Source organism: Mastigoproctus giganteus, chromosome 6 (genome assembly GCF_048544385.1).
Source record: "Mastigoproctus giganteus isolate SK-2022 chromosome 6, ASM4854438v1, whole genome shotgun sequence".
Lineage (NCBI taxonomy): Eukaryota > Metazoa > Arthropoda > Arachnida > Uropygi > Thelyphonidae > Mastigoproctus > Mastigoproctus giganteus.
Window position 1 is genome coordinate 86,192,942 of NC_143580.1, and position 143,631 is coordinate 86,336,572.

A 143,631-nucleotide genomic window follows, 5' to 3' on the forward strand; every position below is an offset into this window, starting at 1 on the left:
AGTTGGTCTTCCTTTAACAGCAGTTTTTCAGAGTTGGTTTTGTTCTGGTCTCTGTGGTATGAGATAATGTGGTGGTATGCCATTGCCGAATGACTATGCGATTACTACTTGGCCGAATTTTTTTTTTTTTTTTTTTTTTTAAGTAAACCACAAACACGAGAGATATTAGAACCTATAGTACTTAGTACCATGCTTGGGTTGGAGGTTGAGAAGACGAAAGAAGATATTTGTTGACACTGGACTTGAACTTCTGTAGACTGTAATTTTCAGGAAATACGTAGGAAGGAAGGTTGTTCCAGAAAACGGCAGTTGAATGAATAAACGAGGAAGATGAAAAGTTGGTTCTGTGAGTTTGGAGTTGGACAGTAAATGGAAGTTGACTGGTGGCGGCACGTGTTCGGACTGTTTTGAAAGAGAGAGCGGGAATTATAGAAGCCAATTCAGAAGAACAGTGCCCATGGAAGTATCTGTAGGAGAGGCATGCAGCAGAAACAGTACGTCTATGAGACAGCGAGTGGAGAGACTTTGTTCAAGATGAATCATTAATTAACCTAACTACCCTCTTCTGAATGGAATCAAGAAGCCTGAGAGAGGTTTTGGGGGCACCACCCCAGATGTGGAAACAATATTCCAAGGCAGGGCGGATTTGCGATTTATACAGAGTGAGCAGGTGTTTGGAAGAAAAGTAACGCCGAGAGCGAAAGAGAAAACCAAGTTTTTTAGATACAGAAGAAGCAATATTAGTAATGTGCTTGTGCCAAGAGAGATTAGAAGTCAGGGTAATCCGCAAAAGAGATATATCATTTTGCATAGAAATCGGAGTGTCACTAAAGATAAGCATAGGAGCAGAAGAATCCTTTTTGCGAGATATAAGACAAGACTGAGTTTTAGAAGGGTTGAAATCAACTAAGTCGTCTTAGCCCCACTGGAGAATTTCCTCAAGATCGGCATTTAAGGAACTGGTAGCAGATTTTCGAGAAGTTGCAGCTGATTCAGCAGGACAGGTTTCTCAAAATGGAAAGTGGAATGCAATGTGCTATCATTGGCAAAACTATGGATAGGATTTCCAGTCAATGGAAGAAGGTCATTAATATACAAGAGGAAAATAGTGGGGGGGGGGACTGAACCTTGGGGACACCGGCATTAGTGGAGAAGTTAGAAGACAGAGAGCCATCTACCATCACCCTCAGTGAGCGATCAGAGAGAAAACTGGATAACCAATTACTAAAAACAGTTAGCAAACCATAAGATGGAAGCTTGTTTAGAAGACCTTTAGGCCAAACACGATCGAAAGCCTTTGAGATATCAAGAGCAACTACTTGTGTTGCACCGAAACTTTCCATTGAATTAGTCCATAAATGGGTAACATAAGCCAGAATATCACCAGTGGATCGACACTGACGGAATCCATACTGGCGATCGTTGATCAGACGGAAGGTTTCTAGGTAGTTTAAAGTTGGCGGTTAATTGATTTCTCCATCACATTAGAAAAAGTAGAAGTAATTGCAATGGGACGATAATTGGATGGGAGGGATTTGTCACCCTTTTTAGGAACTGGCTGGATATTAGCAAATTTCCAAGCAGAAGGAAAAACACCTTTGGAATATGAAAGTGAAAAAAGGCAGCAAAGAACAGGAGTAAGTTCAGGAGCACAGGTTTTGAGAACAAATGGAGAAATACCATGGGGACCTGGAGCTTTCTTGGCATCAAAATTCATCAAAATCCATCTGACATCCTTTTGACTGAAGACCACAGAGGCCATTGAATGGAGCGTGTTGGGAATTGTTTTACCAAGATCATTAATACATGAGTTGGAAGGAAAATGGGATGCTAGCAGGTCAACACTTCAGCCTTGGCTGAAGTGACAACAGAACCATCTGGTTTGGACAGAGGAGGGAGCAGAGATGGGTAAAAGTTGCGGCCAATAGTTTTGGAAAGAGACCAGAATGCTCGGCTACCATTAGGACAAGTTTTCTACTCTTCATCATCATCATAATCAGCCATTTTCAATCCACTGCAGGATGAAGGCCTCTCCAGCAACTTTCCAGTTCCTTCTGTTTTGAGCACTGGCCATCCATTTACTACTCAAAAACTCATGAATTTCATCTATCCATCTCCGCCTTTGTCTTCCAGGTTTTCTTCTAGCTCCTCTTGGGTACAATTCTGTTATTTTCTTAGTCCATCTGTCATCATGTCTTCGAGCTATGTGTCCTGCCCAAGACCATTTTAGTTCTTTAGTTTTGATAAGAATGTCCTTTACTTGAGTTTGCTGCCTAATCCATGTGTTTCTCTTCTTATCTAACAGTCTGATTCCCAGTATAATTCGTTCCATTCTTCGCTGTGTAGTTCTTAGCTTCTCTTCCATTCTTTTGGTGAGTGCCCAAGTTTCACTTCCATAAGTCATGGTGGGGAGTATACATTGATTCATTATTTTACGTTTCAGACAAACTGGGATATTGCTCTTCAGTATGTGACTATATTTCCTGAATGCTATCCATCCAAAATTTATTCTTCTCTTGACTTCCAGCCATTTATCATTATTACAGCTAATAACTTGTCCCAGATAAGTATATGACTCCATCTTTTCAATTACTGCTCCTTCAATCATTATTTCACCTTCCGTGGCATACTTGTTCATCATTACTTTTGTTTTAGCCATATTCATCTTTAGTCCAAAATCCTTACTAACTGTGCATAACTGATTAAGATTTTCCTCTAATTCTTTGGGATCGTGGCTTATGACCACAATGTCATCTGCAAATCGTAAATGGTTTAGGTACTCTCCGTTCACATTGACTCCTTTCTGCTACCAGTCTAATCTTCTGAAAGCTTCCTCAAGGGCAGCAATAAACAGCTTCGGAGATATTGTGTCTCCTTGTCGAACTCCTTTCTCGATTTTAAATTTGCTACTGTCTTTGTCTAGTCTAATAAAGGATGTAGCACTCTCATATATTTTCTTCAAAATCATAATATATGGAATATCTATGCTTTGTCTTTCCAGTGCCCGAAACATTGCCTTATGCTGTATGGAGTCAAATGCCTTTTCATAATCCACAAATGCCAGGCATAATGATGTTTTATATTCATTTGCTATCTCCATTAGCTGTGATATTACGTGAAGGTGATCCATAGTTGAGAATCCTGTCCTAAAGCCAGCTTGCTCTTTCGGTTGATTCTCATCAAGTATTCTTTCTAATCTGTTAATAATGACCCTTGTGAACAACTTGTAGATATGGGATAACAAGCTAACTGGTCCATAATTTTCAATTTCTGATTTATCTCCTTTCTTATGCAGCAAAACTATGATTGCATTATTCCACTGCTTAGGCATCACACCTTTTCTAATGCACTTTGTGAAGAGCCTTGCCAGTTTTTGTGTTATGTCTCTTCCTCCCAATTTTAACAACTCTACAGTAACTTCATCTTCCCCCGGGGCTTTCCGATTCTTCATTTTCTTCAATGCATGTTCTACCTCATCAGGAAGAATATCGGGTATGTCGTATGTGTTGCTACTTTGCAATCCATCTTCCCCACTGCTGGTATCATTCCCTCGCTCCTTGTATAATTCTCTATAGTAGTCTTCTGCTATTTGAATTATGCCTTCTCTGCTGTTTATAAGTACACCATCGCTATTCTTCAGTTTCACTATCATTTGTCTTTCTGTATTACTGCTCATGGCTGCTGATTTAAATCCTTTGTTTTCCCTTAATGCTTGTTCTACTTTTCTTGTGTTAAATCTTCTTATGTCTTCTCTGAGTCTGTTTCTAATGGCTTTGCATAACTCAGTATACTCAATTTTCTCCCTGTCAGTGTTTTTCTTACTCTTCATTTGTCGTCTTTGGTTCATCATGACAAGTGTTTCTTGACTAATTTTTTCTTCTTTGGATTTCTGTTTCCCTATAGGTTTCTTGGGCTTTATCACTTTCAGAAAGTTATAATATTCCTCGTCGATATAAGTTCCAGTACATACTGCTTTTTCTCCTCCTCTGCTATTTCAAAGACCTTTGTATTATTTACTCGAGTCAGTTTTTTCCTTTCCTTTCCTACATCTATATCAAGTGTACATCTTACCATTCTGTGATCACTTCCAACATTTACCTTATTCAGGACGGTAACATCATTCACAATATATCTTCTGTTAGTGAGGATGAAGTCGATTTCATTAGTTGTTAATCCATTTTGGACTGTTCCATGTCCACTTTCTGTTCACCCTTTTCTTGAAAAAAGTGTTCATTACTGACATTCCTTGAGATTCTGCAAATTCCACAAGTCTTTCACCTCTTTTATTTCTTTCACCAATTCCAAAATTTCCTATAGTTCCTCTTTCTGCGCTGTTTTGCCTTTTTCCAACCTTAGCATTGAAGTCCCCCATAATAATAGTGTAGTGGGTTTTCTGCTCATCTAGAAGACTCTCAATTTCAGTGTACATTTCTTCAACCTCTTCATCATCATGGCTCGATGTTGGTGCATAAATCATTATAATCTTTAGCTTGTACCTCTTAGAAATCTTGAGTATCAGTCTTGAAACCCTTGGTGATGTACTTTTGAATTCCAAAATGTTGTTTTTAAAATCTTTATGGACCAGAAACCCAAGTCCACCTTCACTCCTTTCACTGTTTCCATTGGTGTACAGCAGATTTCCACTTGATAAACTTATAAGTGATTCATTTCTTCTTCTTGTTTCAGCCAAACCGATGATATTCCAATTCACATTTTCTAATTCCTTTTCCAGCTCTAATATCCTGTCTTCACCGATGAGTGATCGTACGTTATAACAGGCCAAGTTCAATTTCCGTGCATGGCAGCCTGGTCGTACCCAGAGATTCTTAGCACCCTCTGCTTCCACTCTGATCCTCTTGCTGCCGTAAGAGGGAGAGTGAAAGCTGCTGGGAACTGAGGGCCATTTGTATTGTTGTGCTCTCATTGCTGGAGGGTTTGGTCTTTTCCTCTTCACACTGACCAGGCGTCTTGAAGAGAACCACTCTACACGTTCGTTGCCACCTAAGTGACGTAACAGTGCTTACCATCGAGAAGGTGTGCATGAGTGGATTTTAGGGAGGCAGGCCAACCGGACTTCTCCTAAATCTTCTGTAATAGAGAGATATTGGATCCCTCAGTGTTTTAGGCTGAGTGTCTGATAACACACAGGATACCTGTTCCCCTCTAAGCCCCTTAGCCTATTCAAACTCTAGTTTTGATTGATTAATAACTGCATTACAATTGTTGCAAGCTTTGGTGTATGCAGATAATGAAACTGGAGAATTAGAAACAAGCCAATTACGATATGCAACATTCTTCTCTTGAACAGCCTTAGCACAATATTTGGAAAACCAAGGTTTAGATAAAGGACGAGATTTTAAAGTGGAATGTGGGATAAAGGATTGTGGAGTGTGGGATAAAGGATGGGACACGATCTGAGCAAACGTTGACATCAGAAGTTTTGAACCAGTAATCCAACCAAGGAAAAGAAGAAAAGAAGTCTCGCAGGTCATCCCATTTTGCATTCTTGTAATGCCAAACAACACGAGATTGGGAACAGCCACGAGATAAAGGTTCCATTGGAGAAGACACAATCACCAAGTTGTTATCTGAAGTGCCTAAAGGATCTCTCACTGCGGCCACATACTTAGAAGGGTTGTTTGTGAGAAAAAGATCAAGCGTATTGGCTGTATGATTAGGATTGTCCGGTATTCTTGTAGGTAAATGAACAATCAGTGCAAGGTCATTAGTAATTGCAAAAGCTTTAGCATCTCGACCAGCTGGGTCGGTGTGACTAGAAAACGGAAACGAGCTGGAGTTGTGAACGTTAAAATCACCAAGGAAAATTACCTCACTGTCAGTAAAGTTGGACTGGAGAAAGTCAAGTTGCAAAGAGAGGAAGTCAAAGAGCTCCAAGTGATTAGTGGAGTTGGGAGAATGGTAGAGACAACAGATGAATTTGATACAATGAGGTAGAAAGATTTTAAGCCAGAGAAGATCAAAGAGAGGAGATTCCAAATTGCCAAGTCTCTGACAGGGAATATCAGAATGGATATATGCACAAGTACCACCTTCGTAGGCGAAAGGAATCATACAGCAAATAATTTGGGCATCTGAGATGAGCAGTAGTTGAATCAACCGATAACTGAGATTCGGTCAGAAAAAGTGCATGGGGTTTGGCAGACTTCAAGTGGAAATGTATATCGTTGAGGTTAGAATTGAGACCATGTATATTTGTGAAATGAATTAGGAAGTGCTTGGGAGGTTTAGATCTTTTCAGAGATAAGCTTCCTCTATTAGTTTGACAATTCATTCTGTATTCAATAGTAAGAAAAAGTGGGTGGGACATGCTGTATGAAGTAATGAAATTTTTGGATATGGCAAACACATGGTAAGAATATACCCAGATCCTTGACATAATGTGGCCTCGACAATGCTCCCTGCATACACACTACTCGGACTCCTTCCAGTCACTAACTGGCAGAGTAGAGGTAGCATGCAAGATTATACACTAGCTGATCCGGAAGCCTCCTAGAGAGTTACCAATAGGTTCGGTCCAGTTTACTAACTAGCGGCCGGCCTGTGACCAGCGTTTTAGAGCCGTACCCTCGAAATGTAAGGAATATTGGATCTAGCCAGGATGTTCATCGTAACCTCAAAAGGCATCAATCATACTGCATGATGGAAGAGATAAGGAAGGGTTGACTGGAACTTAGCTCTAGAAGCTAAACATGGGTTCCACCACTTCAAACCTCCAATAAGCAAAGTGGTGGTATTGCACCAGTTGATGAGAGTCATCTACCACGTAGTACTGCCTGGTAACACAGAGGGGCGGCATTCCTCCATGTGGTGCACACCTCGATCCCTGCTTACGTTGGTTCACACCTGGGTGGTCACCCACCATGTACTTGTGCATGGAGATTATACCCAGGGTTACTAACAGTTCCACCATCGTGAAGGTGCAAGCAGAGGATTTGGCTGCCACACACCATCCCGACTTCGCCGAAATTGGGTCCACTTGACTTGAGTGTCACCTGAATATCAGTTCCATCAGGGTTTTAGACTCCCAGGTAGCAAGTACAGCTTGTCTGGCATATCTGAGAGAATGTCTGTGACGTCAAGGAATTTTGAAGGGGCCAGCTTTAATCATTATGAATCCCATGAGATCCTCTTGAAGAGGAAAGGTGACTACAGCAGAGCCCCCCACTTAGTGCAGAAGGCTGATTACAACGGATATACACTGTGCTGCCACTTTATTAGATACACCTACCTACCTACCGTTGCGTGTTGAGCCTCCTTTAGCCTTCAAAACAGCCGGAATTCGTCTTGGCATGGAACAAGATGCTGAAAACATTGTGCAGAAATGGAGTACCATGCAGACATGAGTGTCACGCATTTCCTTGAGCTTTAACGGTGGTGTAGGCATGCAGCAAACAGCCCTTTCCAGCTCATCCCAAAGATGTTCAATAGGACTGAGCGAGCCACTGCAAGAAAGAAAACTCATTGTCATGTTCCTGGAACCAATCTATAGTGATTTGGGCTTTGTGCACTGGCACATTATACTGCTGTAACCATCTGAGGATAAACTGTTAACACAAACGGTTACACTTGGTCAGCAACGATGTGGCATTCAAATGTGAATCTATAACAGTCCCCACCACCTTCCACAGTAGTCATCAGACATGGCAGGTCCATGGATTCATGTTGTTTTCGCCAAATTCTGAGCCTTCCATCAACATGATGCACCAGGAACTTCGACTTGTCAGACCAAGCAACTGTTTTCCAATCCTCGATAGTCCAGTACTGGTGTTGCTGTGACCACAGGTGTGCTCTCTTGCTCTTTATTGATAACAAAGGTATGCAATGTGGCAGTTGGCTGTTGCAGTCCATTGGCAACAAAGTGCGACTAGTGGTCCGTTGCAATATTTTGTACTGTACACCAAGGATGTGCATTGTGGCCCATCTGTTTCCTTGCGCAATTCTAGCCATTCTCCTCTGACCTCTCAACAAGCAATTTTCTTCCATAGCAGTGCCGTTGAGAGGATGTTTTCTGTTCGTTGTACCATTCTTGATACATTCTTGAAAATAGTGTGTGAAAAGTTCAGAACTGCTGTTTCAGAGATGCTATGTCCAGCACGTTTTGTGCCTACTACCATGCCACGTTTGAAGTCTTCTAAATTACTCCTTTCCCCCATTCTTGCTATGGTTGGTACGCTAAAATGATACAGAAAGGTTGTTCTGCTGTATTTGTATCCATAATTGTGGTCATGTGACTCGCAATGTTGTGGGATGGACAAACCATTTGTGTGCACAGCACGGTGTAACTAATAAAGTGGCAGCACAGTGTATATTCATTAGATTCATGCAAGCAATTTCATTGGATACTATTATGTTTAGGCCACCCGAATAATGAAATTCATCTGCTGTGCTGTGTCTTATGTCTGTAAATTTTGTGTTCTATGGTCGAGTTGTTTGTTTCCTGGATGAAAAACCTCAGTTACTGGGAGAAGAAACTTGCTGCTAGCTACATCTCAGACTGACTAACTCAGCCACGGAGTGAAAAAAGCCCATTAAAGATTGGATACTACAATGAGGTCACAAAGGAACTGGATGCAAAAAATAATTTTGTTATCATATACTTGGATTTCAGTAAAGCTTCTGATACTGTTGCACATGCAAGACTGCTGTACAAATTGGAGCAGTATGGCATTAAGGTCAAGTTACTGCAATGGATAAACGGATGGTTGAGTGGGAGATTGCAAAGAGTGGTAATAAATGGATACTGCTCAGCCCATTGTTGTTTTGTGTATTTATCAATGATATCAGTGAAGGCATATCTGGTTTAATGTACAAGTCTGCAGATGATACAAAAGTTGGCAGGGTTGTTAATGATAGCAAAGACAGTATGCTACTGCAACAGGATCTAGAACAGTTAGACGGATGGGCTGAGATGTGGCAACTGAAATTTGTAACATTGACAAATGCAAGATACTCCGCACGGGTAGCAGTAACCCAAGAAAAACGTACCAACCGTGTGGTACTACACTCAAGGAGGTGGAGAATGAAAAAGACCTGAGGGTAATTGTGCAGTCAGATATGAAATTCTCTGAGCAGTGTAGACAGGTTGCCAGAGAAGGTCATGGAGCTTTGTGAATGATATAGGAATTTTGTTAGCAGAGACAAGAAATTGATTATCCCTTTGTATAAGGCAATGAATGGCCAGGCCACACCTTGAGTACTGTGTACAGGTCTGGAGGCACCCTTTTAGCAAGGATATAGAGTTGCTAGAATTAGTACAGAGAAGGGCAACAAGACTGCTGGGAGGAACAAAGGGGTGTGTTCACGAAGAAAGGCTTAAATTCTGCAAGCTGCAGCATCTGGAGACTAGGCACCTGCGAGGTGACCTGATAAATGCAAAGTGTATAAGGCCTTGAATGGTTTGAGCAGGCTCAATGCTGATGGGATACTTCCACTTGCTCAGATTAAGAACCTGAGGGGCATAGATCCAAATTGAGGAAAGACAGTTGTAGAATAGATGTGCGGAAGTTTGTCTTTAGCCAGCAGGTAGTTGATTGCTGGAACAGACTTCCATCTGTTGTGGAAGTTGATAGCTTAAATAAATTTAAGGCTGAACTAGACAACATTTTGAGTGACTGAATGGGTGAAATGGGAAAGTTTTTTTTTTTTTTTGGCCGATGCTGTATAAGCTTTCTTTCTTCCATCATATGCCTCAACTAATGCTGAATGCTAATGCTAAAATGTAGCAGCATTAAGAATTTTTCTAACTCTACCAGTTGCCTCAGGTGAACAGAGTTTTTCAAAATTAAAATTATTTATGATTGACAGTGTCTCAACAATGACTCTCTAATTTAATTCCAGGGGCTCACATCTGGTGAGTATGGGCTCTGCACACCCAGGGTCCTGAGCTGGATATCATCATTCTTTTCTTTCTTGGTGATTCTTTCCTACTCCTGACTCTTGTTCTCTCTGTCTGTCAGGGTAATTCAGAAATTTTTTTTCGGCTGGTGTAGCATAAGCCCCAGGCTTTCTTGCACCAAGCTACTACTACTAATAATAATAATTTGGCAATAATTTTAATAGAAAATGATCTTTTGGAACAAATAAATATAAATGAAATAATTAATAAATTTGCATCTCTTAAAGCAAGGAAACAAATTCGTATAATTTTTTGAACATTATAATTTTCCTTTAATTTATTATTGTGGGGGCAATTACTGTGATTTAGAATTTAAAGTTTATTTCCAGAATTTCAGAATGATTTTATTTTTGTTTCATTATATTATATGTGAAATACGTTGTAATTCTTTTCTTTTTCAATAAATTAATAATAATTATTTATGCCTTAATTCATTTTTTAATCCAAAATATTTTGGGGTGGCAAATTTGATTTTGCTTACTGGAGTCACATAAAATCGCAGAGGCCCTGCACCCAGCAATCCATCTTAGACTTAGCAGTAATCCAAACTTGTTAAAGCTTATACAGTATCCTCTCATGAGGGACCAAGTCAAATGCTTTGTTATATCGAAATAAAGTATGTTGAAATTTTTCCCTAAATCCAGCTCATGAGTAACTGATGAAAATAGCTTATTAAGTTAGTTAAGCATGATTTACCCTTACCAAAGGGTCCTTCAGAATGCCATATATCTGAATATCCATGAATTGCACTCAATCATTGCCTCTAAGATTTTTCCTACCATTTAAGTCTGACGAACCAGTCTGTAGTTAACAACTTCACTCTTAGAACCACTTTTATATATTGGTGATATACTGGCACTTCTCCAATCAAAAGGAATGTCCTGAGTTCAAAGATGCCCTCATAATTAACCTCAATAGTTCAATACACTGCCTCACACACTCCCTAAAAACTACAGGGTATATGCCATCAACTGCAGGAGCCTTAGTTGCTTTTATGCTCAAACGTTTTTCTAATAAAGACTCATCTGTAACTACGACATCACTAATTTCATATGGTTCAGTCTCAACAGCATAGCCTCTTCTCAACAGGAAGGGTCTTTCATCAGTAAAGATGGATAAAAAGCACCTATTCAATTCATCCACAACATCAGCTGGATTATCTAAGACTTTCCAACACCCAGTTTGTTATTGTTATTTGGTTTTTAGGAGCATTAGCAACTAAGGCCATATTGCTCCGGGAATATATGTGGTGGTGATTTTCTGACCTTTCTGCATCCTCCATATTTGGTGGGCACAGGCTCGAACCCCGGTCTAATCAAGAAGCGTGTGCTACGCACTGCTGCTCCTGCCCACTTGGCTACGGAGGCACCCCAACACCCAGTGCACAGGGGTATATTCAAATTAGCTTTCTTCTTTGTTGTATTCACATACATAAAAATTCCTTGTCACCCTTCTTTGTTCTCTTAGCCAATTCTTTCATATGCAGCCTTGGCCTCACTGACCTTATTTGTGATACTATTACAGATCATCTTCTTGGAGAAATACAAGAACTAATAGATTAACAGTAGCCACTGGCAGAAGTGAAAATGATTCTCGCACTGCTTCTATTAGAATGAGCAGCAGCTTGGAAAACAAGATGCAGAGAATTTCAGACACTGCTGGGAGTCATTGCAGTACAAGTAAACACGTGGGTTCTGTTAGGGTAGCTAGGAATAGGAACAGGTGCATGTATACTTGTGTATGACCAATGCTAGGAGTTTGGTAAATAAATTTGATGAATTTGAGATGTTGCTCAAAACATCAACGGCAGATATTATAGGGATATCAGAGACGTGGTGTCACAGATGTGACAGATAAAAGAAATGCAGAACAGGAATTTGGAGAGTGCAATGTGTACAAGGATAGACAGGATAGGAAGATAGGAGGGGTTATGCTATTAGTTAAGAAACATAAAATCCAAGGAAGTGCAGCCAGTCGACATCGCTGGACAGTGCAGTGTCGAGTCAGTTTGGTGTGACATAAGCATTGGGAGATCAAAATTGAGAGTATGAGTGTGTTATAAGCCTAATAGTCCAATTCGGCCCTGAAAACATTGTGCAAGGCTCAAGGGGTAGAATTTTTTCCAGCCTGGTCTATACTTGTTAACAGGAGAGACTGCTTCAACAGGGATGGGATACACTTAAATAGAACGGGTGCAAGAATGTTTGCTGATGCTATCGAGGCAGTGTTAACTGGGTCGGAAAACTGCTAGATTGGGGGGATACAAGGACTAATAGATTAACAGTAGCCACTGGCAGAGGTGAAAGTGATTCTTGCATTGCTTCTATTGGAATGAGCGGCAGCTTGGAAAATAAGATGCAGGATATTTCAGAGACTGCTGGGAGTCATTGGGGTACAAGTCAACACATGGGTTGTGTTAGGGTAGCTAAGAAAAAGAACAGGTGCATGTATACTTTTGTGTGTACACCAATGCTAGGAGTTTGGTAAATAAATTTGATGAATTTGAGGTATTGCTCAAAGCATCAAAGGTGGATATTGTGGGGATATCAGAGATATGGTGTCACACAGATATAATGAATGCAGAACTGAAATTGGGGAAGTACAATGTGTACAGAAAGGATAGACAGGATAGGAAGGGAGGAGAGGTTATGCTATTAGTTAAGAAACACATAAAATCCAAGGAAGTGAAGCCAGTTGACATCGCTGGACAATGCAGTGTCGAATCAGTTTGGTGTGACATAAGCATTGGGAGATCAAAATTGAGAGTAGGAGTGTGCTATACGCCTAATGACTCTGATGAGTATAATAAGAAACTATACAGGGAAATAGAGTGGGCCAGTAAATCAGAGAGTCTTATAATGGGGGATTTTAATTTTCCAGATATTGACTGGAATTTGTGGGTTGGTCACTCACACACTAGCAAGGCTTTTGTGTATTTATTGGATGATTGTTTTCTAAATCAGCATGCTCAGGAGGCAACTAGAGGGAGCAATACTCTTGATTTGATTATCAGTAGTGATTCTTCATGCATTAAGAATCTGCAGATACAGGAACCACTAGGTGGCAGTGATCACAGTGTGCTGAAGTGGGATTTACTCAAGGAGGTAACTACCATCAGGGGTAAATGGAAGGGTTATTGCTTTCGTAAAGGCAACTACGATGGTCTGAGACAGTATTTAAGTTCTATACAGTGGGACCAACTGATGATGTTACCAACAGCAAATTCAAAATGGGAAGCATTCAAAGAACTTATCTTGGAAGCTACTAGGCTTTACATACCAACTAAGAAATACTGTTCAAGGTTCAGGCCTAAATGGATGTCAGATGAACTAATGAGACATATGGCAAAGAAGAAAAATGCACGGGATACATATAAATTAACATGTGACACAGAAGCCTATGATAGATATAAGTTGATTTGTAACCAAGTTACAAAGGAGGTTAGGCAGGCGAAGGCAGATTACGAGAAATCTTTGGCAAGGGATGCAAAGAAAAACAGCAAAGAGTTCTTTACTGATGTAAACTCTAGAAGGAAGGGGATGAATCTGATTGGTCCACTTGATATTGATGGTTCAACTGTTCATGATCCTGCTCAGGTTGCTAACAAACTAAATCAATATTTTGCATCTACATTCACACATGAGGTGTTATTCAGAAAGGGGAATACCATAGATGAAGTAAACACTGGCAGTGAGCTAGATGATCTTGTAATAATTGAGAGTAAAGTGGAGGAGAAATTGTTGAAGATAAATACAAGAAAGGCACCTGGGGGTGGATGGGATCTATCCAGTTATATTAAAGGAGGCAGCAAAGGAAGTGAGCAATCCATTAACCATAATTATGAGAGCTTCCTTGGACTCAGGGGAGGTACCCACAGACTGGAGATGTGCAAATGTAACCCCAATTCACAAAGGAGGATCAAAGGCCAACACAAGTAATTATAGACCTGTGAGTTTAGCTTCTGTTCCAGGAAAATTAATGGAAGCACTGGTTAGAGAAGCACTGCAGGATCATCTTGACAAGAATTCAGTTATAGCTCAGACACAGAATGGTTTTGTTAAGGGAAGGTCTTACCTGACCAATTTGATTGGATACTATGATGTAGTCACAAAAGAATTGGATGCAGGGAATAACTTTGATATTATATATTTGGATCTTAGAAAGGCTTTTGATACTGTTGCACATGGAAGACTGCTGCACAAATTGGAGCAGTGTGGTATTGGTGGCAAATTGTTGCTATGGATAAAGGGATGGTTGAGTGGCAGAAGACAGAGTGGAAATTAATGGATGCTGCTCATCGTGGACTAATGTTATTAGTCGAGTCCCTCAGGGTTCAGTGTTGGGTCCATTGTTGTTTTCTGTATTTATAAATAATATTGATGATGGTATATCAAGCTTTATGTCCAAGTTTGCACACGATACAAAGGTTGGCAGTGTTGTTATGGACGCTACTGACGCTATGCTGCTGCAAGAGGAGCTGGAAAGGTTGAGCAGATGGGAAACAGCAACTCCAGAGCAACGTGTCAACTCTGTGGTACTACACTGACAGTGGTAGAGAATGAAAAGGAGCTGGGGGTAATTGTGCAAGCAGATATGAAGTTCTCTGAGCAGTGCAGACGGGCTGCAAGAGTAGCTCATGGTGTCTTATCAATGATATACAGGAATTTTTCTAGCAGGGATAGGGAGGTGATTATTCCCTTGTATAAGGCAATGGTCAGGCCGCACCTTGAGTACTGTATACAGGTCTGGAGGCCTCATTTCAAGAAGGATGCAAACTGCTGGAAAGAGTACAGAGAAGGGCAACAAGGTTAGTGAACGGAACGAAGGGTTGCTCTTAATAAGAAAGGCTTAAGTTTTGCAAATTACAGTGTCTAGGGATTAGGCACCGGCGAGGTGATCTGATAGAGGTGTACAAAGCCTTGAATGGTTTGAGCATGCTCAATGCTGATGGGATACTGGCTCTTACTCAGAATAATCACCTGAGAGGGCATAAATTCAAATTGAGGAAAGACAGATGTAGGATAGATGTGTGGAAATTTGCCTTTAGCCAGCGGGTAGTTGGTTGGTGGAGCAGACTTCCACCCCTTGTTGTGGAAATTGATAGCCTAAATAAATTTAAGGCTCAGCTGGACAGGTATTTCGAATGAACGGAGGGGTGAAGTGAAAGGGTTTTTTTTTTTTTGGCTGATGCTGCATAATCTTGCTTTCTTGCATCATATGCCATTACTACTAATGCTAACTCTGTGGTAGTACACTGACAGTGGTAGAGAATGAGAAGGACCTGGGGGTAATTGTGCAGGCAGATATGAAGTTCACTGAGCAGTGCAGATGGGCTGCAAGAGTAGCTCATGGTGTCTTATCAATGATGTACAGGAATTTTTCTAGCAAGGATAGGGAGGTGATTATTCCCTTGTATAAGGCAATGGTCAGGCTGCACCTTGAGTACTGTATACAGGTCTGGAGGCCTCATTTCAAGAAGGATGTAGAGATGCTGGAATGAGTACAGAGAAGGGCAACAAGGTTAGTGAACGGAACGAAGGGTTGCTCTTACGAAGAAAGGCTTAAGTTTTGCAAATTACAGTGTCTGGAGACTAGGCACCGGCGAGGTGATACTGCCACTTGCTCAGAATAATCACCTGAGAGGGCATAAATTCAAATTGAGGAAAGACAGATGTAGGATAGATGTGCGGAAATGTGCCTTTAGCCAGCGGGTAGTTGGTTGGTGGAATAGACATCCATGCCTTGTTGTGGAAGTTGATAGCCTAAATAAATTTAAGGCTCAGCTGGACAGGTATTTCGAACAAACGGAGGGGTGAAGTGGAGGGTTTTTTTTTTTTTGGCTGATGCTGCATAAGCTTGTTTTCTTGCATCATATGCCTCTACTAATGCTAATATCATATTTCATTGGAGTTTTAGGCAAAGCAATGTAACCAGCATGCCATTCCTCTGTTGCACAGTCCACAATTAGTATAGGGCTAGTATCCTGGAAGATAAAAATGGACATTAGTATTTGAAGAGACATATGATGCAAGAAAGCAGGCTTATACAGAATCAGGCAAAAAAAAACTTCCCATTTCACCCATCCATTCACTCTAAATATTTGTCCACTTCCTCCTTGAATATATTTAAGTTGTCAACTTTCACAGTGATAGATGGAATTTTGTTCCAGCAATCAACTACCCACTGGCCAAAGGCAAATTTCTGCACATCATTAGTACAGTTCCACCTTTCCTGATTTCAGTTTATACCACTCAGGTTTGTAATCTGAGCAAGCGGAAGTATCCCATCAGCAGTGAGCCTGCTCAAAAACTATTCAAGACCTTGTGCATCTCAATCAAATCACCTTGCAGGTGCCTAGTATCCCATCAGCAGTGAGCCTGCTCAAAAACTATTCAAGGCCTTGTGCACCTCAATCAAAACACCTTGCAGGTGCCTAGTCTCCAGATGCTGCAACTTACAGAATTTAAGCCTCTCCTGGTAAGAGAATCCCTTTGTTTCTCTCACCAATCTTGTTGCCCTTCTCTGTACTCGTTCTAGCAATTCTACATTCTTTCTAAAATGAGGCTTCCAGACCTGTACACAGTACTCAAGGTGTGGCCTGACCATTGCCATATACAAGGGGATAATCACCTCCTTATGCCTGCTACCAAAATTCCTGTATATCATTGACTTGACTAGGGCTTACAAAACCGGGATCCCGGTCATTTTTTTCCGGTATTGATACAGAAAACACCGGTTTTTCGGTACTAATTTAAAAAAAAAGAATTGCTTACAATTTAATCGCATAAAGGTTATAAAATCACCTTTATGTGATTATGACGTCATTATCTCTACTAGCAAATGTTCGGGAAATCATTGATAGGACACTGTGCAACACTGCAACCTGTCTGCAATTCTCGGACAATTTCATGTCTGACCATATCGTAACTCTCAAGTCCCGTTCCTCCACTACTGATTTTAGTACAGCTCCACCAAGCATATAAGTTATTTTGGGGTTGGTGTAAGACCTTGCATTTTGCTGAATTAAAGCATACAACCCCAGGGGCTCACATCTGGTGAGTATGGGCCTGGCACACCCAGGGTCTTCAGCTGGATATCATCATTCTTCTCTTTCTTGGTGATTCCCTTCTACTTTTGACTCTCTCTCTCTCTCAAGGTAACTCGGGGAATTTTTTTTGGCTAGTGCAGCATAAGCCTCAGGCTTCCTTGCACCATGTAGCTAATAATAATAATAAATGGCTGCCACTTTCCTGATCATCCCGGAAGTCTACCTAGGTCACTCTGAAGAAGCTCTGCTTGGCGGCAATCATTAACTATTCTACTGATCTTTACATTATCTGCAAGTTTAAACCTCACGTCCTCCATCCCTTCATAGGTGTCATTTAAGATAATCAAAAACAACAGTGGTCCCAAAACTGTTCCTTGGGGAAACCCACTTCTTACATCAACCCAATCTGAGGAATAACCATTTATCACAACCCTCTGCTTGGTGCCCTCAAGCCATCATGCTATCCATCTAATGATTTTCCCTATGATTCCAGCCTGCTCCAAGTAACCACTCACAGGGTACTGAGTCAAATGCTTTGCTGAAATTCAAATAAACAATGTCAAAATTATTCCCAAAGTCCAGCTCTTGAGTGACCCTGTCAAAATAGCTAACCAGATTAATTAAACATGATTTTCCCTTTACAAAACCATGCTGTGTATCCTACAGAATTCACTCTTGATCATTGCCACCATGATTTTCCCTACTACTGAAGTTAGACTGGCCGTTTGGTAATTTCCCGTTACACTCCTAGAACCACCTTTATGTTCCAATTTACACCAATCCAACGGAATCTCTCCTGTCCAGTGATGGTCTCATACCTAGCCTTAATGGTTCAATGCACTCACTTGCCACCTCCTTTAAGATTATAGGGTATATGCCATCAACCAGAGGAGCTTTACTCGCCTGTAGGCATGAAAGTTCTCATTAAATAATCATTTGAAATTTCAACATCATTAATTACATTTTTTCAACTTCACTTCCATAATATCTCATTGATACAAAGGGTTTTTTTTATGTAAATATCGATGCAAGTAATTGAGTTCATCTGCAACTTCAGCTTTGGTATCTAATACGTGGGTATCTAATCCCACGTCCATTACATAAGGATCCAATCTGATTTGTCCTTCTGTTCTTTGCATTTATATATGTGAAGAATTCCTTAACTGCACTATTTGCTCTCTACCAGACTCAGTAAAGATACTATAGTGAAAATTATACTTCGCTTAATGTCTTTCTCCTTCAGAAAATGAACATAATTCAACCATGGAAGACCAACATGGAACAGAACATTAGTGTTCTGCAAATTCTTTCCAAAATAAAAAATTGCCTGACTCCAATGAGATTTTGAAAGATGAACTTGAGTCAGAAATTAATGAAATACTTTTAACTATTTTTGCTAAAAAAGTTCAAAGCCTAGAAAATATGGACTGAGATCGTCTACAATTATCTCAATAAAATAGTACCAGAATAGAATCCAAAAGGGCGTTTTCTGCCACTAATCAAATACTGTATGTACCAAAATTAGATAAATTTTAAACGATCATACTATTGATTGATTATGTTTCTTAAGAGCTCACTTTATTCGGAAAGGTAGTGTGGATGCTTAAACATAATTAAACTTTGCAGTAACAATATGTATTTTTTTGTTTTTAGAATAACTGTATTTTAATGATTTTTTTCAGAATATTTATTATTGCAATAAAAGTTTATTTAAAATATGAATTCAAGTAATTACAGTACTTGTTTTTTCCTTACTTTATTGTACCTAATTGTCATCAAAATTTATTGAGAAAAACATTTTTTTTTGGAATACCAATATTGTAAGCCATGGACTTGACCCCATGACCTGCTCTGGCAGCATGTCTGCACTCCTCAGAAAACCTCATATCTGAATGCACGATTACCCCCCCCCCAATCTTTTTCATTCTCCACTACCCTGACTGTAATGCCACCACATTGCCAAATACATTACTTTGCATTTGGCAATGTTAAACTTCAGTTGCCACTTCTCAGCCCACCTGCCCAACTTTTCTAGATCCTGTTCAGCAACATACCGTCGTTAACAATCCTTTGTATCCCTGTAAACTTCGACATTAAACCTGATATACCTTCAATATCATTGATAAATACCGAAAACGACACTGAACCCTGGGGCACTCCACTAATAGCATTAGTCCATGGAGAGCAGTGTCCACTGATTACCACTCTCCATCTTCTCGCACTCAACCATTCCTTTATCCATAGCAGCAACTTGAAATTGATACCTAACTGCTCATATTTTAATACCAGTCTTTTATGTGCAAAAGTATGAAACACTTTCCTGAAATCCAAGTACGTTGGGCAGACAACTTGTGTAGTCGAGACCCTCTAATTTTCGTAAAATCTGACAAATGCTAATTTATTGTGATTTTTTCTTGTAGTGGATCTGTGTTCTCATTTTGAATTTAAAATCAATCTTGTGGATTTCAACCAAATAGTGTAGAGTATAGGCTGTTAAGAAGTATTTTTGGAATATTAAATTTTAGAAATATTATATTTTAAAGCAGAAATTCTCTTACCTTCTAAAATTTAAAATTACAAAAATACATTTTAATAGCTTATACTATCCTATATGAAAATGGGCTGGTCACAACTACACAAGTTGTCTGCCCAACATCTCTAATAAAGTAGAGATTTTAGGATTTCCATAATGTTTTTTACACTATGAAATCCAAGTATGGGATATCAAAATTATTTTTTGCATCCAGTTCCTTTGTGACTGCACCGTGTTATCCAACCAAATTGATCAGACAATTGTTTAAGATTACCCCCTAAAAAACACATGCTGTGTCTGAAGTATAACTGCAGTTATGGATAGGTGGTCTTGCATTACTTCTTTAACCAGTGACTCCATTATTCTCCTTGGAACAGAATAAATTACGGACCTATTAAACTAACAGGTCTGTAATTACTCGTGCCACCCTTTGTGAATTGACTGATAATTTTGCACATCTCCAGTCTGTGGGGACCTTCCCTGAATACAAGGATGCTCTAATAATAATGGCTAAAGGTTTGCTTACTTCCTTTGCTGCCTCCTTTAATATAATTGGATAGATCCTATTGACCACGGGTGCCATTCTTATGTTTGACTTCAACTATTTCTCCTCCACTTTGCTCTCAGTTATTACAAAATCATTTATGTCCCTATTACTATTTGATAAACTTCTGGCCTTCATTTCCCTATAGAATTCTTCATGCACGAATGTAGATGCAAAATACTCATTCAGTTTGTTGCCTACTTCAGCAAGATCATCAACAGTCAAACCATTCATATCAAGTGGACCAATCTAATTCATCCCATTCTAGAGTTTATATAGTTAGTTATCACATGGGTAGCAGTAATCCCAGAGAAATGTACCAATGGGGTGGTGTTACAATCAAGGTAGTGGAGATTGAAAGAGACCTGGGAATAATTGTGCAGTCAGATATGAAATTTTCTGAGCAGTGTAGACAGGCTGCCATTGTAGGTCATGTGGTTTTGTCAATGATATACAGGAATTTTGCAAGCAGAGATAAGGAGGTGATTATCCCCTTGTATGAGGCAATGGTCAGGTCAGGTCACACCTTGAGTACTGCATACAAGCCTGGAAGCCTCATTTTAGGAAGGATGTAGAGTTCCTAGAATGAGTACAGAGAATAGCAAAAAGACTGGTGAGGGGAACAAAGGAATGCTCTTACGAAGGCATAAGTTCTGCAAATTGCAGATTCTGGAGACTAGGCACCTACAAGACGATCTGATTGAGGTGTTAAGGCCTTGAATGGATTGAGCAGGCTCAATGCTGATGGGATTCTTCCTCTTGCTCGGATTATAAACCTGAGGGAAGGAAAGACAGTTGTAGAACAGATGTGCGGAAATTTGCTTTAGCAAGCGGGTAGTTGATTGCTGGAACAAACTTCCATCTGTTGTTGTGGAAGTTGATAGCTTAAATAAATTCAAGGCAGAACTAGACAAACATTTGGAATGAATGGATCAGTGAAATGGGAAGGGTTTTTTTTTTTTTTTTGATGCTGTATAAGCTTGCTTTCTTGCATCATATGCCTCTACTTCTTTACAAAGACTTCTTTACTTATTAGCATTAGCTAATAAGTAAAGAAGTTTTTGCTATCTTTCTTTGCATCCTTTGCCAGAGATTTCTCGTTATCTGCCTTCTTTTGTCTAACCTCCTTTATGACTTGATTACAGACTAGCTTATATCTACCATAGGCTTCTGTGCCGCCTGATAATTTATACACATCCCATGTATTTCTATTCTCTGCCACGAGTCTAATTAGTTCATCTGACATCCATTTAGGCCTAAACTTTGAGGAGCATTTCTTATTCGGTATGAAAAGCCTAGTAGCTTCCAAGATTAATTCCTTGAATGCTTCCCATTTAGAATTTGCTGTTGGTAACATCATCAGTTGGTCTTACTATATAGAATTTAAAGTCATCCCTGAGTATAAATAGAAAATTTATTTTATGCCCAACACAGCCAAATGATTAAGAGCGAGAGTGCAGATGCATATTTATACAACATTTCTGTGATGTTTAGAAAATTTAACAATGATTCTGAGAAGAAATAGCCAACGGCAATTTTTGGGTGAATCATGATTTTATCATTAACAGAATCTGTGGCATGTGTTCCAAGGTTGACCTAGTGGTTAATCATAGCTCAACTGGTATTCTTTTCTTTGTCACCATTGTATGGAGTTTACTGATCCAAAGTTAAAATTTAGTAGAATTTGAGTTACTGAATAAAACAAGTGCTTGTCCTAGAAAATAATGTAAGGGAGCTCGTCAGGGACTAAAGACTCTAATAACCTAACAAGTGATGCATGCACTCCCTATTTGAGCCCCAGAGCAGAATAACCAAGTGCACACTGCTCTGGTTCAGAAGGACTTAGTTATTTGGAGACTGCATTGTTAGGAAAATAGAAAATAATTTTTGTAATGAGGATTGGTAGACTAGAACCAGTGGTGAGCTATGGTGGGCTCGCGAGAGCCCATTGTTATTTTTTTTTGAAAATTTGCAAGCCCATTGTTGAGACAATCATTTATTTTACAAATGAAATGCTGAATGCAATTATTGAGTATCCACAGCCGAAAATAGGGTGGGGCAAACAGGGGGCCCCTTCCCAGCATTTTAATGGTGCAATCAATCGGTTATGTGTTTTAAAATTGCTTCATTTTTGATTTAATTACAGTCGGACCTCTGTTTAACAAACTTCTTTATACTGAATTTTTTTGATTCCCTTTGGTAATCACATTTAAAATAGTCTCCATTGAACGAAGAAAATTTCAGTATAACGAACGGATTAGGAGAGACAACTTTGTATGCATTGTTCTCACCTCTGGCCTTTAGGCAATTTAGTTAATTAGAAAGCGCGAATTAAGGGTGAAAAGGATTACCGCTTCACAATGTTAGTGGTGTCCATAAAACCTATGTAGTCACATACCGAGAAGTCAATCTGCTTTCCATAGCCAGTCAAAAGATTAAGAAGATTCCCGACAAGGATAATAGCCTCTGGTCAACCTGTGTTGTGTTTTCCCTTTACTCCTACAAGAAGTCATGTTTTTCGGAGAAGTGACTGATCCATACCTTCCAGTAAATTTCTCCTATGTTTACTTGGTCACAGTATCTGAATATCCATGTGATTCCAACATTTTGCACTGTATTCAAAGAACTAATGAGAGTAGCAATGTAGAGGGGGAGGATTGAGGCAACTAAGATATTACATAAAGTTAGTTAGTTAGTTAGTTGGTTGGTTTTTAGGAGCATTAGCAACTAAGGCCATATTGCTCCGGGAAATGCGGTGGTCATTCTCTGACCTTTCCTCATCCTCCGTATTTGGTGGTGACGGGCTCGAACCCCGGTCTAATCAAGAAGTGTGTGCTATGCACTGCTGCTCCTTCCCACCTGGCTACGGAGGCGGCACTTATATTACATAAACTTTATGAAGATGAAATGTTGGCAGATTTTAAAACTTTGTCAAGCCTTTCACTGTGCAGAAAATGTTCTAAAATATAATGGCATACAGGCAATAATTAAAAAAAAACTGTATTACCAATCTCCAAAAACCTAGTGCAAATTAAGGATGATTGCTAAAGAACTTGATGTGGAAATTATAAAGATCGGTCGTGTGTTCAGGCCACGATGGGCAGCTTGTAGCTTGCGAACGGCAATTGCGGGCTGGAGGAAATGTCCCGCTGTCTGCAAACATTTTGAACCAGAAGTTAAATATTCGGGATTATTAAATCGACTTTTAAATTTGGAATTTCTTACCCTTTTAGCACTAATGATCGACATCCTGCAGTAGCTCTCTTACCTTTCAGAAGCTTTACAGAATCACAATGGTAAAGGCATATAAATTAATGATTCGAACTATCAATTCTATTGCTAATTTGAAAAATCCTGAACGAAATTATGAAGATAAAATTGAGAGCATGTTGAAGTGGAAAGAATCTGAAGGAATCAAATTCGAAAGTAAAAAAAATTACCTCGTGACAAGTTATTAAATGCGTTGTTTTATCCTTAAAGGATAAGTTTTTAATCAACAGGGTGATTTTAAATTAAATAAAGAAAATAATGATACCATTGAAAGAAATTTTAAACATAAGCTACCGGAAATCGTGGAATATGAAAGAACTTTCGTCTGGGCAGCAAGATGGTGAAAACTGAATAAGAAATTTGTTTTCTGATAAAATATGAAATAAAAATTAATGATTTTAGAGATTTTGTTGAAGACAGTTTATCTTTAAAATCGAGTGAAATTACCTTTTCAATTCAGAAAGCCAGAAATATCTTTGAAACCACTGCGATTAGCAGTGCTGAAGCCGAGCAAGCTTTCATTATGATGACCATAGATCTAAATGGAAAACCATTGCTTCAATTTGATCCAGATCGTTACGTCAAATCATTCCTCTGTAATCATCGCTCAACTATTGAGCAAAGCAGAAGATTGAAAACAAATATTAATAAACAAGTAAACTGCATATGGCAATTTATTTGGGAAATAATTTTTTTTCACATAATCTGTGATTTAAAACATACTTTTTGTAGAAAGTTTGTTTTTTATGTAATATTTGTTTTTATCGTGGAATTTTTTGTAATAGTTTTTATGTTATTTGTGATATGGGAAGTATCTAGTTGTTAAAAAAAGACGAAGAAAAAAGTTGCAGTGCGCCAATCACGCAGGGTAGACGGTTTATGCGAAACATCCTTTGCGTTTCTTTTAGGTATTCTGATTTGTATATATCGATTACGAAACAAAAGAGCTTTTTTATAGTAAATATTTTATTGATCATTCACACATTTTCATAATTTCTGGAAGACAAGATACAAATGGATTTACGATAACTAAAGTAAGAGATGAATACTTGCGAGTGCAACGTATCTAAATATCTAGATAAAATAGCATCGATTGATGTACCAGTCTTGTAGTTGAAGAGACGTACACAGCTGTTAGGGGCATCTAACAATGGAATGTAACGAAAATGCGAGATGAAAAAAGAAATTGTTGACAAATATTTGTATTGTTGCAATCATACTTATTGCAGTGGTAACTTCAGAACGCATGATTGACGTCACACTATTCAAAAATTATAAAAAGTTAAAACCCCAGACACTGTCGTATTCAGTTATTATCGTAAGGTGAGGCATGACAACCAGGTTTTTAAGTTTGTTTTAGATAAACCTAAGAATGTTTTACACATTCACTTATATGCATGGTTAAGGGGGAAAAAAAAAAAAAAAAAAAGTAAAAGTAAAGTGCAGCCACTGCAGCATCAACCCACTGCAGGATGGAAGCCTCCCGAACAATTCATGCTGAGGGAAATGGACCATAATCTGCCACGCTGGTCTGGTGTGGGTTGGCAGATCGACCGTATTCAGCAGTCAGGGGCTTGAACCCCGGTCTACTCAAAGAGCGTGTGCTACTGCACTCCCGCTCCTGCCCACTCGGCTATGGAGGGGTAATAAGCCCCTAAATCCGCCCCTGACTCGAGAGATATCATAACCAGTCATGAAAAATGCGTCACACGTTCTAATCACACTACTAGTACTGCGAGTGTGGGAAGCCTCTCTGGTGGAAGCCACGGATGATGTCACTTCCGTGACCGATCAAATTTACTCGGTAGAAAGTCGGGAAAACTGCAAGCCCATTGTTAAAATATTCACAGCTCACTACTGACTAGAACCAGGTATGTCTGCCGGGAGCAACAATTAATAATATCACCAACAGATTGTCAGATTTTAAGGGGGTATAAAGAGAATATTATTATTCATGTGGGGAATAACAATATTAAACACACACGATCTGACAATCTGTTAGACAAATATAGGACCATGCTGAAGAAATGTCACGAGTTAGGTCAGAATGTCTATGTGTCTGTAATTCTACCCAGGCACGACAGGAGGGGATTATATGCTGAAAGCCTTGTGCACTAACTCAAGGCTTGAAGGACTCTGCATGGCTTTTGGGGGAAAATTTTTTTTATCAGCTTGGTCTGCACTTATAGGTAGAAGGAATGTGTTTTGTATATATAGCATACATTTAAACAAATGTGGTGCAAGGGTTTTGCCACTATCACTGAGGATACTTTAAAGGTTCAGGAAAACAGTTAGTATGGGGGGGAGGGACAAGGGAAATATAGATACACGTTTATCTGATAATACTGGTCAAAGCAAAGCTTACACATACCACAAGAGGTTCTTGTTAGTTATCACAACAGATCATATTAGCAGGATGTTCTGATGGCAGAAACATTTCTTCAAATGGGCAGATGGCTAATGCCAGGGAAGAAAGCTTAAATAACTTCAAGGGGTGTGTCAGGGTAATTAACTATACAAGAACACCAAGACTTAATTGTTTATAGAGTAATGTCAGAAGTGTCATCAATGAAATGAGTAAATTTGAACTGCTGTTAGGACAAGCAATGCTGACATAATAGGGCTTATGGAAACATGGTGCCACTCAGAGATAGGGGATGATGAGTTTCAGTATGGTATGTACAATGTATTTAGGAAGGATCAGGCAGACAGAAGAGGTGATGGGGTCATATTTCTTATCAAAAGCAGCCTGAGCACAACATAAGCTTTCCCGGATTCAGACATTTCAAATGCCAGTATACAATCCGTATGGTGTGCAATAGTTTGAAGCAAAGGTATAATAAGAGTGGGGGTAATCTACAGGCCAGGTGATTGTGAAGATTATGACAAGAGCCTCTACAAGCAAATGGAATGACCAAGTAAGTGTAAATGTGTTATTATGGGTAATTTTAACTTGCCACTAATTGATTGGAACAAATGGGAAGGAAACTCTACAAGAGGACAAAATTTTTAAATCAACTATATGATTGTTATTTGTGTCAACAAGTCAGGGAAAAGAATATTCTAGACCTGATCATCACTCATGAACCAGATAACATAATAGGGCTGACAATACAGGAACCAGTAGCAGGAAGTGATTATGAAGTTCTGGTTATTCCTCAAATTTGTTTAATGTAATAAGTAGGGTTTCCCCAAGGATCAGTATTTTGACCGCTGTTGTTTTTGATTTTCTTATATGACATCGATCAAGGGGTAGGGGATGTGATGTCTAAATTTGTAGATGATATAAAGATCGGTAGAGTAGTTAATGTTCACCGTCAAACAGACTTTCTTCAGAGTGACCTAGATAGCCTAACGGCTGATCAGAAAAGTGTCAGCTATGCTTTAATCCAGCAAGATGCAAGGTCTTACACCTGGGGAACAGTAACCCCAAAATAACTTATACACTTGGTGGAGTTGAACTAAAGTAAGTAGTTCGTTATTTCGTTATTTGGTTTTTAGGAGCATTAGCAACTAAGGCCATATTGCTCCGGGATATGCGGTGGTCATTCCTTGACCTTTCCGCATACTCCGTATTTGGTGGTGACGGGCTCGAACCCCGGTCTAATCAAGAAGCATGTGCTACGCACTGCTGCTCCTTCCCACCTGGCTACGGAGGCGCCCAAAGTAAGTAGTGGAAGAAAGGAACTTGGGAGTTATGATACAGTCAGATACAAAGTTCTCGGAGCACTGTAGAAAGGCTGCAAGGCAGGCCAAGGGTGTCCTATCAATGATTTATCAAACGTTTGCTAGTGGAGATTAGGATATCATAATCCCATTATATAAGGCTATTCTTAGCCCACACTTGGAATACTGTGTTCAAGTATGGAGACTGCACCTAAAAAGGACATTGAACTTCTTGAAAGGGTCCAAAGACAGGTAAACTTAACAAGTACAGGTCACTGTTGAAAAAAAAGCCGCGAATGAGGGTTGAATTTGAAAGTGTCTGCTGCAATTCTGCCCAGACACGATAGGAGGGAGTATATGATGAGAGCCTTGTCGATCAATTTGGCCCTGGAAAGATTGTACAAGGCTCAAAGAGTAGAATTTTTTCCAGCCTGGTCTGTACTTGTTAACAGAAGGGACTGCTTCTACACGGATGGGATACACTTAAATAGAAAGGGTGCAAGAATATTTGCTGATGCTATCGAGGCAGTGTTAGGTGAGTCAGAAAACTGCTAGCTTGGAGGGATACAAGGACTAATAGATTAACAGTAGCCACTGGCAGAGGTGAAAGTGATTCTTGCACTGCTTCTATTGGAATGAGCAGAAGCCTGGAAAACAAGAGGCAGGTTATTTCAGAGACTGCTGATAGTCATTGCGGTACAAGTAAACACATGGGTTGTGTTAGGGTAACTAAGAAAAAGAACAGGTGCATGTATACTTGCGTGTACACCAATGCTAGGAGTTTGGTATATAAATTTGATGAATTTGAGGTATTGCTCAAAGCATCAAAGGCGGATATTGTTGGGATATCAGAGATATGGTGTCACACAGATATAATGAATGCAGAACTGAAATTTGGGGAATACAATGTGTACAGAAAGGATAGACAGGATAGGAAGGAAGGAGAGGTTAAGCTATTAGTTAAGAAACACAAAATCCAAGGAAGTGAAGCCAGTAGACATCGCTGGACAGTGCAGTGTCGAGTCAGTTTGGTGTGACGTAACCATTGGGAGATCAAAATTGAGAGTAGGAGTGTGTTACAGGCCTAATGACTCTGATGAGTATAACAACAAACTGTACAGGGAAATAGAGTGGGCCAGTAAATCAGAGTCTTATAATGGGGGATTTTAATTTCCCAGATATTGACTGGAATTTGTGGGTTGGTCACTCACACACTAGCAAGGCTTTTGTGGATTTATTGGATTTCTATATCAGCATGTTCGGGAGGCAACTAGAGGGAGTAATACTCTTGATTTGATTATCAGTAGTGATTCTTCATGCATTAAGAATCTGCAGATAGAGGAACCACTAGGTGGCAGTGATCACAGTGTGCTGAAAGTGGGAAATACTCACAGTGATCACAGTGTGCTGAAAGAGGTAACTACCATCAGGGGTAAAGGGAAGGGTTATTGCTTTCGTAAAGGCGACTACGATGGCCTGAGATAGTATTTAAATTCTATACAGTGGGACCATCTGATGATGTTACCAACAGCAAATTCAAAATGGGAAGCATTCAAAGAACTTATCTTGGAAGCTACTAGGCTTTACATACCAACTAAGAAATACTGTTCAAGGTTTAGGCCTAAATGGATGTCAGATGAACTAATGAGACATATGGCAGTGAAGAAAAATGCTTGGGATACATATAAATTAACACATGACACAGAAGCCTATGATAGATATAAGTTGATCTGTAACCAAGTTACAAAGGAGGTTAGGCAGGCAAAGGCAGATTACGAGAATATTTTTGGCAAGGGATTCAAAGAAAAACAGCAAAGAGTTCTTTACTTATGTAAACTCTATAAGGAAGGAGATGAATCAGATTGGTCCACTTGATATTGATGGTTCAACTGCTGATGATCCTGCTCAGGTAGCTAACAAACTAAATGAATATTTTGCATCGACATTCACAGATGAGGAGTTATTCAGCAAGGGGAATGCCAGAGGTGTATTCAACTCTGGCAATAAGCTAGATAATCTTGTAATAACTGAGAGTAAAGTGGAGGACAAATTGTTGAAGATAAACACAAGAAAGGCACCTGGGGTGGATGGGATCCATCCAGTTATATTAAAGGAGGCAGCAAAGGAAGTAAGCAATCCGTTAGCCATAATTATGAGAGCTTCCTTGGACTCAGGGTAGGTACCCATTGACTGGAGATGTGCAAATGTAACCCCAATTCACAAAGGAGGATCAAAGGCTGACACAAGTAATTATAGACCTGTTAGTTTAACTTCTGTTCCAGGAAAATTAATGGAGGCACTGGTTAAAGAAGCACTGCAGGATCATCTAGACAAGAATTCAGTTATAGCTCGGACCCAGCATGGTTTGTTAAGGGAAAGTCTTGCCTGACCAATTTGATTGAATACTATGATGCAGTCACAAAAGAACTGGATGCAGGGAATAACTTTGATATTATATACTTGGATCTTAGAAAGGCTTTTGATACTGTTGCACATGGAAGACTGCTGCACAAATTGGAGCAGTGTGGTATTGGAGGCAAATTGCTGCTATGGATAAAGGGGTGGTTGAGGGGGAGAAGACAGAGGGTGGTAATCAATGGACACCGCTCATCGTGGACTAATGTTATCAGTGGAGTCCCTCAGGGTTCAGTGTTGGGTCCATTATTGTTTTCTGTATTTATAAATAATATTGATGATGGTATATCAAGCTGAATGTCCAAGTTTGTAGACGATACAAAAGTTGGCAGGGTTGTTAAGGACACTACTGACGCTATGCTGCTGCAACAGGATCTGGGAAGGTTGAGCAGATGGGCTTCGAGGTGGCAAATGAAGTTTAACATTGACAAATGTAAAGTACTACATATGGGAAACAGCAACCCCAGAGCAACGTATCAACTCTGTGGTAATACACTGACAGTGGTAGAGAATGAAAAGGACCTGGGGGTAATTGTGCAGACAGATATGAAGTTCTCTGAGCAGTGCAGATGGGCTGCAAGAGTAGCTCATGGTGTCTTATCAATGATATACAGGAATTTTTCTAGCAGGGATAAGGAGGTGATTATTCCCTTGTATAAGGCAATGGTCAGGCCACACCTTGAGTACTGTATACAGATTTGGAGGCCTCATTTCAAGAAGGATGTAGAGCTGCTGGAACGAGTACAGAGAAGGGCAACAAGGTTATTGAATGGAACAAAGGGTTGCTCTTACGAAGAAAGGCTTAAGTTTTGCAAATTACAGTGTCTGGAAACTAGGTGGTTTTGGGTAAATGAAGTGTAGCGAAGGTAATGTGATGGTCTGTGGCTGTTTTTCATGGTTTGGCCTGGGGCCACTGCTTGTTATGGACAAAACGACAAATTCTGAGGTCTGTCCAGATATCCTGTACAACAAATGCATTACCTATGTTGAACACACATTAGAGAAGGACCATACCATTATTGGCAGGGCAACAGTGTCATACCACTCGTGTTGGACTGGCCAGCCCAGAGCCCTGACCTCGATCCTATAGAAAACCTCTGGGATGAAGTGGATTGCCAGGTGCATGTGGGGAGAGCCTGCCCAAAAAAACAGAGATGAGCTGGTTGTCTCTATAAAGGCTGAAAGGCAAAAAATATTAGAGGACATCATAAAATTCTGGTGGGGAGTATTCCAGGAAGACTAGAGGCTGTCAAAAAAGGTTAAAAGTTCCAGTACACTGTAAATAAAGATTATTTGTAGATATGCAGGTGTCCAGATATTAATAATGGTAGGGCAGTGTATTTTTCAAATGGGAAAACAATGCTTTTGAGAATTCTATACCATCCTAGAAGACCAGTAACTCAATAAGCATCAATGAAGTAAAAAATAAAATTCAAGGTTAAAACAATCATAATAATAACTAAACAATTCTTAGAAAAAATAAATAAATTACCTAGTAGAAGTACATGAAAGACCCAGAAGTGGACTCTAAAAGGATTGTAATTTATATATAATTGATCTCTTAATGCATATCTATAATAAAATACAGGCATCCTTCCTGCATCCCAGAAGAAGTACCTGACAAATCCAGTTTTAAAAAAACTAACAGCCCAAAAACCTCAAGGTTAACAGGTCCATCTCAACTGGTTATGTGCTCCTGAAAGTATTTCGGAAGTCACTCTTGGGACATATTATAAAGAACTGCTTTGAGAATTGATTTTGATTTGGTAGTTGTTGGCGCATCGGCTTCTGTGGCCATATTGCACCTCCCAAGGTTTTTGCAGTACTTTGATTCAAGCCCGAGGCGGGAATCGAACCCGCAACCTTTGGGTTGCCGGGCAGGTACTTGACCCACTCGGCTAGCCCGGTCGGCCCCTTTGAGAATTGTCCAGCCTGTGTGCACTCAAACATATTACTTACACACTATTTGAAAACGTTTTCACACTAGCTAATCTCCACAACCACACTGTTGCTGACAATGGCTTGATCCAATTTGTATCTGCTGGAGCACAAAAACTATAAGAAAATCACAACAGACCATTAGCTGTGTATGTTGAAAGTTGCTACTCAAATTACGGAGTAAGTTCACTGGTGCGCATTATCTGTCTTCATGGGTGGAAAAGTGTCAATCCAGATTCCTGAAGGAATAGTGATGTTAACTGTTTTCTTGCACTAAGTTGGTTAGATTTTAAAAACCTAATGCCAGCATTAATTCAGAATGGTATACTGAAACTTAGAAATGTCTACATCTCAGCATCAAATGCAACCTGAACAACTGACAGAAGGAATCATCTTGCTTCATGATAAAGCACACCCATACACTGCCACCCCAATTTGGGCCTTGATTTAAAAGATGCACTAAGAGGTACTCAAATACCAAGCATACAGTCCAGATTTGTCACCATTTGAATTTCCTGTTTTTGGTCCATTGCAAAAGAAGTATTAAAAGGCAATTTCAATTCAATGCTAAGTCAAAGCAGCAACTAAAGAATGTTTCAACCAACAGCCAACATGAGAACTAGAGGAAACTTTTAGTGGTGAAACGCATTTCCCGGTACTGCAGCTTCTCCCTGCATTCTTGGTAAACAGATGGTGCATGTTATAGGTAATAACAGTATTAGTCAATAACGATGTACTGATTAGTTTTTTCTCATTATTAAAAGCATATATTGGAGTTCATGAGTGTAATGCCTTCGTGGCTAAAATTTACTTACAGGTAAACCCTCCAGACTGCCTCAGTCTTAGGGTGTTTATCTCCCCTTTCCACTGTTTTAACCCAATAGGAAAACAACTTCTACTGCAACCACCGATAACATGCACCACCTGTTTACTGAGAATGCAGGGAGAAGCTGCGGTACAGGGAAACACTTTTGACTGGTAAAAGTTTCCTGTGGTTCTTGTGTTGGCTTTCTTTACCTTAGCCGAAAGAAGACACAGACTGGTGAAGGTGACTTTTAAAAATGTTTCAGACAGAACACATTTTAATTAAACAATTCTCATATAATGATATGAACTCAGCAATGTCAAAATGAAAGAAATGGAACCATACATTTCTTCAGAAATTACAAATAAATATGGCAATAAACAGATTATACTATTTGTTACACTATAATTTTTATGATTATTTCCTCCCATGTTAATTTTCTGTACATTTTCAGAAGAAACAATGACCAGATCAAAATCATTTGTTATGCACAGGGCACTATAAAATACAAGGAGGAAATCAATACCATGCCATCTGGCCAGCCCTGAGAGTGTCCTGATCTAAACAAAAAAAAAAAAAAAAAGAGAGAGAGAGAGAGAATGTAGAAAACTGGCTCATATTGTATATATGTACTGCACTATAATTGGAATGCATGTAAAATGTGAAATATGTCTCTCAAAAAAAAAAAAAAAAAAAAAAAAATTGTAAATGTCTTCAGAATTACAATGATACCTCCAACTGTGTTCCCTACACATAATGGTATGCAAATAATAACAATAAAAACATTGTTCTACATTTATTGACATATACAACAATTAGTACTGCATTCATATGCAAATTACTTTGCATATCATGCTGTCTTAATTCCTACAAAATTGATTCACTTTGTTATCATGCATGAATTCAGACTTATAATTAAAATTTAGGATTTGGGTAAATCCATTAAATCTTTCTGATCAAAGTAGCAAGCCACAAGGCATATAAGAAGATTCAGTGGAACTAAGTTTGGATCATCTCCACTTTTGATTCTAGCTCTTAATCTGGAACATGTACGAGCTAGTGATCTCAAACTCGAACAAACTTCTGGAATTAGTGGCTTTTCTAAACAAGTCAATAAAGCATACAACCAACAACCTTGATGCTGGGTAAACCCACACTCATCTAACCATTTTATGTGATAATTTAACACCTGACAAACAACAGGCTGACCCATAGAACACATAATACTAATCAAAGGAGACAGACCATCTGGTGTCCCTAAATCAGTTGGAGAGCTGTTTGTTTGAATTAATTCTGAACTGCCCTTACCTAACTGTATTATTCGTTTTGCCATTTTAGTTCCCAAGCAAAGTTGACACCAACCAATGCTGTCATTTAATTTAGGCAATTCAACTAGCTCTATTCCTGCCTTCTTTAACGATGCTCTATACACACCGAAGTTATGACGAAGCGTTGAGAAATCTGCGACCTGCTGTTTCTGCCATACTAAGCATGGTGCAAAGCCTTCTGGGGCAGGCAACAAGTCATTGGAAGAGCTAACACGAACTGTTTGTTTATCAAGAAAAATGCTAGTATCCACATCTGCGGTGACCACGGCAGGGCACTTTTGATATTCCAGCTGCACTCGTCTCAAATATTCGTGGCCAGAAGTTGGCGGGTGACTTAAATCACATTCTTCTTCGTTGTTTTCCACTTCGAAAACTTTCACCATTAAACAACTTTCTTCATCTGAATCACTGTCCCTTTGATTTCTGGAAGTAACTCGCAACATACTTCCAACATAAAAGATTGTCACAGTTGGAAAAGAAAGAAAATGAAAGGTAAAGTAAACAGCTTCAAACTACTTACTCTGCATACAAAAATGAAGAAGAAAAATGACTTCGAGATATATGTAAAACATAAACAAGGAAAGAGTCATAATTAAAAAAAAAAAAAAACAACTAAACCAATCACATTAAAATCGCCATTTGATTTTTGCAACTAACGCCACCTATCACAAGGTAGTATCTTACTTCTCTGTGCCACCTATTACTTACCAATATATGCTTTGTGAAACTAAAAATATTAGGCTAGAACCCATTTTCACACAGCAGGATTAAAAAAAATCTAAATAAATGATTTGCAACAGAAAAACTTCATTTTATATAAATATATTTTTTGATCTAATTTATTTTTAAACTGTTAATGACACAACAGTGCTGTCGACAGCTTCAATCAAGATTAAAATAAATATTTCAAATGATAGAGAGAGCCAGTAAATCAGAGAGTCTTATAAAGGGGGATTTTAATTTCCAAGATATTGACTGGAATTTGTGGATTGGTCACTCACACACTAGCAAGGCTTTTGTGGATTTATTGGATGATTGTTTTCTACAGCAGCATGTTCGGAAGGCAACTAGAGGGAGTATCACTCTTGATCTGATTATCAGTAGTGATCTTCATGCATTAAGGATCTGCAAATAAAGGAACCACTAGGAGGTAGTGATCATAGTGCAGAAGTGTTCTGAAGTGGGATTCACTCAAAGAAGTAACTACCACAGAGTAGTAATATATCTTAATTCTCTGTGGTAACTACCATCAGAAGTTAAGGGAAGGGTTTTTGACTTCGTAAAGGAGACTACGGATATTTGAGACAGTATTTAAATTCTATTGGGGAACAACTGTTGGTATTACCAATAGCAAATTCAAATTGGGAAGCATTCAAAGAATTAATATTGGAAGCTACTAGTCTTTTCATATCAACTAAGAAAGATTGTTCAAGGTTTAGGCCTAAATAGATGTCAGACGAACTAATGAAACATGAGGCAGAGAACGAAAATGCATTGGATACATATAAATTAATGGGTGACACGGAAATCTATGATAGATATAAGCTAGTCTGTAACCAAGTCTCAAAAGAAGTTAGGCAGGAAAGGGCAGATTATGAGAAATCTTTGGCAAATGATGCAAAGAAAAACAGCCTAGAATTCTTTAGTTATGTAAACTCTGGAAGGAAAGGGATGAATCAGATTGGTCCAATCTGATTTGAATCTGATTCATCAACAATTGATGGTTCAACTGTTGATGATCCTGCTCAGGTGCCTGACAAACTAAATGAATATTTTACATCTACATTCACACATGAGGTGTTATTCAGGGAGGGGAATGCCAGAGGTGAATTAAACTCGAGCAGTGAGCTAGATGATTTTATAACAACTGAGAGAAAAGTTAAGGATAAATTGTTGAAGATGAACATGAGAAAGGTACCTGGGGTGGATGGGATCTATCCAGTTATATTAATGGAGGCAGCAAAGGAAGTAAGCAAATCCTTAGCCATAATTATGAGAGCTTCTTTGGACTCCAGAGAGGTACCCATGGACTTGAGATGTGCAAATGTGACCCCAATTCACAAAAGAGGATCAAAGAGCGGCAAAAGTAATTATTGACCTGTTGGTTTAACTCCTGTTCCAGAGAAATTTATGGAGCCACTGGTTAAAGAAGCACTGGAAGATCATCTTCAGTTATAGCTTGGACACAGAATGTTTTTGTTAAGTGAAAGTCTTGTTTGACCTATTTCATTGAATACTATGATGTGGTAATAAAGGAGCTGGATGCAGGCAATAACTATGACATCATATATTTGGATCTTAGTAAGGCTTTTGAGACTATTGCACATGGAAGGCTGCAGCACAAATTGGAGCATGTGGCATTGGAGACAAATTGCTGCTATGGATAAACGGTTGGTTTAGTGGGAGAAGACAGAGAGTGGTAATCAATGGACACTGCTCTTCGTGGACTAATGTTATTTGTGGAGTGCCTCAGTGTTCAGTGTATGGTCCATTGTTGTTTTCTGTATTTATTAATGCTATTGATGGTGGTATATCAGGCTTAATGTCCAAGTTTGCAGACGATACGAAGGTTGGTAGGGTTGTTAATGACACTAACAACAATATGCTGCTGCAACAAGATCTAGAAAAGTTGAGCAGATGGGCTGACAGGTGGAAACTGAAGTTTAAAAATGACAAATGTAAAGTACTGCATGTGGGAAGCAGTAACTCCAGAGCAACGTATCAACTGTGTTGTAGTACACTGACAATGGTAGAGAATGAAAAGAACCTGGGGGTAATTGTGTAAGCAGATGCGAAGTTTTATGAGCAGTGCTGACGGTCTGCAAGGGTAGTTCATGGTGTCTTGTCAATTATGTCGGGAATTTTTCTAGCAGGGATAAGGAGGTGAATATACTCTAGTTATGGCAATGGTCAGGCCACACCTTGAATACTGTATACAGGTCTGGAGACCTCATTTTAAGAAAGGTGTTGAGCTGCTGAAACAAGTGCAGAGAATAGCAACAAGATTAGTGTTTGGAACAAACGGTTGCTCTTACGAAGAAAGGCTTCAGTTTTGCAAATTACAATGTCTGGAAACCAGACATCTGCGAAGTGATCTTATTGAGGTGTATAACGCCTTGAATGGTTTGAGCATGCTCAGTGCTGATAGGATTTTTCATCTTGCCCAGAATAATAGCCTGAGAGAGCATAAATTGAAATTGAGGAAAGACAGTTGTAGGATAGATGTGAGGAAATTTTCCTTTAGCCAACGTGCGGTTGATGGTTGGAACAAACTTCCATTTGTGGCTGTAGAAGGTGATAATTTGAATAGATTTAAGGTAGAACTAGAGAAACGTTTGAAGCGAGTGGATGGGTATAATTAGAAGATTTTTTTTTCTTGGCTGATGTTATACAGGGTGTTTCAAAAGTGATGGTCAATAATTTAAAGGTGAACTGTATATACTATAATATGCCAAAAAAGCCTGTAAAACATAGGTCCTGAAGTGAATCGTTTTCTAGATAATGCAGATTTCTATTTGGTATCCACCACTGATAAGGTGAACTGTAAAGAGTTTAGATAGGTTATGCTCATTCTCTTCCTTTCCCCTCTCTCAATGCTCTGAGATGTAGCAAGCATACTAGTATTTGTCAAAGGACAGTCAACATGGAAAGAGGTTACACCAATGAAGAGTATGCGGACATGGACTTTATGTATGTCCGCATACAACGGCAGTGCACTCGAATCTGCATGTTTGTGTGAAGAAGAATTTCCCCGCCGAAGGCAGCCCAACAGGCGCACATTCATCAACGCCTTAGGGAACATGAGCGCTTCGCACATGGAGTACGAGCAAGTAGGCCCAGAAGCATAACCCATTATGTTGAGGAAAGGGTGTTAGATAGAATAGAACATAATCCAAGAATTTCGCCAATATGGATTGCGTTGCAAGAGCGTGTACTTAGTCATAGCAGTGTGTGTGGCGAATTTTACATCGCTAATTACTGTACCCCTACCATATCCAGCGTGTACAAGGTCTCAGAAATACTACCCTCCTAGAGTGCTCCCATAGTCAATGGCGGATTTACTAATGCTAATTTCTTTTTATTTGGAAAAGGGGTATTACGTGATTGTTCATTATTATGTTAGTGAATTAATAGACACTGCACTATTATATCAAGTGGTAAGTTAAGTAATTTATTATTTAAATGATTCAGTTTGAAGTAAATGAACCACCTCAGTGCCAACCATTTAAACAATTTATGGCTACATTTCGGGAAATTACTATTTCCCGTCTTGGCGAAGGGTCTTCCTAACCGGAACAAGCGACTCACTCCAGCATCACTCTAACAGGGCTGAACACAAAAAAACAGTGAACAGTGAGTTGCAGAAACGTAGCCATTGAGTGTTTAAATGTTTGGCATTGAGTTGGATCGATTTCAATATTATTGAAATGATACAATTTAAAAAATTGTATCATTTCAATAATAAATTACTTAACCTATCGTGTAATATAATAGTGTAGTGTCTCTCGATTCATTAACATTGATATTTTTTGTATGAAAGCATTCGTGAGAATGAGTTGTGAAATTTATGCTAAAAGTAAACAATTTTATTAACGTTCATTTAGAGCAAAATTCTTCATTTACTGGTTTTAAACAATAATTACGAAAGAGATGTAAGGTACTTAAACAGTTTTGCACAATTATCAAATCAACGAGGTGAGAAATTTTATAAGATTTTTTTTTACATAACATGGCTGACTTAGTAGGTCTCAGGTTCGGTCAGCAGGGGGTTTTCTCCCGAAAACTGGGGTTTTTATAATAAATTCCATTTATTAGCTATTAGCAGTCCATACAATACAAAGGCGCAACATAAAGACAAACAGACCACTGGTCGCAGGCTTGTTCAGAAGCATACTGGACAAAGTGACAGACCGACTAAGCCCTGTTCAGATTTACCACATATAATAATCAGAATTACGATGAAAATGACAAGCAAGTCCCGGGACAACCAATGAAACAGCTGTAGTGGCTACAAGATAGAAGAAAACAAACTTAAAATATAATAAAAACTAATAGAAAACTAAAAAAATTAAAAATAATGATAAAGCCCATTAAATTATTTAGCCCAGCAAACAGGAAATTGAACAAAGAAATCACGCAATTTAGAGATATAGACTGCTCAACAACATGAACAGAACATGTAGAAAACGTCGTATAAATCGTGCAGATCGATATACAGCAGGACAAAATTTGGTAGTATGATGGTGTGCCATAGAATAACGATTAAATGAAGAGATTGCGAGAAACGTCGGACAGGTATAAGGGATATTTATAGGCGTTGTATAAAAATTACCACAAAAGGTCACATTACAGAAGTTGTTATAAGGTGCTCCAAAATATGGTCACATGGTATCAGTACAGCACACTCCTCTAACGGCTAAACAGGCCTGACAGTGGAGAACTATGCTCCATATAAGGGTGTCTATAAGATTCTGTGGCAACAGATCCCATTCTTCCACCAGCGCAGACATTTGCTCACCTGTAGGCGTGCAATGGGACACCTAAGGGTGTCACACACATGTTCGATCGGATTTGTCTGCTGATCGTGCTAGCCACTGCAGTAGTTGACTATCTTCAGTTCTAAGGTATTCTTCCAGTATTTGGGCTCTAGGTGCATGAAAACAAAATCTGACCCAATTGCACCCCTAAAAAGTAGCACATAGGATTCTAGGAGGTGTTCTCGGTACATATGGGCAGTTACCTTATCCCTTTAAAAAATATGAAAAATACACGGCCATTCATCATTATTCTGCCCCACACGGGAACACCGCCTCCATCATAAGTGTCCCTTTCTCTTATATTGGAGAGATGGTACCGCATTCCTCGTTGTCTGTAGAAGAAATAATGTCTGGAATCGATTTGTAGGCTAAAAGGGAACTTATCAGAGAAAAAAATGTTCTCCGTTTGTCACGGCTCCATGTCACATGTTCACGGCACCAATTTCGATGAGCTCTGAGGTGGTCTGTTGTTAATAGGATACATAACGCTGTCTTCCTTGCGTGGAGTTCACTTAAATTGAGCCATCTTAAAGCAGTCCGTTTGGAAATGTTTTCACTTGTTGCAGCAGCAGCAGCAGCAGCAGCAGCCTCAAGAGACAGAGTGTAGGAAACCCCTGGTGTCAAACGACACCAGGGGTTTCCCCTATCTCCGCGTAGTACACATTGCGGGTGCGAAACAGAACACTACCAATGCCAGAGGTTTAAAGGTATATGGATTTTGCATATGTGTAGTGTTGTGTACCGGTTTTTCCTCTGGTCATTTTGCCCCTAATGGGACCCAACGTTGCCCACACTCTGCCTCGTGGAGGCAGACCAGGCACACCAGTATTATAGTTATTTACTCAAGCAGGTCCTGCCACCTAATTAATTGAGATAAAAAGAAACGCTATAAATAGGGGTCAGCCAAAAGGAGCACTGGTTATGCGATTTGATGTTGTTATTATGTTTTTGGGTGTAGGGCTCAAGCAATTCAGAGATGATTCGGACGCTAGTTGTAAGTTAGAGAGGGGGAGATTGAAGGTTGGGGAAAAGACAAAGATAAGGGGTCCACAGAGAAGATCACCCCTAAAACAGTAGAGCAGGTCCATGCCCTACCAGAGGGAAAAGAGGGGCGGCAAGGGAAGGAGACCAGGGGTCATCTCCCCCTCCCGCCTAGGGAGTAGAGGCAAAGAACCACGCAAGGGAGCGTGGCAAGGAAAACATAATAGCAGCAGCTGGGCTGTGCTGGTGGAGGGTGTAGTGTGTGTTTAGTGTTAAACGGCACCAGGGGTTTCCCCCATCCCCTTGTAGTATACATTGTAGGTGTGACACAGAACACTGTCAATTCCAGAGGTTTAAAGGTATATGAATTTTGTATATGTGTAGTGTCGTGTACCGTTATTCCTCTGTCATATAGCTGTTGCGCCCCTAATGGGCCCCAACGTTCTCCCCACTCCGCCATATGGAGGCAGACCAGGTATTAGCATTAGCATTAGTAGAGGCATATGATGCAAGAAAGCAAGCTTATTCAGCATCAGCCAAAAAAAAAAAAAAAAAAAAACACACACCACTCCCATTTCACCCCTCCGTTCGTTCGAAATACCTGTCCAGTTGAGCTTTAAATTTGTTTAGGCTATCAACTTCAACAACAAGTGATGGAAGTCGGTTCCACCAACCAACCACCCACTGGCCAAAGGCAAATTTCCGCACATCTATCCGACATCCGTCCTTCCTCAATTTGAATTTATGCCCTCTGAGCTGATTATTCTGAGCAAGATGAAGAATCCCATTGGCATTGAGCATGCTCAAACCATTCAAAGCCTTATACACCTCTATCAGATCACCTCTCCGGTGCCTAGTCACCAGACTCTGTAATTTGCAAAATTTGAGCCTTTCTTCGTAAGAGCAACCCTTTGTTCCATTCACTAATCTTGTTGCCCTTCTCTGTACTCGTTCCAGCAGCTCCACATCCTTCCTGAAATGAGGCCTCCAGACCTGTATACAGTACTCAAGATGTGGCCTAACCATTGCCTTATACAAGGGAATAATCACCTCCTTATCCCTGCTAGAAAAATTCCTGTATATCATTGATAAGACACCATGAGCTACTCTTGCTGCCCGTCTGCACTGCTCAGAGAACTTCATATCTGTCTGCACAATTATCCCCAGGTCCTTTTCATTCTCCACCACTGTCAGTGTAGTACCGCAGAGTTGATACGTTGCTCTGGGGTTACTGTTTCCCATATGTAGTACTTTACATTTGTCAATGTTAAACTTCATTTGCCACCTCTCAGCCCATCTGTTCAACCTTTCCAGATCCTGTTGCAGCAGCATAGCGTCAGTAGTGTCCTTAACAACCCTGCCAACCTTTGTATCATCTGCAAACTTGGACATTAAACTTGATATCCCATCATCAATATCATTCATAAACACCGAAAACAACAACGGACCCAACACTGAACCCTGAGGAACTCCATTAATAACATTAGTCCACGTTGAGCAGTGTCCATTGATTACCACTCTCTGTCTTCTCCCACTCAACCATCCCCTTATCCATAGCAGCAATTTGCCTCCAATGCCACACTGCTCCAATTTGTGCAGCAGTCTTCCATGTGCAACAATATCAAAAGCCTTTCTAAGATCCAAATATATAATATCAAAGTTATTCCCTGCATCCAGTTCTTTTGTGACTACATCATAGTATCCAATCAAATTGGTCAGGCAAGACCTGCCCTTAACAAAACCATGCTGCGTCTGAGCTATAACTGAATTCTTGTCTAGATAATCCTGCAGTGCTTCTTTAACCAGTGCCTCCATTAATTTACCTGGAACAGAAGTTAAACTAACAGGTCTATAATTACTTGTGTCAGCCTTTGATCCTCCTTTGTGAATTGGGGTTACATTTGCACATCTCCAGTCTATGGGTACCTCCCCTGAGTCCCAAGAAGCTCTCATAATTATGGTCAGGGGCTTGCTTACTTCCTTTGCTGCCTCCTTTAATATAACTGGATAGATCCCATCCACCCCAGGTGCCTTTTTTATGTTTAACCTCAACAATCTCTCCTCCACTTTCCTCTCAGTTATTACAAAATCATCCAGCTTACTGCCAATGTTTACTTTACCTACATCATTCTCCTTCCTGAATAACTTCTCATGAGTGAATGTAGATGCAAAATACTCGTTTAAATTGTTAGCCACCTGAGCAGGATCCTCAACTGTTGAACCATCAATATCCAGTGGACCAATCTGATTCATCCCTTTCCTTCTTGAGTTTAAATATGTAAAGAACTCTTTTCTGTTTTTCTTTGCATCCTTTGCCAAGGATTTTTCGTAGTCTGCCTTTGCCTGCCTAATCTCCTTTGTGACTTGGTTACAGACCAACTTATATCTATCATAGGCTTCCATGTCACCCATTGATTTGTATGTATCCCATGCATTTTTCTTCTCTGAGACATGTCTCATTAGTTCACCTGACAACCATTTAGCCTAAACCTTGAACAATATTTCTTAGTTGGTATGTAAAGCCTGGTAGCCTCCAACATTAGTTCCTTGAATGCCTCCCATTTTAAGTTTGCTGTTGGTGACATCATCAGTTGGTCCCACTGTATAGAATTTAAATACTGTCTCAGACCATCATAGTCGCCTTTACGAAAACAAAAACCCTTCCCTTTACCTCTGATGGTAGTTACCTCCTTGAGTAAATCCCACTTCAACACACTGTGATCACTGCCACCTAGTGGTTCATTTACCTGCAGATTCTTAATGCATAATGTACACCAGTATTATAGTTATTTACTCTGCCACCTAATTTCCTGAGATTTCAGTGGCTAGGATCTAGGGGAAAAAAACGCTACAGATAGGGGTCAGCCAAAAGGAGTACTGGTTATGCAATTTGATGTTGTTATTAAGTTTTGGGGTGTAGGGCTCAAGCAATTTAGAGATGATTCGGACGCTAGTTTGAAGTTAGAGTGGGGGAGACTGAAGGTTGGGGAAAAGACAGAGATAAGGGGTCAATAGAGAAAATGACCCCCAAAACAATGGAGCAGACATATGTGCCACCAGAGGGAAAAGAAGGGCAGTGAGGAGGAAGGAGACCAGAGGTTACCTCCCCTCGCCTGGGCAGTGGAGGAAAAAGAACACGCAAGGGAGCGTGGCAAGGAAAGCTTAATGGCAGCAGCTGAGCTGTGCTGGTGGAGTGTCATACCTGGGACAAAGGTCCCATCCTATCTTCTTTTTCAGAGTCTGGAGAGTCTGATTGTGGTCATACCTGGGACTGTACGTCATGTGTCCCGCCCGACGTATACTTGTCACTACGAGTCCGGAGCTTTCAGGTTTGGTCGTCAGGTGTGGGGTTATCACTGCACTGTGTCACTAGTGGGTGTCTCCTCGGATTTTTCCCGTTTGTTAAGTCAAAATTAGAGATGTATGTTCACTGCAGGGGGCTTAGAGGGGGAACAGGTATCTGTGTGTTATCAGACACTCAGCCTAAAACACTGATGGATCCAATATCTCTTTATTGCAGAAGATTTAGGAGAAGTCCGGTTGGCCTGCCTCCCTAAAATCCACTCATGCACACCTTCTCGATGGTCTGCATGAGTAAACTATAGGTAAGAAGAAAAGACCAAACCCTCCAGCATATGATAACACGACAAAACAAATGGCCCTCAGTCCCCAGCAGCTTTCACCCCCCCCCCTTACGGCAGCGAGAGGATCAGAGTGGAAGCAGAGGATGCTAAGAATCTCTGGGTACGCTGCCATGCACGGAAACTGAACTTGGCCTGTTATAACATAAGATCACTCGTCAGTGAAGACAGGATATTAGAGCTGGAAAAGGAATTAGAAAATGTGAATTGGAATATCTTCGGTTTGGCTGAAACAAGAAGAAGAAATGAATCACTTATAAGTTTATCAAGTGGAAATCTGCTGTACACAAATGGAAACAGTGAAAGGAGTGAAGGTGGAGTTGGGTTTCTGGTCCATAAATATTTTAAAAACAACATTTTGGAATTCAAAAGCACATCACCAAGGGTGTCAAGACTAATACTCAAGATTTCTAAGAGATACAAGCTAAAGGTTATAATGATTTATGTATCAACTTCGAGCCATGATGATGAAGAGGTTGAAGAAATGTACACCGAAATTGAGAGTCTTCTAGATGAACAGAAAACCCACTACACTATTATTATGGGGGACTTCAATGCTAAGGTTGGAAAAAGACAAAACAGCGCAGAAAGGGGAACTATAGGTAATTTTGGAATTGGTGAAAGAAATGAAAGAGGTGAAAGACTTGTGGAATTTGTAGAATTTCAAGGACTGTCAATAATGAACACTTTTTTCAAGAAAAGGGTGAATAGAAAGTGTGCACATGGAAGAGTCCAAATGGATTAACAACTAATGAAATCGACTTCATCCTCACTAACAGAAGATATATTGTGAATGATGTTACCGTCCTGAATAAGGTAAATGCTGGAATACAAAGGTCTTTGAGATAACAGAAGAGGAGAAAAAGCAGTATGTACCCGAACTTAAGAATAAGTTTGAGCTTCTGCAGACTGCTCAGGACCAAGATATCGACGAGGAATATTACAACTTTCTGAAAGTGATAAAGCCCAAGAAACCTATAGGGAAAAAAGAAATAAAAAGAAGAAAAAATTAGTCAAGAAACACTTGTAATGATGAACCGAACACGACAAATGAAGAGCAAGGAAAACACTGACAGGCAGAAAAGTGAGTATACTGAGTTATGTAAAGCCATTAGAAAGAGACTCAGAGAGGACATAAGAAGATTTAACACAAGAAAAGTAGAACAAGCATTAAGGGAAAACAAAAGATTTAAATCAGCAGCCATGATCAGTAACACAGAAACACAAATGATACTGAAACTGAAGAATACAGATGGTGTACTTATGAATAGGAGAGAAGGCATAATTGAAGTAGCAGAAGACTACTATAGAGAATTACCCAAAGAGCAAAGGAATGATGCCAGCAGTGGGGAAAATGGATCGCAAATTAGTAACACATACGACATACACAATATCCTTCCCAATGAGGTAGAATATGCATTTAAGAAAATCAAGAATCAGAAAGCCCCGGGGGGAAGATGAAGTTACTGTAGAGTTGTTAAAATTGGGAGGAATAGACATAACACAAAAACTGGCAAGGCTCTTCACAAAGTGCATTAGAAAAGGTGTGACGCCTAAGCAGTGGAATAATGCAATCATAGTTTTGCTGCATAAGAAAGGAGATAAATCAGAAATTGGAAATTATAGACCAATTAGCTTGTTATCCCACCTCTACAAGTTGTTCACAAGGATCATTACTAACAGATTAGAAAGAATACTTGATGAGAATCAACCGAAAGAGCAAGCTGGCTTTAGGACAGAATTCTCAACTATGGACCACCTTCACGTAATATCACAGCTAACGGAGAAAGCAAATGAATATAAAACACCATTATGCCTGGCATTTTTGGATTATGAAAAGGCATTTGACTCCATACAGCATAAGGCAATGTTTCGGGCACTGGAAAGACAAGGCATAGATACCCCATATATTATGACTTTGAAGAAAATATATGAGAATGCTACCTCCTTTATTAGACTAGACAAAGACAGTAATAAATTTAAAATTGAGAAAGGAGTTCGCCAAGGAGACACAATATCTCCGAAGTTGTTTACTGCTGCCCTTGAGGAAGCTTTCAGAAGATTAGACTGGTCGCAGAAAGGAGTCAATGTGAATGGAGAGTACCTAAACCATTTACGATTTGCAGATGACATTGTGGTCATAAGCCACGATCCCAAAGAATTAGAGGAAAATCTTAATCAGTTATGCACAGTTAGTAAGGATTTTGGACTAAAGATGAATATGGCTAAAACAAAAGTAATGATGAACAAGTATGCCACAGAAAGGGAAATAATGATTGAAGGAGCAGTAATTGAAAAGGTGGAATCATATACTTATTTGGGACAAGTCATTGGCTGTGATAATGATAAATGGTTGGAAGTCAAGAGAAGAATAAATTTTAGATGGATAGCATTCAGGAAATATAGTCACGGAAGTCAAGAGAAGAATAAATTTTAGATGGATAGCATTCAGGAAATATAGTCACGGAAGTCAAGAGAAGAATAAATTTTAGATGGATAGCATTCAGGAAATATAGTCACGGAAGTCAAGAGAAGAATAAATTTTAGATGGATAGCATTCAGGAAATATAGTCACATACTGAGGAGCAATATCCCAATTTCTATGAAATGTAAAATAATGAACAATGTATACTCCCCACCATGACTTATGGAAGTGAAACTTGGGCACTCACCAAAAGAATGGAAGAGAAGCTGAGAACTACACAGCGAAGAACGGAACGAATTGTATTGGGAATCAGACTGTTAGATAAGAAGAGAAACACATGGATTAGACAGTAAACCCAAGTAAAGGACATTCTTATCAAAACTAAAGAACTAAAATGGTCTTGGGCAGGACACATAGCTCGAAGACATGATGACAGATGGACTAAAAAAATAACGGAATGGTACCCAAGAGGAGCTAGAAGAAATCCTGGAAGACAAAGGCGGAGATGGATAGATGAAATTCATGAGTTTGTGGGTAGTAAATGGATGGCCATTGCTCAAAACAGAAGGAACTGGAAAGTTGCTGGAGAGGCCTTCATCCTGCAGTGGATTGAAAATCGCTGATGATGATGATGATGTTCACTGCAGTCTGATTTGGAGGCAGTTTCCGGGTTCCCCTCCATTTAGTCACTGGGTCATCAGAGTTGCATATTATTATAGTTTGTGAAGAGTCTAAATCAGGAAGGTCCTACAAAACAGTGTTGTCATTCATGGGACAGAGGGCCCGTCGAAATATCAATGGTAGTCAAGTTGACAGTCCTGCTTGAATTTGGGCAAGAAGAGTTAGTCAAGTATACGTTCGTTCCAGTGGCAAGGATCTTCTTCTTCTGAAGAGCTCCTGGCAGTATTGCGAAAAGGCCTTGTACTCTCTGTTGCTGCACAACAAGTAATGCTCCCAGAGTTTTGGATTGAAGTTAATTCTGGTAATCAGAATGCAGCAAAGGTCCACATACAGAGGGCAGTCATGCATTAGGTGACTCCAACTCTCCAGCTCTCCACGAGCTTGGCCCTGATGGATCCGTGACCTGTTAGTATGAAAGATGCGTGCAGGCCGGGGGAGATCCATGAAGGAGATTTGGGATATACCTTGTTGATATGTAGAATAAATTTCCTAGTGATATCTCCTTTAGTGGAGTTAGTTGTTGTTGTTATTGTTGTTATTTGGTTTTTAGGAGCATTAGCAACTAAGGCCATATTGCTCCGAGGATATGCGGTGGTGATTCCTGACCTTTCCGCATCCTCCGTATTTGGTGGTCACGGGCTCGAACCCCGGTCTAATTAAGAAGCGTGTGCTACGCACTGCTGCTCCTGCCCACCTGGCTACAGAGGTGCCAGTGGAATTATCCCATCTATCTTGCTAGGTCTGCTGTAAATGGAGGCCAAGGCGCTTCTTTCCAGCCTTCAAGTTGTTAATGGGATCAATGGTGTGGTCCATTAACATCACTGATGTGCCTTTTGATAGTTGATAGAGGCACCCAATCGTATCACCTCCAGGTCCGAAGGGAGGGCGCAATGGGTGCTGACAGTATGGTATGCCCTGGTAATGGTAAGGAGGATAAAATATTTTAAAAAATAAATAAATAAAATAAAAAAAAATAAGGGGGAAAGAGAAAAAAAAAAGAAAAGAGAAAAAAATATATATAAATAAATTTAAAAGAAAAACAATAAATAAAAAAAAATTAAAGTGAATTGTCTAAGATTGGGCAAATCCCACACCCACTGGAGGCAGTGCAATACGAGTGGGTGCCAGCTTCCCCGGGTTGCCGAGGCCTGAGGAGTTGAAAGTAAAAAAATAAATAAATAAAATAATAATAATAATAATAATAATAATAATAATAATAATAATAATAATAAAAACTGGATCTATGTGATCCAGTTTTTTTGGATCAAGGTGACAATATTTTATCTTTGCAAGACACTGCTCACTGTTGAGGCTGACATTATTGAAGGTGCTGAAGGCACCGTAGGAGGTGAAGCTGAAGCAGGATTGGCCAACAGAAGTTTTCTTCTAGCAAATAAATCAGAAGCAAATTGTTGTAAGATTCTAAGGTGTGAGGCAGATTCTACTAGATGTTTCTCGTTGTCAGGTGAGAAGGTGTTTATACAGTCTTGTAGGGATTTCCGTAGGTCAGCATAAAGAGGGCAGTGATAAAGCAGGTGGTTCCAGTCTTCCAGTTGGAGACAAAGGCAAGAATCAGTACTGCTTATTCTGAACTGAAAGAGTTTGGAGTTGAAAGAGCCATGTCCAGTTATGATAAATGATGTGTAGAGGTTTGGAGAGAACCATAGGGAATTTTTCCTGTTGGCAGTAAAGGAAACATCTGGGATAAATTTATATGTAGTTCTGCCTTTAGGGGTTGTATTCCAACGATCTTGCCAAATTTTTGTTAAAGCAGACCAAATCCAGGTTTTTTTTCAGCTCTGGTGTCTACAAGGATGTCTGTATTCCATAGAATTCCATGGAGGTCTGATGTTTTTAAAAGTAGCAGAAGGCACGATGTAAAATATACAAGTCCAGAGGTAATACACCAGCTATGACCTGCAGGGCATCAGTTGAGACAGTTCTGCAGGCACGGAGCATTGTAAGAATCACGGATCTTTGCAAGGAAATTAGTTTTGATTTCAGTTTGACGTTCTTGATTCTGTCATACCAAACCGGAGCAGCATAGGTTGCAATAGGTATGAATAGTGCCTTGTAATATAAGAGAAGAACTCTGCGTCCAAGCCCCAAGTCTGTTCTCGTAATCCGAATAATAGCCATAGTAAATTTCTTGATTTTATCTATTAGGTGGTTTACGTGGAAAGTAAAATTGAACCTGTCATCAATGACAACACCAAGATGTTTTAAGTGCTTGACATGTGGTATTCGCTTGTTAGCTGTATTCAAGATAGGAGGACGATGGATATTTAGTTGACTTTTAAAGATCATGAGCCGGGGTTTGGATGGAGATATTTTAAGTTTGTTGACAGTTGCCCATTTAATGAGATCCTTTAAGACCGGAGAAGCTCTTTCTTGAATTTGTTGCCTGGAGTTGCCTGAGATGACAATGACAAGGTCATCGGCATATGCGAATGGAGTAGCAAAATCGAACTGTCTGGTTAGCCACGTATTTAGTGTAATGTTCCAGAAGAGCGGCCCCAGAACAGAGCCCTGAGGACATCCTCTATTGACAGCTCGTGTTATGCTGCAGGTTTTTGAAGTAACCTATATAGATCTGTGATCAAAGTAGGCTCAGATAGCTTGGTACAACTGAGAGGAGCATGAGATGTTCCGAAGGCTTGCGAGGGCACTCCCCCACCAGAGGGAGTCAAAAGCACCTTCAGAGTCTATGAAGATGGCCATTTCATATTTTGTTGTGGAATTCGGGATGTAATTTTTTAACGCAAGAAGTGCATCTTCACAAGACTTGCCTTACCAAATCCATACTGGTGAGGTGACAAGATATCTTGAGCATGGAAAAGATCATGGATTCTTGGGGCGAGTAGTCTTTCGTAGAATTTTTCCAAAAAAATTGGTAGGAGAGAAATGGGACGGAAGGCTCTGGGGTCTGATGGGGCTTGTTGGGTTTTCTTAGTAGTTTGACTAGTGCATTCTTCCAGAGACGGTGGATAGTACCACAGAGAAGACATTTGTTGAAGAGATTTAACAGGATGTTAGGATAAGTTTCTCCGAACTTCTTAATGACAGTATTTTCCAGCAAGTCAGTTCCAGGACATTTTTGGAGATTAATTTTTTTTAAAGCTGTTTGAAGTTCTTGTTGAGTAAACAGGTCAGTATCCACAGTGGAGGAGTATTGAAGATTGCGGGTTCTTGTTATGGATTGAGTGGGAGAGTCTGTTGACTGATCATCCTGAGGGAAAAGTTTATCCAGAATAATTGTGACAGTATCATACCAAGTCGTGGTTTCAGAGTCATTGGTCACTATGGAGTTGACATCCTCCCAGCCATAACCTACCTGCAGACCATCCGTACAGATATTTCCAAATGCAAGGATCATCATAGGCGCTGATGTTAACTGCCGTTCACCGGCATGGTATAGTGAAACCCCGGAACGACGTGGTGCGGGGAACGGACAGCGCCTTGAGGAGTATCTTGCAAATAGCTCCTACTCAATACTAAACCAGCCAAACAATCTCCCGACATTCTCTAGTACGATGGGGGAGACCACGCTATACATTACTTTGGCCACCAGATCTATCGCGGACTACATCACCTCTTGGACTGTCACTGAAAACTGGACTACATCCGACCACAGAACAATTACTTTCCAGCTGAATCGATCAATAGTCAGAAACACAATACCTAGACAAATGAAGCACAGGTATGCTATTGAAAAGGTCGATTTGCCCCTATTCCAGGAAACCTTACGGATGACTGCACATACACTCAAAATGGAAGAATCAAGCCCAGACCAACACCAAGCTGAACTGGTGAAGCTCATCACAGAGGCTACAGACAAATCCATAAAAAGGAAGAAACCGTCTCCAGGAGCAGTACCCTGGTGGATACCGACAGAAGAAAGAGGGCAAGGTAGGGTGGGCTTTTTATTTTAATTATTTATAAATTATTTTTTTAATTTAATATAATAATAAATAAATTTAATATTATTTAATTTAATAATAAATAAAAAAATAAATTATTTTTTTATTTATTATTTTTATTTATTTTTTTTATTTTTATTTTTTTGTATTATTATTATTTTTTTTTTATTTTATTTTATTATTATTTTTTAAATTTATTTTATTATTATTTTTATTTTTTATTTATTTTTTATTTTTTATTTTTTTTATTTTTTTATTTTTTTTGTTATTATTATTATTATTTTTATTTTATTTTATTTTATTATTTTTAGTTTTTATTTTTTTTATTTATTTATTTTTATTTATTTTATTATTTTTTATTTATTTTTTTTTTTTTGGCTCTCCCTGGGAAGCTCAGGCTAACCCCAGGGTCGGCCAGCCAGAGTTCTCTTCCCACATACCTGGTCCGGCTCCCAGTGCCAGTGACGGTAACTAGCGGTCTGTGGTGTTCCACAGACCCTAGGCTAAGCGGCCAGATGAATAACATAACCTGCACTAACCAAACATGAACATACACTAACATATGCTATCTGGCCTTAACAGTACTGTCTTACTTCACAAGAGATTCAAATGCGGAGTTGTGCGAAAGCACCGGTGCCACTTGTCAAAAAACACTATGTCACTATATGTCACTATGTCCTGACAGTACTCAGCAAACTGCTCGAACAGCTTCTAAGAAATAGGATGAAAACCACTATTCAAATACAGGTCTAGAGTCCTCGAATCAGTTTGGCTTCCGGAAAGGACACTCCACCACCGATGCCCTGGAAAACATTGTCAATGCTGCCACAACAACAACAGATCGGAAATACTTCCTCGTCATTGCAATCGACTTCGCCGGGGCGTCTGACACCCTTTGGTGGCCAAGCGTCCTCGGCAGGCTCCGGGAGGCCAACCTTCCAATCGACCTATTTAATTGCATAAGTACATATCTATCCAAGAGATCTGTCAAAGTCACTGCTCCATACTGCACAGTAACAAGATCAATTTACAGAGGATGCCCACATGGCTCCGTTCTGGGCCTACTTCTTTGGAATGTGGTCCTGGACGGATTTCTAAATCTCAATCTCGGAAATTGCACATCCCAAGCCTACGCAGACGACCTCATTCTGATGATGGCCGAGTACAGCAGAGCAAATTTGGAAAATACAGCAAAACCGGGCTCTTGCCACCCTACAACAATGGGCCGATAGAAACAACTTAGCAATATGTTCAGCAAAAACAAGCTCTATCCTACTCCGGGGGACCCTGCACGTCAGGAGACCTCCCCAAATCAAAGTAAATGGGACCACTATCAAGTTCACAACAGAAATAAAGCATTCTAGGTGTCATTCTAGACAGAAATTTATCCTTCACCGCCATATAAACTACCTCCGGAACAAAATTAGAAGTTTCTCCCCTCTCTTTGCAAGAATCACCCGTAAGGACTGAGGTCTGAGGAAAAAGACCCCCGCCCTCTTCCACAAAACTGTCTTTCTGCCAGTCATCCTGAATGCGTTGGGAGTCTGTTATAAAAAAGCGACAATCGCAACAAACAGAAGAAAGCTTGAAACTGTACAGAGATACATCCTGCTCATGATTTCCCGAGCCTGCAACATGGTCAGCACTCATGCACTCCAGGTCCTTATGGGAGTCCTTCTCCTGGACCTCGAGATAATTCTCTGTGGCCTCCTCTACAACCTTTCCAAAGGCAAACCTGCTAACTGTCAAGATTTCACACTAGACTTAACCAATAACCCCAAAACAGAGAAGAGGAGACTCACCTTACATTTTCAACAAATCTGGCAAACACGCTGGGAGAACTCATCAAAAGGACAAATTACGCGAAAATTAGTGCCAATAATATAAGTCGTCTACCCGGAATATCCGCACTGGTTCTTCCTAGGACTGCTGGTTATGTACCTGCTTACTGGTCATGGCGCCATCAGACATAAACTATCAAACTTTGGACTCAGTGACACCCCCTATGCTATTGTGGAATGATAGAAACATGGGAGCATCTTATGCACTACTGTCATTTATATGACGACCTGCGATGCTGCCTTATCACTGAAATCCAATATGTATTACAGAACCAAGAGGACTGTATACTGGAGGAGGAGGGTAGTTACAGGGCACTAACAAAATATGCTCAGGACCTCTTTGACAGAAGACGAACCTTCCCTGTGCCACAATCCCAGCAACCACAAACAACGTAAACCCTAGCTAACTCCCTCAACGAAACCACCAAAAATCATCGGAATCTACCAAAAAAACCATGAATAACCTGGCTATGTAAACCACTACACAATTTCGATGAACGGACACTCAGCCAACTGAACCAAACTACTTAGGACAGGACCACATCCCATGAAAGATAAACACTGATTGGGCTGGACCAGACCCTGGATGTGACAACCACAGGCAAGACCCATGGACTTGACCCAAGGAACGGACCAAAAGCAGACATATTGCTATTACGTGACAATCACGCACTGGACCAAACACCTCGGTGTGATATAACCACGGACTTGACCCACGGACTCGACCCAAAATTTGACCAAATAACAAGTATATTGTCACCGAGCCTTATTGGCAATCTCTGCCAGTTACCTTGTCTGGCCCACTTTAGCGTCCCTGGTGGCGGGGAGGTTGACAGGCCTCCTGTCCACTCCTCGCCACCCTTCTTTTTCTCTCCGGTGTGCATGGGCATGCCCCAGTGACATCTGATTGGGGTCGTCTTCACTATTGACCCCATCTTTGTGCCTTTCTCCCCCCCCAACCTTCAGTCTCTCCCCCTCTCTATCTTCACGCTAGCATACGCCCCACACGTCAAAATCTAACTTTGTCCAAATTACTTTTTGCTCACATTTTGGCCTCTCAGAGTTGAAGCGCTCTCCCTATGCAATCGATTATTAAACAATCACTATATGTATATATAGATTTACTTATTTTTATTTATTTATTTTTTTTTATTTATATATATTTTTAAGGGTCCTAGCCACTGAAATCTCAGGAAATTAGGTGGCAGTTATTAGGTCTGCCTCCACGGGGTCAAGTGCGGGCAACGTCGGGCCTCAGTACAGGTCTGGTGGTTAAATGGCCAGAAGAACAACGATACGTATTACCACACATTTCAAGATCCATACACTTTTAAATCTCTGACCTTTACAGTGAACTGTATCACACTACAATGTAAACTACGCGGAGATGGGGGAAACCCCCTGGTGCCGTCTGACCCTAACTACACTTTACACTTTACACTTTATAGACATGTGTCCAAGGAACAATCACCTCCTTAGGGTTGCCCCTGTCTACGAGGCTAGCACAGTGGGATCATCACCATACTCCCACACACCAGGTGTAAAAGGCCCAGGTTCTTATCTTGTCGACAACGTGAGGAACATTTATGTCCCTTTTTTACCCTGGGTTTTAGTTAGTCTCAAGCATAGATAGCAAGGTTTTTTCCCAAAAATTGGAGTTTTCGTTGAGCAAATTAGGCAAATCGACCTGAGAACCCAGCAGTTTACAGACACAGTACATATATGGATATATGAAATGACTTTCCAGGTGACCCTAATGTAAGAGTTTAGTTTTTTAGGTTTGCTTCTATTACTGAGAGAAAAATAGGATAAAGAAATAAATATAAGTCTTCAGTTTTCTCATTTAGTATTAGCATTAGCATTAATGGAGGCATACGATACAAGAAAGCCAAAAAAAAAAAAAAAATGTCCGTCCAGCTCAGCATTAAATTTATTTAGGCTATCAACTTCCACAACAAAAGGTGGAAGTCTGTTCCACCAATCAACCCCCTACTGACTAAAGGCAAATTTCCGCACACCTATTATACAACTGTCTCTCCTCAACTTGAATCTATGCACCCCCCCCCAGATTCTTAATTTCAGCAAGAGGAAGAATCCCATTTAAAAAATACTGTTAAAAAAATAGCTCATGAAATCCTAGGCAAAAAGAAGAGCCAAGGACCAAAAAAGACCTGGATACAGAGAAAGTAAGAGCTGCTGTAGAGGAGAAGAAACTTGCATATCAGAAATGGCTGGGTGATAGGAATGATGCATATAGGAACATTTATGTTGAAAAAAAGAAAATAGCCAATCGGTTGGTAGTAGAAGCAAAAAATGAAGAATGGGAAAGGAAATGCGCAACTATTAATAGCAAATCGGGCTTCAAGCAATCAGCGGAATCGTGGAAGGTCCTTAAAGACTTGAGAAAACAGAATAAACACAATGCTGGTTTGCAATTAATACCTTTGAAAGACTGGACGGAGTACTATGAAGGACTTTTAAAAGAGGACCGGGAAGAGTTCAAGACTATGGAGGATTTTGGTGAAGAAGACTAGGGCTTAAAAGTTTCTGTTAGGGAAGTGGAACTCCTGCTAAAAGAAGGAAGGAATGGCAAATCACCTGGACCTGGAGGAGTTTACATGGAACTTCGGAAATATGGAGGAAGAGGAGTGGCTGTTCTGAAACAAAAACTGTTAAATAGTATACTGAGAGGAGAAAAATACCTAAAGAAATGATAACAGGATATATTACATCAATTTATAAGAAGGGCGATCTGAAAAGCTGTTCAAATTACAAAGAATATGCGTCCTGAATCCGCTGTTAAAGATCCTTAGAAAATGGATCAGGAACCATTTAGAAGCCCGAATCGAGGTATCAGAAGAACAAAGTGGTTATTCAGCTGGGAGGTCATGTATAGATCATATCTCAACAGTACGACAGATTCTTGAAAAATACCAATCAAAAGGGAAAAAAATCTTTATGATTTTCATTGACCTTGAAAAGGCATATGACAGTATTCCAAGAAAACTCTTATGGGAAGCACTGAAAGAGGCAAATATTGATGGACAACTGATTAACATTATTAAGGCAATTTACAGGAATAATAGATGCAGAATTAAAGTGGGATCAGCTTTGTCACCTGAATTCCACACTTCAAAAGGCTTATTACAAGGTTGTTGCATGTCACCAACACTTTTCAAAATTGATATCGACATCTGCCTAAGATCATGTAATAAAATGGGATTGCCGATTAATAAGAACACCTATATTCTCAATTTACTTTTTGCAGATGATCAGGTGGTGATAAGACAGACTTAGAAGATGCAAAGTATGCATGTCGTCAATTGATTGGTTGAGGAATATAAACAATGGGGTCTAAAAATAAATTTTAACAAGACTGAAATGTTGTCTTCAGGGCCAGGACACGTTCAAAATATTGTAGGTTTTAAAATCAAACAAGTCGATAAATTCAAATATTTGGGATCACTCTTACAAAGTGATGGATCATCCCAAGCAGAGATCAATAAGAGAATTACAGACGGCAGAAAGGCTATCGGCATGTTAAACTCTGTTCTGTGGAGCAAAAATATCCTAAATAAAACAAAGAAACTTATATTTCAAACGATTGTACAAAGTCTTCTATTGTACGGAGCGGAAACCTGGACATTGAATAGGCGAGCAGAAAACAAATTGCTCTCCACAGAAATGGATTTTTGGAGACGCTCAGCAGGAACTTCTAGAAGAGACAGAAAACGGAATGAAGACATAAGGGGAAAAATGGAAGTGAAAAAGACTATTATTGACACCATCAAAGTAAAGCGTCTAACATGGTATGAACATGTAAAACGGATGCAAGAAAACAGATAGCCAAAGGCTATCCTGGAATGGATACCTCCTGGAAGAAGGAGAAGAGGGAGACCTAGGAGGACATGGATGGATGGAGTACGGGACTGCATGACAGCCCGAGACCTAACCGACCAAGACACCTTGAACCGCACTTTATGGCGGGAAAAAATTCCTAACAAAAATAACTTGTAGGCTGAGGAAACCCATTGTAAATGGAAACACTCCTCTTGATGATGATGATAATGAAGAATCCCATCAACCTTCAGCTTGCTCAACCCACTCAAGGCCTTATACTCCTCAATCAGATCACCTCGGATGTGCCTACTCTCCAGGCGCTGAAATTTGCAGAACTTAAATCATTTTTTGGTAAGAGCACCCCTTTGTTCCCCTCACCAATATTGTTGCCCTTCTTTGTACTCATTCTAGAGTCTCTACATCCTTCCTAAAATAAGGCCTCCCGACCTGTACACAGTACTCAAGATGTGGCCTGAGATTTTAAAGAATTAAAATGAAATAATTGATAAAATAATCTCCCCATATCATTTTAGGTCTGATTTAACCGGTACAGCTCATTTGGATCGTGCACCTGTTACGTGTTTAGCTTCTTCTCATGGAAACTCTGAGCCCTGCGATTGGGGATGCAAACAGGTTTATTTGTATGCCCATCGTGTGTTGTTATGTTTCCATACAGCTCGTGTGGCTTGGCCATGGGAGATGTTACTCCAAAGTGTTCTTTCCCAGAGTCCCAGTTGGTCTAATTCCGTCCCTGCCGAAATCTAGAACTTATAATACTGAAATGAAGATAATCTAAATGAATTTTTAATATAGATATTATTAATAAAGATATGGCTATTTTCTCACTTCTGATATACATACCTCAGAACTTATAAAAATAATACTTTGAAAATCAAAATGTCGTTGTGGTAGCCCACAGAGTAATAAGTTATTGCTATTGCTCTGTGTTCTAATACATCTGCCAAAACTTTTTACATCAATTATTTAAAAGGTTAATTTATTTATAGGGGTCGCGGTTGTGCAGAGTGGTTTTTGTAGTTCGCGACTATTTTAGAAATGTGATTTCGGTAAATATTCTTCTGGTATTAGTACTTGTTGTAGTGAATTATGATTCATTTGTACCGTCACTCTGTAGACCCAGGAATTTTATGTTTTCAACATTGTGAAAAGAACAAAAAAATTTTTTGCTTTAATATCCCTGATACATGCCCTTTATGCGAAGAGGATATAGGAAGCGCAGAACTTCTAATTCCTCCTATCAGAGTTCCTTTTCCTTTTAAAAGAGCCGAAAATATTCCTCGGAGTGTTGTAATTCGACCTACTGGTGGTGATTTCTTGCAGTAAGTGGCCTGAAGTGCGGTTTGTCACCTTTTTCTTAGCACTGACTCTCTTAAAAATACTAATCTTGGCTGAACTCCAGATAGAGGAAAGAAGCGATTGAAAGGTGAAGGCACCTCTCACTCAGGTTCTTAAGTTCTGTGTTTGGGGTGATTATTGTGGAGGCGTTTTCTTTCTGAATGTTTTGTGTCGTCGACGAGCGGGGTACTTAGCTTAGGTAGGGTTTTATCCTCCCATCCGGCTGTTTTTGAATCGAAAAATGAGTTCGCTATCTAAAACCAGCGGTAAGTTTGGGAAAAAGCACCCTAGGTATATCAACCTAGGAAGACAGTGAGCGCGGGAGTGGGCGGAGTTACAACTTGTCAATCACTACCTTCCTACTGTTTTGCTAGTCATCATGTTGGACGGGTTACCCTAAATTGAAGTTTTACCTAAATCTTTTAAAGCAGCTGTTATTAGTAATAAATTGAAAGCAGTAATATCCATACAAAATATTTGAAAAAAGGATAAAACATTAACGGAATGTCTTCAGAATCATTACCATTACTTTGTGACAACCCCCATGATTCTGCAGAACACTACTGTAGATAGTTGTGGGTAAAACTCTAGAATGGTGTACCACCTCCATTGTAAATGGAGGTGGTACACCATTAACATGGCGGCAAGCAAAACAGTGGGAAAGCAGTGATTGACAAGTTGACTCTGTGCACTCACTGCATTCCCCACCCACTATCCACCTAGGTTGATATGCCTAGGGTGTTTTCCCCAATTTCTGCTGTTTTTAGATCGCAATTCTAAAACAGCAGGATGGGTGGATAAATGCCCTACCTAAGCTAAGCACACCCCTCCTCCACAACACAAAACAATCAGAAGGAAAATTCCTCCAAAATAATCATAGAACTGGACCGTCAGTCACAGAACTGAGTGGGAGGTGCCCTCACCTGCCAATCATCCTTGTCTTTCCTTGTTTTCATCAGTGTACACTATACCGGAGTTCAGCCTGGTGTATTTTGAATATTTGTTAATCAGAAGTCAGAATTGAATATTATTTATGAAACAGAACTCCGGTTAATAGAGTATACGGTAAAAATTCAGATCTTGGGTCTCCATACTTCGGCTAAAAGTCAGTAAGAAGGCAGTGAGTGGCAGCACTCAGTTTTTTCCCACCCCTGTCTTCCTAGGTTGACATAACTAGGGTGTTTAACCCCCCACTTGCCACTGTTTAAAAATCAGGGACTCTTTTCCAATGGGGGGAAAACACCTTACCTAAGCTTAGCACTCCCCCCCCCCTCTATGACACAAAACAACCAGAAACAAAACACATTCACAATAATCACTCAATCACCAAACTTGACTGTACAATCACTCCATTCTATGACCACGCCCACTGTGCAGAGACAAGTGGTACCCAAATAATAGATTTTAGCCGGGTATACTATTTTTAATAATTATGTGCATACATAATTATTAAATTATTGGAACATGCAGCTGCCTGGAAAGTAATGTGTTGGGGTTTTCTAGCCATGCTAGGTCATCATAGGACAAGTAAATACATGGTGTAAAGCTAACTAAGGGTAAGAGCATGTGCTTTTTACTTGCATGTACAGCCCAGTGTAATGTACCAAATGTATGGTACTACACATTAAGGTAGTGGAGAATGAAAAAGACCTGGAGGTAATTGAGCAGTTAGATATGAAGTTTTCTGAGCAATGCAGACTGGCTGCCAGAGCAGCCGATGGAGTTTTATCACTGATATACAGGAATTTTGCTAGTGGACATAAGGAGGTTATTATCCCTTTGTATAAGGCAATTGTCAGGCCACACCTTGAGTACTGCATACAAGTCTGAAGGCCTCGTTTTAGGAAGGATGTAGAGCTGCTTAAACTAGTACAGAGAAGGGTAATGAGATTGGTGAGGGGGAACAAAGGGATGCGCTTACCAAGAAAGGCTTAAGTTCTGCAAATTGCATTGTTTGGAGCCTAGGCTTTTGGTTCATCCCACAGTGCAAGTTCTGCTTACCAAAAGTGGTCCACTGAGCACTCTCGTCCTTTCATCCAGACTTCGAGTCAAGCAAGCCAGACTTCTCACCCACTTAAAGTTTGAAAATAGGTTGAGGTCATTTCGGCCCCAATGCCTCTAGTTATTCGCTTTACTGGATAAATGGTGTGAGCAAGCCCAATGCTGATGGGATTCTTTGTTTTGCTGAGATTACACATCTGATGGGGCATAAATTCAAATTGAGGAAAGTCAGTTGTAGAAAAGATGTGGGGAAAGTTGCCTTTAGCCAGCAGCTGGTTAATTGTTGGAACAAATGTCCATCTGTCATTGTGGATATTGATAGCTTAAATAAATTCAGGGAAGAACTGGACAGACTTTTGGAGTGAATGAATGGGTGAAATGGGAAGTAATTTATATATTTATTTTTTTTTTTTTTTGTTGTCCGATGCTGTATTAGCTTTCATTCTTGCATCATAAGCCTCTACTAATGCTAATGTTAATGCCACCTGTGTGGATGGGATCTGTCCAGTTATATTAAGGGAGTCAGCAATAGAGGGTATGCAAACCCTTAGCCATAATTATGAGAGCATCTTTGGATTCAAAAGAGGGCCCTATGGACTGGAGATGTCCCAGTATATTCACAATGGGATCAAAGAGTGACATAAGTAATTAAAGACCTATTAGCTTAACTTCTGTTCCAGTAAAAATAATTGACTTTGGTTAAAGAAATAATGCAGGATCATATAGACAGGAATGTACTTATACTGCATGCATTTATTAAGGGGCAGTCTTGTCAGACTAATCTGAGAAGATATAATGTAGTAACAAAGAAACTGGATGCAAAAAAATAATTTTGATATCATATACTTGGATTTTAGGAAAGCTTTTAATACTACTGTTGCATAAAAAGAATGCTATACAAACTGGAGCAGTGTGGCATTAAGGATGATTTACTGCTCTGGATAAAGTGATGGTTGAATGGGAAAAGACAGAGTGGTTATTTAATGGACATTACTTTTCATCAACTAATGTTATTAGTGTAGGCCCCCCTAGGGTTCAATACTGTGCCCATTGTTTTTCTACATTTATTAGTGATATTGATGAAGGTATATCATGCTTGATGTTTAAGTTTTTAGATTATACAAAGTTTGAATGGTGGTTAATGGCTAATCAGGGTAAGCTGCTGCAACAAGGATCTAAACAAATTAGGCTGATGGACTGAGAAAAGGTGAAGTACTAACTGTGTGGTACTCCACTTAGGGCAGTAGAAAATGTAAAAGACCTGTGAGTAATTGTGCAGTCTGATACGAAGTCCTCTGAGCAATGCAGCGGGCTGCCAGGACAGCATGTAGTTTTGTATGATGTACAGGAACTTTGCTAGCAGAGACAAGGAGATGTGCAGAAGTTTGCCTTTAGCCATCGGATAGTTGGTTGGTGGAACAGACTTCCATCCTTTGTTGTGGAAGTTGATAGCCTAAATAAATTTAAGGCTGAGCTGGACAGGTGGAACAAATGGAGGAATGAAATGGAAGTGTTTTGTTTTTTTTTTTGGCTGATGCTGCATAAGCTTGCTTTCTTGCATCATATGCCTCTACTAATGCTAATGATTATCCCTTTGTATAGGGCTATGGTTAGGCTGCATCTTGAGTACTGCATACAGGTCTGGAGGCCTCAGTTTAGGTAGGATGTAGATCTGCTGGACCAGGTGCAGAGAAAGGCAATGAGATTGGTGAATGGAGTGAAAGGGTGGACTTACCAAGACAGGCTTCAATTCTGCAAATTGTTGTGAGTTGAACCTATTGAGGTTTTTAAGCTTTTGAATGGATTGAGTGACTGGATTCTTCCTGTTGCCCAGACTATGCATATGATGGGGAATAAATTCAAATTGAGGATGGTTGTAGGATAGATATGAGGAGGTTTGCCTTCAGCCAGTGAGCGGGTGGCTTTTGGAACGGACTTGTTTGCTGTGTTGTGGAAATGGGCAGTTTGAATAACTTCAAGGAAGAAATCGGCAAATTATTGGTTTTTTGCTGATGGTTTATATAAGTTTAAGTGCATCATTTGCTACTAATAATAAAAATAACGACATTACTAATGTGAGTGTTGAACTTTTCTGTTTTGCTGCAGGTCATTCTGAGCCACGATTAAAATATTGTTAAAGTATCTCAGAAATCCTAATTCATTACAAGCTGTTTTTTACGTTTTCCACTGCTCTTACATTAAAAAAAAATTGTAAAATTATCCTCCCCCTCCTTAGAAATACAAAATCCTAGCAAGCTCCAACAGAATCTTGAGGTTCCACTGAATCTAGTTTGAAAGCGTGTGGCCCAAATAATATTAGTATTAACATTATATGAATGATTCATATAAAGTTTTGGTATTTGGCATGTAATTGCATGAGCTCAGGCAATTACATGCACTACCTGTACTATAATATAATAGCAGCTGGGTTTGATTATGTGTTGGGGTAAAATAATTAAAAAATAAATAATAACCTATTGACTTTGTAAGTAGCGTTAGTGCAGGATCTATGGTAACTGCTAAACAAATTCCCTTGGGTTTTTTTTTTTTTTTTTTTGGAGTTTTTTAAATTATTACTTAAATTACCCAAATCATTATAAATTGACATATTGTTGGAAAAGTGAGAAGCATGTAAAAATTGGCCTGCTGTAAGATAACTTTTACATAGTGATGAGGATGTAGAAATAAAACACACTGCTCAAATATTACATATTATGATTCTCCCATTATTCCCCTCCCCCAAGATCTGGTCCTGAGTGCCAAGCGATGTATGCCTGACCAATTTCTCTGAGCTTTCACTGTGATATTCTATAAAGAGAATTCTAGTCTTCTTTTACATTCCTCCCCTTAAAAAAAACTTTTTTTAGTAGCAGATCTTGTATAAAAAGTACAGGTAGAGAGCAAGAAAAGAAAATAACCTTTATTTATTGTAGTTTTATACTGACTCCTACTAATCTTTGCTTGGTCACACTAGGCACTGCTCCTGCCTCCCTGTGGCAGGGCTGGTAACCTTGGCAGAAAAATTAATCTGCTAAGGGCTGAAAGGAGCTAATGTGGATCACGAAGAACGTTATCCATCTGTTGAGCCTCACAACTCAACTTTTTCAAGGATAGACCAAACTGACTTCAACATTCCATACCAAGAGACAAAGAACAGAAGGATCCAAAAAAGGAATCACCACTGTTCCTAATAATACATTTCCAAACAAGTCAATTGATAGGTGCACTTTCTCCATTTCTTATTCAGAAATGTCTTGAGAATGCTGCTGAATCACCTAAAATGGTGAAAAGACTCTGCTATAGGGATTTATTTATAGAGACTATGAATTGTAGACACTCTGAAACCCTACTCACAATATCAAACTTTGCAGGTATTCCTGTCACAATAACTTCACCTTCCACCCTAAATACCTGTAAAGGCATCTGATTGGGACTTGATAAATGTGTCTGAAGAGGAATTAGTCCAAGAGCTACAAGAACAGGCAAAGTTGTACAGGCAATGAGAATTAAAATCAAGAAAGACTGAACTGGTTCTGACATGCAGTTTTGGATTCATATTGCACCAGTTATGGGTATCTTTAGACAGACAACCAGGGATGCATAATAGAGGCTCTTCTTGTAAAGCATAATCTAACACTGCTTAACACAGGCTTTCACACCTATGTCCATTTTCTCACAGGCTCAACTTCTGCTATAGACCTGTTGACATGCTCACCCACATTATTTCCAGACTTCAATTAGATAGTTTTAGATAACCTGTTAAATAATGACAATTTTCATATAATCTGTAAGCTTTGCACTTGGAGAAACTTACTAGTAAGTGGTCAAACTAAATGGAAATTCTCTAAAGCTGACTAGAATAAATATGCGTCCAGCATTACACTAGATGATCATATCATCCAGCATCACTCCATAGATCAGGGGTGGCCAACAAGTCAGTCGCAGCTTTAATTTCGGTCGATCACGACGGATTTTAAATATATATAAAAAATAGATTAGTCAAAATCTAAGTGTTATTATTATTATGAGCCTCACTGTGTACGCTTATTACAAATCCGTTGAACCACGTGATTACTCTTGTCGCCGCGCAGCCGCTAAGCTTGTCTAGTGAAAATTCACATAGTTAAATTGTGGAGAGCATAGTGTATGTGTTGAATTCTTATTTAGCTTATTTTAATATTAATAACTGGACAGTACCTACACGTTAATTTAATACCCTTTGATTTAAAATGAATACTATGAAAAGGAGTAAAACGTATCATTTTCATCAAGAGTGAGAACTAGAATTCTTTTTTGTAATGATAAAAGAAACATATTGTTTGATTTGCAATGCTTCCATGGACCCAAAAAAGGAAATTTAGAAAGGCACTCCATGGTAAATACCAATCGGATTTTCTGCCTAATAGTGACCTTAGAAAAAATAAATTAAAAGAACTTAAATCCAGATTCGTACAACAAAATTTCTTCATGACACCTAGCTTACAATCTACAGCAGTACCTGTTGCATCATTTAATGTGATTCATCTTCTTGCAAAAAAATGCAAACCATTTTCTGATGGTCAATTCATCAAAGACGTATTTTTAGAAATAAGATTCTCTTTTTGAAAATTTTAAGAACAAAAATGAAATTAAAAGTGCTCTTCAAGATCTGCAATTATCTCGAAATACTGTGATGTGATGCATCGAAAAAATGAGTAAAAATGTGATCGAACAATTGCGTGCTCGTATTGCTAATTGTGTGTCCTTTTCTTTACAACTGGATGAATCTGCAGACATCAGTGATGCAGCTGAATTGTTCGTTTTTGTTCATATGGTTTTTGATGATTTTGTCACTAGAGAAGAACTGCTGGATATGGTTTCATTAAAAGAAAGAACTAGAGGTCTTGATATATTTCACGCATTCAAAAATTTTATTAAAAAAATTAAATTGCCACTATTTAAGCTCGTATCAATAACAACAGATGGAGCTAAAGCAATGACAGGCATCTTAACGGATTCATTGCATTGTACCAAAAGGATGATGAATTTCCAGATTTTTGAGTTACCACTTTATCATCCACCAACAAGTGTTAGCCAGCAAAAGATTAAATACTAAAAGTGTTACGGACATCTCTTTCAAAATCGTGAATTCCATCAGACGACAATCTCTTCAAAAGGAGACTTTTCAAAATGCAACTCAATGAAAATGAACCAGATCTGATATTACACACAGATGTGAGGTGGCTGAGTCGGAGTAAGTTTGTACAGAGATTTCGAAATTTGCTGAATGAAATTAAAAAATTTGTTGATCAAAGGGGAGATGATTATCAGCAGCTACAAGATACAGAGTGGTTGTGTGATCTGGTTTTTTTGGCAGATTTCACCAGTGAATTAGGTGATCTGAATTTGGAATTACAAGGAAAAAATAAAAATGTGGGTGACACGATTAGTAGTATTTCTCCATATAAATATCAATTTTTGGCAATGCCTAAGGATCTCAAAGAAAAAAAACATTCAACCATTTTGCAAATATGCAAGATCATTTTCAAAAAATATCCTGTTTTTGAATTTAATAGTGAGAAATATGTTTCTGAAATTGAGAAAGTTGTGGATGATTTTGAAATCAGATTCAGTGATTTTAAAACAATTGAAGACATTTTTTCAATATTTCTTATCCATTTAATGTCAACTTAGATACAAAACAAATTGCAGAAAAAATTGCTGAGATTTTTCACATGGAGAAAATATTACTTGAAAATGAAATTATTACATTGCGAAATGGTCTTTTCCTAAAAGCCACATCGTCAGAAAAAGACTTTTGGAAATATATTTGCCAAGAAAAGTACCCAAATGTAAAAAATTGCAGTGAACTTTTTAATTCCTGTTTCGATTCCACATATCTATGTGAATCGGCCTTTTCGTATTTGAAACAAAGACGAAGAATCGCTCTACTCTTACAGACTGGCATACAGAAGATTCTTTACGGTTGGCCTTATCACAGTACATCCCCGATTTTGAAAGAATGGCAGATGACATGAAGACATGAACTTCACATAAATTAAAAAATTAAATACGTATGAATTTAAAATAAGCTTTCTGAATTGTATTTAATTTTAAAATTTATAAACAACATTTTTCAATATGTGTTGTGAACTTTTTTAACCATGTGCAATGAAATTCTTGAGATGGTAGTCGCAGCCCATTTTGAAGAAAAAAAGTAGATCGCATCACAAATTAAGTTGGCCACCCCTGCCATAGATGATGCCATTAAACACATTACAGAACAGATGTTGGCAGCCGCTGCTACTGCCATACCGCAAACTTCAAATAAAGTACGTAAACACATCAGCTACTGGAGGAATTCCGCATGTAATATTGCTAAGAGAGAAAAAGAACAAAGCATGGAATCAGTTTTTAAAGAATCCAGCCACTGCCAATCTCATAAACCATAAACTACAAGAAACTTAAAGCACATGCCTGTTACATCAGGCAAAAAGATAAAATAGAATGTTGGAGTGATACTGCATTATTAGCATTAGCATTGGTAGAGGCATATGATGCAACAAAGAAAGCTTATACAGCATCAGCCAAAAAAAAAAAAAAAAAAAACCACTACCCATTTCATACATTCATTTTTCACCAAAGGTTTGTCCAGTTATTCCTTGAATTTATTAAAGCTATCAACTTTCACAACAGACGGAAGTCTCTTCTAGCAATCAAATACCTGCTGGCCAAAGGCAAACTTCTGCACATCTCTATTCTACAACTGTCTTTCCTCAGTTTGAGTTTGACTCCTCAAGTTTGTAATCTGAGCAAGAGAAAGAATCCCATTAGCATTGAGCCTGCTCAAACCATTCAAGGCCTTATACACCTAATTCAGATTGCCTTGCAGGTGCCTAGTCTCCAGATGCTGTAATTTGCAGAACTTCAGAATTTCTTGGTAAGTGCAACTCCTTGTTCCCCTCACCAATCTTGTTGCCCTTCTCTATACTTGCTCTAGCAACACTACATCCTTCCTAAAATGAGACCTCCAGACCTGTATACAGTACTCAAAGGGTGGCCAACCATTGCCTTATACAAAGGGATAATCACCTCCTTATCCCTGCTAGCAAAATTCCTGTATATCATTGACAACATCCCATGACCTGCTCTGGCAGCCAGTCTGCACTGCCCAGAAAACTTCATATCTGACTGCACAATTACCCCCAAGTCTTTTTCATTCTCCACTACCCTAAGTGTAGTACCACACAGTTGGTACATTTCTCTGGGGTTACTGCTACCCATATGCAGTACTTTGCATTTGTTAATGTTAAACTTCAGTTGCCACTTCTCAGCCCATCTACCCAACTTTTCTAGGTCCCATTGTAATAGCTCACAGTCATTACTGTCATTAACAACCCTGCCCTTTGTATCATTTGCAAACTTTTACATTAAGCCTGATATACCTCCATCAATATCATTGATAAATATACAAAGCAACACTGGCCCCAACACTGCCTGGGGACTCCACTAATAACATTAGTCCACAAAGAGCAGTGTCCATTGATTACAATCTGTCTTCTCCCACTCGACCATCCTTTTATGAATTGTAGTAATTTGCCCTTAATGCCATACTGCTCCAATTTGTACAGTAGTCTTTCATGTGCAACAGTATCAAAAGCTTTTCTGAAATCCAAGTACTGTCAGTTCTCGTATAACACAGTTGTGTTCCTAGAAGCCCTTGTGCAATGCAAAATCATGCATTATAAATAACAGGCCTTATAGGAAAAATAGGGTTATGTGCCAACCACTCGACACCTAACACACATTTCTAACCAAAACATTACCAAACACAATTAATAATAATAATAAAATACATATTTTATTATGATTATTACGTAATAAAATATTGCTGTCAGTAAACCAGCCATTAAATGAAATCATTAGAAGAATCTACAAGAACAATACTTGCTGTATAAGAATTGGTTCAAATCACATCTCTCTTCCAATTCTTTGTCTTGATCTAATGGATTTTGTTACACTGAGTTGTGCCTGCTATAAAAGTTACTTTTATTTTCCCTGCATTCTTTCTAATTGTTCTCAGCGTTGCCCAATTTAGGCCAGTAGCATGCACAATATCACATGTTCTTTCATTCTGCCCAAAGCGTTTCACAATTATGTATTTTTCGAAAAAAATATATTTTTTTCTCTCTGAATCCACAGTATTTTCATCACCACGCTTCCTTTTCACACTTTTTTCAAGTATTTTACTCATTTTTAGGAAATAAATTGCAATTACAGTATGAAAAGAACAAAAATGATGAGGCACGTTTGATATGCACAAACAAAAAGCATAGCGCATTAGTAAACAATGCAGTAAGTGTTATGTTCAGCTGGGGTGATCCTGTCACGTTTGACTGCTATTTCTTGTAAACACAAAGCCAAACGCCAAATCATGCATAGGTGAATTTGGTTTGCATTATTTGAGACATCGCACCTCTATTTAAAAATCGTGTATGATTGAATTCATGTAGTTCAGGGGTATCAAACTCGTTTGGGCCATAGGCTATTACCCACGGGCTAGTTCCTCATGCAGGCCACACATGGCCTACAAACCTTGCCATTGCTAAGCCTAAAGATGCTTTTTAATTGCTCAGTTTTCACTTGTTGCTGATTGATACTCGCAGCTGAGAATGCATTAATAACTAATTGAAAGGAAATAAAAGTCTGAATACGAAAGGCAGTTTATTCCAGATAAGATAATACAATATTTCAATGAGGGAATATACACAAAATTAAGGTAATCTAGGCCTTTTTGCAAGATACTTGACTCAGTTTGCTTGCAACCAGCTCTGCAAGATTTAGAGTCAAAGATTGAGAAGACACAACCTTCATTAGGGAAAAAAGATTGCCGTCGGTTAGCCTTGATTTGTGGGCTGTTTTGTTAGCTTTCATACGCGAAAACAGTTGTTCACATAAATATGTGCTCCCAAAGTAACAGAATTTGTGTGGCAAACTTATCTCTGGGTATTTTTGCCCTAAATACGAGTATATGAGTAGATTTTTTAGATCCCAACTTCTCGGTATGTGTCTTTTAAAATTTTTGATCTTATTGATCTCATTCTGCAGATCAATTAGTTCCATTTGTATGGAAATGGGAACTCTCTTGACATTAAAAGAAAAAGGACCTGTGAAAAGAGAAAAATCTTCTTGGTGCTCTTTGAAATCTTTAAAGCACCTATCAAATTCATCTCTAATCTTTTCTATTCTCTTTCAATATTTTGAAAATGTGTAACTTTGACTGATTTTTCAATTGTTCACACATAGAAAAGTAAATGATTTTGATTGATTTTGGCACACAATCAAACTTTTTTTGAAAACTGGCCAGTGCATTGTGCATGTCTGTTATCAGCTAATCTTTCCCTTGTAGCATTGATGTTTCGATCATTTAGATGACTTGTAATAACTACTAGGAAGGCCAGATCTTGTACCCAAGACTGATCTTTCAGAAGCAATACGTCCTGACCTGTCATTTCTATGAACAGCATTTTTTCTTCCAAAAGTGCAAAAAATCTCTTTAGTACATTTGGCAAGACAACCAACAAACCTCTGTGTAGTATGGCAGCCCTTCAAATTCACTTTCCACATCCTTAAGAAGGAGAGCAAACTGGCAATGATTATCCTCTGGACCAGATAAAGTTCACAGTTTTGGCCACAGTCTTCAGCACATAGTCCATTTTCAGTATTTTCAAACACAGAACCTGCTAATGAATAATGCAGTGGAAAGATTGCAATTTTTGTTTGTCCGGATATTCATCCTTTAGTTTTGCTTCTAGTGATTTTGACTTTGCCTGTCATCGCTGGATCGGCATTGGTAGCTACAGCCACAAGTCTTTTGAGAGGAAGCGTGTATTTCTCTAGAATGCTCCACATGGCATCACAATGTCTTCACATCATAATGTTTTCCTCAGTAGTAGTACCATGGATGGGAATCATTTCCAAAAACCCTTCAGTTACTTTTAAATTGTCATTGCAGGTTCGAAGAAACATTGCAATTTGCACCACGTCTTGAATATTGTTACTTTTGTCAAGTGCAATCGAAACATTGTAGTTGTTTATGCAAGTTATTATTAGCCATATGATGCAAGGAAGCCTGAGGCTTGTGCTGGACCAGCCAAAAAAATTTCTGAGTTACCGTGTGTGTGTGTGAGAGTGAGAGTGTGTGAGTGAGTGAGTGTGTGTGTGTGTGTGTGTGTGTCATAAGTGAAAAGTTTGCCAAGCCCATGCTTACCAGATTTGAGCCCCTGGGGCAAATTGTCTGCTATCTCAGTTATCCTTTCAGCCATTGTGTTTCTTGACAATGAAATTTCTTGGAACACTTTCACATTTCTGGGACAGATGTTTTCAACCACTTTTATCATGCATTCCTTAACCAAGGAGCCTTTACTGAAAGGTTTGGAATATTTCGATTCACTGCCTTCGTTAATTTTTGTAATTGCACTTTGCTGCCTTTGAAGTATAAGTTCTTCATATCCTTTAGTTTTTCTTAATTTACCCTCGAAGCAGGAAAATTTTTCTTTGTGAATTGTATCATATTGTTGTTTAATATTGTGCTCTTTTATGACACTAATTGATTCATTACAAATAATACGCACAATTTTACCTTTTACCTCTGTGCAAAAAGTAACTCATTTCCCATATTTCTTGGAATTGTATCCCCTCATCAACAACCTTTCTTTTTCTGGTTGGCCTGGAAAGCGACATCACATTGGAATCACGTGTATATATGAGTCACAACACAAAACCGTTTGCTTACTGACTTTGTTAAATGGAAATGGTAACACAAATATTAACTCTCTCGCATTACAATGTAACTGACTTGAACAGTATGAAAGCCTTAGTAAAACTAAATGTCAGCGCACGAAACGATCGCTTAAATGGGCAATGGAAAATTCTGGAAATTGCATGATCACCGAAAGCAATAGACAGCAGTGGAAAGCGGTAGAAATGCATTTTAGGAATGTCATTATTTTCCATGGAGGTGGCATGGGCCACAAAAAAACCCGTTGCAGACTGCCAGTGTGACACCCCTGTTGTAGTGTAAACATATACAAGGACTGATTGTATATGATATCAAAATTATTTTTTGCATCCAGTTCCTTTGTGACCATATCATAGTATCCAATCAAGTTGGTCAGACAATATTTCCCCTTAACAAACCCATGCTATGTCTGAGTTATTACTAGTCTTATCTAGATGATCATGCAGTGCGTCTTTAACCAGGTGACTCTATTATTTTCCCCACAACAGAAGTTAAACTAACAGGTCTGTAATTACTCATGCCACCCTGATCCCATTTGTGAATTGGGGATACATTTGCACATCTTCAGTCTGTGGGGACCTCCGCTGAGTCCAAGGAGGCTTTCATAACACTGGTCGTCACGTAAAATGTTACAAAAACACCCAATCTTGACTAATTTTATGCTGCTGAACATGAAAATGACATTAAAATTTATAAATCGGCTCTTGTTTTTGAATTACATCATATTAGCTAGTCACTTTACATTATCAACTGCAGCTCTCGGCAACGGCACAGTTTCAGTTCTACTATGCTCATCACTTGATCATCAACTGCTGCCTCACTTTGCATCACATAAGTTGTCTCCTCAAATGCAGCCTAAACTCTGTTGCAGTAATCCAGCTAGGTACTGGGTGGATTTGTTCTTAGTTAGCAGTTGTACTCTGAGATTCCTACTTTTTGTGCATTATTAATATGCCTTGTAATTATATGAATAGTCCAGATGACTTCTGTTACATATGTGTAGAAGTCACGTTAGCTTCAGAAAGTGTCCCTTAACTCGAGCCATAAAAAAGGCCTACTTTTTGTATTTTGGATGTAAAGTATGTGACCAGTACAAGAACTGTGCTATGCACATATGCTGCACTACCTGTTCATCAAATCTCAATGTGTGGGTGATTCGAAAGGAATGTTTTATGCCTTTCGCAGTGCCCATGATATGGAGGGGGCCAACAAATCACATTACAGACTCTTACTTCTGTATGGTACCTCCTATTAAAAAAGGGATAATAATAAAGAAAAAGTGGACAGTGACGTACCCAAATATATCATCAGCAATTCGTCCCATGCCTCATGGTGAAGTACTACCTATTCCTGAACCACCCGACAGTTTTTCTGTACACTCTGACGAAGAAGAAGATACTGATGAACATCAACTTGATATACATGAAGAAGTACAGCAGCCATCTACGTCAAGGGATCCACCATTTTGTCCAAACCTTTACCCTTCAGAACCACGTAAGATCACAGAAGGTGAGCTTAATGACCTTATCAGGGATTTCGAACTGCCAAAGAATAAGGCAGAGCTTTTGGCTGTGAGGCTACAACATTGGAATCTTCGAGGTCATTCTATTAAAGTAATATTTTGTACTCGAAATAAAGACTATGATAAATTCTATCAAACAGAAGGTGAACTCATTGTTTGTAAGGATGTTGATGGTCTGATGGCAGCAGTAAACATGAGGCATGTTCCCGAAAAATGGTGACTATTTATAGATCCTTCTAAGATTAACCTTTGATCATTATAACAGTTTATGGAATTTGTCGGGAGTTTTGTGTTTTCTTTTCAAGTTCTTGAAAAGTAAACTTTTAAGATTGTCATTTACTTATAGCAAACTTGTTTCTATACTGGGGCTCTGTTTACAGAGAGACTAATTTGCAGTGCAGTACAATACAGGCATCAAGGAATGGCTTGGTAGCATTGTCAATGACATACATGCACATAAACTCAGTAAATTCTGAATTATGATCACTTACCTAATACTGTGTTGAATAGAGACTATTTATAGATGCTTCTAAGGTTAGCCTTAAGGCTAACCTTAGAAGCATCTATAACTAGTCTCTATTATACAATGTAAATATGCTGCCTTCAATACTTCTTGCATATGCCATCCACAAAAAAGAAATATATGCAAACATGGAGAACATCCTCTTAGGTGTACACTATTAGAAGTACAAGTGGCAGATATGTGGTGATTTAAAGGTAATCACCATTTTATTAGGACTACAAAAGGGTTACATTAAGTATTGTTGCTTTTTCTGCAAGTGGGATAGTCATGCCAAGGATATGCACAACGAGGAGAGGAGTTGGCTTCAATGAAAATCATTAACACCTGGAAGGAAGAACATAGCATTTGAACCTCTGGTAAATCCAAATAAAGTTTTGCTTCCACTGCTCCACATCAAACTGGGACTTATGAAAAATTTCATGAAGGCTTTGGAAGTGAAACGTCCTGCATTCACATACTTGCAAGAGAAATTCCCAAGACTTAGTACAGAGAACATTAAGGCAGTCATTTTCATTGGTCCACAAATTAGGCAACTTTTCAAAGACAAACAGTTGGAATGTGTCTTTGGTGATAGGGAGAAATCAGTGTGGAACGCCTTTCAAAATGTTTCAATTGGTTTTCCTAGGAAATGTTAAAGCCGGCAGCCACAGGTAGCTTGTGGAAGATCTCATTACTTCTTATGTAAAACTGGGATACAACATGTCATTGAAGATGCATTCTTGCACTCACACCTGAATTTCTTCCCTCTAAACTGTGGTGCTGTCAGTGACGAACAAGGTAGGCACTTCCATCAAGACATCGCAGTGATGGAACAAAGATACAAAAGCAAATGGAGTGCTGCCATGTTAGCCAATTATTGTTGGATGGCGAAAAGAGATGCTCCCAAACCTGAATACAAGCAAAAGGCAAAAAAGGTCCCGTGTTTGATACAGTTATGTTCATAGCTACATCTTACTGCCATATAAATAAAAAATTCCTTGTATAAATATAAAGAACTACTTTTTTTCGAAAACAAGAGTCAATCTGCCATTTTAAGCATTATTTTCGTGTTTAAGCATTATTTTTGTTCTTATAAGTAAGATTACGATAGTGTCCCAAGAAAGATGCTGTGGAATGACATAGAAAAAAATGTCAATACGAAAAACCACTGATTGACATAATTAGAAAATTGTACAAAAATAAACACTTGCTGCATTAAAGTTGGGTCAGAAATATCAAGGAAATTCAAAACATCAAAGGGCTTGCTACAGGGGTGCTACTTATCCCCCACTTTATTCAAGTTGTACCTGGAAGTGACTCAGGAGGCTTGGTCCAAAAGATGCAAACCAGTGGGATTAGATGTGGATCAAAACATTCACCTTTCAAATCTTTTGTTTGCAGATGACCAGGTACTTATCATGCACAGTGCTGAGGATGCTGACTATATGTGTAGAAAGCTACTGGAACAGTATAAAATATGGGTTTGACAATGAACTTTGGCGCCTCCGTAGCCAGGTGGGAAGGAGCAGCAGTGCGTAGCACACTCTTCTTGATTAGACCGGGGTTCGAGCCCGTCATCACCAAATACGGAGGATGCGGAAAGGTCAGGGAATGACCACCGCATATCCCGGAGCAATATGGCTTTAGTTGCTAATGCTCCTGAAAACCAAATAACAAACAAACAAACAACGACAATGAACTTCAATAAGATGGAATATATGAATTTGAAAGGGGACATTTTGAATATTAATTGAACACAGATAAAGAATGTGAAGCAGTTTAAATATCTAGGGAGCTATTGTGCAAATGGATGGCTCAACTGAAAATGAGATTGTAAGAATTAATGAGGGAAGAACAGTCTTGGGAATGTTGAACCCAGTATTATGGAGCAATAATATTCATCCAAAAGCCAAATGATTAATATATAATGAATTTTCCAGAGTATCCTAATATATGGATCTGAGGTTTGGACTATAAAGGAAAGGCAAAAGAAGAAATTACTAACTGTCGAAATGGATTTTTGTTGAAGATCTAAATTGGAGTCACGAAGAAAGATATAAGAAAAGCAAAGGACACTCAAAAAAACATCATAGACAGAATAGAAGAGAAAAGGTTAGAATGTTATACCACTTAGAAGGAAAAAGAGTGGAAGAACGAGAGGCACGTGGATGGAGGGAGTGAGAGCAGCTGTGGAAAAGAGGAAATTGAACAATGGGGACTGGGAGGACAGAAAAGAGTGGAGGAACAAAATTAAAATATAAATAAATAAAGTTAGCTCGAGGATAACCGCTGATACAATGGTGAAATCCAAGAAGAAGAAGAAAAAGAAACTTCCTTTCATGCCCGTAACAAGATATGACCCAAAATTTGTTGTTCAGTGTAATTATGGCTAAGGGTTTGCTTACTTCCTTTGCTGCCTCCTTTAATATAACTGAACAGATCTCATCCACCCCAGGTGCCTTACTTATGTTTAACTTCAACAATTTCTCCTACACTTTCCTCTTAGTTATTACAAAATCATTTAGCTCCCTGTTAGAGTTTAATGAGTTTCTGTCTACCACTTCCCCACAGAATTACTCATGTGTGACTGTAGATGCAAAATACTCATTGTTTGTCGCCTATCTAAGCAGGATCATCAACAATCTAACCACTAATATCAAGTGGGCCAATCGGATTCATCCTCTTCCTTCTAGAGTTTACATAAGTTAAAGATGTCTTTACTATCTTTCTTTGAATCCTTTGCCTAAGATTTCTCGTAATGTTCCTTCACTCGCCTGACCTTAGTGACTTGATTACCGACTAACTTATATCTACCATAGGCTTCTGTGTCTCCTGATAATTTATATGCATCCCGTGCACTTTTCTTCTCTGCCATGAGTCTCATTAGCTCACCTTCATCCATTTAGGCCTGAACCTTGAACAGTATTTTTTAGTTGGTATGAAAAGCCTAGTAGTTTCCACGATTATTTCCTTGAATGCTTCCCATTTAGAATTTGCTGTTGGTAACGTCATCAGTTAGTCCTACTGTAGAGAATTTAAAAACTGTATGAGACTACTGTAGTCACCTTTATGAAAGCAAAACCCTTCCCTTTACCCCTGATGGCAGTTACATCTTTAAGTAAATCCCACATCACTACACTGATTGCTGCCACCTAGTAGTTCCTTTATCTGTGAATTCTTAATGCATGTATAATCACTGTTGATATTCAGATCAAGAGTATTACTCCCTATGATTGCCTCTCAAATATGCTGCTGTAGAAAACAATCATCCAGTAAGTCCACAAAAGTGTTGCGGTGTGTGACTGACCAATCCAAAAGTTCCAGTCAATAACTGGAAAGTTAAAATCCCCCATTGAGACATTCTGATTTATTGGCCCAGTCTATAGTTGTTCATTGTACTCATCAGAGTCATTAGGCCTATAACACACTCCTACCCTCATTTTTGCTTTCCAATTGCTTATGTTACACCAAACTGACTCAACATTGCACTTTCCATCAATGTCAACTGGATGCACTGCCTCAGATTTTGAGTTTCTTAAGTAACAGCATAATCTTTCCTATCCTGTGTATCCTTTCTGTACATATTGTACTCTACAAATTCCAATTCTGCATTCCTTATATCTTTGTGACACCACGTCTCTGATATTCCAACGATATCTGCCTTTGATGTCTTGACTGGCACTTGAAATTAATCAAATTTATTTACTATACTCCTAGCAGTGGTGTACATGCATGTTTACATGCAAATGTTCTTATTCTTAGTTACTCTAACACAACCCATGTATTTACTTCTGTCATTATGACTCCCAACAGTTCCTGAAATGCTTAGTAACTTGCTCTCTGGGTTGCTGCTCATTCCAGTAGAAGCAGTGCAAGAATCACTTCCACCTCTGCCTACGAATAATGTTAATCTACTATTAAACTGTGAATTCCCCCCCAGGCTAACAATTTTGCTACCCACCTAACGCTGCCTCGATATCATCAGCAAATATTCTTGCACCCTTTCTATTTAAGTGTATTCCATCCCTGTAGAAGCAGTATCTCTCTTTGTCTCCTGTGAACAAGTACAGACCACACTGAGAAAATTTCTACCCAGAGTCTTGCACAGTCTCTACAGCGCCAAATTGATTGACAGGGCTCTCATCATATACTCCCTCCTATTGCGTCTGGGCAGAATTGCAGACATTTTCAATTTTAACCTTAAACTTACAACTGTTCTTTTGTCGACACGGGAGGCTTCTTTGGTGGTTTTTAAGCTTTTATTCTTGTATAATTCTTTCGATTTTGTTCAGCTGGAGTTTTGGCCATCTTCAAAATACTCTTATAGGTTGTTAACCAAAATTAGATTTGGTATTTTTATAATTCAGTAGTGAGCAAAATCCATTTGTAGAAAGTATGACATCATAACCAAAAACTACTGCAAGAAGTGATTGTTTTATTGTTGGTTTCTTAAATCAAAACCGTTTCAATTTTTAAATGTTTTAATTGAACAGCTATTAAAATTGAACAGATAGAACCGAAGTTATGAACAAAATAACGTTTTATGCTCACACCCGGTGCCTCCGTAGCCAGGTGGGAAGGAGCAGCAGTGCGTAGCACACGGCGCCTCAGTAGCCAGGTGGGAAGGAGCAGCAGTGCGTAGCACACGCTTCTTGATTAGACCGGAGTTCGAGGCCGTCACCACCAAATACGGAGGATGTGGAAAGGTCAGGGAATGACCACCGCATATCCCGGAGCAATATGGCCTTAGTTGCTAATGCTCCTAAAAAAAAAAAAAAAAAAAACAAGACAAGGCGTAGCACACGCTTCTTGATTACACCGGGGTTCGAGCCCATCACCACCAAATACGGAGAATGCGGAAAGGTCAGGAAATGACCATCGTATATCCCGGAGCAATATGGCCTTAGTTGCTAATGCTCCTAAAAACCAAATAACAAACAAACAAACATGCTCACACCCACTACTTAGAAGGTTGAGGTTGATCAAAATCTTGAGAAGCAGATTTCATTAAACTCTGCATTTTTTTTGTTCTCCATGTTTTTCAACTCATTATTTTGTTGACACAAGATGCTTCTTCGGTAGCTTTGCAGCTTACATTCTTGCATAATATTAGTACCCACTACTTTACTGAATCAATGTTAGTGACTGAGTTAGCATCATTAGCGTTATTTAGGAAGTGACGTCATTTCCTAGTTTGAAGGATGTAATGGTTTTATTCTCGCTCCCGCTGTTTACTCTACCGAATCAACATTAGTGACCGAGTAGGAAGTGACGTTATTAGTGTCACTTCTGTAAGAAAATTTCATTACCAATTGGTTTTGCTTCAGGCCAAAAATGTAGTAGGTGCTGCCATAGATGTTTTCACATCAAAAATACCTGGACATACTCAGTTACTTTTTATAAAATTACTTTTTTTCTTGGTGCAGCTTTAAACTGAACGTGCTTTTATCAGCAAATTAACTGAAGTTGATTTTAATAAAACCAGATTAAGTAAAGCATGCATGCACACATGCACAAAGTGTCTTATGTTTGATTTTTGCTATGCGACTACTTAGTAGTTAAAAAAAACTTACCAGAATTTCAAAATTAATGAACGAGCAAACTGTTGTTTACTAGCATAGATATTGAGGAATATAATTCTTAATTATACAAATTCATACACAGAGGTATATAAGTACTTAACTCAAATGTACTGTGTATTTTTAAGTGGCTTTTAAACGACATAAGACATTTAAATAAAGTGCATATATGGTATTTAAATATCAATATGGATGGTTTTATTTCTTTTTTCAGTGTTTATTACAAAAGTGCAGACCTTCATATAGGTGTAACTGACTCCCAAGGTATGTAATTTTTTCAGTTCTGGATTAATATAATGGATTCATATTATGCTTTATTTAAAAGCAAATAAAGCACCTATCAAGTAAAATGTATAATTGTGAAAATGGCATTTTGTTTTACAAATTTTTATTTTTTATTTCTTGGCTGCATGATGAGCCAACCGATGAGGCAAAACATTGTGACCACCTACCTAATATGATGTTAGTCCTCCATGTGCAGCCAAAACAGCTCATACCTGATGAGGCATGGACGCTACAAGATTTCTAAATGTGTCTTGTGGTATCTGGTACCAACACATAACCAGCAGATCCTTTAACTCCTGTAACGTGGTTGAGACGTTGCAGATCGGAGTTGCTGTTCTTACACAAACCTCAAATGCTCAATGAGATTGATGTCTGGGGAATTTGGAGGCCAGGGCAATACTTGGAGGTCTTCCTCATGTTCCACGAACCAGTCTCGAACAATCTGGGTGGTGTGGTATGGCGCATTATCCTGCTGAAAGATGGCATCGCCAGAGGGGGAAGACTATTACCATGAAAGGGTGTACCTGGTCAGCAATGATGTTTAGGTAGGTGGTAGACATCAGAGTGCTCGGCACATGGATGACTGGACCCAGGGGTATCCCAGCAGAACATTGCCCGAAGCATGACACCGCCACCACCGGCTTGTTTTGGTTCCACAGTGCATCCGGACACCATCACTTCCCCAGGTAAACGACACACACGTACCCAGCCATCCACATGGCACAACAGGAAATGTGATTCATCGGACCAGAAGACCTTCCAATCACTCAAGATCCAGTTTTGATGCTCGCGTCAAAAATTCCTCTCGTCATTTACAGGATTCGAACTTGGGTCTTTTCCACCCGGTATGGGGAGGAGGGTGATTCTATCAACTGTGAGGGCTTCATATCATCATATCATGAGAGCTTCGTATCATCAAACCTTCCCCACCTACTGACATAGCTACTATCGCACCGATTCCATTTTCTTCTGGTTCGACCATATTTCCTGAATGAACTGACTATGGGCATACATTTTTCCACACATATTTAACATTGACTGTTTTACTTCTTTCAGTGATAAAGCTATGATTTTTATACAGTCCACAATTGAGAAATGTTTCCATGCCTCCATTACTTCAATAGATCAGAATCAATTTTTTCCAAAATCCATTGTAATGATTTTCTGATGTAATGAGTTTTAAAGGTGGGTATAATACCTTGATCTAATGGCTGAATGAAAGAAGTTGTATTAACCAGTATAATTGTGGTGGTAGGAACATAACTTCAACGTTTGGATGGCCTGGTGTGATCGAATAGTAATAAAACTTTGAAATCTAGATTTTTCCACAAGTTCAATAGTACAGAACGTAACACAGTGATTTCCCAACAAAATAAAATACAAGGATTTCTCAATTTTTTTGACTAGCGAGTCAACAGTGGGGATTCAAAAAGAGTGGAAATGTTGAAAAATTACATCCAACATAATAGTAGGGTTTTCCCCTCACAAAAGCTCAAAAATACCCTGTTATGCGAGATTTACCGAAATTCTATAACCATGTTAGAGCGAAACCATGTAGAAGTACAGTGTTATATGGGGGGTTGCTTGTAGTGAAATTTTGCAGCCTATTTAAAATAGTGAGATTGTAGCTAATTATGAACTCCTCAAGGTGGTCACGAGAATCACTGTAGGAGCTAAATCAGAAATGTGATTTGGCATTTCTGTCAGAGATTAAAATATTACAGGAAGAGCCGAGAAAATTAAAGGCATTCTCCAGATAAACCAAAAATTGATTAAAATTAAGTGACGGTGGGTATAATGATATAAGGTAGAATTCAGTATTAATTTCTCTCTGTATTAATTCAGTATTAATTTCTCCAAAACACAGATAGAAAATTAGGTACACAGGCAAAATGACTGTAATGTCTAGATTCTAATTAAAAACAGCCACATAAGATTTAGGATCCATATCCATTGGCTGAATAACCCTAGTCCTCAAGGAAAAACCCAAAATTTTAGAGGAGTGTCCATGTAGACGGGCCCAGAAAGGCTCTTAAATAGCCACTGTGTCCATAGAATAAGTCTCTGCGGAAATCCTCAACTCATCAGCAACTGCTCGGGAATGATGACCATTCATTTGTATCTCCTCAAATAGGCCTCTGAGGTTGGGTATATTCATATTACGTTCTTAGCGTTTTTTCACCAACCTTTCATGGAGTAAAATAAAATAAAATTAAAATAAAATAAAACAAAACCCTGCTGATATTTAAAGGTGTACTGAATAATAGAGAGTACTGCTGAAGAAGAAGGCTGGAGCCTTTGAAAGCTACGGGATTTTATCGCTTTTAACTTAGAATATTTTAATGCATTTTAATCTTGTGTTTTAATACTTTTAATATTGTAATACGTATATTAATTTTGTAAATACAGGTTATTGTAAATATAGTTATCAAGATTTGTTTTGTTTTATTTTATTTTAATTTTATTTTATTTTACTCCATGAAAGGTTGGCGAAAAAAAAAAAAAAACGCTAAGAACGTAATATTCATTTGTATAATCCTCAAATGTACCAGAGCCTGCAGAACTGGACAAGATGTTCTCCCAATATCTGAGTAGACATTTGGCAAAATTGAATCGAAATTATTTACACCTTCATCGTAGGCTATTAGTTGTGTTACTCATAGGCAGTGGCACAGCTAAGGACTGTACCACTTGGTAGTTAGGTTTTTTCCTTTTACAATTGACATAGCATACTTCTCTGTGTGGACACTACAAAAACATGCCCGCTATGGGCATAATGACCACAGAATGGCGACTCATGTGAACAAAATTGTGCTGTATGACCATATCCCAGACAATGGTAGCACTTTGTAACAATAGTAAAAGGATGAAATTTTTGTAAGGACCACAATAGAAAAATTCTATCTTGAGACTTAATATACTTGAATAGTCTGGGTGAGAAATTGATGACCCAGTGCACACACACAATGCAGATCTAGCCTTAGTTGTGAACCTAAATTCTGGCTCTTGTTTCGCTTCCTCATTTGAAAAATGTCTACAAAACCTACGAAGTCTACAAAATTCTTTGAAAAAGATTTTCAACTATCTCATCCCTTAACAATTCACTGGGGACTTCTTAAACCAGAATATCGGATTACCTCTACTGGGAGTGCCCAGAGAGACTCCCGCTGACACAAAAGATGTTGATGCAGTAAGGCTGTCCAAGTCTTCTTTGGATGCAGTTTCAACAATAATGCCTTTATTGTGAATAGTATGTAGCAATTTAATTTTAATACTTTAATACTTAAGTGTCTTGGTGACACTTAAGAGTTTTGCCGACCTGGCTAGCTAGGTGGGTAAAGCGCCTGCCTGGCAACCCAAAGGTTGCGGGTTTGAATCCCGCCTCGGGCTTGGATCAGAGTAAAATGCAAAAACCTTGGGAGGTGCATTATGGCCACAGAAGCCGATGCACCATCAACTAAAAAAAAAAAAAGTGACAAGATTCCTAACCTCAACACTAGTCTCACAGTCACTAGATCTAGTGCTCTTAAAATAAGTACATTGTTGGATTTAACCTTAAGAGTAACACTTGCTTGTTGATCCCTTGATGAGCCACTGGCAACTTCTGCAAAAGATCTGACAGGAGATTCCACAAATCTCCTGTCAGATCACTTGATGCAAATCCTGCTTGCGATCTCCGTGAGACAAAGTCTCAGAAGGAAAGTGATACTTAGTTTGAGACAATTCAGAAGGTGACAAGTTAACGTTAGAAGAAATGTTAACCATTTTCTCTAGAAGATCAGCCCACTTTAAAATCTCCTCATTGACCATTTTATTTTTTCATTTTCTATTAATACTGAGGTAACAACAGTCTCGAGGTTAAGCCACTTCTCTATAAGTATGTTCCCTGATGTTTCAGTAATTTTATTGCTTTCATATGAAAGAAAGCTAGAAAAGTCCTTACATAACTTTGCTATTGTTTCCAGTATTAAGGTAGCACTTAAATCTAAAACTTGATGCCGTAGAATTTGAAGAACCAACTGTTCTGGGGCAAACCTTTTGAGATGTCGCTTCCTAATGCAGACTATGTGTTTATAGTAGAAACTTTCTGCGATTGATGTATATCCTGAGACACCGAATGTGTCTTAGACAAATTCTGTGAAACTTTTTTGCACCTGAGAAGTGTCCTGAGAATGAGAATCCTCCAATCTCTCAGGACTGACTTGTAGAGTCATCAATGCAGGATTGGCCTCAGAAGAAGGAAGAGAAGAAAAATTCTCTGCCTGCTGGTTACTTATCATTCTAATCCCAATATAAAGTATGTTATTTGAACAAAAAAAAAAAAAATGTATTCAACAAAATATGACATCAAGCAGACGACTATATATATATAATATTTCTGTTCTCTTTCAAGAAATTTTTATATTTCAATATTTCAACATTTTGGTGTTGTAGCACTCGCCGAGTTAGAGCAAGTTGTTTCTTGTTTGCAAAGTTCTCTCTCTCTCTTAGTAAATTACCTTAGGATTGTTCTTGGCTAGCGTTGTCACTCCAGAAAGAAAGTAGGTCACGATGCCAAACATTGATTTGCCAACGTTCAGAGTGGCAAACAAAAGCAAACTGAGATCGGCATGGCGAAAACACACTGGTCAGTGACAGTATAGGAGCAGAAATTAAGATCAAAAATTACTTACTTTAGAAGCATCATACAGTATTACAATGTAGTCAGGCATCAAGAACGATGATCTAGCTTTGGGCACAGCGTAACTATTTTACATTAAATTTATAAAAATCACTTAATATAGCAAGTAAACAGGAGTACAAAAAAAAATGTGACTTCACATACCAGGCCACCCAGTGACAATTTTTTTTGACACGCTTGCTTTATTTGATCCTGGTGGGGGGGGGGGATTGTCTTCCGTTGAATTGCTGTCTTTTTCTTTTAGTTTCTGGCTCATACTGGAACAGCCAACTTTCACCGCAAGTACAGTACTCAGAAAGTCTGGATCATCTTCAGTTTTTTCCAAAACAGCTTCACTAACATAAAGTCTTCTCATTCTTTGATCTTAGTTCAAAATTTTAGGCACACCTTGGCACACACTTTTCTCATGCCTAAATTTTCAGTTAAAATTTGTTTCTTTGTCCATATTGAGTTCTGATGCAACCATTTTAATGCTCGAACAACAGCCACTTCTAATCAGTGTCATTAGTCCACATATTCATCAGTTTTCATTTATACTGGACAGCTTGATCATTCATTTCTTCCACATCCTCTCTTCCTTCTAAAAAATCTTTTATTCCATTCAAACACGCGAGCTCTTGACAGTATTTTTTCCATAAACCTGACTGGACAACTCATAACTTTCAGCTGTTACTTGATGTAACAACTGAAAGTTGATTGTTTTCTTTAGTTTTATTAAATATTTGAGGAGGTTGATTCTTTTGTGTCATTTTTCTGGCAAACTGCAAAAACACAAGGCGATGAAAACCTCTTTCACTGCAAAGCAATGAGCATGTTGGAACATGACACCTATGTGTGTTTGATTTGAAAAAATTTCCAATTTTTTCAAAAGATTTTTTAGACAATAGAAAATGCTATTGTCTGTGAAAACTTAAACACTATATTTGTTCTGCAGCAAGAAAGGCAGAGACAGTGTTCAAAATTTTGGAACAAGGTTCGTGACCTGCTGCTGTGTCATGTATCTCTTGTGGCTGCTACTCCACTGTCAGCACACGACGATCTCTCCAGGTCCTTGTAGAGACTTCCACTACACCTCAAAATCATAGCCAGAGGCCTATTCTATTGTCATGAGAAGGCACTCCCTGCATCCATTCTAAACTATAATCTTAACCTTACAAATTGCCGGAAGCAAGAAAAGAAAAATATTACTGCTCACTTTACTGACATCTGGCAAGCAAACTGGAACATTACTGCAAAAGGCAGTGTTACCAAGAGATTCTTTCTAAACTCGTAATCGCATATTTGAAACCTCCTATGTGGTACTCTCCAGGATTCTACACAACCTGTTTGATTATAGAACACTAAATTATAAACTTGCTGAGCTATAACCTACAGAGGATCCATTGTGTTCCTGTAGAAACACTGAGGATTGGGTGCATGTCCTCATCATTGCTGTTATTTGTTATTTGGTTTTTAGGAGCATTAGCAACTAAGGCCATATTGCTCCGGGATATGCGGTGGTCATTCCCTTACCTTTCCGCATTCTCCGTATTTGGTGGTGACGGGCTCGAACCCCGGTCTAATCAAGAAGCGTGTGCTACGCACTGCTGCTCCTTCCCACCTGGCTACGGAGGCGTCCTCTCATCATTGCCATCAGTATGACCCACCTAGAAGCAAAATGTTTGTGGAACTCTGCTCTCTTCCTCGCAGAGAGAAATTATTTTTCATGGACTAGCACTGTTATACTTGCTTCTCAACCTTCACACAGGATGCCGTCACTCTGAGAAGAGCAAATCTCTCCCCAAAGGATGTGACATCTCAATTGCAAACCTCCAATACTTTTGTTACGGTCCTGTATGGCTAACACTCCCAGTCAATACTTTGCTGGAACCCTCCTGAATGCAGGAATACCTAAACTGCTTGTACTGGCCCCAGTATAGGATCTGCTGGCACTCTGTCTTCAGGATGCAGGACATTTGCTAACCTGAATAGGGTAGGATTTGACCTGCATACCTTGATGTGGGGCAGGTGCGATACGTTGCTGGCACCTTCATTTGAAGGTATGGAACAACTGCTAACTCATCCAGGGTAGGATTCTCTTGTATACCTCGTGAGAGGTTTGACTGACATCCATCCAGTGATATCTGATGCTAAATTAGCAACCCCTCTTTGTAGGGCACCCTAGTCCTGCAAACTTTACTGTTTCTCTGGGCTGGGTAGGCTTTCCAAACCCAGGCATATTCCAACACTTATTCATTTCCCTCCTCCTCTCTTCTGGAGTATGCCTTCCTTCCTCATCCTTGCTACTTTCCCTACTTTGACTTCCTCTCTTTTACTATCACCCACATTATTCCATTTTTTTTTTTTTCACTCCCCAGTAAGTTCAGGTGACTCTGGGGGCTGCCTAGCCAGGGTGTTACTGCTCTGCATCCTGGCCTGCCTCCCAATGGCAATGGATGGGCAAAAATGGATCCCATCAGGGGTTCCATGACCACGAGGTCAGATGAACATGAACAACATTCCAACACAGCCCGCACAACACCTCACAAACCAAAAACTAATGCACACCATTATGGCCTTGTAAAGTTTGTATTCATCATAGAGACAAACATAGAGTTGGGGGAGCTCTCTGGTGCTACTGGACAATGGCACTATACACTATGTTGCATCAGGTAGCTTTTCTGGAGGAAATAAAGCAATAGTAGTCAGACTTCTCACTATATCTTCCCATGTATATTCATGTCCTTTCCTCTTACATATGATTCAAAGCTTCTGTCAGCATTTAATTAAGTTTTTATTTTCTGTTCCTTCATTTTTCTTTTGTTAGAACTTTGGCTTTACTTATTTTCCTTCCTCTAAATTTAACATTGCACTTTGACTTAAACTTTAAGCTAGTAAAAGAAACACTATTTCAACAGGCATATTTTGGAGCTTTGTTAACTCCTGCAATATCTTCTTATTTCATTATTATTTCATTGTATTCATACTGAAATGATGATGCACTTTTAAAACACTGGATTTTACTTCTACCTCTTTAAACTTTGATAGGCTCTTTGCTAGCAGAAAGAGACAGACTGCCTGCAAGCATTTGGAATTTACCATTTGCAGTGTTTCTTCTGTTGTGTTCATTATACCCATATTTCTATTTTTGTTTGGTGAAAAGCTTAATTTTTAAAGAATATTTTTGATACCCAAATACAGGGCCACTGTATTAGGACTACATATGACTATAGCAGAGTATAGCTTAAATAACTGTTTTAGTGTTCATAGTTTAATAAAATTTAGAGCTATGTAATGTAGGACTGCTAAAAATAGCAGCAGTTCAAAGTCTTAAGTCTGCCATATATGATAGCCATGCAGGACTGTTAGCTGGCATGACTGGTAATTTAGGCTATATTTAAATAAAGTTCCATTTATACTATGTGCATCCAGCCCATGGAGGTGGGCCAGCCTGTGCTAACATTCCAAAAATATCACATACCAATTAATCCCACCCAGTTATCCACAGAAACAGGGTCGGCAAAATGGGGTTGAACCCAGATCTAATAAAGTCCGTAAGGGTGACACCTAAGAAAATTGCAACAGGTGGGGGAGCAGCCAACACTCACTTGAGGAGGAACAGGCAAAATCCAAACATAATAATGAAATTCAGATTGCACTCTTGACCTTGGATTACAGTTGGTAACAGTTGTACATTCATCTTTCCCTCAGCATGAATTGTTGAGGAGGCTTCCATCCTGCAGTGGGTTGATAACGACTGCACTTTACCTTTTTTTACTCTCAACAAAAAAGAATAAGCAGGTACATTGGAGGGTGCAAAGCAGCTAGATGAATAGGCTGTATCCATGAGCTGTATTCCATTTCCAGTACTATGAGTTACAGACCTTTCAAAATGAGGCCATTCAACTGATTGCAGTCTTCTGGTTTTCAGTGTGTGTTTTCAATATGTGTTCATTTTTAAACTATTGCTTTTATGAACAGCAGGTAAAACATTATTTAAACTTTTGATTGAAGTTAAATGTAACCAACTACTGCACTATTAATATTAATTTATTAAGGTTAAAAATTTTAAGATGAAGCACAGTCATCCGCTTTCTTTGTTCAGCAACTGCTTCGCGAACAGTGGACAAACTTCAGATTAATATCATACCAGCCAGTGCATTATAGATGGCAATCTAAGTTAACAGTGAATTTGATCGTGATTCCGAGTCTGCAGCAGCACCAGAAGCTATATGTATATTCACCTCTCTACACAGCAACAATGTAATCTACATAAGCTATGTCCATCCATATTGTTGTATGCAGCATGTTGAAATTAAATTCAGTTGTGTACAGAATAAACCATCTTAATTCCTAGTTGCATCTGTTACCCAATGAGAACGATCATAATTTACAGATGCATATACTCTATCCATCCATAATGTTGTATCCAGCATGTTGAAATTAAATCGTGTTGTGTACAGAATTAACCATTGTAATTCCCAGTTGCATCAGTTATCCAGTGAGGACTATCATAATTTACACATCCAATAAGAACAAATAAATAATGTGGAATAAGAACTGCAGACCAAAAAAGAAAATGGATGGTGGAAGTGGACACCCACCCTTATAAAGAAGCAGCATTTCATCCATATACATCTCCAGAATCAAGTACAGCAATAGAACCTCAAAAATCTGGCACCTATTGAATATTTTGCTGAGGTAGTTGTAGTACAGAGACAGAAGGGAAATATGCTAGCCAATTTTTTTTTAAAAAAAGCACCATAGGCCATATTTGTGCATTATGTTCTATTAATAATTTTCAAACACCAGTTACTTTCTGTTTTATGTGTTTTCTAGATATGGCATTGTTACTGTGTATTTGCAATGTATGAAATCATTTATTTTGCAGTAGTTTCAGTACTAGTTCACAGTATAGTATAGTAGTACAGTATATTTCATTTTTAATTTTATCACTGAAACCATATTGCACTATTTATATTTCATATGAAAAAATATTGGACAGTCCCACCTGTGACCCTTATTTCTTAGGCAGTATGTTACGTACTGTACCAGTCTGACAGTATGGGTTAATGTCTTGGCTTAAGACTGGCCACTGTCTTTCTGTGGAGATTGTTGGCATTAAAGCTACTGTATTATTAAATAAAAATAATGAATTATCCCTGAATATTTTAGGCTGTGTGCATAACCTTCAAAAAAAAAAGAGGAATTAAATCTGGCATGTGCCATGTTTGAAGATGCTGGATTTATTAAGTACTACTGTCATCCACTTCCTCAAAATTCTACATGCAGTCCATGGCAACATGGCAGCCAAGATAAAAAATGTTAATACTCGCAGGGGAATCTATAGTCTTATATGACTGAGCCTCAGTCATATCAGAGACCAACTTAGAGCCAATCATTTAGTGGGTAGCTTATTCACCCATGAGACTCATGAATAAGCTACTCACTAAGTCCTCATGACTCAATACCACTTGTGGCACTTGAGCAAAAACAAAAGAATAACATATTTCTGTTTTATGACTTCATTGATCAATAGCAGTTTCATAATTTAATAAAGTTATTCTTTTAATAACTGCAAATACTGAAAAACAAGAAAGTCACCCCATGTACTTATCAAAATCTTCTCACATCCTTTGTTTGTGTTGTTGATACTGGAGTTTGATGAATCAGCTCTCTTCAAATCTTCATGTTCCTCACATTGATATGTGATATGCTCCCATGTTTCTGCAGCACCACAGAAACCTGAATATCCCCTAATTTTTGTAGTTTTCCAAAGAATGACCTATGACCAATTAATAAAAAAATTGCACTGTAGATTTGGATGAACCTGGTTTCACCTTTCATAAGACAAACTTCTAATAGCAGGAAAAAAAATTATGGGTAACTGGACTCTTACTGGGCAATAACCAATCTTGTGTATTATTTAGCAGTATTTCCTCGATGCACATCCTTTCATTCCCTGAGTTACTGGAAACATCAAACTCAATTTCTCCAAATCTATAGGAGTTGATCACCACAAGTAAAAGCTCTTCCCTCTATAAATGAAGTACAGATAAAATGGAAGTCTGCCACTTAGTACTGGAAGTGCTGGTGTCACGTCAGTTCTACACACCATGATGATCTTGAGGAACATCATACATTGTATTGATAAAAGCTTTTGATATCATATACTTGGATTTCAAGAATGCTTTTGATACAGTTGCACATAAGACTGCAGTATAAACTGGAGCAATGTGGCATTATGGGCAAGTTACTGCTATAGATAAAGGGATGGTTCAGTAGTAGAAGACAGAGAGTGGATGTAAACGAGCACTGCTCTTTGTGCCTTAAACACCTCCGACTGAGGTGTTTAAGACTTTGAATGGGTTGAGTAAACTGAACGTGAATGGTATTCTTTCTCTTGCTGTGACTACACACATTGCAGAGAAGAAGAATGTATAGGATGTATATAAAGTGTCAGGCAACACAGAAGCCTATGGTAAGTATAAACTAGTCTGTAATCAATTCACAAAGGAGGTTAGGCAGGCGAAGGCAGATTATGAGAAAACTTTGGCAAAGGATGCAAAGAAAAACAGCAAGGAGTTCTTTACTTATGTAAACTCTAGAAGGAAAGCGATGAATCAGATTGGACCACTTAACATAAATGGGTTCACTATTGATGGTCATGCTCAGGTAGCTGATAAACTGAATGAGTATTTTGCATCTACATTCACACATGAGGAGTTATTCAATGAGGGGAGTGCCAGAAGTTTATCAAATGCTAACAGGGAGCTAAGTGATTTTGTAATAACTGAGAGCAAAGGGGAGGAGAAATTGTTGAAGTTAAACATAAGGAAGGCACCTGGGATGGACAAGATCTATCCAGTTATATTAAAGAAGGCAGCAAAGGAAGTAAGCAGGCCCTTGGCCATAATTATGAGAGCTTCCTTGGACTCAGGGGAGGTCCCCATGGACTGGAGGTGTGCAAATGTATCACCAATTCACAAAGGAGGTTCAAAAGGTGACATAAGTAACTACAGACCTGTTAGTTTAACTTGTGTTCCGGGAAAAATAATGGAATCACTTGTTAAAGAAGCATTGCAGGATCATCTAGACAAGACTGTAGTAATAGTTAAGACACAGCATGGGTTTGTCAAAGGGAGGTATTGTCTGACCAATTTGATTGGTTACTATGATGTGGTCATAAAGGAACTGAATGCCAAAAATAATTTTAATATCATATACTTGGATTTCAGGAAAGCTTTTGATACTGTTGCACATGGAAGACTACTGTACAAATTGGAGAGGTATGGAATCAGGGGTAAGCTGCTACAATGGATAAAGGGATGGTTGAGTGGGAGACAACAGAGTGGTAATCAATGGACACTGGTCCTCATGGACAAATGTTATTAGTTGGAGTTCCCCAGGGTTCGGTGTTAGGCCCATTGTTGTTTTGCATATTTATCAATGATATTGATGAAGGTATATCAGGTTTAATGTCCAAGTTTGCAGATGATATAAAGGTTGGCAGGGTTGTTAACGACAGTAATGACAGTATGCTGCTCCAACTGGATCTAGATAAGTTGGGAAAACGGGCTGAGAAATGGCAACTGGAGTTTAACATTGACAAATGCAAAGTACTGCATATGGGTAGCATTAACCGAAGAGAAATGTACCAACTGGGTGGTACTACACTCAGGGAAGTGGAAAGTGAAAAAGACCTCTGGGTAATTGTGCAGCCAAATATGAAGTTCGCTGAACAGTACAGATGGGCTGCCAGGGCAGGTCATGGAGTTTTGTCAATAATATATAGGAATTTGCTAGCAGGGACAGGGAAGTGATGATCCCGTTATACAAGGCAATGGTCAGGCCACACCAAGAGTACTGTGTACAGGTCTAGGGGCCTCATTTTAGGAAGGATGTAGAGTTGCTAGAATGAGTACAAAGAAGGGCAGCAAGATTGGTTAGCAGAACAAAGGGGTGCTATTACCAAGAAAGGCTTAATATCTGCAAATTGCAGCACCTGGAGAGTAGGCACCTGCGAGGTGATCTGATTGAGGTGTATAAGGCTTTGAATGGGTTGAGCAAGCTGAATGCTGATGGGATTCTTCATCTTGCTCAGACTAAGAACCTGGGGGGGCACAATTTCAAATTGAGGAAAGATAGTTGTAGAATAGATGTGCGGAAATTTGCCTTTAGCCAGCAGGTAGTTGATTGGTGGAACACGCTTCCATCTTTTGTTGTGGAAGCTAATAGCCTAAATAAATTTAAGGCTGAGCTGGACAGGCATTTGGAACGAATGGAGGGATGAAATGGGAGTTTTTTTTTGGCTAATGCTGCAAAGCTTGCTTTCTTGCATCATATGCCTCTACTAATAACAGGCATCAATTTAAGTTGAAGGATGTTTGCAGGATATATGTTTGGAAGTTTGCATTCATCTTGCAGGTGGTTCATTGTGACTTTTGGAACAGGGTCCATCTATTGTTGTGGAAGTGAATGGTCTGAATGAATTCAGGGAAGAGCTAGACAAATGCTTGGAGTGTATGGATGGATGAAGTGTGTAGTTTTTTTTGTTTTTTGCTGATGCTGTATAAACTTGCTTTCTTCCATTATTTATCACTACTATCAAAAAACTCCAGTGTGTCTGAGATGGACTAGAGTAGCCTCTAGCTTCCAAAGCTCCCATTTTTCTGTTCGAACAGAACTTTTGAGGGGTAATAGAAATGGTCTTGGGCATGACACAGCTTGAAGACCTAATGACAGATGTACTAAGGAAATATCAGAATGATACCCAAGAGGAGCTAAAAGAAAACTCGGAAGACAACACACATAGATGGACAGATGAAAATCACGAGTTTGTGGGTAGTAAATGGATGGCCATTGTACAAAACAGAAGGAACTGGAAAGTTGCTGGATAGGCCTTCTTCCTGCAGTGGATTAAAAATGGCTGATGATGATGATGACAGTGTGATCAAAGGAGCACATTTCTGGAGGTCAGTACCATAAAACAAAAACAATTTGCAGTTCCCAGTTTTTTGGGCTTTTCTGTTAGTGCAGTCTAATTATAAACGGGTAGTAAACTCAATGCTATTGCATTTGCGATTATACTGATAGCTGGAATTCTGTCAGTTTTTACGTTATTATGGTGAAATGTTTCCCTTTCCATGAAATCTTCAATCATATAAAACGCATAAATGAATTTTCAGAATCTGCTCTTCATTCCTATTTTTTAAGCTTCATAAATTTGTCTCACTTTGCGTCCTGTGTTCATCATTGATTGCTTATCTTTTTTACTGTTTTAAATTTTACAATCCAAAAAAAAAAAAAAAGAAAATGTCAGTGAACAAAAATATCAATCATGCAACCTTCATATTTTGTTAAGTTAAAGTGCTATATTTACTGTAATATTTATTTATTTATTAGAAATTTAAGATATTTAAACCTGTGTTAGCAATTTTATTGGATTTCTAACTTTTTTTAGTGTTTTACTTACCAGACTGAACATTTTTTGAGTGCTCTTCCCCATCCCTATTTTTCCCAACAAATCCTGTTGTTTTTAATGTGCGAAATACCATAACGCAGAGATTTTTAGGAATGCACGTACTGTGATATAGCAGAACTGACTGTAATTTAAAAAAAATAATAATACAGTACTACAGTTATGAAGATGGTATTTTTGAATTTTACTGCATTTATTATTATTAACCAGTGGTCAGTGTGCCAGTACAAAGTTATGATGTATGAATAACTCTGTTCAAATCCATATGTATCACCAATTGCAGTAATGTTCTTTATTCTCTGTCTTGTCCCTGTGTGGCCCTGCTGAGTATAAACAAAAAAATTATTTATTTATTATTTTATTTTTTTTTTTTTAGTTTTATAAAAAAATGAAGTAAAAATAGTTATGTTATAAACTTTTAAAATTGGGATGTATTAGATAATTATAGAATGTCTTCAAATACCGTGTGATTGGACTAAATTTCAATAGCAAAAGCTTAATTTAATTGGGATATATTGGACACCTCTAGATACCCACTAGGGCTTGCAAACCGGTTTTATAAACCGGTTAAATCTGGTTTTCATATTGAGTTGTTAAAACCGAAACCGAGCTTCTGAAACCGGATTCGAATATTTTTTTTGTTAGCCCTCGAATATAGTTTTTTGTTATGCACATTTTCTTTTGTTTGTTCGTTTGTCTGGATCGTTCAACTGCTTTATATTTTAAACATGTTTTTTATTTTATTTTATGTTTAGGTACGAATCTCATGGGCAAGTGGCCCAAATCTAGGAGGGGTACCTTTTATCTTCCCACCTGTATCTTTTGAAACTTGCCTCGTTTACTCTTCATTCAGTGCTTGCGGGAGTGATGCATAGTATTGTGCCTTTGTTATCTTCAATATTTTTATTTAAAATTGTCGGTGTTATAAATTCCTACTAATTAATATTTATTACTCTTAATATGTCTAAGATGAAATCAAATGTATGGAATAATTTTGCTCGAAAAAGCAAAGATGAAGCACAATGTTCGAAATGTCAGAAGATAATGAAGTCGTCTGGAGGATCTACATCATCTTTGATGTTGCATTTAAAGAAAATGCATCAGATTGACATTAAACAAGATAACAGTGAACCTCCTGTAAAAATGGTAAGAACATTAGAAAACTTTATCGTTAAAAAATCTATGGAAGAAGAGATTTCAAAATTAGCTGCTTTAGATGGATTTTCTTTTAATTCAATTGCCAAGAGTGAGTTTATACAATCAAGCCTTCACCTTCAGAGAAATAAAAACGATAAATTACCACCAGTCTCAGTGAATGGAATAATTAAAAATATGGTTCTGAATTATTATAAAACTAAGAAAGAACTCATCAGCATTTCAAAAATTCATTGGTTTTGGGTGCACGGTATTCATTGACTCTAGACGAATATACGTCTATACAAAATAAAAGGTATATGAATATAAATGTGCATTCAAAAGACAATCATTGGTCGTTAGGTCTTATTGAGATTAATGGTTCACTTGATAGCAGAAGAACTGGGCAAATTGTGAACGGACACTTGAAGGAATTTGGTTTGAACTTGGATGAGGATATTGTTGCCTGCACCACCGATGGAGCAGCAATGATGATTAAGTTTGGCAAGCAAATTACGCCTAATCATCAACAATGTATAGACCATTGTATACATCTGTCAGTTATAGATGTACTTTATGAAAAAGCAATCAATTATGGTGCCACAGTCTCTGAGTCTCCCAAAGACCATGAAGAAAATGAAAATAATGAAGAAAGTAGTGATGATGAAGAAGTTGAAGAAAGACAGCAAGGCATGCTTTATCAAACCGACTTTACCGATGAGCTCATTTATTTCTTCAATCCAATGGCCAATATTGCACAAACTATTAACAAAGTCAGAAAAATTTGCAAGATTTTTCGAAAATCGCCTACCAAAAATGACATTACAAAATTTTGTTAAAGCAAAATTTAATGGGAAAGAATATAAACTTATATTAGATTGCAAGACTAGATGGGATAGCACATTCTATATGATTGAGAGATTTTTGAAATTGAAAAATTGCATTCCAAATGCTCTATGTGCAGTACTGTCAACTGAAGCTGTCTGACGATGACTGGAAAACACTTGAATTGCTACGTGAAACTTTGCGACCAGTTGAAATGATTCTGAAGGCTATAACCTCAGAAGATACAGACTTACTTAAAGCAGAGTCTTCAATAGAATTTCTGCTTGCTAAGCTTGATACAGCAGAAATCCCATTTGCTTTTAAAGTTTCACCAAAGCCTTTTGCAGCATTACAATGCAAGAGAAATTGCCAAATTGTGGCTTTGCTGAGCTATCTACACAACCCCAAAAAGTTTAGGAAAGAAGATTCAGGTTCAAGAACTTTTGATTTTCCAAGTAAGCAAGTTTTGATTTATCAGAGATTGTTTGTAAAACATTCCGAAGGAGTCTTAGCGTTGAATGAAGAAACTGAAAATAAACGAACTGTGCTTTTAGAAGAAAATAAAGACTCGTCTAGTTCCGATGTTGGAGATACACTCATGCGAGAGTATTATAGTGTAATAAAGAGATTAACTGAAGAGCCTTAAAAATATCCGAGTGAATTGGAAATCAGCAAAGAATTTAAAATTTTGGAGGCAACTAGCAGTAGAAGTGAAAAGCTGGAGAAAGTTTATAGAGCATTGCTAACCATTAAACCAACAAGTGTCCAATCTGAGAGAGTGTTTTCGATCACTGGTCTCTTTAACACAAAAATAAGGTCAAGTCTATCAGGAAAAATGCTTAATATACTGTGTTTTTTAAAGGATCATTTTCAGAAAAAAGCTGAGCAATAAATAGTAAAGTAATTTCCCCAAGCTGTTTTTTTTTTACATTATTTTTATTTATTTATTATTATTATTATAGGGCTTATTATTTTTTTTTGTTTACTATACGAGAAGATAGTTTTTATTCAAAGGATTTGAATACAATTTGTAATTTTGTATAATCTCAAGCTGGTTACCTTTTTGGAGCATTTTAATTTTTTTATTTTTTTTACTATAAGAGGTGATAGATGTTGTTTAAAAGATTTGATTACGATTTGTACAGTCTACCCAAGATAAAATAAATACTTGTGTTATAAGCTTTTAATTATTTACCCTAAGTCTCAGAAAATCGGTTTTAAAACCGGTTTTAAGAGTAAACTTCGGTTAAACTCGGTTTTGAAATTTCTCGGTTTTATGCAAGCCCTAGTACCCACTTATAAAATGAAAAGGTGTGCACCTGGTGTACAATTGTTTTTATTTTTATCTTATGCAGTATTAACCATTTCAATTTCCCCATCCCCTTTCCATAGGAAATGTTCATGCATATAGTTACGAAGGATTACAAATTATAGAAGGTTTTTGTTGGAGTGAATGTCTTGAAATTCCAGTTGTTTCGAGATCAGATTCTCTCTGGAAAGAATTTTGGGATGAGAACCTAAAGAAAATTTGGCATCAAGATCAATTCAAGTCTCAAAGGTTTGTTTTCTAGTTTATTTTGAACAAATTACAAATAGAGAGGAATGGTATAAGAGCAGATGAAATGAAACTGAGCTGGTATGTGTTTGTCAGAAACGTACATTTATTTAAAATAAATTCTAATAGTCATTTTGACATTTGTTTTGTTGGGGCACTAGTCTTGTGATTCAAAGGATGATAGTGGTTTTGTTGTATGCTAATTCCTTCATATGCTTCTTAAGCTCTCTAAATACACGGACATTGTTATTCAGAGGTTCAGACTATATGCGTTCTGAAACCTAGCCAAAAAAAAAAAAAATAAAACTTATTTATTTTTTGCATCAGCAATCACATTTATCATATATGATATGGCACTGTCATGAAAGGATATCATTCTGTTCTTAGGTGAGCTCTGTGTTTGTTTTTGTGGCTTTCTGTAAAGTGGCAGATGTTTGGAAGTGCTATTAGGTATTAACTGCTTCTGTGGTTTCTGAAATGGATGAGTAAAAGCAGAAGCTCAACCAAAAATCAAGTTCTGAAGCACTTCAGAAATTAGTGGTTTATTCTGATGTAGAGGCTGAAGAGTATCTTTTTGTAACTTGAATGAAGGGGCACTCCTTGAATCAGGGAACTATATTGTATATAATTTTTACAGTTGCACAAAAACTTCTTCAGTTTTTGTAGGCTATTAAATTTAAATTTCGATTAAAGCATATGTACAAATTATTATTTCTGACAAAAGTATATACAAATGAGTCAGAGATACAGCTGAATTCCATATTATTTCTAGGCTGTACCTGAAAAAGAGTAAAGCTTAATCATAGGACTTGTCCTTTGCTGGTGTAGGATGTTCCTGTTAGTTGGTGTTAAGCCTTATGCATTTTTAATCTGTGTTGGTCATTAGATGCTCATTGATTCGATTCTGAGGATTTTCATAAACTGCTATTTTAGTACTTTGCTGCTAGCCTGGCTGGCCTAAATTGACCTTATGACTACAATATCCTGAGATATTTCCATCAATAAGAGCAAATGAAATGAAAGTGAGCTAGTATATTTTGTCAGAAACACATTTAGACATTACAATACATATAGACATATACTACTTTTTCCTTGTACTACTGTCTAGTAGCAAAGTACTAGACAGTAGTATAAGGAAAAATAATTTATTGGTTGCACCTGGATTTCGGTGTTTTTGATGTCTGTGTGGGGGGGGGGGAGCAGGTGATTCTGAGCTTCTCTAGTTGGAGGCAGGGTAAAACTCCAGATCTTGGGTACAAGTCCATATTTCGACTAACGGTCAGAAACAAAGCAGTGATTGACAGGTGCCTGGGCGCCTCCATAGCCAGGTGGGCAGGAGCGGCAGTACGTAGCACACGCTTCTTGATTAGACCGGGGTTGAGCCCGTGACCACCAAATACGGAGGATGCGGAAAGGTCAGGGAATGACCACTGCATATCCCCGGAGCAATATGGCCTTAGTTGCTAATGCTCCTAAAAACCAAACAACAACAACGACAGGTGCCACTCACTTCTTTCCCTACCCACATGTAACACACCAAAAAATATTGTAATACATTGAAGTTTAAATAAAGATAAAGAGAAACAGCAATACAGAATTAAAATAAGCAATAATAACTACTTTTTTGCTTAAATCCCTCCCGAAGTCGCATAAAAACTAATCTTTGTTAAAATATCTCTTATTGCTGTTTTTAAATAGGGAACTCGTTTTCTGGTACAAAAGGCAGGGGATAAACCACTATGGTAAGGCAGGAGATAAAGAGCCTAACTAAGACTAACCATAGCAAAGGTTTGGCATAATCTTTGGTTAAAATATCCCTTACTGCTGTTTTTAAATAGGGAACTCGTTTACTGCTATAAAAGCAGTGGTAAGGCTTGAATAAATACCCTAACTAAGACTAACGATAGCAAAAACAACCCCAGGGGCTTACATCTGGTGAGTATGGGCTTGGCACACCCAGGGTCCTGAGCTGGATATCATCATTCTTCTCTTTCTTGGTGATTCCTTTCTAATTAATTCTGACTCTCTCTCTCTCTCTCTCTCTCTTGGGAATTTGGGACTTGGGTACTTGGGAATTTTTTTTGGCTGGTGCAGCATAAGCCTCAGGCTTTCTTGCACCATATGGCTAATAATAATAATAAAAAAAATGCATTCACAATAATCACCCAGTCACGGAACTTGACTATACAATATCTCTGTTTGAGACCACGTCCACTGCGCAGAGACGTGTACCCAAGATCTGGAGTATAGCCAGAGGCAGTGGGGGGAAGGGACCAGACCCAGGGAGTGCGGCATCTTTTTTCATGGTTTCTGAAAATAAGGTTATATGTTGATATTGTTTTTTTCTCTAATTCTGTTATTGCTCTGGTTGGTTATGTTTTTTGTTCATACCTTCTTTGGTGATGGTTTATGGCATGCTGGGCTGCTTAAGATATTATTGGAATCCAGACTCCTTAGTTTGGTATTCCTGGAATGCTTGCACACCATCACCTGCTTTTCTTTGTATGTAGAGAGGACGATGAACTAAGTGCACTGAACATTCACTATAACAAGAGTAGAGAAAATCAGAAAAGTTCTTGCTATAATGGATTCTTATATTCAGTTGCAGGTTAAAAAGTACATAAATGCTGAAGAAGACAAGAAATTAATTATCCCTCCATTATAATAATGAACTTGGCAACCAAACATAATGAAACATTTCATGTGGTGTTCTTGCATATGGATATTATACAAAATAAGCATACACTTTTCCATTTTCTTATTCCCACAGACAGCATCAAAATCTTTGATGTGAAACTCACTTGCAAACAGCAAATCCAAGCTTAGTATTCCAAAGCCTTCTAGGGAATGAAAATAGATCTGTGTAAAACTCACAATAAACAAATAATCAAGAAATACCTCACAACTTACTTCAGTAGTGTGCTCTCCTATGCCGTGGAAGTTTGATCTTCCACACCAGCCTCAAATTCTGGGTGCTGAAGTCAGCCACTTTGTGAGCTCACCAGATCTACACAACATCTAAATCTACACTCTGCTCCAACCTACAATACACACCCACAGAGCTCATGTGCTAAAAATAAAGGTATTCCTTCATCTGGGCTCATCCAAGCATGATCACATCAACATCTAGGACACAGTTGGCTGGCGTTTGCCAGGAAGATACCTCCACAGTACCCTGTCGCTGTGCTCAAGGCTCCAGAGGTTACAGAATTTCAAGAGGCATTTCCCAAATGTGACTCTGGACACTCTCAACTCACCCAACATCGACATTAACCTGTGGTCTATTAACAAGGATTATTGCAATGACATCTTGGCCTATCTTTCTGTTTGTAAAGGTCAATTGTGTAAGTGCCCATGCTAGTTTGCCATTGTCATTTTATGTTCTGCTCAACTTGTCTTTTTTGTTTTAATTACTATTACTTTTTTTTTTGTTTGTTTGTTTGTTTATCTTTATTCATTATTTTATGTAGCTTATATCTGTATTTGTTCACTGTATAGACAATGTATTGTAAGATTCCATTGGCCTTCTGTTTAAGGACTCACTAATGCATACGATTTATTAATAAAGAACCTTATTATTTCTTTCCAATCCGAATAAACTTTGTCTTTAACGGATCATAGCTTTGAAAGAAGTCTATCAATTATTGCCCATTTCCAAATGCATGGTTCAGTCCACAACAAACTTGTTCAAACTTCTGTTGCAAAGAAAATTAGGATTACTGATGTTATTGCAGGATTATCTGGACATAAATGTAGTTACATGAGAAAGAGCATTGGTTTGCTAAAGTTAAATCATTGTCTAACTAATCTGATAAGATATAATGATCTCGTCACAAAAAATTAGATACAAAGAATAATTCTGAGATAATGTATTTAGGTGTCAGTAAAGCTACACAGATATAAGGAAAGATATATAAGGTGTCACACAGATATAAGGAATGCAGAACCGGAATTTGGGGAGTACAATGTCTACAGAAGAGATAGACAGGATAGAAAGGGAGGAGGGGTTATGCTATTAGTTAAGAAATACATAAAATCCAAGGAAGTGAAGCCAGTCGACATTGCTGGACAGAGCAGTGTCGAGTCAGTTTGGTGTGACATAAGTATTCGGAGATCAAAATTGAGAGTAGGAGTGTGCTATAGGCCTAATGACTCTGATGAGTATAATAAGAAATTGTACAGGGAAATAGAGCAGGCCAGTAAATCAGAGAGTCTTATAATGGGGGATTTTAATTTCCCAGATATTGACTGGAATTTGGGGGCTGGTCACTCACACACTAGCATGGCGTTTGTGGATTTATTGGATGATTGTTTTCTACATCAGCATGTTCGGGAGGCAACTAGAAGGAATAATACTCTTGATTTGATTATCAGTAGTGATTCTTCATGCATTAAGAATCTGCAGGGAAATTAACCACTAGGTGGCAGTGATCACATTGTGCTGAAGTGGGATTTACTCAAAGAGGTAACTACCATTAGGGGTAAAGGGAAGGACTATTGCTTTCGTAATGGCGACTACGATGGACTGAGACAGTATTTAAATTCTATACAGTGGGACCAACTGATGATGTTACCAACAGCAAATTCAAAATGGGAAGCATTCAAAGAACTTATCTTGGAAGCTACTAGGCTTTACATACCAACAAAGAAATATTATTCAAGGTTTAGGCCTAGGTGGATGTCAGATGAACTAATGAGACATATGGCAGAGAAGAAAAATTCATGGGATACATACAAATTAACATGTGACACAGAAGCCTATGATAGATACAAGTTGATCTGTAAATAAGTTACAAAGGAGGTTAGGCAGGCGAAGGCAGATTACGAGAAATCTTTGGCAAGGGATGCAAAGAAAAACAGCAAAGAGTTCTTTACTTATGTAAACTCTAGAAGGAAGGGAATGAATCAGATTGGACCACTTGATATCGATGGGTCAACTGTTGATGATCCTGCTCAGGTAGCTAACAAACTAAATGAATATTTTGCATCGACATTCACACATGAGGAGTTATTCAGCGAGAGGAATGCCAGAGGTGTATTCAACTCTGGCAGTAAGCTACAGAATCTTGTAATAACTGAGAGTAAAGTGGAGGAGAAATTGTTGAAGATAAATACAAGAAAGGCACCTGGGGTGGACGGGATCTATCCAGTTATATTAAAGGAGGCAGCAAAGGAAGTAAGAATAAACCCTTAGCCATAATTATGAGAGCTTACTTGGACTCAGGGGAAGTACCCATGGACTGGAGATGTGCAAATGTGACCCCAATTCACAAAGGAGGATTAAAGGGCGATTAAAGTTTTAACTTCTGTTACCGGAAAATTAATGGAGGCACTGGTTAAAGAAGCAGTGCAGGATCATCTAGACAAGACTTCAGTTATAGCTCAGACACAGCATGGTTTTGTTAAGGAGAAGTCTTGCCTGACCAATTTGATTGGATACTATGATGCAGTCACAAAAGAACTGGATGCAGGGAATAACTTTGATATTATATACTTGGATCTTAGAAAGGCTTTTGATACTGTTGCACATGGAAGACTGCTGCACAAATTGGAGCAGTGTGGCATTGGAGGCAAATTGCTGCTATGGATAAAGGGGTGGTTGAGGGGGAGAAGACAGAGTGGTAATCAGTGGACACTGCTCATCGTGGACTAATGTTATTAGTGGAGTCCCTCAGGGTTCAGTATTGGGTCCATTATTGTTTTCTGTATTTATAAATGATATTGATGATAGTATATCACACTTAATGGCCAAGTTTGCAGATGATACAAAGGTTGGCACGGTTGTCAAGGACACTACTGACACTATGCTACTGCAACAGGATCTGGAAAGGTTGAGCAGATGGGCTGAGAGGTGGCAAATGAAGTTTAACATTGACAAATGTAAAGTACTACATATGGGAAACAGCAACCCTAGAGCAACGTATCAACTCTGTGGTACTACACTGATAGTGGTAGAGAATGAAAGGGACCTGGGGGTGGTTGTGCAGGCAGATATGAAGTTTTCTGAGCAGTGCAGACATGCTGCAAGAGTAGCTCATGGTGTATTGTCAATGATATATAGGAATTTTTCTAGCAGGGATAAGGAGGTGATTATTCCCTTGTATAAGGCAATGGTCAGGCCACACCTAGAGTACTGTATACAGGTCTGGAGGCCTCATTTCAAGAAGGATGTAGAGATGCTGGAACGAGGTCAGAGAAGGGCAACAAGATTGGTTAATGGAACAAAGGGGTGCTCTTACGAAGAAAGGCTTAAGTTTTGCAAATTATAGTGTCTGGAGACTAGGCACCAGCGGGGTGATCTGATAGATGTGTATAAAGCCTTGAATGGTTTGAGCATGCTCAATGCTGATGGGATTCTTCCTCTTGCCCAGAATAATCACCTGAGAGGGCATAAATTCAAATTGAGGAAAGACAGATGTAGGATAGACGTGAGGAAATTTGCCTTTAGCAACTTCAACGACAAGGGATGGAACAGACTTCCATCCCTTGTCGTTGAAGTTGATAGCCTGAATAAGTTTAAGGCTCAGCTGGACAGGTATTTCGAACGAACAGAGGGGTGAAGTGGAAGTGGTTATTTTTTATTTATTTTTATTATTTTTTTGGCTGATGCTGCATAAGCTTGCTTTCTTGCATCAAATGCCTCTACTAATGCTAATGCTACAGTCTCACATAAGTGCCTTTCACATAAATTTGAACGGTGGCATATCGTAATTCTCTGCTCTCAAGACTTATCCCATCTACTTATGGTCAGCTTTACTAGTCCTAATCTCTTCACTTGTTTCTACTGTGGGCAGAATCCTTATTTATTCTGCACTCTTCCATATTCTTTCTCACTGTTTTCTACCATGTTTTCTCCCTGCTTTTTTCTAACCCTTCCCAACTGCCACTGCCATCTTGTGTAATCCTAGTTGCTGGTTGCAGTCTGTGACTTTTGCTTTGTGGCCAAACCATCTCAGTCTACTTTCCTGCATTTTTTTCTCCTTACTGTCCAAATTCTGCTCCATAAATCAGTGGCAGCCTATCCACCATCCTATAAAATCTTCCCTTAAGCCTTACTGATACTCATTGATAGCATAGCGACCCACTTGCTTGCCTCCACTTGATCCACCCTGTACCTATTTTACTCGTTACATCCTTGTCAATCTCTCCACTCTGCTGTCCTACTGACCCTAAATGACAAAGTTATTCTCTTTCACAGGTTTACCTTTTGTTATCTTACTTTCTGCCAAACTACACCCCATATACTCCATCTTGGTTCAAATAATCTTCATAGCTTTAGACTTTGCGTCCTTTCTTTACTCATCCAACTTTATATTTATATCCTTTTTTGCTCCTATTGAAGGTGGTGAAAGATTATTGTAGTCTGACATGAAGGTCTCTGAGCAGTGCAAGACAGGCTGTTAGAACAGCTCATATGGTTTTTGTCAATTACATACAGGAATTTTGCTAGCAGGGACAAGGAGGTGATTATTCCATTGTATAATGCAATGGTTAGGCTACAACTTGAGTACTGCATACAGGTCTAGAAGCCTCATTTCAAAAGAGATGTGGGCCTCTTTGAATGGGCACAGAGGATACTATTACAAGAAAAGACTTCAGTTCTGCAAATTTCAAAACTAGGCAATTGGGAGGAAACTTTATTGAAGTGTTTTAAGTCTTTAAATGGATTAAGTAAACCTAATGATATTCTCTCTCAAACAACACATACACATAAGGAAACAAATTAAAATTGCGAAAGGACAGCTGCAAGATATACGCTAAATTTTCTTTCAGTCAGAGAGTAAATTGATGGTTGGAATAAACTTGCCATTTGCCGTTGTGGAGCAAGTAGTTTGAATAAATTTAAGGAAGAATTAGACATAATATTGAAGAAGATGGACACATGAGGTGGGTAGTGTGTTTTTTTTTTTTTTTTTTTTTTTTTTTTTTCATGGCTGATGCTGTATAAGCTTAATTCCTAGCATCATTTGCCAGTCCTAATAATAAAAATATATTATATTTTGTTCAAAACTGTGAAAGTCGTATAATAATGATTATTGCACCTTTACGTTAAATTTTTATTTTGTGCAATATTTCTATATACAGCTGAACTAATGTTTTTTTCTGTAATGCATGTGTTATTGCAAACAAACAAATGAATAAAGAAATAATGGAATGGCTGGAGTTTCTTTACAACTCTTGCATTTAAGACTCTGGGGCAGCTCAGACCAATGGGAGCAATGAAAATAAATGCCCTATCTTTGCACACTGCTAGAAATAGAATGCAAATAGGAAACTCTTTGCCTACAAGTTTGGATGATGTGACCATAGCCAAAGCGGGGAAAAAAAATCCTTGGTAACATCCCTCTTCTTAGGTGATGAAAAGGTTGATGCTTGTGTGCAGACCACCAAATAAAGTTGCAGTCCTCCAAATTCAAGTTCTGTAAATTCTCAGGGAAAGGCTGAAAATCTGGTTAATAAATGTTTTACTTTTCTGTAGAATTAATGAATTTGAAATTAATTTATTGTGCTGCTTCCTATCGTGTAATGATGTAGTGATTTAAATTTTTATAAAAGAGATCATCCACTATTTCTTCTGTTGACACAGACCTCTCAATTTCATATATAATAAGGATGGATTTTCTTTTCTGGAAGATGCATATTTCATACCAACACCAGTAAATTCTAGGGAGGTGATGATTTTTCAATGTCTGCTCCCGTTTTAGTTTCTAAAAAATTTCTTTAATGATGATCATTCATAGTGCTTATCTTAACTTCTTCCATCAAGTTTCTGAAGGTCTCAGTGATTTCATCCATGACCTCCTTAGACGTGGAAAGATTACGAACTTCAGCCACTTTAAGAATAACAAAGTGTTGCATCTAGGATGCATGAAAAGGTTCTGCTCCAATAGGCTGTGCAAAAAACAAGGCAGCACTGTCCAAAATTTCATCCCCTCTTATTGTGTGAATATTTCATCAAGCAGAAGCATAGATCTCGAGACAGCAGTAATGGGAGAAGCCAGAAGACAAAGCTCAAGCTCTTCTATTCTGACATGGAGCCTCTTGTTCTCAATAATGAGATTATGACCAACTTTCATAAACTTCAAAGCCAGTTTAGTCACTTCATTATCTTCATTGAAAACAGTATGAGCTTATGTAGCACCAGCCAAAAAAAAAAAAAAACAATTTCATACATCCATTCCCTCTAAAAGTTTGTCCAGTTTCTTCTTGAATTTATTTAAGTTTCAACTTCCACAATGACAGATAGAAATTGGTTCCAGCAATTAACCACCCGCTGCCTAAAGTCAAATTTCCACAATCTATTCTACAACTGTTTTTCCTCAATTTGAATTTATGTCCCCTCAGGTTCATAATCTGAGCAAGCGGAAGAATCCCATTAGAATTCAATGTGCTCAACCCAATCAAGGACTTATACATTTCAATCGGAGCACCTCGGAGGTGCCTAGTCTCCAGCCACTGCAATTTGCAGAACTTAAGCCTTTCTTGGTAAGAGGACCCCTTCATTCCCCTCACCAATCTTGTTGCCCTTCTCTGTACGTGCTCAAGCAACTCTCTACATCCTTCCTAAAATGAGGCTTGTAGACCTGTATGCGGTACTCAAGGCGTGGCCTGACCACTGCGTTACACAGAGGGATAATTACCTCCTTTTCCCTACTAAAAAAATTCCTGTATATCATTGACAATATCCCATGACCTGCTCAGGCAGCCTGTCTGCATTGCTCAGAAAACTTCATATCTAACTGCGCAATTACTCCCAGATCTTTTTCATTTTCTACCGCCCTACTACCCTAGTTTTCTACCAACCTAAGTGTAAACGTATCACACAGTTAGTACGTTTCTCTGGGGCTACTTCTGCCCATATGCAGTACTTTGCATTTGTCAATGTTAAATGTCAGTTGCCACTTCTCAGCCCATTTGCCCAATTTATCTAGATCCAGTTGTAGTAGCAGCATACTGTCTTTACTGTCGTTAACAACCCTGCCAACCTTTATATCATCTGCAAACTTGGACATTAAACCTGATATACCTTCATCAATATTATTGATAAATATACAAAACAACAATGGGCCCAACACCGAACCTTGGGGAACTCCACCAATAACATTTGTCAAAGAATAGCAGTGTCCATTGATCACTCTCTCTCGTCTCCCACTTAACCATCCCTTTATCCATTGTAGTAACTTACCCTTAATGCCATATCTCTCCAGTTTGTACAGCAGCCTTCCGTGTGCAACAGTATTAGAAGGTTTCCTGAAATCCAAGTACAGTGGTACCTTGGTTTGCGAGCATAATTCGTTCCGGAAATGTGCTCGTAATCCAAAGAACTCGTATATCAAAGCGAAGGCGCCTCCGTAGCCAGGTGGGAAGGAGCAGCAGTGTGTAGCACACTCTTCTTGATTAGACCGGGGTTCGAGCCCGTCACCGCCAAATACGGAGGATGCGGAAAGGTCAGGGAATGACCACCACATATGCCGGAGCAATATGGCCTTAGTTGCTAATGCTCCTAAAAACCAAATAACAACAACAACATATCAAAGCGAATTTCCCCATAAGAAATAATGGAAACCCAGATGATTTGTTCCAAAACTCAAAAATATTCATATACTGTAAAAATGATTAATACAAAATACATACATACTTTTTATATTTTTAAAAGCAATCGAATTTATTAATTATTGGGTAGGACGACTTTCACTGTCACTAACGGAATCACTACTATCTGTTGACTTTTTGTTTTTGTGCGACTTTAACAAGGAACCTCTCCAATGACACTTGCTTTTGCCTCCTTTTGAGGATTTCACGGAAATATGACACTGCATTGTCATTAAACAGATTCATCGCTTGCACTGCCACAGCCTTACTTGGGTGGTGCTTTTCTTCAAAATTTTGCACTGTTTCCCACATTTTACACACCTCCCTAATCTCATTTGAAGATAGAGATGTCTCCATTTTTTTCTCCTTCTCCTCAGACGAGATCTCCATAACCTCTTGCTGTTGCCCGCGATGCAGATCCATCAGTTTGCCGGTGGTAAACTCCTGGCCATGTTCCTCCACCAGCTCTTGAATGTCGTCCTTATTCACCTCCAGTCCCGTGGTCGTCCCCAAGGACACAATTTCATCGACAACTGGCAGCTCCTGTTCATGAGCAAACCCCTCAATGCAATCAGACCACAGTTTTCTCCAAGCAGAATTGAGGGTTCTCTTGGTGACCCCATCCCAGGCTTTATCGATGATTTTGAGGCAGTTTACAATGTGGAAATGATTTTTCTAAAACTCTCGGAGGGTAAGGTTAGTTCCTTCGGTCACCTCGAAGCATCGCTGAAATAGTGCCTTGATGTAAAGCTTTCTAAAGTTCGAAATGACCTGCTGATCCATGGGCTGTAGTAATGGAGTAGTGTTGGGAAGAAGGAACTTGACCTTAATGAACTCAAATTCTTCTAGTAAGTCGTTCTCAAGGTCTGGAGGATGAGCAGGAGCATTATCCATAACCAGCAAGACTTTGAGTGGCAGTTTTTTTTCTAAAAGGTATTTCTTCACTGCAGGACCGAAGACCTTGTTGATCCACTCAACGAACAAGATACGAGTGACCCAAGCCTTGCTGTTGGACCTCCACATAACGTTTAACTGGCTCTTCTGCACCTTGCATTTTTTGAAGGCTCGTGAATTCTCAGAATGAGACACGAGCAGGGGCTTGACTTTGAAATCACCGCTTGCATTAGCACACAGCAAGAGGGTGAGACGGTCTTTCATGGGCTTGTGACCGAGAATTGCAGTCTCTTCTGCTGTAATGTAGGTCCTCTTTGGCATCTTTTTCCAAAAAAGCCCCGTCTCATCGCAATTAAAAACTTGCCGCGGCAGGTAACACTCGGAAACCATGAGCTTCTGGAACTCGGCAACGAACGCCTCAGCTGCCTTAGCGTCTGAACTCGCAGCCTCTCCGTGCCTCACAACACTATGGATGCCACTTCTCCTCTTAAAGTTATCAAACCATCCCCTGCTCACCTTGAAGCCTTCTTCGTTTTCTGTAGATGTACCTGGCTGTTTACTTACGAGGTCGGTGTACAAGGCCTTTCCCTTCTCACAGATCAAGTTCTTGGTCACAGTATCACCTGCTAGTTGCTTCTCGTTTATCCACACCAAAAGCAACTTTTGTACATCTTCCAGAATACGTGGCTGTTGTTTTGATATTCTCGTGACTCCTTTTGCTACATCTAGTCCCCTTAGTTCTTCTTTCTTCTATAATATTGTGCAAATTGTTGACGTAGACTTCTTATAAAATCTTGCGATGGCGGCCACTTTCATACCTCGTTCGTGCTTCTCAATGATTTCCTTCTTAACTTCTACCGTAATCATTAATCATCTCCTTCTTACCGCCTTCCTTTTCAACCCTTTTCTTCATTGGGGCCATTTTCGTAGTGCACAGTTAATAAAGAACAGTCACTACATTTGAACACAAAATAAAAAAATGCTTTACGCACCTACACGTGGTCACAACGCTAGCACGAATGCTGACTACAGTGTTGACTATACGAATGAGGTATGCCGACTGAGACCGAGCATGTGAGACGATTAACCACAATCCCGAGCAGCACGTGATCATGTGACGCTCAGCAGGCAATTTTTAGGGAATAAAACACAATTACAAAATGAGGAGTCACCCTTGATACACATCAACAAAGTTGCGTGCATATAGCAACTGAATAAACAACATCTTAAAGGAGGAGATACACTATTAACACCTCACATTTTACTAAAGCACATTTCTAGGGGTTACTACCATAAAACAATAAAAACAATTTCCAGTTGCGTTTCTGCTAGTGGAATCTGTTATAAACTGGTAGTAAACTCGATCTAATTGCATTTGTGATTATACCGATAGCTGGAATTGTGTTGGTTTTTACGTTATTATGGTGAAATGTATTTCCCCTTCACTGATATAAAACACATAAATACATTTTCAGAATCTTCTCTTCATTCCTATCGTGTTGCGTTCAGTTGGGGTGATTCTGCGTTCGACTGCCATTTCTTGTAAACACAAAGGCGAATCGTGCATAAGCGAATTTGGTTCGTGTTATATAAGATATTGTTCCCCTATTTATAAATCGTGTATGATCGAATTCGTGTAGTGTGAACATGTGTTATACAAGGGCTGACTGTACTCGTATTGCAAGACCTCGCTCGTTTATCAAGTTAAAATTTATTAAAAATTTTTGCTCGTCTTGCAAAACACTCGCAGACCAAGTTACTCGCAATCCAAGGTACCACTGTATATGGTATCAAAATTATTTTTGGCATTCAGTCCTTTGTGACCACATCATATTATCCAATCAAATTGGTCAGACAAGACCTCCCTTTAACAAATCCATGGGCCGACTGGGCTAGCCGGGTGGGTGGGTAAAGTGCCTGCCTGGCAACCCAAAGGTCGCGGGTTCGATTCCCGCCTCAGGCTTGGATCAAAGTACTGCAGAAACCTTGGGAGGTGCATTATGGCCACAGACGCCTATGCACCAACAACTATCAAAAAAACAAACAAACCCATGCTGTTTCTTAACTATTACTACAGTCTTGTCTAGATGACCTTGCAATGCATCTTTAACCAGTGACTCCATTATTTTACCCGGAACAGAAGTTAAACTAACTGATCTGTAATTACTAGTGTCACCTTTAGATCTCCCTTTGTGAATTGGGGATACATTTGCACATCTCGAGTCCATGGGGACTTCCTCTGAGTCCAAGGATGCTCTCATAGTTATGGCTAAGGGTTTGCTTACTTACTTTGCTGCCCCCTTTAAAATAACTGGATAGATCCCACCATCCCAGGTGCCTTTCTTATGTTTAACTTCAACAATTTCTCCTTCATTTTGCTCTCAGTTATTACAAAACCATTAAGCATCCTGTTAGTTTGATAAACTTCCAGAATTTTCCTCTCTTAATAACTCCTCGTGTGAATTTAGATGCAAAATATTCATTAGAATTATCAGCTATCAGAGCAGGATCATCAACTGTCGCACCATCAATATCAAGTGGACCAATCTGATTCATTCCCTTCCTTCTAGAGTTTATAGCCATCACCTTGAGTGTGATACCACCTAATTGGTACTGTATTCAGCAATTACTGCAGACCCATATGCATTACTTTCCATTTACCAATGTTAAATCTCACCCGCCATTTATCAGCCGATCTGCATAATTTTTCTAGGTCTTGCTGTAGTAATATACCTTGATTCCTGTCATTAACCAGCTTTCCAACCATTTTATCATCTGCAAACTTAGACAATAAGCTTAAAATGCTTTGATCGAAATCATTAATAAATATTGAAAACAGTAAGGGGTCCAGCATTGAATCCTTAAGGATTCCACTAATAACATTAGTCTAAGTAGAGTAGTGCTGAAATATAACCACCTTCTGCCACTCAACCATTCCCTTTATCCGTAGCAGTAACTTGCCTCTATTGCATACTGCTCCAATTTGTACAGCAGTCTTTCATGTAGAGCAGTGTACAAAGCTTTACTAAAATTTTAATATATGATGTCAGAATCATTATTTGCATCTAGTTCCTTTGTTACTGTGTCATAGCAGTTGATCAGATTGATTAGACTTGTCCACCCACCTATTCAGTGATTTCCATATAATTCCATTCCTGTTAAAGATGATCATGTAATACTTCTTTAACCACTCTGACCCTATTATTTTCTGTACAGCAGAAGTCAAGCATACAGATCTGTAATTGCTCATATTGCCCTTTGTTAATAGGAGAACATCTACACGCCTACAGTCTATGGGAAGCCTCCCCTGAATTCAAGGGTTTTCTCATAATTATGGCCAAGGGTAGATCCTATATGGATAAATCCTATCTGCCCCAGGTGCACTATGTACTTTTTTCTTCAGCAATTTCTCTTCCATGTTCTTCTCGGTTACATTGACAAATGCAAAGTAATGCATATGGGAAGCAGTAACCTCAGAGTAACCTACCAACTGTGTGGTAGTACACTCAGGGTAGTGGAGAATGAAAAGGATGTGGGGATAATTGTGCAGTCAGATATGAAGTTTTCTGAGCAGTGCAGACAGGCTGCCAGAGCAGCTCATGGGGTCTTGTCAATGATATACAGTAATACCCCGACTTACGTGAACTCGGAGTTACGTGGTTCTTGATTTTTTCATTTGGCAACACTGCCGCCCACTATCTTCAAGGTTGTTTTTCATACGCTATCGATATACGATGCGACGGCGGAGAGTGAGAGCGAAAGATGAACAAAATTCAACTTTGCTGCCGCATGAGCTGCACACATATACAAGAATTTGCATTCCAAATGTCATATTTATATGTGTGCGTTCGAATTCGCACTCAACTTTTGTCGGAAATTACATCGTTTTCACGAATAAAAAAAACTTTCCAGGCTGTAAGGTTTCCAAAGACCGATTGACAATGATGGTCGGCGGGAATGCAGCTGGTGACTGCAAGTTAAAACCTCTCTTAATTTATCGCTCCAAAGAGTTTTAAAAAATACAGTAAACCCCCTCTATTCACGGTATCTGTATTCGCAGTCGCTGATTTAATATAAAATGAAACCTAAAAAAATGTGAACTTTAAAGTGCCGTGGACATTTTCCGCCATAAAAAAACACGGGCGTGGCTCAAATTATCTTTCCTGGTCAAAACAGCACTCAGTGGGTGGGGGGAGAGGGGTGACAAAATCGCGAGCGTGGATGTTTCTCACTAATCCTTGTTTAGTATGTGTTATGCGCTTGTCATGGAAGGTTTCATCGTTTGCTTTTAATTTATATGCTTATAAACTGAATAAATTTATCAATTTATAAATTGATATGCTTACAAAAGTGATAAATTACTGTTTTGCAGTGTAAAACAGACTTTTTCGAGTGTGTTAATGGAAGAAAGTGACTTTATTGTGGACAAGTTCTTTCTAACCCGTACAAAAATATGGCTACGAATAACAAGGAAAATGTGAAAAGATCAAAGAAGGTGATAACATTAGCGAATAAAATTGAGTTATTAGATAAAATTTCTAATGGTGAAAGTGTCTCCTCAGTGGCAAAACATTATAAAATCAATGAGTCAACGGTACGATCAATCAAGAAATCGGAAGAAAAAATTCCGCCATAGTGTCCGTGAAAATGCGCTAATTGCTTCAAAAATTTGCTCTGTAACTCGTGATGTTAAATTAGAAAAAATGGAAAAAGCTTAAAATCTGTGAATAAAAGACCGAACTCAAAATAAAATTCTGTTAAGTTCACTCATCATTCGTGAAAAGGCAAAACTCCTTTATCAACACTTTAGCGAAACTGGTGATAGCACTGGCGGGTTAAGTTTCTTAGCTAGCAAAGGCGCTGGTTTGAAAGATTTGTTTGAAATTTCTAATAAATATTACATTTAATATTAAATTGTTTCTTATTTTCATTTCGATGCCATATGCTTGCATTTCACTATGTGTTGTCTATGTACATAGTCATATTATGAAGGTACATATAATACATACATAGACAAAATTTTAGACTAGTTTTTCTTATATATTTTGTACTTTGGAACGGAACCCCTTTATTATTATGGGAGCCATAACTCAGTATTCTCGGCATTTCCCAGGAATGTAACCCCCGTGAATAGCGGGGGTTTGCTGTATATTTAAAATTAGCTTACCAGTGATTTGGAAGTCAAATCATAAAGCTTGGGTGACAGCTTCCGTTTTTGAGGACTGGTTTGGTCACCACTTCATACCCGAAGTCGAACGTTATTGCAAGTCTAAACAGATTCCATTTAAATTGATCCTTCTTATTAACAATGCACCCGGTCACCCTCCTGCCACCCTAATTAATTTCGACCGACGAGTGAAAATTGTGTTTTTCCCTCCAAACATAGCCAGCTTGCTTCAGCCGATGGACCAGGGAGTCATCAAAACATTCAAGGCCTACTACGCAAGGCGTTCGTTTTCACGTCTGAATGAAGCTATGAGACAAAATAGTGAGATATCTGTTAAAGACTTTTGGAAACAATTCAATGTTTTAGATGCCGTAAGAATCATTGAAGAATCTTGGGATGAAATTCACAAAAAAACATTGATGGTGTCTGGAAGAAACTTTGTTCATTTTTTTTTCAAAAACGAGACGAAAACAATGCCAGAAACTGATCATGTCGCTCATATGATAGAAGAAGTTGTTAATCTTGCCAGGCAATTAGATTTGGAAGTCAATGGTGATGATGTCAACGAGCTGTTGGATTCACATATTGAGGAGCTGACAATGAATGAGCTCATAGAGATGCGTGAGCAAAACGTCACTGAATTATCCGACACTTCAGACCCAGTTCCATCAGAAAAGCACATGACAATTGCAAGCTTGACAGAAGGTCTCAGCTCAATTGAAAAGGGCTTAAAAAAAAAATTTTAGAAAACATAGACTCCAACAAAGAATGCCGACCGGGCTAGCCGAGTGGGTAAAGTACCTGCCCGGCAACCCAAAGGTCGCGGGTTCAATTCCCGCCTCGGGCTTGGATCAAAGTACTGCAAAATCCTTGGGAGGTGCAATATGGCCACAGAAGCCGATGCGCCAACAACTACCAAATCAAAAAAAAAAAAAAAAAAAACCCAACAAAGAACACTTTATAGCTACAAAGCAAGGGATAAAAAATTATTAGTTTGCTACGAAGAAATTCTGCATGAAAAAAAGAAGGCGCTGTGTCGTCAGACGAATTTGTTAGATTTTATGAAGCCATCGACATCGAAATAACTTTTTTCCGTAACTCATTTATTTTTTTAATACATAATTTGTGTTAATATGTATAAATAACTGCAATTTTATTAAATATTTTTCTTTTAAACTAGTGTTTTTGTTAGTCCTTGGTCCCAATTAAACAAAATTTATATGTATTTATATGCAAAGTTGTACCCCCGACTTACGCGAATTCGACTTAAGCGATTTTCGTCGGACCCACCTATTGCGTAACTTCGGGGTATTACTGTATACGAATTTTGCTAGCAGGGAGGTGATTATCCCTTTGTCTAAGGCAATGGTCAGACCACACCTTAGTACTGCCTACAGGTCTGGAGGCTTCATTTTAGGAAGGATGTAGAGCTACTGGAACGAGTACAGAGAAGGGCAATGAGATTGGTGAGGGGAACAAGGGGTTGCTCTTATCAAGAATGACTAAGTTCTGAAATTGCAGCATCTGTAGGCTAGGCACCAGCAAAGTGATCTGATTGAGGTGTATAAGACCTTGAATGGTTTGAACAAGCTGAACGCTGATGGGATTCTTCCTCTTGCTCAGATTGTGCTCCTGAAGGGGCATAAATTCAAGTTGAGGAAAGACAGTTGTTGTAAAATAGATGTGTGGAAATTTGCCTTTAGCCAGCGGATGGTTGATTGCTGGACCAAACTTCCTTTGGTTGTTGTGGAAGTTAGCTTAAATAAGTTCAACTAAGAACTGGACAAACTTTTGGAGTGAATGATTGGGTGAAATGGGATTTTTTTTTTTTTGCTAATGCTTTATTAGCTTGTTTCCTTGCAATATATGCCTTTACAAAGGCTAATGCTAATAACAAAAACATATAACTCTTGAAGTTATAACTTAGTGTACTTCTGGTATTCCCATCCCAAAAAACTTAATGTGTGAAGGTAGATGCAAAATACTTATTTAGTTTGTCAGCAGTCTGCACAGGATCCTCAATAGTTATTCTATTCACGTCTAGTGGGCCATTGTCATTTATCCAGAATAAATATATGTGATCCTATCTAGAAATATGAGGATTATCAAAGGTGACACTGGTGTAGTAGACTTTTCTTTGTACAAGAAAAGGGCAGGACTGAGGTTTAATGCTACTCTAAAACAGACATAATTTAGGTTACACCAGTCATGAGATGTAAAACTAGTTTCTTGTTTCAATATATTTTATTTGTTAGTGAAACAGGTAGTATTTTCTTTTATCTTCTGAATCTATCCAAATATCTGTTTTGTCAGTTTTTTTTCAAAGGTAAGGGCTTGTGCCGAATTCATTCCCATGTGGCCAATGAGCCACTATTGTAAAATCAGTTTGACAACAGAGACAGAAACGGTTGGTTATATTACATCTAAGTAAATGTATTTTTAAATATATGCAAATGTTAGATTCAGAACAACTGTTAATAGATTAAAGTGAAATAACTCTGTACTTTAACTTTTGCTTTAAATAGTTTTGAGTTATGTAGTTAATTTTCATGATAATTGAAATTGCAGAAAAACTTTTATTTCTTTCAGGTATCATGTGGACCATCACAACTGCTTTACTTTTGTGTTGACCTTTTTGAGAATGTTGTCCATCAGTGAACCATCACTAATGGAATCATCATTAACAAATAAAACTCAGTTTTGCAAAAAATTTATTGTTCCTCACACAAGTTCAGCAGCAGATTATATAGCTCTTTACAGGCATCTGCTTAGAGAACAGTTTTATATTCAAACAGCAGATCCTGAAATTGAATAAGTTAATGTAATTTCATAAAATAAATTGAGTTGTATGAGCATTTTTGTGATATCAGTATGAAATCTTAGTTAATTCTTTTTCAGGCATAAGCAAAGAACGTTCCAATTTTAATATGCATTTTATTGATTTGCATCAGATTGGAAGGTATTCAAATTAATGCAATTTATTTATTGTATTTTTGAGATATTTAAATTAAAAGCCAGAAATAGATTATGCTTTGTACTTTTCTTAAGTGACAGTGATGAATCTGAAGACCCTGGATGATGATTAGTGAGACCTTCTTAGGAAGCAAATTACTCAAAGAACACCTAAGTGATTTTAAATTCTGTAATTTTGGTACTCTTATTGGTAGTTTTATCAAAAACTATAAATAAGATGTATGTTAATCTTTAGTAGTTTAATAGAAACTATTAATAGTGAGTAGGAATAAAATTTTTACTCACCAATAAATATTTTTATCTGCTTTTTATGGAACTGTCACTGCAAATTACAGAATAATACCACACCAAAGTAGTTTCATTCTTTATAGAAAGAATGGCCAATCCTAAGTGGCATCCTGTGTTATAGTGATTTTGAGGTAGGTCTAAATAACTTTCATTCTTCAAAAGTTCCCTTCAGCAGAAACTTATTGATAGGAATAGTCATATAAAAACAATCAATGTCACAATTTTTTTCCAGAAAATTATCTTTTTTGAACCTTGGTAATTTCTTCAGTCAAATTTTTTTTAGATTTCATACTTCAAAAATAAAATTAATCAACAGTTCAGTTTAATAATCCAAACTGTTTCTGAATTAGTTTTAATTTCATTAATTGTTACATTTAAATATTTGATTCTGAAGTGAACAGCTGGATTTTGTTATAGATTTGTTTGCATTTTCATAACAAAATACTGTAGGGTGTGCTTAGTGAGCAACTTTGAAAGTAGCAGTGAATGAAATATGCCAAAATTTCTTGGGTGCTCACACTGTAAACCAGTGCCCAACAATGTTTAACTTGTTATAAGTTAATAGTATTCTCTAAATGTGTGTTGAATTCATATATGCCTGTGACCTCAGAAAGTTTATGGTTCAGTATTATAAGATTTGTGTGAACAGTAGATTGAGATCAAGAACAACCATACTGAATAAACAGATAGCTCACATTTAATATACATAATTTTTCAAGTCATTAGCAAAATTGAGTAGAACTCAGAATATATGAACATTATACATTAATACAACTTAAGGCCATTTGCTCAAGCTTCTTTAAAATAACAATGCAACTTACAGTTCTTAACTTAGGGATCATATTTTCAACATAGGAAAGGCCCGAAGCATATCCATTCTTACATTCCTGTCCCTGCTAGCAAAATTGGTATATATCATTAACAAGACTCCATGACCTGCCCTGGCTGCCCGTCTGCACTGCTCAGCGAACTTAATATTTGACTGCACATTTACCCCCAGGTCTTTTTCACTTCCCTGAGTGTAGTACCACACAGTTGGTACGTTTCTCTTTGGTTATTGCTACCCATATGCAGTACTTTGCATTTGTCAATGTTAAACTTCAGTTACCACTTCTCAGCCCATTTACCCAACTTATCTAGATCCAGTTGGAGTAGCATACTGTCGTTAACAACCCTGCCAACCTTTGTATCATCTGCAAACTTGGACATTAAACCTGATATACCTTCATCAATATCATTGAAAAATATACAAAACAACAATGGGCCCAACACCGAACCCTGGGGAACTCCACTAATAACATTTGTCCACGAAGAGCAGTGTCCATTTATTACCACTCTCTGTTGTCTTTGACTCAACCGTGGTGCCTCCGTAGCCAGGTGAGAAGGAGCAGCAGTGCGTAGCACACGTTTCTTGATTATACCAGGGTTCGAGCCCGTCACCACCAAATACGGAGGATGCAGAAAGTTCAGGAAATGACTACTGCACATTCCTGGAGCAATATGGCCTTAGTTGCTAATGCGTCTAAAAACCAAACAACAACTGACTCAACCATCCCTTTATTCATTGTAGCAACTTACCCTTAATGCCATATCTCTCCAATTTGTACAGCAGTCTTCCATGTGCAATAGTATCAAAAGCTTTCCTGAAATCCAAGTATATGATGTCAAAATTATTTTTGGCATTCAGTTCATTTGTGACCACATCATAATATCCAATCAAATTGGTCAGACAAGACCTCCTTTAAAAAATCCATGCTGTGTCTTAACTATTACTGCAGTCTTGTCTAGACGATCCTGCAATGCATCTTTAACCAGTGACTCCATTATTTTACCCAGAACAGAAGTTAAACTAACTGATCTGTAATTACTTAGATCCCCTTTCATGAATTGGGGATACATTTGCACATCTCCAGTCCATGAGGACTTCCTCTGAGTCTAAGGATGCTCTCATAATTATGGCTAAGGGTTTGCTTACTTCCTTTGCTGCCCCCTTTAATATAATTGGGTAGATCCCACCATCCCAGGTGCCTTTCTTATGTTTAACTTTAACAATTTCTCCTCCAATTTGCTCTCAGTTATTACAAAATCATTAAGCACCCTATTAGTTTGATAAACTTCCAGAATTTTCCTCCCCTAATAGCTCCTCATGTGTGAATTTAGATGCAAAATACTCATTCAGTTTATCAGCTACCTGAGCATGATCATCAATAGTAAACCCATGTATTTTAAGTGGTCCAATCTGATTCATCCCTTTCCTTCTGGAGTTACATAAGTAAAGAACTCTTTGCTGTTTTTCTTGGCATCCTTTGTCAAGGATTTCTAGTAATCTGCCTTTGCCTGCCTAACCTCCTTTGTGACTTGATTACAGACTAGTTTATACTTGTCATAGGCTTCTGTGTCACCTGATACTTTATATGCATCCCATACATTTTTTTCTCTGCCACAAGCCTTATTAGTTCATCTGACATTTATTTAAAACTAAACCTTGAACAGTATTTCTTAGTTGGAATGAAAAGCCTAGTAGCCTCCAAAAATTAAGTACTTGAAGGCTTGCCATTTAGAATTAAACATTGGTAACATCATCAGTTGATCCCACTGAACAGAATTTAAAAACTGTCTGAGAACCCTGTAGTCACCTTTACAAAAGTAATAGCCCTTCCCTTTAGCCTTAATGGTAGTTACATCTTTAAGTAATTCCCACATCAGTACATTGTGATCACTATCACCCAGTCGTTCCTTTATCTGAAAATTCTTAATGCATGAATAATCACTGCTGATAATCAGATCAAGAGTATTACTCCCTCTAGTTGCCTCCCTAACATGCTGATGTAGAAAACAATCATTGAATAAATCCACAAGTTTTACTAGTGTGCGAGTGACCAATCCACAAGTTCCAGTCGTATCTGGAAAGTTAAAATCCCCCATTATAAGACATTCTGATTTACTGGCACACACTATTTCTCTGCACAATTGCTCATTATACTCATCAGATTCATTAGCCCTATAACACACACCTACTCTCATTTTCCCTTTCCCAGTGCTTATTTCTCACCAAACAGACTCAACACTGCATTGTCCACTAACATCAATTGGATGCACTTCCTTAGATTTTGCATTTCTTAACTAACAGCATAACCCCTCCTCCTTTCCTGTATTTTTTTATCCTTTCTGTACACATTGTACTCTCCAAATTTCAGTTCTGCTCTGCTTATGTCTGTGACATCACGTCTCTGATATCCCAACAATATCTGCCTTTGATGCCTTGACTAACACTTCAAGGGCATCAAATTTATTTACTATACTCGTAGCATTGGTGTACATGGAAGTATACATGCACCTGTTTCTACTCTTAGTTACTCTAAAACAACCCATGTATTTATTTGTTCCAGTAGTCCTGGAAATCTCCATTGCCTTTTTTTCCAGGCTGCTGCTCATTCTAATAGAAGCAGTGCAAGAATCACTTTTGCCTCTGCCTGCAGCGACTGTTAACTTTTTTGTCTGTGTATCCCTCCAAACTAGCAGTTTTCTGACCCACTTAATACTGTCTTACTTAAGTTCTGCATCCAAATCTCCAGGTTCATTTTCTGCCTACACCAAAGCTCACAACAATTGTAAAGTAGTTAGTAAACTTTCTTCTTGTTCAAATGGTAGAAGAGCATTCCGATCTTGCCAAAGCTATTGGCCACAACTTTTGCTCATCTCTTCCCACCTCTATCAAAACTTGGACAGTCACATTGCCATCCCAGCTACAGATAAAGCTGACCAGCTGGCATCCTATTTTTCTTCTAACTCATTGATGATCTTGGTAAACCTCCTCCTACCATTCACCGCACACTCCATTCAATGCCTCCTGTGGTCTGTCAAAAGGATGTCAGAACAATTTTGAACCATCTTGATGCCAAGAAAGTGCCAGGTTCTGATGGTATTTCTCCACTCGTTCTCAAAACCTGTGCTCCTGAGATTACTCCTGTTTTGTGTCAGTTTTATGCTTTCCTGTTCCACCAGTGTTTTCCCTTTTGGTTGGAAATTTTCTCATATCCAGCCATTTCCTAAAAATGGGTGACATCCCTCCCATCCAATTATTGCCCCATTGCACTTCTACTCTTCCTAAGGTAATGGAGAAATCCATTAACCAACTTGAAGTATATGAGAACCTTTTCTATATGATATTTCCTTCCCTTATACAACTATCACTTTGTTTTTCCTGATGATTGAGGTGGTTGTTATAGGGTTTTAAGCTCATCATCAACTTGGAAGGCCATATCGAGCCGTGTATAATATGTCTGAAAATTGCAGGTGTTCTGTGGTCAATTTGCTGTTTTCTGGATAAAAATCCCAGTTTTCCAGGGGAGGGACCACACTGCTGTTGCCTGAGACCGACTGAGCCACATTAGTCATTCTCTTTTCTATATGTAGATAAATTATTGAAGTCAAAACAAAGATTGCGTAAAATAGCACCTTAACAATAAGGGTTGTGATTAAAATGTTGGGGGGCCCGAACTTATATTAGGAAAATGATGCTTATCAGCTATCTGGATGGATCTTCTTCTAAGTAGTCTGACCTGTATATACACCAATTTAGAAGCACTGATAATTGGTACCGAAACCGTGCTGATTGATGTATAATTATAATGGGTTTTAATTGAATGTGTACCAGAGAAACAGTCTATAAACAAATTATAATAAATCTATAAACAATTTGCACTTGATAGCCAAAGGATTTGAAATAAAAGAATACTGCAAAAATTTTATTAATGAAAAGGTAACATCATGAGAGATGAGAAAAAAGCTTTTTTGTTTGTTTAGTATTTCAATAATGAAGTCTGGTGAAGCCTTCTCTTCTTTTTCTCGGCGTACAGCTCTTGGTAGCATCGAATCCCATCTTGTAAAATTTGCCGTATCTTGATGCTACATTCAACATTCGGATCTCCATTTATAATTGCCTCACAGGCTATGTCAACTCCCCGAAAAACTTTCTCCAATTCTTCTGTTAAATTCTTTTGATGCCAACTCAGTGTTATCCATTTCAGAACTGCTTTTCCTCTTCTTATGCACATTGCTCATCAGTTTCAGTGAGAGTTGCATCATCTGTAGGCGCCTCCGTAGCCAGGTGGGAAGGAGCAGCAGTGCGTAGCACACGCTTCTTGATTAGGCCGGGGTTCGAGCCCGTCACCACCAAATACGGAGGATGCGGAAAGGTCAGGGAATGACCACCGCATATGCCGGAGCAATATGGCCTTAGTTGCTAATGCTCCTAAAAACAAGCAAACAAAACAAGCATCATCTGTCATTTGCAAGTGAGTCAATGCAGTCAGGTACGTTGGCAGTGTTCAAAGTTTCGAACCACAAGTCTTTTCCGATCTTCACAAGGTCTTCAGCAATTGCCTGAACTTGCGATTCAAAACCAGTGAAATCAATTGCCAAATGGGGCAAAACATGCTGCCAAACAGAATGCACGTTGTTAGCAGTGATTTCTAGCCAAGATGCAGATATATTTTCGATCGCATTCCTGACGTTATAATTTTTCCAAAATGTTTGTAAAGATGATGATCCCACTCCTGTTGAAGCTTCAATCGCTTGGGAAAAAGTTCGCCGCAGATAATACACCTTGAATGTAGCAATTACACCTTGATCCATGGGTTGTAAGAGAGACGTTCTGTTAGGTGGAAGAAAGCATATTTTTGTATTTTCATTGAGATCAGAAATTGCGGGTGGATGGCCTGGTGCATTGTCTAAAAGCAACAGAATTTTGAACTTCATCTTTGCAGTAATGTTCAACCGTTGGACAAAAATAATTTGTGAACCATTCTGTAAACAATTCTCTTGTAATCCATGCTTTTTGATTGAATCGCCAAATTACGGGCAATGTGCTTTTCACGCAACCCTTTAGAGCGCTTGGGTTTTCTGCTCTGAACACGAGTAGGGGCTTCAATTTAAAATCCCCAGATGAGTTTCCATCCAATAAAAGTGTTAAACGATCTTTTGATGCTGCTTATCCAGGTTGGGCCTTTTCATTTTCAGCTAAAAAAGTTCGTGAGGGCATTTTTTTCCAGAACTGTCCAGTTTTATCAGCATTGAAAAGTTGTTTGTCCTTGTAGCCACTTCCTCAATGTCTTTCAATTCACTGGGAAATCTTTCAGCAGCATCTTTGTTTGCACTTCCACTTTCACCTGGGATACGAACATTGTGAAGCCCAACATGGTTTTTAAATCGAAAAAACAAACCACGACTGGCTAAATATTTCTTTAGTCTTCTCCTCTTCATTTTCTTCTGTTTCCTTCAGCGTGTTATAAAGCTCATGGCTTTGGCTTGAATGATGTTTTGACTCAAAGAAATTCTCTTTTGATTACAATCTTCTATCCATATCAATAAAAGACGTTACATATTAATCAATAGCGAACTTCTTTGCTTAGTTATCATGTAAGATGCTGTAGAAATTCCCTGCTCTTTATACTGATCCTTTCGAATAATTGTTCGCACTGATGCTTCATTCATTCCATTTTCACGCGCGATTTTAGCATACGATGCACCATCTTCATGGTACTTGATAATATCAAGTTTTTTTCAAATGTAAGCCATTTACGTTTTGTAGCTCCACCACTTTCATTACTTTTCCTTTTTTAATTCATTGTTTCATATTTAAAGGGGTAAAAAATAAATTGTGAAATAAAAAGTCTGAAAAGCTATTACCTTGTCTCTTCAGGATGTAACACTGACTGCCTGAGGAGAGCTATTGGCACATATGCATGTGAGACAGTAGAGTGGCACCGTAGCATATATGTACGAATACAACCTAGTCTACAACAATGCACCATATATGTGGAGTACGTGTCTAGGTTATTACTGTAAAATTTTGGCTTAAACTTAGGCAAAGTTTATTGCTTCCTCTGAAAACTAATAAATTTATTATAAGTTAAGATACAAAAATATAAACGAACAGGAGTTTTCGGGGCGATGGAACTTTATAGTCATAAAACTAACTTTACGACTATGTATTATGATACCAAAGGCCTTGTCGTAGACTTAAACTTAACTGAAAACCGTGTTATAGTGAAACCCGTGCTGTTTCAAGCCGTCCTAAGCGAGTGGCACCAGTGTTGCCAACTCTTAATAATACTTCCCGCTAGCCGCATGCTCAAAATCGGCTGTTTTTAACACCCCGCCAACTTTTTAAATTTTCATTTGGGTTAAATCCTATTAATGGGCGCCATAAAAAAAAATTAAGACCCTATATTATGTCCAGGCAAAACCTCCAAATTGCATATCAAATGCAGTTTATTCTGAGGAAGAAGTCAAAAATAACTACCGTTTAACGGAGTTGGTGAATTTATGCAGTGGCAATATTAATCACTTGATTTCTTGGTTGGCAAAAAATCACATTTTGCAAAGTACAACTTTTGGTGAAGTTTGCAAACTTGAAATGCGGCTAACAAAAAGTGAATGTAAAACTGATATGTTTAGATGAGGTTGTAAGAAACCTTGCCGTAAAACCAAGAGTATTAGACATAAATCATTTTTTGATGATATTTTGATGTACATTAGCGTTATCTCCAAATTTATTATTTCTATACTTCTGGTCCTAAGATTGATATCAAGATCCCATTGCTCTTCATTTAAATATCAATAAAAAAATAAAATAAAATAAACACTTATTGGAAAATGCAAAGATCTGAAGGAGATCTGCATGATATCAATAATTGATTAAGATAGTTAACTAGGGGGATTTCAGAAAATGGAATACCTATCGAAGTTGAAATTGATGAATCAGCATTTTTCAAAAGAAAATATATAATAACCCCAGGGACTCACGTCTGGTGAATATGGGCTTTGGATACCCAGGATCCTGAGATGGATATCATTGTTCTCTTTCTTGATGATTCCCTTCTACTTCTCTCTCTCAATAATTCAGAATTTTTTTTTTTTTTTTCGGCTGGTGCAGCATAAGCCTCAGGCTTCCTTGCACCGTATAGCTAATAATAAAATAATAGAGGACGACTAATAGGAACACAATGGGTTTTTGGTGCATTTGAAAGAATTACCAAACGATGTTTTTTTTTTAGTTCCGGTAGAAAATATAGATAAAACAACTTATCAATTGTAAGAAGAATATTGTTAGGTAGAAGAATTATCAGTGATGGATGGCCTGCATTTAAAGATCTCTACAAGGACATTAATTATACCCATGATGAGGTTATTCATCCCTATAATTTTCTTTCTCCAGATGATTCAATTACGACGAAGAAAAATAATCCAATGGCATTCCTTCACGGTTTCAAAAAAAGGTGGGGCTAATTCATTAGAATTTTTTCCACATTTTTAGATTTGATTGAACAATTTAAAGCTATGAACCAACGGTCATATCGTTTGACCGTGAGTGTAACTACGTATTGAAATTGTTGTGGTTCCCCTCAGGGGATCCCTGAATAATATAAAACCGATTCTTCGCTTTATAAAAAAAAAAACTATTAAATAAGATATCCCTACTATGTTTACGATGTATATCAATAAAACATTTCAATTATGAAATATTTATATCGTCAAATAAATATTTCTTAATTTAAATGTTACATTGCCAAAATATATAAAATGCTAAACATATTTTAATATTTTACATTTAAACTCATTTCGCTAAAAAAAAAAACCGCTATACGCTATTACATATTTTAATCAGCCAAACCTGAAGCAATTCCGCTAGATCTAGCAGGAAAACCGCTAAATTGGCAATACTGAGTGGCACCCCTGGAATGTTGCGGTGCCTCGGTCGAAAACCACTAGTGTAGAACGTACTTTAGTGCAAAAGTTTGCCGCAACGGAGAATGTTCGCTCAGCAGTTATCGATGTAGGTTGAATTGTTAATAAAGCATAATATAATTTGTCCAGATATTCAGTTTTTCGTTTAGTACTTAAAAATAACATAAATTCTTGCTTTCATTTATTAAAATTTGTTTCTGAAAGTGGAGGACGAAGATTTTTTGCTTTTTCTAAAATGTCTTTAATTTTTCTTCCATTGTCATATGGTGTACAATATTCGGAACATTCTCATTATAATTAGTTTGATTGTCATTAAATTGAACAATTTTACTTGGAAACAGCCTAATTTGCAAAATCTATAAGCCTTTTTTTTTTGGTAATCTATTAGCACTTACAAAAAAATCCAAAATGTCTTCAAGATTTTCATTTCTATGTTCATTTATACGAGTTTTCGTTTCATTTAATAGTTCTTGACCTAAATTCCCTGGAATTTCTTCCAGAATTTTTTAGCATAAAGTAAACTGCCAAATGTGCTGAATAAAGATTTGCATCTTGTCTACTAAGTACTTCTATAGTTAATTTAATCGGCTTTAAGGAGTTACTCATATCGTGAAGCAATTGAATGTTGAGATTTTTTATTAAATCCATATTACCGAGATCTTCAAGAGCTGCTTTAATGAATTGAAACAGTCTTAAAAAAGTTCATATCAAGTAATGAATCCCAACGTGTGTTAACATCTGTGATTAATTCCATTTCATATCCTAATTCACATTTTATTTTCTGTTGTAGAAAACCGTTGCACACAGTAGACTTCTTAAAATATTTTACTGTTTGACGAACAATTTGAATATTTTTCTTTAAGTCATAAGACTTCGATAATTCTAATTGGTCAGCATCAACACATTCTCTTCATCAAAAGAGAAATCTTCTGAATAATGGAGAAGTTAATAATACAGTTGAATATGATCAACTGTTTCAACTTCATTTTCCTTCGTAACTCATGCTTTTCTTGTACAAAACATCGCATACAGCTAAATGTATTGTATGGTTAAGACAAATATAATACAGGCGACTCACAACCATATTTTAACATAATACTAGCATCGTCACCAGTTGATCCAACAATATGTTTTTATCATATTGTTGGGAACAATATGATAAAAACATTGTAACACAAGACAAGGTATACTACGCAGAGATAGGGGAAACTGCTGGTGCCGTTAGACATAAAACGCGCGAATTACACTTGTTTTACGATTGGTTCACTGTACCATCAAATGACTTTACGATGGACACTCCATAACAAAATACTGTTCACTTTTGTAGTAGGGGAATTGATCTACTATTTCATTAATGGCGATTCTAATAAGCGAAAATAGGAGGAATATTATTCACAGGCAACAATAAAAGTAAACATATAAAGCACAGATTTAAACTTTATTGCATTACCAATTAACAAAATTAATATGATATGAAATGATATGAAAATCGGAAGAATATTTTCTCGAAGTTAACAAAATAAAAAATTGATATTGAAAAATTGAAATTGAATTGATATGATATTGAAATTTTTCAAATGATTTCTTACAAGTTCTACTAATTGCAGAGCTGAATATGAATTTTGAATTCTAACTAAACCAAGATTATTACGGCGGAGAATGACGTAAGAAATAGCATGACGCAATCAGTAGGGGTACGGATTGGGTCTTGCATCGCTCGTGTCTGGTACGGAGTGGTACAATGGTAGGGAGAGATGAATCATTTTCTTGGTGATTTTTGTCAATCCACGGACGCATTGCACGTATATGTGCGCTATACACCTTACAGCGTACCCCCCCCCCCCCCCGCTTTACGAGGTGGTTTATCGTGGGCTGCTGCACCACATATCAAAAGGAAAAGAAATCACTGGCCTTGGTATCACAACTGACCCTGCAAATGAATCAAAAATTGAACGAAAATTCCTTGCTACTCACCTACTACATGTCTGGCAGACACGATGGGAGATGTCATCAAAGGGTGCCATCATATGAAAGTTAATCCCGGACGTGCAAACCGTGTGTCCGCGCTTCCCACAGTGGTTATCAACCGGATTGCAAACAACATACCTCCTAACTGGACATGGAACGATCCGAGGAAAGCTTCAGATTGAGTGACACCCCTCTCTGTCACTGGTGAAACCGAGACATGCGATCACTTAATGTATTCCTGTCATCTTTGCGAAAACTTGCAATGCAGACTCATCACAGACATCCACTTCTCACCACAAGACCAGGAGCACTATCTTCTTACTGAGGAGAACAACTACACAGTTTTCACCCACTTTGCCCAAGATCTTTTTGCAAGACGCCAGACATACCCTGAACCTGAGTGCCAATCTTCTCCAGGGCCTTCACCCGCTCTGCCCCAGATCTTTTCGTAGGATATCAGATACATCCGAACCTCACCTGCTTCAAGATCAACAATCGGTGCCAACTCCACCACTCAGAAAACATTGTTATTGTTATTATTTGGTTTTTAGGAGCATTAGCAACTAAGGCCATATTGCTCCGGGGATATGCGATGGTCATTCCCTGACCTTTCCGCATCCTCCGTATTTGGTCATCACGGACTTGAACCCTGGTCAAATCAAGAAGCATGTGCTATGCATTGCTGCTCCTGCCCACCTGGCTACAGAGGTGCCTAGCCAACTCATGCATGGAGTGGGAACTGCAACACTGTCTGTGACCCCATGATCACAGACAGCACATGTACTTGGATCTGACCCTGTGCCTGGACGGGACCCCCAGCTGTACAAGAAATCTTGGTGGGGTTTACTCCCAAGAACGACAAGGACTCCTAAACTGGACCTACCACTGATTACTACTAGTCACCTAACACCTGGATCAAATAACCTGCTCCAAACAGACAAAACTTACTGGAGTCAATCCAACCATGTCGGGATGCTGTCACATGATCAAACAGTGCAACAGACTAAATCGAAAAGCCATGGATTGCTTAATCTGACCTGTTTAACTCTGACCAACCTTGGATTGGACCCTGTCCCACCAACAACCACTAGACTGGACCTTAGAAACCATGGACGGGACAGTCTTGGGAATGACCTACTTAACTGATGAAACTGCTGTTACACTGCATGTACGCCTGTGGCTGCGCTCTTGCTTGGCCCACCTTTCTTTCCCTTCCACTGGTGGGGATGTCACCAGTCCTTTGCCTCCTCCCATCCCTGCCAACCCACACTTTTCCTCCTGGTTGGTCATGAGCATGCCCTGCTGACATTCCCTGTAGTCGCCTTCCCTATTTCCCCATATTTCTGTCTTTTCTCCCCAGTCTTCAATCTCACCCCACTCTGCCTATGCAACGTATGCCCTACACAATCAGAAAATTAACCCTCCAAATTGAATCGTGCATCACCCTATTGGCTTCCAACCTCATTAGTGTCTTACCCTCGAAAATTGCGCCTTGCTTTTTTTTTTTTTTTATCGTATGATGTGAGCATTACACAAAAGAACCAGTTTTTTCCTGCTTCCTTTGTGTATCGTGGCCGTGAGATCCAACCGGATAGTGCGGCACCATCGTGATATCCAAGCCCGAGGCGGGATTCGAACCCGCGACCTTTGGGTTGCTAGGCAGGCACTTTACCCACCAGGCTAGCTCGGTCGGCCCCTAGCCACTGAAATCTCTGGAAACTAGGTGGCAGGGCCTGCCAGCAGAGTGATAAAATAATATTACTGGGTACCTGGTCTGCCTCCACGGGGCTAAATGTGGACAACCATGGGCCCCAATAGGGATCCAACGGCTAAATAGACGAACAACAGTACATGACACTACACTATTCAATATTCATACACTTTTAAATCTCAGGCCTTGACAGCGTACTGTAACACACGACAAAGTATACTACGCAGAGATGGGGGGAAACTCCTGATGCCGTTAGACCCTAAACGCGCTTTACACTTGTTTTACGATTGGTTCACTGTACGATCAAATGACTTTACGATGAACTCTCCATAACAAAATACTGTTCACTATACGGTATGTAGTAAGGGAACTGATCTACTATTCCATTAATGGCGATTCTAATAAGCGAAATAGGAGGAATACTATTCACAGGCAACAATAAAAGTAAACATATAAAGCGCATTACCAATTAACAAAATTAAATGATATGAAAATCAGAAGAATATTTTCCCGAAGTTAACAAAAGGAAAAAAAAAAAGGAAGTCAACCATCTTCCCAATTACTAAACCAACTTAACTGCGATGACCACATGAGAACCGCGCCATTTAGTCTAGTACGATAGTTAGCTCTTTAGAGTGCGTGTACTTCTGGCAACATTCGCATTTTCGTTGCGGTTTTTGTCAATCCACGAAAGCAAGTTACTCTCATCTGAAAACTTCCCGGAGCACGCCTAAAAAAAGTTTCACTTCAAAATTTTTTTTCTATGTCGACAGATTTAGCAGAGGTATGCCTGCCTCATTCAATCGAAATTTGCAGTCCGCATTCTTTATTACTGGACAAGACTCGTTTTTTTTTTTTTTTTTTAATGCCTTGGGGGTCGGCGAGCGAACAATGTGGGTTTGCGCGACACGAGAGAACTGGAAATACGTCTTGTTTAATGACCACGAGTATCAAGACCTGAGAGAATAATTAGTAGATAATGTTCCTCATCTTCATTTGTTGAAACCAGGATGTGAGGCAAGTCTCGTTGCGGCGAAGGAACTTTAGAGTTCCAGCCTTGAAGGTTTTTCGAAGAAGACGTGTACTCCTGCGATTAGAGCAGACCCAAGATGATTAGGCTAGAGAAAAATACTGACATCGGTCTGATTACGTTAAAAATTACGTTGGAGGTCAATGGCGGAATATGTGTAAGTTAGCCTCTAGCTATAAGAACGGAAGTCTTAATTTATTCCGGTAGGTATAGGATGTGCGGTACCATTTCAATTAACAGTGGGCTGCGTACACTTAAATAACGTCATTCTTGACGTCTGGAAGGAGGAGGGAAAAAAAAAAAAAAAAACCATTACATTAGGGTCACCCAGAAAGTTAATTTATACAGGGTGTTTCAGTTAAACGTTTCAGAACTTCTAAGAGGGGTAGGGTACATCCTGACAACTCGAAATCATATAGCAATGTGGGGTCGGAAATGCTTTCCTGAAGCGGTATTGTACACAGAAGTCGTCGTGCGACGTCGTGCAGCACAGATTCGATTTTCGGTCAATGTATGGGCCGGTATTATGGGAGATCACCTCATCGGACCTTACCTGTTACCGTGTCGTCTAACCGGACCTATCTACTTGACCTTTCTGCAGCAAGTATTGCCACAACTTTTGAGAGATGAACAGATTTCTGCATCGACGCAACAGACAATGTGGTTCCAACACGATGGAGCCCCTGCCCATTATAGGGGAGATGTTCGTAACTACCTGGATGTCACATTTGGTCAACAGTGGATCGGACGTGGTGGTCCCATGCGTTGGCCTGCTCGGTCACCCGACCTATCATGTCTTGATTTTTATTTCTGGGGTCATATGAAATCGCTAGTTTATGACACCCCTGTTGACAATGCTGAGGAGCTGGTTGCAAGAATCGCAGTAGCTGCCGAAGAAATTCGAAATTCGCCTGGAGTATTCCAGAATGTTCGGATGTCCATGCGTCGGAGATGTGAGGCGTGCATTGTAGCCCGTGGAAGAAACTTCGAACACTTACTTTAATCCATGTACCTTTTGCTTCTTTTCATGTATTATTAAAACGATTTCTCACTTACGGTCTCTTTTCTTTATGGTGCTTCTGTGTACAACACCGCTTCAGGAAAGCATTTCCGACCCCACATTGCTATATGATTTCGAGTTGTCAGGATGTACCCTACCCCTCTTAGAAGTTCTGAAACGTTTAACTGAAACACCCTGCATAGGGAAAAAACCTTACTGCAATGTAATTTATGATGCCAGAATTTAGCAGGGAACATCTGATATACATTGATATTTATTACTTAAAGCGGTTCCAGCCAACCAATGGCAACCCCGCTGTCAGTTACACATAATTTAGAAATACTCTTATATACTCCCTCTCCTGTTTGCCCAAATACAGGGAGGGAAAAAACTGCCATGACCAAAAAAGGTTGATATGAACAAATTGAAAAATAATCAAATTACATAAAAAATTAAATATACATATAATTAAATTTCAGACAAAGTCCAAACTTCATTGGAAAGATCTGCATCTGTTCACAGTCTGTTGGAAAGCCAGCACACTAGGAGCTGCCGAGAAGAGAAATACCAGCACAACGAGCCGCGAGGACAGAAATGCCAGCACAAGGAACTGGAGTTGCAATGGATATAGCAGACTCCAGCCTCCACAATTTCACAGAACTTTAGGTAATTGAGCACAAGGAGTTGGAGTTGCAGTGGATATAGCAGACTCAAGCCTCCACGATTTCACAGAACTTTAGGTAATTCGGAACTACACCATAACGCATTACAAATCCAAGGCTTCCAGATGCAGAAGAGTCTTCCGCCTAAGAAATATTGCAGTTGCAAATGCTTGGAAAGCCAAAAAGTTCTCCTGTTTATCAACTAGAATTGTCTCGCAGCCTTCTGCCATAAGATTGAGATTACTAACCTGAGATACCAATTCAATTTGTAGAATGCAGTACTCCTCACAGTTGTACATAATATGTTCCCGTGATTCTCTTTTGCCACAATGGCAACTAGATCTTTCATTAATTCCTAAATCATGCAACTTTGCATTAATCGAACCATGACCAGTTAATAAGAACATAGCCTGCTTGTAAGTTTGGGGCAAACCATTTGAATTTTATCCAGGCTGCGTTTCTTAAATCTGGGAAAATTTTTTTGTGTAATCTGCCCTTTATCACAAAAACTGCAACGTTCTTGCCAGACCAAAGCATCCCAGATTCTTCTCCCTTCCTTCCTGATTTGCCAAAATGTTCACCTGTATATTCAGAAAAGAACAGGGAATGCCACGGCGGATAAAGTGTGCCAATGCACAATACAATAAATGCAGATCAATAGGCAATTTTCCAGTCACAATCTGCAAAGCTGGGATCGACACATTTTTGCATGCCATGCACATCCTAAGGAGCATTACTCTTTGAATGGAACTGAACTTTCTAGTAAATACTTTTCCACTTACACGTTCAAAGCAAATTGGTGCACCATACGTTATCATGGGGATAAATACACATTCATATAGCAAGTTCAGCACCTTACCTTTTATTCCCCAGCCAGCTGTAGTGATTCGTGTAATCATCCCAATAAATTTCCTCACCTTTTCTGATAGATAAGTAACATGTGAGTTGAAAGTCAAAGATCCGTCAAACCTAATGCCTAGATATTTTTATTGCCTTGCCGATATTAGGCTCGACCCATTCATCCTAACCACCGGGGGTCTTCTACTCGAAAATTGATCCTTAAGGACCATTGTCCTTGTTTTGGTTCCTGATACAGCCAGTTTATGTAACCTACACCAGTTATTAAGTTCAAACAAAACCTGCTACGACCTGGTTTCGAGTTGCATCCGTGTATTTCCTTCAATAAGCAAGACAAGATGGTCGGCATTTGCCACCATCTCTGTATGCTCGAAGTCCCTACGCAACCAGTCCTCCGAAACGAGGTTCTACATTAGTGGTCCAAAAACCAATCCTTGTGGGCATCCCCTGGTCACCTCTCGTACAATAGAAAGGTGACCAGGGGATGACAATAAAAAAAAATAAATAATAAAAAATTCCATGCCTAATTATTTAAGAAAAGGAGGATCTTCTTGCAGTTGGAAGAGCATGAGCCAGATACTGAATGACAGATAAAAATGGCATGACGTGCTACATTAGAACGAAATATTATTATGAAAGTCTACCCTGTGAACACTACCACTTCTAAAGAACCTCAAGATACATCCTCCATATGCCTCCTCCACTAACGGGTGATTCAGAGCAGTTGCTGCGGAGACCGCTGACGCTTTTCGTGTAGGCTTGTATCAGGGAAATTGGGGGTCCAGTGGAGGGTTAAGCCACCACCACAATTCGGTTTGATTGCGTTGTGACTGAATTCTCGATGGATAACCTGTGATGCTGTGGCATTATTGTGGTTCCAGGGACTGTACATAGAGACTGATTGAAGTTTTCCCCTGTATGGTTAATTGCTCTACTTTTGGGACTGTTTGGGTCTGATGAAAAGTTGCCTTTTTTATTGTAACCACAATTCCTGGTTTTCACTTCTCATTTCGAATCTTCATGGTGGACCTACAAGTGTCAGTTGGATCCTTGGAAATTGGAGATCACCAAAACCTAATGTTGTGACTTAATAGTGTTAAATATCTTCGTGGTATTACATATATTGTATGTACGGTATGTATGTACAATATATGTAACATGTGATATGGACATTACATTGCCTTAAATGGAACCTCTACGAGGAAATCTACATTGTTCAGTGGTACAGCATCGTAAATAGGTTGTCAGGTTGTCAGGAAAGCTGGGTGGAACTGCATAGTACAATAAATTTTAAAAAATTCTATATATGTCTAGTATCCTGTAGGACCCTCTGGGACATGTTTGAACTGAAAGATTGGTGCCAAGTGTTCTGAGTGTTAGACATTGAATCAGATGAGAAGCAAACACATGACACACAAGACGGGGCATATTTGGGCTTGCACCGGTACTGGATGTGGAACAAGAATATTGGCTTTTGTAGGTTCATTTGGTTTGCGATGGTTTCCGTGTTTGGAGAGGGTATATTTGGATGTCATGCCAGATGTGCTTAGTAGTGTAGTTGAAGATTGCAAAGGTGCTCCTCTGGTTCTAATAGATTATCGTAGGGCTATCGATTGCGAAATGAATCAGATTGCATGGTGATAGATAAACATTCACGTTTGCCAATTGGCACATTGCTAGCTAGTTGTTGTACAGGTAGTTGCTCTAGTGTCGGTAAAATTTCGTCTTCAAACAGCTGAAGAATTTCAAGTTTGACAATATCATCAATTAATTTTAGAAGGTATTTATCCTTTTTGATCCAGAGATATTTGGATTTGAAGGGGTACAAAAATGACATTGACAGGGTATATACAAGAAAGAAAAAAGTGGCCTTGAGAAGGAAATGGTCTGTTTAGATTGTTTTCCCACGCGAGCCAAACTCGTCACAAACATGTAATAGTAAGTGACAACAGTGGCTGATCAAAAATAGCTGATGAAATTGGATAGCAGAAAACATTGTTCTTGGGATGAGAGCAGTCATGATTACCTAGCAGAAGGAATAGTTTCAGTATTCCAACAATGTAAAATACTAGAATAAAATTACAACTGAGGGAGCAACGATTCTCATGAATCCATTCGTCAATACCTCAGCTATCTGGTGACATTAATGGTTGCCAGTTACACAGAGAAATGATGCTAATGTAGTAACTTGCACAAAGTTCATCAGGTTAATACTAAAATCACCAATGATAAGGTAGAGGGATTTATTGCCAAGAATTTATTGAAGATGACGGAGGTCTGTAGCTATAGCTACTAGTAAAGATGTTATTTGGATAAAATGAGCCATTTTATCAGCCAGGTCAGACTTTGTTGGATATGTAAAAAAAAACAAAAAAAAGACAGAGTACTGTATCTGAGATCAGTTCGAGCACAAAGTCAGATTTGAATCAGATATGCAGAGTCGGAAGAGGCCATGATGTAGCTATTGAATTGAGACTACAAACCATACTTCTGTAAAAACCATTAGATCAGGTTGAACGTTCCATGCAGAAGTTCAGTTAGCATTTGATCTTGTTATTTAATATGACGCCTAGCATTCATATAGAAGACCGAAGTGGAATTCCTAGAAAGGATAGAACTATCAAGGATATTAGTTGGGATAATAGAAAGAAAGAGGAATTTTTACAAAAATTATCTTTACTGGCATACAGACAGGGAATATATAACATGCTTGGACCCTGAAAACTTCAAAGCAAAAAATGATTCCATTCCTCTTTCATGACTTCTATTCAGAAGTGGTAATTTAAGAAGACTATGTAAGATACAGTCCAAAAAAAAAGTCTTAATATGACTTTAGAGGGGTATCTGTGGCCTTTGAGCAAGAAATCATGAACCTTCCATTGCTATTTGCCACTCAGTGCAAAATTAACTATTTGCACTGAGTGGCAACTTATAGTTAACTGTTATTAATTTTGTGTCGTAGTCTACAGACAGGGATGTCGAGAGCCAGCACGAGCTCCGACACAAGCAATCTCACCTGGAAAGGCCTGCTTTTCCTTTCCGGACCTACTACTCCCCAACATGGCTTCCGAATCCAGCGGAAATGATCGCCTGACTCTCATATCTCTAGGCCCCTTGATTTATAGGAGTATTTTTAACGATTTCGTGGGCTTGGCGTCATCTTGCAGTTCCTTCTTGATGTAGCGTTCAAAATATATTTCTTCAAGTTGTGCTTCTATCTTAGAGATAAAAAGGAACTTCCGTCTGTAGAAATGTATATTCATGAACTGAAAATTCTGGAATATCTCAGAGGAGAAACTCTACTCCCTCTACTTCAGATCGACGAACTATGCTCCAGACTTAAAAGACCGTTAGGAATTCCTCCGGTATCCGATGGTATTCGAATTCGTGTTTATCAAAACGAGTGAAAAGTGACGAAACTGCTATATTGTCATCAGGGTAGTATTTAGGCACAAGCAAAATAAGACTTGTCTTGGAGTCCCAAATGTCCGGAGAAGGTTCCTCGTTTCTTTTTGCGAAGATAAAAATGCATGGTTGCATATTTTTAGCCTTTTCACATATTTTGTCTTAGGGCTCATAGTGTCTAAAACGTCCTTAACTGAAAAGCGTTGGCAGTTACATCAGCATTTGCATTAGTAGAGGCACATGATGCAAGAAAGCAAGCTTATACAGCCAAAAAAAAAAAAAAAAAAAGAATACTTCCCATTTCTTAATTCCTGTTTGGCTGATGGACGTTTTCCAACTCACTGGAAGCAAGCCAATCTTAAAATTCTGGTTAAAAATCCTAACAAACTCCTCAATGTTCCTTCCACCTATCGTCCTATTGCATTACTACCAGTTCTGGGCAAGGTTTTAGAAAAGGTTATTGTAACTAGTGTCTCCGATGGGCATGTGTTAAAAGAACACGCGTACTGGCCGTCGGGCCAACAATCCACCTTTGTGGAGTCGCCTGGCCACAGTGAACCGCGATATCCTGCGTCCTGTGCAGCTGGTTTGCAATGGATCCTGCTGTCTGGTGTCGGTACCTCTTGGCCTGTAGAAGTATATAGCGGTCATCATTGGGCGTAGTTTTTCATTGATGACCACCACTAGTCCTTCAGACAACTGTATCTGTCGTTCTGAAGGCCCACCACGCACGTGAGACGATGCTTTGGGCAATACCGAACTCTGCAGCCACACTCCTCGCACTTCGAGCTTCCCAATTATTCGACCTGGGATAAAGTCATCCAGGTGTTGTCTACTGGCCATTTCGTTGTCTGTAGCACTGTACGAAACCAATCGAACATCTGTAACGATCGTGCTCACCATTCGGTAATTTGCACATAACTGCTGAACTGCTGCTTTTATCTGTTTATGTGAGCCCTCTCATCACGATTCAAATTTTTGCATGTGCACCAGCTTTCTACTGAACGGCCGCAGTTATGCAAATCGCCACAGGCTGTTTCGTTTGGTTTTTTTGGTTGTAACCTTTAGAAATAGTGCTAGTCCTTAAGTTTTGCACACCAGTGTACAATGATTGTACACAATATTTGCTTCCTTATCTATCAGAAAAGGTGAGGAAATTTATCGGGATGATTACTCAAATCACTAGAGTTGGTTGGGGAATAAAAGGTAAGGCGCTGAACTTGCTATATGAATGTGCATTTATTCCCATGGTAACGTATGGTGCACCAATTTAGTTTGAGCGTATAAGTCGAAAAGTATTTACTAGAAAGCTCAGTTCCATTCAAAGAGTAATGCTCCTTAAGATGTGCATGGCATGCAGAACTGTGTCGACCCTAGCTTTGCAGGTTATGACTGGAAAATTGCCTATTGATCTGCATTCGGTGTATTGTGCATTGGCTTGCTTCATCCGTCGTGGCATTCCTCGTTCTTTTCTGAATATACAGTGGATATCTTGGCAGATCCAAGGAAGCAAAGGGCAAGAATCTGGGATGCTTTGGTAAAAGTCTGGCAAGAGCGTTTGTGATAAAGGGCAGATTACACAAAAATTTCTCCCAGATTTAAGAAATGCAGCCTCGATAAAATTCAAATGGTTTGCCCCAAACTTACAAGCTATGTTCTTATTGACTGGCAAACTTACAAGCTATGTTCTTATTGACTGGTCATGGTTCGATTAATGCAAAGTTGCATGATTTAGGAATTACTGAAAGATCTAGTTGCCATTGTGGAGAAAAAGAATAATGGGAACATAATATGTACAACAATGAGGAGTACAGCGATCTACGAATTGAATTAGTATCTCCGGTTAGTTATCTCAATCTTATGGCAGAAGGCTGAGAGACAATTCTAGTTGATAAACAGGAGAACTTCTTGGCTTTCCAGGCCTTTGCAAGTGCAATATTTCTTAGGCAGAAGACTCTTCTGCATCTGGAAGCCTTGGATTTGTAATGCGTTATAGTGTAGTTCCGAATTACCTAAAGTTCTGTGAAATCGTGGAGGCTTGAGTCTGCTATATCCACTGAAACTCCAGCTCCTTGTGCTCAATTACCTAAAGTTCTGTGAAATCGTGGAGGCTTGAGTCTGCTATATCCACTGCAACTCCAGCTCCTTTTGCTGGCATTTCTATTCTCCGCAGCTCTGGCGCTGTTGGGTTTCCAACAGACTGTGAACAGATGTAGCTCTTTCCAATGAAGTTTGGACTTTGTCTGAAATTTAATTATATGTATATTTATGTAATTTTATTATTTCCAGTTTGTTCATATCAATCTTTTTTGGTCATGGCAGGTTTTTTCCCTCCTTGTACTTGGGCAAACAGGAGAGGGAGTATATAAGAGTACTGCTAAATTATGTGTAACTGACATCGGGGTTGCCATTGGTTGGTTGGGACCGCTTTAACTAATATCAAATATCAATCAATATTTGTTTCCTCAATTATTCGTTGGAATAATTTGTGTAAACATTTAAACACTACTTTAAAACCTCTTAATGATACAAGATGGGAAGCAAGAATTGAATCAGTGAAGGCTGTTAGATTCCAATTAAGATGAATTACTAGCTGCCTTAGAAGAACTTAAACATACAGTCACTGATAATGCTGTTGCTTCAGAGGCCAGCAGTTTGCTGAAACGAATTCAAAATTACCTTTCATTATATTCATTATTGTATGGTATGATTTATTGAGTGAAGTCAGTAAAATAAGCAAATATATGAAGTCCACTGATTGGACTATAGATTGTCAGAATTATTGAAAAAAAAAAAAAAAAAAACCTCAAAAAGAAAGATTAAGTGAGAAAAGAGAAAATTTTAAAGAAATATTACTATTTTCAAGGATGAAACTAAAAAATTACAAATACATGTAAATACAGATTTTCCTGAAATCAGAAAATGAAAAAAGAAAAGGTTTTATGATGAAAATTGTGAAGATGAAATAATAACAGATTTAGATGAAAAAAATGAAAATAATATTTTATTTTAACTTAATTGACATTGATACATATCAGTACATGACTGTTTTGATACATTACTACAAGTGACAAAAAAAATTAATTTTCATAAATATCAAAACTGAAAATCGGATTTGGGGGAGACCTCAAAGATTTTTATGCAGATTATTTAAATGTCCTCTCAAATAGTATTTGTTCAGAAATGACATATTTAAAGGACGGGTTACAAAACAAAGATAATATTAGGAACCGGAAAGACATTTTATTATTTTATCATAGGAAATAATTTAGAAAAAATATTTCCTAATATATTTGTTACTTTAAGAATTTGTTTGACTCTCCCTGTAAGTAGCATCAGCTGAGAGATCTTTCAGTAAATTAAAGTTAATAAAAACGTACTTACGGTCATCAGTGCTTCAAGAAAGATTAAATTCTTCTGCAATATTATCAATTGAATAGGAAATAGCTAGTGAATGTTCTTTTGAAGATGTAATTAATAACTGGATGGAAAATACTTAAAACAAAACTAAAAATACATAACATATATAATTGTGTGAATTCTCTCTTTGTATCAAATTGATAATAACATTTAATATGTCTGTTATAGGTGATTATTTTGTTTTGACTATTTAAAAATATTGTAATAATCAGTATATGGTAATACATAAAGCATTTGTGTAAATTCCCTTTTTGTGTCAAATCGATGATAACATTTAATATGTCTGTTTATTAAAACAGACATATTAAATGTTATATGTCTGTTTATTAGGTGATTGTTTTGACTATCAAAACATAACAATATTGTAATAATTTTATTTTAATAATATTAAAATAACTGTAATACTGTAATTAATACTTAATAAATATATGCTTCATTTAACATTTTTTGTCCCAACAAAAAGAAACGAGGCCCCTTAAATCTCTTTTTCATCTGAGCCACCAAGTACCTTTGCACTGCCCTGAGAGAAAGTTTAAGAAAAATAGCAAAAACTACATTTCGTTTCAAGTAGACATCCCAACATAGTTCAATGGACGAAAAAATCGCATAGATTAATAACAATGCAAATATTTTTACTTTTCCAGTTACTGTTTTGAATGGTATGTTTTAATGGACTGCATTAGGTTGTTTTCAAAGACAGGGCGTGTGAATGACTTCCTTCCGCCCGGAGCTCGTGATCAGAACAGTATACACGTATTTCATTCGCTCGTGGCCACCTAAGGAAGATCCGCAATTCGACACCTCAGACCTTTATTGTTGATCGTTAATTTGATTTTACGAAGTTACTGTCATAATCAATATATTTGTACAGAGAGTATAGACAGGATAGGAAGAGAGCAGGGGTTCGTTAAGAAACACATAAAATCCAGTTGATATTGGTGGACAGTGCAATGTTGAATCAGTTTGGTGTGACATAAGAATTGGATAAACAAAAACGAGGGTACGAGCGTGTTATAGACGTAATGACTCCGATGAGTAAAACGATCAACTATACAGAGAAATAGAGGGGAAGGTCTGAGGTCGAACACAAGGACTGAGCAGCGCAATGGGGTAAGGTGCTCTTTACTGATGAGAGTAGATTCAGTCTCAGCAGCGATTCTGGACGTCAGTTGATCTGGCGAGAGGTTGGCATACGGTATCACCCAGCAAACATCACTGAAAGGGATTGATATGGCGGTCGAGGTGTTCTCGTCTGGCGAGGCGTTGTCTGGGGTGGATTTACACAACGCCAGACACTGGAAGACGGTATTGTAACCGGTGCACGCTACTGTACTCGGGTAATTCTTCCCCATGTGCGTCTGTTCTGAGATGTCATGGCCCAGAGTTCGAGTTTATGGATAATAACCCCACACCCCATCGCACTGCAGCTGTTGATATGCTTTTGGAAAGTGAGGACATTGTTCATATGGATTGGTCTGCCCGTTCTATCGTTTTAAATCCCATCGAACACATATGTGACGCTATGGGGAGACGCCTAGCGGCAGCACGTCCACACCCACCAGCTGAAGATGGCACTGACAGATGAATGGACGATGCTATCGCCAGAACTTATCAACAACATTGTTGTAAGTATGATGTATATTGATTGATCCATTTTGCAGACGATACGAAGGTTGGCAGAGTTGTTAATGACAGTACACTGCTGCAACAGGATCTTGAAAAGTTGAGCAGATGGGCTGAGAGGTGTCAAATGAAGTTTAACATTGACAAATTTAAAGTACTACATATAGGAAGCAGTAATCCCAGAGTAACGTATCAACTTTTTGATACCCCACTGACAGTGGTAGAGAATGAAAAGGACCTGGGGGTAATTGTGCAGGCAGATATGAAGTTTTCTGAGCAGTGCAGACGGTCTGCATGAATAGCTCATGGTGTCTTGTCAATGATATACAGGAATTTTTATAGCAGGGATAAGGAGGTGATTATCCCCTTGTATAAGGCAATGGTCAGGCCACACCTTGAGTACTGTGTCCAGGTCTGGAGGCCTCATTTTAAGAACGATGTAGAGCTGTTTGAACGAGTTCAGAGAAGGGCAACAAGATTAGTGAATGGAATAAAGGGTTGTTCTTACGAAGAAAAGCTTAAGTTTTGCAAATTACAGTGTCTGGAGACTAGGCACCTGCGAGGTGATCCGATTGAGGCGTATAAAGCTTTGAATGGTTTGAGCATGCTCATTGCGGATGGGATTCTTCCTCTTGCTCAAGTTAATCGCCTGAGAGGGCATAAATTCAAATTGAGGATAGACGGTTGTAGGATGGAAGTGCGGTAGTTTGCCTTTAGCCAGCGGGTGGTTGATTGCTGGAATAAACTTCCATCTGTCCTTGTAGAAGTTGATAGCTTAAATAGATTCAAGGCAGAACTTGACAAACATTTGGAGCGAGTGGATGGGTGAAATGAGGTTTTTTTTTTTTTTTTTTTGGTTGATGCTATATAAGCTTGCTTTCTTGCATCATGTACCTTTGCTAATGCTAATACCCGAAATTCTGGCTTGAACCCCTTTATATTGGCCTTTCATGTTTGCGCCATTATCATAACACTGACGTCTGCAATTTTTTGCCAATATGAAATTTTCCTAATATTTTTAATAAGAAATTTGTTAAACCTTCTCCACTGTGATCAGTTGCTTAAAAAAAATCCAATGAAATATTCTCTTATTTTGAAATCATTTTTATTCCTGTCAGTGGCCACATAACTTAATATAACTGAGATTTGCTCCTTATGTGAAATATTTGGTGTAAAATCCATTTGAATGCTATAGTATATAGCTTTTTTTTTATTTATTCCGTTTAAAATTTGTTTTAAAACTTCGTCACTGAGTTCAGTTAAAATTTATTTAGAGATATGTTGATTAATTCTTTTTTTTAATTTTTAATTTTTAATGGATTTTAGATATTCTGACAGCAACACATATTTTGATAATAATTCTATCAAGCCGAAAAAATTTCCATTTCCATTTGAACCAAAAATTTGTGTTTTCATTAGTGGCTCTTAGTGGCAAATTTCTACTACATAAAAATAATATTACTGAAACAATTTTTTCATATAACATTTTCAGATTCCTTTTTTCCACATTTAATAATTTTTGTGCTCACTTATCTATTGTTTGACCTGTATTTAATCTTAAGTATAATTCTTGCCATTCAAAAAACAATTTATATATATTTTTCCTTCTTCATGATCTGTAAGCGAAACACTAAGTTTCCTCCAATTATTTTAACCATTTACAAATTTATTTGATGTATCCGATTTGTGAAATAATAAACAACAAAAGCAATACACAGAATCAGTGCTTAAATTTAACCAACTGCGATTAATTACTTCTCCGTTTTTAAAGTTACACTAACTAGTTGAAAATTTTTTGTTATCAACTGAGTTACCTGGAAAAATTACATCGGTTACCTGTTTGAGACCTAGATTTACAAACTTAACTTTCAAATTATCATTAATTATTTTTGGCCATGTGGCTAGATCATCACAACTGATTGCATCTCTATCTCCTGAAAGTTTTATCAAGTCACTATTACAAAAATTATTGGATACCTATTGATGATCTTCAATGACGTTTAGTACAGAAATGTGTGGATCACTCTCTTGTTCTTCATTTTCTTTTGTTATTTTTTTCATACTGTTCTTTAATTTCTTTTGACACATCTTCAGATACTTCAGTCTTCTGCTCTTCGTTAACGAACATTGATGATGATGTGGATGGTCGTTGTCCTTCATCTTCTTGCAGGGCAAATAACCATCGTGACTGAGTATTTTCGTTTTTCTTCATTCGTCTCTTTTTTGCTCCAGAAATACACACTCGTTTTGTAGACATTTTCTCACTAATCTCTATAAAAATAAAATTTAAATTATTTGTTAATGAAAATTAATATTATACATATCCAGTGGATAACCTTAGTAAAATAATTATTACTCAGTCTTCGAATCACAAAACAAAATAAACTAGTTACTGGGTTTGGGCGCAAGATTTCTCGTGTTGCAGGAGACTGAGGGGTTGGATGACGAGCTGAGACAACAGAGACCCGCAGTCCATCAGAAGAACCATTGCACTGAACTGACGTGGTCTCCAAATTGTTTGTTATTTTAATATACACACCATTTTTCCTAATATACTAAAACAGTTATTTGTTTTATTTTGTTAAATTGTGAATATTTGAAACTTAAAATGATCGGGTCCCGAAAGACTCAGGTCCAGAGTTCGCATTCTTAATTACAGGTCCGGCATCCGATTGTTAATAAAATAATTAATAACAAAAAAAGGGGACGTGGAATATTTCCAAAATTATTTTATTAATTGACAAGGTCCGCGAAAGTTTTAATGAATTAAATTGTTATTAAAAAAATAAAAACAGAAAGATTTCAACTATTATTTTAAGGCTCCAAAATACTTATCAATATTGTATTATTTTATCTATTAAATTTTTTAAAAACAGTTCAAATTCTATCTCTCTCGATTGGACCCTTAGATCGGCGCCCTGGTGCGGCTCATCCAATGCACCCCCGTTTATATATTGTAAGAGAAACTGCCTTGCAAATTTCTCTTACGATTTTGTCTCCTTTTGCGGTCTGACAAGTTTGTTTAAATTTTTTTTTGTTGCAAACTTGAGTGTGGGGCCCAAAGTCTTGCTCTTAGACTTGGCCAACTGATAACTGTAGTTTTCCGAGAAGTATTAAGAACCTGTCATTAAAAAAAATAATAATAAATAATAATAAAAACTATTTTGAAAGAAATAGTTTTTATTATTATTATTTTTTTTAATCAAAGAAATAATCAAAACTATCCGATTTTTTTACTCAGACAAAAATGTCAAGAGCACCTTTGCTTGGACAGTGATT

General features: G+C 38.5%; 2 protein-coding genes across 2 annotated transcripts; one reads left to right on the forward strand and one right to left on the reverse strand.

Annotated features, from left to right (window-relative positions):
• Nucleotides 1–33,057: 33,057 nt before the first annotated feature.
• Nucleotides 33,058–34,027, reverse strand: Gem2 (Gemin 2). The gene has a single exon (XM_090376239.1). It carries the CDS (start codon nucleotides 33,904–33,906, stop codon nucleotides 33,058–33,060), a length of 849 nt encoding a protein of 282 aa, XP_090232365.1. The 5' UTR covers nucleotides 33,907–34,027.
• A 23,345-nt stretch (nucleotides 34,028–57,372) lies between these two features.
• Nucleotides 57,373–115,518, forward strand: LOC150084453 (MKRN2 opposite strand protein-like). The gene is made up of 4 exons (XM_090375232.1): nucleotides 57,373–57,669; nucleotides 78,284–78,333; nucleotides 95,847–96,012; nucleotides 115,253–115,518. The coding sequence occupies exons 1-4, from the start codon at nucleotides 57,437–57,439 to the stop codon at nucleotides 115,476–115,478; spliced, it is 675 nt and encodes a 224-aa protein (XP_090231358.1). The 5' UTR covers nucleotides 57,373–57,436; the 3' UTR covers nucleotides 115,479–115,518.
• Nucleotides 115,519–143,631: the final 28,113 nt, after the last annotated feature.

Coding starts and splice junctions, on each gene's coding strand:
- Gem2 (XM_090376239.1), bottom strand. CDS start 33,906: ATGTTGCGAGTTACTTCCAGAAATCAAAGGGACAGTGATTCAGATGAA.
- LOC150084453 (XM_090375232.1), top strand. CDS start 57,437: ATGATTCATTTGTACCGTCACTCTGTAGACCCAGGAATTTTATGTTTT. Junction 78,334..95,846: donor AGGTGTAACTGACTCCCAAG/GTATGTAATTTT, acceptor CCCTTTCCATAG/GAAATGTTCATGCATATAGT. Junction 96,013..115,252: donor GATCAATTCAAGTCTCAAAG/GTTTGTTTTCTA, acceptor TATTTCTTTCAG/GTATCATGTGGACCATCACA.